General features: G+C 41.5%; 1 protein-coding gene across 8 annotated transcripts; it reads left to right on the top strand.

Moving 5' to 3' along the window:
- The first annotated feature begins 302 nt into the window (after positions 1-302).
- On the top strand, positions 303-67,126 carry LOC147418155 (uncharacterized). Of its 8 annotated transcripts, none has more exons than XR_015187321.1 (6): positions 303-492; positions 33,911-33,979; positions 65,667-65,807; positions 66,123-66,247; positions 66,423-66,513; positions 66,590-67,126. XR_015187321.1 is itself a non-coding variant. In XM_086507268.1 (5 exons), exons 1-3 carry the CDS (start codon positions 396-398, stop codon positions 66,206-66,208), a joined length of 324 nt encoding a protein of 107 aa, XP_086363394.1. In that variant the 5' UTR covers positions 303-395; the 3' UTR covers positions 66,209-66,247; positions 66,423-66,513; positions 66,590-67,126. The 8 variants fall into 8 exon arrangements, 1 of the variants encoding a protein (XP_086363394.1); XR_015187320.1 differs by having other exon boundaries at positions 33,907-33,979; XR_015187322.1 differs by having other exon boundaries at positions 33,874-33,979.
- Positions 67,127-121,896: the final 54,770 nt, after the last annotated feature.

The raw sequence follows: 121,896 nt of genomic DNA, 5'->3' as shown, positions 1-121,896 counted from the left end.
ATTAAGTGGCTACTGATCGAGTTTCTTCCTCACAAAGAAAAAAATCAGAAATACTAGGAGAAATTTTGAGATTTGCAAAATTTTTGGACGACTTTCTCACATATTTCATCAGTTTTTTTTCTATTTGCCATGGTTTGCAATTAGCTACTCTCGATTTTCTATGGGCTCAAGACTAAGCTGAGGCAATCCTTTCCCAAACACAGATACCTAACAATTTTATCATACCTAACAATTTTATCATTTTCTTATTGTTTTTGAAAGAAGTCCTGACCCTTTCACTTGTTTTGACAAAACGTGGCAGGAGATCTTGGGAATACCTTTCTGGAAGAGACCAACGAAGAGGGCAAATTGGACACGTGCGGACCTGCGAGAGTGGTCGCCAAGAGAATTCTTCCATGCTGCACGCGCGCGCGCGCGAGAGAGCGCTCGTTTGCTGTGCAAGAGGGAGAGATTTAGAGTGGACAGAGGACGACGAAGCATCTAACCGAGAAGGTATGCAAGCTTCATTACTGCAAGATCTTCCAACTAAAAGATAGAAGCATGTAATATCTCTCTCTTTCACTCACACACACACACACACACACACACACACACACACACACACACACAGAGGAGGGAGGAATCAAAGCAGCATTTGTTTCTCCAATACACGGGCTCTGACAGCAACCGCCTAGACAATGTAACCAACACTGACGATGGGTTTGTACTTGTCTAGATTCTCCATTGGCCAGTCCTGCCTATCCCTGTACAAGCTGTCATTTGTCCCTTCATCCCCCACAACCAAGTCCAGTTCCTCCACAAACAGGGATTGCTATGGTGCCTTTTGCACCATAATTTGCTACTAGACATTTTTGACTTTCTGGCTACAAATTTCAAAACCTCAAGATGCTTTTATGCCACTTGCTAGGATAGTTACTGATTACTTTCATCTTAGACTCATCTGGTCGCTGTCGCTCATAAAGGCTAAGAGCAAGTAGGGACTGTCCACATTTTATATAGCCTGTAATGGTGATCTGCAAGAGGTCTGATCTGTATCTCAAGATTCTCAAAGACCTGTTGTGCCTTATTAAAATGTGCAGCTTCAATGAGCGGAGCTGATAGTACTTCTGGATCGTTTCTAACATTCCTTGGAGTCTGGGAGCTTCATCTTGTTCTCGATGAGGGAGGACTAGTCCCGATGAGGGAGGACTAGTCCCGGGCAGTCTATTGTCAGTTGACAAACTTGCCAATGCGCGGTCCATTGTTGAATTGTCAGTAATGTCATACATTAGGCAAGTTCATTGCCTTGATCATCCAAAGCAACCCGAAGATTGGCTTGGATGGCAATGCAGCTGCTCTTCTATCCTCTTGATCGTTTGGCTGCTTTTAGAGATTTTGCAAGCAATAAAACTGCCTTCTAAATGAAGGTTTTGAGATAAGCTTAAGGCTGGGTTCAGACGAGCCGGAGGCAGAGAAAGCAGTAGGGCTGTGCATCCTCCGTGGACTGCAGCGATTGGCTGAAGGTATCGATCTTCTCTACCGGACCCACCATGAGTTGGGCGAGTCCCCCCCCCTTCGGAAATTGCAAACTTCCGCCCTCCTTTTCAGTGGGATTTGCGGGCTGTGCAGAAACAGTGAGCGCGCTAGCCCTCCATTCGCCCAAATGCCTGGTCTTCAAGCTGTTCACCCATTACCGCTGGGTGTCTTGTGAACTGGGGAGACGGAGGCATGATAGGAAGCTGGCTTTGCCGCCGCCTTCGTCTGAACCCACCCTTAGTCTCATCTTTCTTGAATGCCACCTTGAAAACGGGCCTTTGGTTGTGTGCTGAAATGCTTGCAGCACTGTTGAAACAAAACGTCATGCTTTGCACTGCCTTGGTTGACATGTATGCTAGATGTATACTTAAGAAAGCGCAAAAGGTTCTTGAGGAGCTGCCTTCTTGGAATGTTAAGTCTAAGAATGCAATGATTGCGGGATATGCCAAACAGGGGCTGGGCCAGGAAGCTCTGGGCTGTTTTCAGCTGATGCGAAGTGATCCTGATGCAACCACCCTATTACACCTTGAAGGCATGTGGCAACTTGGAAGACGCTAAGATGGGCAAAAGAAATCACGATGATATTGTTAGTCAGGGGTTGTTGAGGAGCTTCTTGTACGGAATGCCGACTCTTGGAACACATTGCTTGCAGGATATGTGAAACAGGGGCCAGGAAGCTCTGGGCTGTTTTCAGCAGATGCAAAGTGAGGGCGCCTCTCCAGATGAAATCACCCATGCTTTGGTCTTGAAGGCTATGCTTACATCTTGAATGTATGTGGCATTATGCAAGACGCTGACATGGGTAAATTTTTTTGATGAGATTCTTAGTTAGGAGCTGTGGAAAAAGATGTGCTTGGAAGTGCCGTGGTTGACAAGTACGTCAAGTACTTCAGAAAGCTTAGAAAGAGGAGGATTTATTGTGCCTTTGTGGATTTTCGCAAAGCATTTGATACAACCCCAGAGTTCGACTGATGCGAAGACTACAGGAGATGTGAGCGTCCATAGAGATGATTTGGGGAGTCGTGGATTTATATAGGACAATCGTGGGGCAAGTTCGTACTGCCGAGGGGTTATTTGAGCATATTCACTCCACTGTTGGAGTGAAACACGGATGCCTACTCTCCCCTACATTGTTTGGTTTGTATGGAGATGTGGTTTTAGATTACATTGAGAGGGAAGGTGAGGGAGGGGCTCAACTAGCAGGGGCATGGATTTCATTACTACTATGTAGATGATAATGTGTTGATCTCAGATTCGCCTGAGGGGATGTAGCGACACTTGGATGCATTGCACACATTTGCTAGTGATAGTGGCTTGTTGGTGAATCTTGGCAAGACCAATGTTATGGAGTTCAGCACCCCAACACAATCGACAAGGCGATCTGCATCGACCTTCATATACGGTCAGCACCCGGTCGAGTATACACACAGACATACACTTACGCGACCAATGTGAGACCATAGTAGTCATGGTTGTGTTAATTTTAATACATCCAAGGTAGTGAGTTGAGAATTTTTTGCCCGTGAGACCCCTATGAGGAATGTATGTTTGTAGCATACTATCTTTGGATAATCTGAGTACTAGGACTGTCATGCATTAAATTTAGGCCAAACTTACCCTACATGCAATATGATTTGTATTTAGTTTGTTTCCTCAAGGACAATGTTAAATGTGCCCGGCTACTCGAGTTCTTTGGTCATTGAATTCCGTATTTCCATCACAAACCGGCTCTAGCATCATTGCCACACTCCACGATAGCTAGTGTTGTAGGAAATATCTCTCTTGCCGGTAGAGTTGCAGTGAGGCTAAATATCACCCCCATTGTCAAAATGGTGGCTCTGGTTGTCACGAGGACGTGGCAATTGCTAACCTTAGTTGTTGGTTTCTTCCGATGGAAATGATTAGACATCGCATGGCAAGTGTGAACCGGTTGACGATCGAGAGTTTCACCCGCAATTGGGAAGGGCTGGTCGCCACGAGATGGTCGGGCCAGTCGGCACTAGAATCCGAGCAATAAAAAGGTTTCTAGGCTCAGTTCAAAGTCATTTAGGCCCCTCGCGACACTTATAAGTTGGTGGGTACTAGGAAATTAACTCAAAAGAGGCATAAGGGACACATGGCAAATCCAGATGCATTTGCCAGAAGCATCAACAAGAGGGGGCGCCCATTTCAAGAGAGGGGATTGATTTCAACTTATAAGTGTGCTACATAGAGTGGGTGCAGGTGATCACAGCTTTAATGGAAAGCTTGCCCTCTCCCTTGCTCTATGTAGCTCGACGATTTGCTCTCGCGCATCTCTCTCCCCCCTTTGCACATATGGTAATGCCCCACTAGTTGGGCTTCTCCGATGACCATTTCAATTCTGGGGTTTTTATGTGCGTTTGCCAAGGCCTTCTGTACAGGAACCGGATTAGCTAATTGCTAATCCCCTTCAGGTACGCACAGTTCCATTGCGAAGGAATGCGAAAACAGAGAGTTTTCTTGTGTAAGGTGCAGCGGAAGTGAATGTTGAACTTTGCTCAAGATGAGTGCTCCAAACTATGCTCAAGGTTCCTTTTACTTACGGAAGGGAGAGCCTTCTGTTCTTTAATGAGAGAGTGCAAGTGATCACAAACAAAGTGGACGAACACTGTGAATGAAGGTGCATGAGATTGAGAGATAAATAGAGAAGAATACGACACCAGAATGTTGTTAAACCCTCCTCCGAAGGCCCCACTCTCTATGGCGAGAGCGGTCTACTTATGATTGCACAAATCTCTACAATGCTTGGACTTGCCGACGATGTTGACGACGATGAGAACGACAACGAGACGAGCTGAGTTTTGAAAATGCTAAGGGCTGAAGTCAGCAAATCTTTATCTGCTGTATTCTGACTCTATGTCGGTGACGATGTCGATGACGACGATGCGACGACGACGCGCTGAAAACGCAGATGTTGAAATGTGCGTTTTCCGGGCTGAATCTGCAAACTACGCTGGATTTGACTGTGCAGCGAGGATATGTTGCGTGAAGGTGAGATCTGCGAGGTTCCGGGTTCTACTGCAGGTACTGATTGCTGAAAACTGAAAACTCTGATGCTAACTGAGGTCTTGTCGCGAAGATCTGCAAAAACACTGATGTTCTCAGGCTGATGCAAAAACGCTAGGGCTGAAAACTGCTATCTGCTGTGGAATCTGCTAACGCTAGTGGATCTGCTGTCTGCTGTAGTCGTCGGGGCTGATCTACTGTGCAAAAACGCATGGCTGGTCTATGGTGCAAAAACGCCAGTGTTGATGTTGTGTTGCAAAAACGCTAGGCCTTGCTGGGGTCTTGCTGAGAAGTTGCCTGTTGAGCAAGGTCTCCTGTTGCATCTTCTACCAGAAAGTGTTAGCGCTAGGTTTCTATATATACAAACTTAGCTAAATTGCCCTACCTAGTTTCCAACAAAAGTCACTTAAAAGTAATAAGTGAAAATTGTCAAAAATAGGGAAAATAGGTCTATGCACTGTAAAAATGCTCCTGATGGGTTCTGATGGAAATCTGATGATCATGTTGTGTGCAACCAGAGGATATGCATCTAATCTAAGTGTCTGGACATGCACGGTCTGCGAACAAACTCACAAAAGTGCCAGATCACTTCCTATTCTAGACTGACTGGACTGAACTGCACCCTGGTCATGCTGTAGCTTGTCCACGGACACATAGGGTTGAATGTGTCACGTGACATCCCCTCCTTTCAAAGTGAGGCACTGGTACCGAACTGTATGACGTCAAGGGATATCGCCAATAACATCCGGAATCTTGGAAAGGACTCTTCGCCCGGCCCACTGTGATGCTTGGGGCATGCGAATACTTGAACTTCATAAAGGTTTGCAACGCTTGCTTCTTTGGGCTGCGGCGAAAGCGACAGTCATCTTCAATGCTTCCACTTCATCTAGAGTGATGCGTCTACCTTCTTCAAGAATCTTCGAGGATGAAAATTCTTGAAACCACTTCCACCATGAACATACCCATTCCATGTAAAGTGACTGGAAAAAGACTATTCTTCCAAACAAATTGTGCATGTAATGCAGATGAACAAAGTGACGGAGTGCCAAATCGTCCATCAAACACACGCAAACAATGGGGTCGAATCTTGACTTTCTGATCTAAATCAATCAACTGTGGCAAAACACCATGGAAATGCCGATGCCTGATGCTCAATCCTTCTTGTGCTCTTTTGGATATTGTGTCATGCCAAGGAAGAGACATGGAATGTGAATTCCTTGAATGCAAACATTTCATCTTTTCATGAGTAATCCGCATACATCCGTGCTCATTAACGAGTGAATCCTGATCAATGTACAATATGTCATGCCTATGAAAAGGGATCACATAAAGACGCTGACTAAAATACAAGAAACGATCACGAATGAGACACTCGAACAATGCGTACTGACTAATCATTCGAACACATAGTATTTCCTGTGAGGGTTCTTTGGACCTAGGCTCGAGAGCCAAATCGGTTCTTCCTGAGGGGGTTCTTTGGACCTTGACTCGAGAGCCAAGATCGGTTCTTCGTGATTGATCGAATTTGCAATGAGGTTAGCTTCACTAGAAACAATATCAACTAAACCATCATCCTTATGAACAATCACATCTTGATCACACAAATCATCATGCTTGTAAAAAATCACATCTTGCTCATGCAAATCATCATGCTTGTCATTGTCAGTCAAATCATCATGCTCATCATTATCATGCAATTCATCATGCAAATCTTGTGTGTCAGGCTTTGGAGAAGAAGAGATGGAGAGAGTCTGTTTTTCCCGAATCTCTTGCATCTGTGCCTGCACATGAGAAAAGAATTGGAACAAGGCAGCTTTCCTTTCGTTGTGCTCATGCTCTATGGCTGCCATTTTTTCTTCGTGTTCACACTGTATTTCTGCTTTTCTTTCTGCATTTCTTACTTCGCTTTCTAACATGTTGTCCATCATCATCTTGTCGACGGTCTCCATAGGAGTTAGTGTAATCCTTGGCGTAGATGGGGAAGAGGGAGGGTCAGAAAAACCTCCTGGTGGGGAAAAATCTTCTTCGCCACTCCCATGCTCACCACCTCCATGCGAAGTATCCATTCCGCTTCGGGTGATGACCATCCACTGTGATCTTTGGTTCTTAAGTTCACGAGGAAGTTGGGTTCTTGTGGGTCTTGGGTTCTTGAGGTTCTTGAGGTTCTTGGATCCTTGAGGTTCTTGAGTTCTTGAGTTCTTTAGGTTCTTCTTTCGCTTGCAATCTGTGTTAGAGAAGGATCTTCTCTTCACTCGAGTTCTGCTCTTTTCCGCGGGCGCACCCCTTGGCGGCCTTGCGCTCACACCAAGGTTGCTTTTTCCCACCTCACGTCGATTAGCCGGCCGCTAAGTGCACGGTCCGCGCTCACACCAAGGTTGCTTTAGCCTTTTTCCCACCTCACGTCGATTAGCTGGCCGCTAAGTGCACGGTCCGCTCTCAATGAGTGAAAAGAGGCACAAGGGGAGGCTAGACAAGCCCTTCTTTCTTGGGTTTCCTGTCACTCTTCAAAAACACGATTAGGAATCGACACGCCCAAGAGGGACTTGGGTTACGTGCGACCGCAACAAGGAAAAAAAATTCTGTGGTTCTTTCCTTGAGTGATACAGAACACTGCCAAGCTCTGATACCAATGTAAGGTGCAGCAGAAGTGAATGTTGAACTTTGCTCAAGATGACTGCTCCGAACTGTGCTCAAGGTTCCTTTTACTTACGAAAGAGAGAGCCTTCCGTTCTTTAATGAGAGAGTGCAAGTGATCACAAACAAAGTGGACGAACACTGTGAATGAAGGTGCATGAGACTGAGAGATAGAGAGAGAAGAATATGACACCAGAATGTTGTCAAACCCTCCTTCGAAGGCCCCATTCTCTATGGCGAGAGCGGTCTACTTATGATTGCACAAATCTCTACAATGCTTGGACTTGCCGATGATGTCAACGACGATCAAGACGACGACGAGACGGGCTGAAATTTGAACATGTTAAGGGCTGAAATCTGCAAATCTTTATCTGCTGAATTCTGACTCTATGTCGGTGACGATGTCGACAATGACGATGCGACGACGACGCGCTGAAAATGCAAATAAATCTGTGTGTTCCGGGCTGAATCTTCAAACTACGCTGGATCTGACCGTGCGCGAAGATCTGCTGGGGGAAGGTGAGATCTGCGAGGTTCGGGGGTTCTACTGCGGGTACTGACTGCTGAAAACTGAAAACGCTGATGCTAACTGAGGTCTTGTCACGAAGATCTGCAAAAACGTTGATGGTCTCAGGCTGATGCAAAAACGGTAGGGTTGAAAACTGCTATCTGTTGTGGAATCTGCTAACGCTAGTGGATCTGTTGTCTGCTGTGGTCGTCGGGCTGATCTGCTTTGCAAAAACGCCAGGGCTGGTCTATGGTGCAAAAACGCAAGTGTTGATGCTGTGGTGCAAAAACGCTAGGCGTTGTTGGGCGGGTCTTGCTGAGAAGTTGCGTGTTGAGCAAGGTGCTCCTGCTGCCTCTTCTGCCAGAAAGTGCTAGGCTAGGTTTCTATATATACAAACTTAGCTAAAGTGCCCTACCTAGTTTCCAACAAAAGTCACTTAAAAATAATAAGTGAAAAATGTCAAAAATAGGGAAAATAGGTCTATGCACTGTAAGAATACTCCTGATGGGTTCTGATGGAAATTTGATGATCATGTTGTGTGCAACCAGAGGATATGCATCTAATCTAAGTGTCTGGACATGCACGGTCTGCGAACAGACTCACAAAAGTGCCAGATTACTTCCTATTCTAGACTTACTTGACTGAACTAAACCCTGGTCATGCTGTAGCTTGTCCACGGACACATTGGGTTGGATGTGTCTTGTGACATCTTGCGTGAAAACTCGTCCGATTTATAGGGGAAATGTCCCATTGTGTGCGAGAGCACCTAAGACATGCGTAGGCGTGCTCGCTCCGCTCGAAACGGTCCAAAACAGAGAATTATAGCCTATTGTGTTTTTCTGCAGGTTTAGGGTTTCACACCTAAACTACAGGGAATCGTCAGGGGAGCCTCGGAAAGGCCTTGGGATGCGTGTACAAGGCAGTAGACACCTAACAGTGGCAAAACAGAAAATGACAGCATGCTGAAATTGACCTGCAGCTCATTGGAAAGCTTCCATTCCGCAAGGGAAAGTGTCCTTGACGTGTACTTTCTACCTATAGGGATTTTTGCGCCATTATGTTGGCGAAAATTGGTTCAAAAACCTGCAATTACAGCCATGGACAGGTTTGGACAGCTTGGTGAGGGTTAGGTGGAAGGGTTTGGATTGTTTATTTGCCAGGGAGCCTCGGGATAGCATTGGGTGCTTGTATAAGACAATTTAGAGAGATTTCCCGCAAGGAATCTCGTTTAATTCAAGGGGCAAGTGACCCTACATGTGCGAGAGCTCGAGGGCTATCCACAAAAGTGATCGGAACATGAATCGGAGCGCGAACCAGAGAATTCAGCGTGCTGTAATTTCTTGCCCGGTTTAGTTACCGTGTACTTAGGATTTTGTCCGTGGAGACTTCTACTGTGGTTATGCTACCAAATCGGGTTAGAGTAGGGGAATTTCGGCCCGATAAAAGTGGGTCAGCTTGTAGATGTCTACAGGTTTTTCTAAGTGTAATTACAATAAAGAAATACCGAAAGGGGCGCCAGTCTTTGGGGCCAACAGCATTTGGGGCCAACAGGGTGTCGGTGTCTGCTTGGTAGCACTCTAGCTACCAAGTTGTGAAGTGTCTTGAAGTGGTGAATTCCAGTCACAGTTTTATTCGTGAAGTTCCCTTGTGTCTTAAAGTTGTTAAAGTAAAGAATCGGGTGAAAGCTAAAGTGTACCGCCCTACGGGCCGGTTTTACTGTTCAGAGCTAGGATTATAACATCGATTGGCAACAATATATAAGTGGGGGTTGCTTAGGGCATCAGAATTGATGGGGAAGGGGGTTGTAGGACAATGTGGCAAAGTGAGTGGAGGCAACATGTGTGGCTGGTCAAGAGGCGGAGTTGATGTTGTGGATCATCGTGCAGAGTTGCATGGCTAGAGATCTGGGCAGACATAAGTTGGATAACATCAGGGAGTGGGATGTTGTAGAGGGTTGCTGGATCCAGATCTTTGTAGCTTCTCCTCAGGGCGTGAAGTCTCCTTTGCTGAGTTAGGATCCAAGCTAGACCTGTTTTCACCTAGGTCATTTGTAACCTCCCCTCAGGTCTCGAAGTCTCATTTAGTAAGTCAAAATCTAAGCTACAACTGATTTCACCTAGGGTAGAAACAGGTCCGAGACTACCAATGATAAATTGCCTCTCTTTATCTGCAAAATCTCTCTACAGATCTGCGTCCAATTCGCCCTCAAACCTCAAATCTCCAACTGCAGGTTGTGCATGTTCAATATGCTGTCTTGTGTGTCGAGTTGCTCCAAATGTTTTCCATACTATAATCTCAAATCTCCAGTGTTTGAATGTATGTTTCTATCTTTTAGACATGAACGTCCAACATCAGATTGCATTGGTAACAAACTTGGATACCCCAAGTCAAGATTCTACCGCGACACAGCAGAGATCCACTTCAAAACAGTTCACAATTCACACTTGAGTCGACATGGCCCGGCGTAGTTCTGTGCCTAGAGATATTGGCCCCAAAGACTGACGCCCCTTTTGGTATTTCTTTTTATATTAATCTGTGTTCAAAGTACAAGAGAGTGGGTAGGTGCTCACTCTCAGACTCTGCGTCCAGATGCTCTAAGAAGTGAGGGCCTAACCACTTATTTATTGGTTACAAGGGATGCCCAAAAGCAGAGCCCCAAAAGCAGTAATCAAAAGCTTCTCAAAAATAAAGCAAGCCAAGTCCAAATGCTGTCAATTTGGCCAACGTATTCTGCGAAAATCCATACGCTTTGCCACGTCAGCAAGTCAGCGCAAAAAGCGGGATTTCCGTATGACAATCAATGTGAAAAGCGGAGCCTCCGTACGTTACTGCCACGTCAGCTTGCCGTTGCGTTTTGCGGGCCCATACCTTGCTGCCAACTGGTGTGAGTGTGTCCGGGCATGCCACATACCAGTTTGTGACATACCCCCCTCTTGAAAGCATTGTTATCGCCCTCGATTATGCCTGCAAAACAGACAGAGGCCATAAACTGTCTTAGCAGACACTGACTGTTAGTACTGACGCACTAGGAACAACACATCTAGCACATGTACCAATCGATAGTCACATCAGAGGACATCGCTTGACATCACATGACAAATCACATTAAAAAATCGTTCCAAATCTCAGACCATGATTAATCGACAACGTATTTAGCAATTGCATCTAGATCCAATCGGGACCTCACAAATGCTTGATTAACTAGTCCATATTGCGATCATGTCTACAGAAATTTATGAGACCGAAATGCTGCAGTCATTCCGTCTATCAGTTCCTGCACTTAAACAAGTCAAGTACAAATCAATCAGTATCATTTTCATTATTGGGAATTCTAGTTCATAAAGTCATACAACAGAATATTGTCAGCTCAGCAATATCTCTAAAACCCAAAGGGACATCAATGACTCTATATCAAAATATCGGGGCAATCTGTCGACAAAGGAGCGGAGTGACTCCCCTCTTGTGCATACCCACTGCACTAGATTCGCCCATGCTGAAATCAGGGTTCTATTGGAGTAGACTAAGCTAAACCGAATGCTTCAAGGTAAAGTTCCACAATCTGATAGGTCCTCCTCCTCCATCCACTTCGCATCCAATGCAGGATGGTTCTTGAATTTAACCAAGAACCGCCTCATCACTTTATCTCTTATCTTTCCATCTGTCACGTGACACATCCAACCCTATGTGTCCGTTGACAAGCTACAGCACGACAAGGGTTCAATCAGTCCAGTCAGTCTATATTTAAAAGTGATCTGGCACTTTTGTGAGTTTGTTCGCAGACCGTGCATGCCCAGTCACTTAGTGTAGATGCATATCCTCTGGTTGTGCACAGCACGATCATCAGCATTCCCATCAGAATCCATCAGAATCCTTCAGGGGGATTTTCCAGTGCATTTAGCTATTTTCCCTATTTTTGACATTTTTCACTTATTATTTTTAAGTGACTTTTGTTGGAAAGTAGGTAGGGCAAATTGAGTAAGTTTGTATATAAGCAAACCTAGCGCTAGCACTTTCTGGCAGAAGAGGCAGCAGGAGCACCATTGCTCAATAGGCAACTTCTCAGCAGAACCCCAAGCCCTAGCGTTTTTGCCATAGTTACCAGGAACTGGAAATCGGAACGGGGAACGGCAACATGCATGAAATGCCATTCTATGTTTCGAATACTCACGTTTGAAACATGGAACGGGGATTCGGAACAGGAAATTGGGATGGGAACGGGGACCTGAAAATGGCCATTCCCTGTTACTATGGTTTTTGCTCCATAGCAACCACCTAGCGTTTTTGGACCAGATCAGCCAGCGTTTTTGCTCTTGCAGATCCCTGGCGACAGAAGACTCAACAAGAGACCTAGCGTTTGCTTTTGTTTGCAGGCCATCCGGCGACAGCAGTCATTTTCAGCCCTAGCGTTTTTGATTTGCAGATCAGCCCCAGCGTTTTGCAGATTTACTGCGAGACGGAACATCAAGAACCATCAGCGTTTTCAGTTTTCAGCCCTTAGACACCGCAGATCAAGTCCCGAACCTTGCATATCTCACCTTCCCGCAACAGTTCCTCGCCGCACGGTCAGTTTCCGCAAGGGTTACAGTTTCAGCCCGGAAAACGCAGATTTCAACATCTGCGTTTTCAGCGCGTTGTCGTCGCATCGTTGCCATCAACATAGAGTCAGAATTCAGCAGATACAAGATTTGCAGATTTCAGCCCTTAGAGTTTTCTCCGTCTCGTCGTCGTCTTCATCGTCGGCAAGTCCAAGCATTGTAGCCGAGGCCCTTCCAAGCGGGTATGGCATTTCCTAGGGGAAAACCGTTGGGTTTCAAAGGTAGTTTAGTGAGGTGAGCGATAAGTTACCTAGAGGAGGCAACTCCAAAGGGAAGACCGAAGCAAGTCCCGCAGTACCTGGGCCTCTGAAGAGAGGTACTTGGTCGTTGTCACGCCGAATCCAAGTGGCGAAGTGGGTCTCTCAAGGGATTAGTCATGGTCCTAAGAGTGTAGATAATTCTGAACTCTCGTAGTCCAGAGGAAACTAGTGACAAAAGCGTCTGCCTTCGGTTTCTGGGTGCATAGTCCTGGTCGTTCTTCTTGTATACTTTTTTGGTGTATGAGGGGAGTGGTCGGGCGTGCCCTACCCGACTCCGAAAACAAAACAAAAAGAATTTGTGCAATCATAAGTTGACCGCTCTCGCCATAGAGAATGGGGCCTTCGGAGGAGGGTTTTACGTCGTCTCTGGTGTCACATTCTCTTCTCATCTCTCAGCCTCATGCACTTCCATTCATAGTGTCCATTCACTTTGTTTGTGTCCATTGCACTCTCTCACTAAAGGAACGGAAGGCTCTCCCGTAAGTAAAAGGAACCCTTGAGCACAGTTCGGAGCACTCATCTTGACCAAAGTTCAAACATTCATTCCGCTGCACCTTACACCATCTTTATGTGCCAGTATCTGTTCTGGAACGAGTATCTCCTTGCTTTCCTCCACTTCGGGTTGCTCATCTGGCTCCCCATCATCGGGCACAGTGCCTTTAAAAGGCTTCAAGAGACTCACATGAAAAGCATTGTGAATTCTCCAAGTATCGGCCAACTTTAGTCTGCAGGAGGCATCAAGGTCCATAGTATCTCATGCTAAGCTTTGGAAAAAGGCCGCTCCTTTCTCTTTTTCTTTCTTAGGCGTGCCTTCTCAAAACGTAAGAGCACCCAATCGTCTTCCTTTAATTTCAAATCGCGATGGTGTTGATCTGCTGCCTTCTTGTGTCTTTCCTGAGATTCTGTAAAGCCTCCCGGACCTTGGCAAAAGCAGTGTCCAAGTCCCTCGTGTACTGGTTGGCTTCAAAAATCAGATCTTTCGTGCTTAGGAAGGGTGGAACCTTTGTAGCACCTTCAATAATCTCTTCCTCGTCGAAGAGTGAATCGTGTTATTGTAGGCAAATTCCACCAAAGGTAAAAACATTTTCCATTGAGTCTTCTGATCCGAAATGTAAGACTTCAATAAATCCAGTACGACTGAATTTGCAATCTCAAATCGCCCATCTGTCTACGGGTGGAAAGATGACAAGAACTGCAACCGAGTGCCAATGTTTTCCCAATTAGCCTTCTAAAACAAACTTGTGAATTGGGGATCTCTGTCAGAGACTACTGTCTCAGTCATGCCATGTAATCCGAATATCTGGGCAATGAACAGTCTTGCTAAATGATCTGGCTTGGCTGTTCTCTTCACTGGAATGAAATGAGCTTGCTTGCTAAATCTGTCAATAAAAGTCCAGATACCATCGTGTCCACTCTGTGTCTTTGGGAGATCAAAAATGAAATCCATAGCAATACTTTCTCAGGGGCGGGTGGGAATGGGTAAAGGTTGTAACAATCCCTGTGCTTTATGCCTGTCAAACTTGACCTTTTGGCATACCAAGCATCTGCGTACAAAATCGTCCACGTCCTTCTTGAGTCTCGGCCAAAAGAAGTATCGCTCCACACCTTTCAAGGTGGTATCAAACCGTGGTGACCCATACATGGTGGACAGTGGCATTCGGTTAGAACCTTTTCCCTCACGGCTGTGTAATGCACAACATCGTTTTCTTCATCAAGTAGCCATCCCGAATGGAATATCCCGCTACCACCTCCCCATTCTGTATTCGGTCGTATTCGACCGAATACATCTGAAAAATCTTGATGGCGTACTGATCGACCATGTCCTCGAAGCTTCTATGACGTATTGCGGAAATAGCCAAGACCAACGGCTTTCGGGACAAAGCATTTGCCACCAGCGCACCGCATCTGCTTTTCCGATAGCTGCTTCTGTGACAAGAAGTAGCGTAAACTTTGATGATCTGTGAAGACTGTAAAATCGGCTCCGAGTAGGTAATGTCGCCACTGAGTAAGAGCATCGATAACTGCCAAAAGCTCTTTCTAATATATCTGTGCTGTCAATTCCGGCCTTGAAAACAATCGGTTGTCATAGGCAATGACATGGCCTTCTTGCATTAAGATCGCACCCAGACTACGACTACAAGCATCACAATATACTTCGAATGACTTCTGCAAATCCGGCAAAGTCAAAACTTGTCCTGTAGTCAATTTCTCTTTCAAAGTCTGAAAGGCAGTCAGCTTTGTGGGTCCCCACGAGAAAGGGACTCCGTTTTGTGTCAAGATATGCAAAGGGAAGCAACCTCTGCAAACTTTCTAATGAACCGTCGGTAGTAAGAACATAAGCCCAAGAAGCTTCTAACTTATGGACATTCTTCAAATTGGGCCAATCACGTATAGTCTCAATCTTGGCCGGGTCCATCTGCACTCCTGCTGTTGAGATGATGTGTCCCAAAAAGTGTATCTTTGATAAGAAAAATTCACTCTTCTTTGCATTGATCACCAACTTGTGATCTTGCAATGCCTGAAAGACTTGTAGCAGATGTTCTCTATGTTCCGCCTCATCCTTGGAGAAGACTATAATGTTATCAAAGAAAGTGCCAACAAAAGATTTGTACTCTGTGAAAATCCTGTCCATCATTCGGTTAAAGGTCGCTTGTCACGTGACACATCCAACCCTTTGTGTCCGTGGACAAGCTACATCACGACAAGGGTTCAGTCAGTCCAGTCAGTCCAGATTTAGGAGTGTTTTGGCGCTTTTGTGAGTCTATTCGCAGACCGTGCATGCCCAGGCACTTAGTGTAGATGCATATCCTCCGGTTGCACACAACATGATCATAAGCATTCCCATCAGAATCCTTCAGGGAATTTTCCAGTGCATTTTCCCTATTTTGCCTATTTTTGACATTTTTCACTTATTATTTTAAGTGACTTTTGTTGGGAACTGAGTAGGGCAATTTGGGTAAGATAATATATAAGCAAACCTAGGCTAGCACTATTTGGAAGAAGAGAAGGAGAACACAAGCCATAGGCAGTAGGTTCCCCCTCTCTCTCTCTCTCAAGCAAGACCCTTTCCCTCTTGGTGGCGTTTTTCCTACAAGCAAGACCCTCAGCACCCTAGCGTTTTTCAGCAAAGCTTCATCGCCACAGATTCAACACCCTAGCGTTTTCAGCATGAGCCACAGATCCAATACCCTTGTGTTTTCAGCACACAGAGCATTGCCACACCCACAACATGGACCAGCGTTTTTGACAAGCTAAAACAACGTTTTCAGCCAGCAGATCTCAGCCTAAACCAGCGTTTTTGGCTTCATCAGATTTCAGCCTTCTGGCGTTTTTGGAGAGCAGAGCAAGTACGCAGATTTTCAGCCATAGAGTCGGTCTTGTCATCCCGTCGTCGACATCGACATAGCCTAGACTTGCATCAGTTCTCGTTCATCCACTTTGTACTAGTTTGTGCAATCAATAGTAGACCACTCTCGCCAACGAGAGTGGGGCCTTCGGAGGAGGGTTTTACGTCGTCTCTGGTGTCGTATTCTCTTCTCTCTCTATATCTCAGTCTCATGCACTCACGCACAGTGTCCATTCACTTTGTTTGCGTTCATTGCACTCTCTAATTAAGAACGGAAGGCTCTCCCTTCCATAAGAACAAAAGGAACCTTGAGCACAGTTCGCATCACTCATCTTGAGCAAAGTTCAAACATTCATTCCATTGCACCTTACATCGCTAGAGCATTGGTAAGGACAAAAGGCATCACCAAAAATTCTTATAAACCGAAGCTTGTTCGAAAAGCTGTCTTGTAGACATTTCACAAATTGCTGACGTGTCAAAGCCCTGAAGAATGGAGCCAACTTACAGATGCCGGCCGAGGGGCCTAAACCCTAAGAAGAACAAGTAATACACGAAGAAGTCCTACCAACTTATGGGGACCCCGTCCGATGTGGCCCCAAGTGACATAAAGGGATTAAAATAAAGCAGGACTCACAGACACACACTCACTCAAAAACTGATGACGTGGAAGCTATACGGATGCTCCGCGTTTTGCGCTGACTAATGACGTGGCAACTGTACGGATTTTCGTAAATTACGCTCGTAAATTACGCTGACAGCTTTTTGACATTGCTTTTGGATCAGAAGCTTTTGAGTTCGACGGCTTTTCATGTAAAACTGGCCTTTAAATATGAGGCTAGGGCTCATTCTCTGGCATGCATCTTGGAGAAGGTGCAGAGTTTGGAGTACCGGCTTGTATTGTGTTGATGCAATATAAAGAAATACCCAAGGTTTGGGGCCAATACTATCTAGGGTGGAATTCCGCCACTTCGTGTCGTGTGTCGTCTCTCTCTCTTTCAGTTCAGTTGTTATTGAAGTGCTAAAAGCATAGTCACAAGGGACGCATTCCGGGACGGGGGACGGGGCTGAAATGGATTTTTAGTGTAAAAAAGAGAGCGGGACGGCAAGTGGGGACGGGAAGCCCGAAAAAGGGCGTCCCCTGTTACTATGGCTAAAAGTATGTTCAGTTTGTTCTTTTCTATTGGCACGTGGTGCCCGTCTTGTGACAGACATCTCCCGATTCGGATATGATGATATCCGTTCTTCAAATCGACCCTGGTGAAACAAGAGGATCCCTGTAGTTGGTCAAGAATATCATCGATCCTCAGAATCGAAAATCTGTTCTTGATGGTGATTTTATTGAGAGCTCTATAATCAATGCACATTCTCCAAGATCCGTCTTTCTTCAAAACCAACAACATCGGAGAGCAGTAAGGTGAAGTACTCGGCTGGATAAGACTCTTTTCCAAGAGGTCTTTCACTTGGTTTATAATCTCTTCATTCTGGGCTCGGCTCACACGATAAGGTGGCCGGTTTGGTGGTGTGTTCCAGGTATCAGATCAATGGTATGATCCTCAAGACGAGCTGGTTGCAACTCGCCTGGCAGGCCATCAGAAAAGCAATCGGTATGAGGGTGGAGAAAATCTTGGCATTCTTTATCAAGTTCATACATATTTGTCCTATGTTCATCATTCAACTCTTTCAAAAAGATCGAGTAAACAAACAGATTGAGTTTCATTAATTTCGAAACGGTTGAAGCCGATACAATAGGGACAGACTCGCCCTTCAATTTCACATCAAGTACGATGTTTCGGCCCTTTTCTGTAATCAATGTCGCTTTCTTCGCCTGATAATCGACCACGGCGTTGTTCTTATGGTACCAAGGGACTCCCAGGAGGACATCACAACCTTCGAAGGGCATTATGTAGAAGTCCTCGTCCCCAAATACCCTTAATGCAACCAAAGTTTGCCAATGACAGGTGTAATGGCCACGTCCCTGCCGGGTGCCGCTAGAACTGCCTCTGCTTGTGGTCCCATCCGATTGGGTGTAATCTCGAGCCGTGCCGCCAATTCAGGTGAAATGAAGTTGGCCTTGGCTCCTCCATCAAAGAAAATCAAGGCTTCTTAATCTTTCACTTTGCCCCAAGCTGGGCAAAGTTCCGTACTTTCATCAATCGTGCTTGGGTCGGTATCCATGCAATCTAGAACCAGTCCTGCTTTCATCTTGCCTTAACGTCCACGTTCCTCAGCTGCTCTCGAACTCTCTGGCCCGTCTTCATTCTGTTCTTGATGTGCCTTTTTAGGACACTTCGCGGAGACGTGCCCATGTTTCTCGCATCCAAAACACTTTCCCTCTTTGATGGAATTGGCCCTCTCTCGAAGAGTGTCTCAGGTCGTGAATCCTTATCTTTCTTTTCTTGGGGGCTCTTGTTCTTTCTACTTTCATTATTAGAAGTCTGTTGTGTTCTCTGAGTCAAGATGCCATCAGTGGGGTAAGTCAGATTGCCTGAATGTATGGCAAAGCCCCGTTTCATCAATTCTTGAACATAATTTGACTTTTCTTCTAAGCAGTGATCTCGGATCTTTGTAGGAAGTAAGCAGCAGCAAAACCACTCAATCTGTTCTTTAAACGAGATCTTCTTAAATGAAGAAGCTGGTAGAAAAGAGCTCCAAAATCTCTTGCAATACACTTCCAAAGAATCTCCATTGGTCATCCGAAGATGATTCCAAGCAGTTTGTATATCTCGTTCGTACTCCTGAGTCAGCCAAGAAGAAATAAAAAGCCTTTTGAATTTCAATCATTTAAGCGTAGCTTCCTTGTTCAGTAGAAGAGTGGCCCACCATGTTCGAGCATTTCCCTTGAAGAAAGAGGTAGCCCTCCGAATCTTGGAGTGCTCTGAGTAATGCCCTCCAGAGAAAGCTATGTCAAACTATTGTATGACGGCCAAAGCCCTCGAAGCATCTCGGAATCCAGAAAAAGTGTCAAACTTAATTGATTGTCCACCTTCTTTAAATTCTCTAACTTTCTTGCTTTTATCTTCGAGGAAGTCATACTGGTTGGCTTTATAGAAATGCTGCTTCTTTGCGTAAAATCTGTGATCGTTGGAGTCCGAACTATCTGAGGACGATTCCTCTATTGAACTGTCAGCAATTGGGCGAAACTTAGGCTTCTTTGCCTTTTTCTTGCCCTTTCCGAAGCTTTGCTTTTTGCTTCATATTTTCCCTTTTCTGTCTTCGGTCAGAAGAAGAAGAAGAAGAACTGGATAGTCCTTCAAATCGTACCGTCACAAGACGGGCACCACGTGCCAATAGAAAAGAACAGACTGAACATACTTTTAGCACTTGAATAACCGAGTTCTTCTTTTGTGACTTGTTCTTCTTAGGGTTTAGGCCCCTCGGCCTAAACCATAAGTTGGTAGGACTTCTTCTTTTGTTACTTGTTCTTCTTAGGGTTTAGGCCCCTCGGCCGGCATTTGCAAGTTGGCTCCATTCTTCAAGGCTTTGACACGTCAGCAGTTTGTGACACGTAGAGTCTTCTTCTGCTTTCTTATCGATGCAAAAGTAGATGGACGACCCAAATAACCTCGGAAGTCGGTTCCTTTCTTCTGCTGTTTGTCATGCTTTTTGGCTTTGGTGTTCGCGTCCAAAAGCTGACTGATCTGTGCATCAACCACCTCTTCTAATTCTTGTTTTGTAAACATCCTCGGAGCAGGAGTTTTCTTGAGTGCCGGTTTGATGGGTTTGTGGTCTTCTGCCACTGGGTGTGCACTTCTTCGAAGGATTGCCGAGTCAAAGATTTTGCAAATTTTGGATCCTTCGCAATGTTGATCATCATCTTTGTTGCGTCGTCAATTAATTGTCGACGTTCGATCTCTTCAATCTCTGCCCGAGTAGGCCGTACTCTTCTGAGAATCTTCTTCGTGGTCTCTTCTCGCATCCCCAGATGCAGAAGAAGTCAACTGTTCTCTGTTGGAATCCATAAGTGCCGGGAGAAAAGGATCGGATTTCTCGGTAGAAGAGAAATCGGCCACTTTGATACCACTGTAACAAACGTGGACACCCCAAGTCAAGATTCTGATGAGACACAGCAGAGATTCACTTCAAAATAGTTCACAATTCACACTTGAGTCGACACGGCCGACGTTTCGTGCCTAGAGATATTGGTCCCAAAGACTGGCGCCCCTTTCAGTATTTCTTTTTGTATTAATCTATGTTCAAAGTACAAGAGAGTGGGTAGGTGCTCACTCTCAGACTTTGCGTCCAGATGCTCTGAGAAGTGAGGGCCTAACCACTTATTTATTGGTAACAAGGGATGCCCAAAAGCAGAGCCCCAAAAGCAGTAATCAAAAGCTTCTAAAAATAAAGCAACCGAGTCCAAAAGCTGCCAATTCAGCCAGCGTATTCTCTGGAAATCCGTACGCTCTGCACGTCAGCAAGTCAATGCAAAAAGCGGGATTTCCGTACGGTACTGCCACGTCAGCCTGCCGTTGCGTTTTGCCGGCCAGTACCCTGCTGCCAGCTGGTGTGAGTGTGTCCGGGCATGCAATGTCACCAGTTTGTGACAGCATTTGGTGAATTTTTGGTTCTGTGCCAACCTCAGCCTCAAGAAGTTCAGAGAGGAGGTGCTCAAATTGGTTCACTATAGTTGAGTTGCTCTTCCAACTCTGGACTTCCTTCCAAGTGGCTGTCGTTTTAATGATGAGCTTCATAAGAATTGAATGAAAACTATGCTGCACATTCTCAATAACATCATCTCCTTCTACAGCTGCAGACAGTGTTGGTAGTATAGTTGTCTTGGGAAAGAAGTCATCCGCACCTAATCTATGGTTTTCATGTTTCAACTCATCGTCTTGCTCTCTTAGCTCCAAGGGTTTAGGCATCTGAGTCTGACCATCTTTATCTTCATTCAATCTTCTCTCCTCTTGCATGGGGAGTAGAAGCAGCTCTAGCAACAACTACAGCATCACTCTCTCTTATGACTACCTTCTAATTGGCAACTTTTCCCATCTTAATGTATTTGAAAATTTGCATTTTATTTTATTCTATATGTTGGAGCTCTTGAATAGAAGTTTGCTGCCTTGCTTACTGAATAAAGTGAATGTGCTTGTTGGCGAGCATAGCATGGAGAGAATCAAGGTTGACGGCCTCTTTCCACACATGTACAACCTCTGTTGACGCCTAGTCTAGAGAGCGCAACAGCCCTATTACTTCGATAAGGCATCTGTGCTGGTGATAATGCTATCACCCTCTCATACAGCTCGCTTTCCATATTTTTGACCTTTTCGAGAACAAGAGGTATGGACACCAAAAAAAATAAGCCACTTGATTAAGGGTGCAGGTCATGGAGTGTCTACAATTGCTCACAGCTTACTCGTTTGGGAGCGTGGTCGTACACCTTTTGGCATTGTTTTCAACCGTAACCATTACCTTCCACTGTTTCTTCTGATGCAATGTTTCAGCACTAGCTAGGCTCAGTCTTATAGCATTCCTGGGACATGTTCCAGTGCTTTTTTGAGGTTTCCCAGAAAGTTTGTCGCTTGTTGCTTACCTTGATTGTCTAAGAGCGTTTTCAATAAGCTTGCACGCTCAGGCTACTGAAGTGGTGACCAAGGATTGGCAGAGACCATGATATCTAAAATACGGGCGACTACAAGCATTTGGAGGAAAAAAAGCAACACTGCATAGGCAGGGCGACTACAAGCCTTCGGAGAAAAAAAACCTCTGCATGTGCAATATTATTCAAGGTGAGAAAGACCACTGCAAAGGCAGGGTAAAACGAGGCGAGGTAGGCTTATTCCAAAGCATACCCAATACTATACATATAGGCGAGGGGGCTTGGAGAGACAAAGTGTGCTATTGCATATGGGCTACCACAGACGGAGTCGGTAACTTCTGAAAGCACAGGACACAGAGCATCGCACTTGAACGGCCTTCCATGTTGCGAAACGCAACCTAGATCTTGCCGAACTCTGTACTATTAAACAACAAAATATCTTTCAGACATTTGCTGGTAGGAGTCAAAGAGATGGAAAAAAATAGGAAAAAAAGAAAAAGAAAAAAGAAAGCAAGCGTTGCTTAATTTCTCCTTGATAGGAAAAAAACTGGTGTGCAGTGCTACTACTACTCCTTGACGTCAAATGTGCCATGTGTGACCACAATGCCAACATCTCAAGTGTTGACATGGACGAGACTGCCTGTTAGGTGCAGCGGAATGAATGTTTGCGCTTTGCTCAAGATGAGTGCTCGGAACTGTGCTCAAGGTTCCTTTTGCTCTTATGGAAGGTTGAGCCTTCCGTCCTTAGTGAGAGAGTGCTATGATCACAAACAAAGTGAGTGGACACTGTGCGTGCAAGTGTATGAGATTGAGAGATAGAGAGAGAAGAGAGATACGACACCAGAGACGTTGTAAAACCCTCCTCCGAAGGTCCCACTCTCGTCGGCGAGAGTGGTCTACTTATGATTGCACAATCTGGTACAATGGGAATGCATGTGACTGATGCAAGTCTAGGCTATGTCGGCGATGACGACGGTGACGACGAGACCGACCTAAGGGCTGAAATTTGCAATCTTTCTACTGCTGTCCAAAAACGCAATGGGCTGAAATCTGCTGCGGGTCCAAAAACGCTGATTTTTGGGGCTGTTTCTGTGGGTCTTTGTCGCTGCCTTTAGGCTGAAAACTGATGGTCTTTCCGGGCTGAATTTGCTACTTTTTAAGGGCCTGAATAGGCAGATGCTTCATTGCTGAAAACGCTGCACTGCTGTGGTCGAGAACGCTGCAAAACTCCAAACGCTGTGGTCTGCAAAAACGCTAGTGGAAGGGATATCCAAAAACGCGAGCTGATGGGGGATTCTGTGGCGATGATGCTGAGGCAAAAACGCCAGGCTATGATGCTTTCCAAAAACGCTAGGTGACTTATGCACTCCAGAAACGCTAGGTGGCTGATGGTCTTTGCTTGGAGGAAATCCACCAAGTTCTTGTCGGAGAAGTTGCCTGCTGAGCTTGGCTCCTGTTGCCTCTTCTGCCAAATAGTGCTAGCTCTAGTTTGCTTATATACAAACTTAGCAAAATTGCCCTACCTACTTTCCAACAAAAGTCACTAAAAAATAATAAGTGAAAAATGTCAAAACTAGCAAAAATAGGCTAAATGCACTGGAAAATTCCCCTGACTGATTCTAATGGATTCTGATGGGAATGCTTACGATCATGCTGTGTGCAACCAGAGGATATGCATCTACACTAAGTGACTGGGCATGCACGGTCTACGAATAGACTCACAAAAGTGCCATATCACTTCTAATCTAGACTTGATTGGACTAAACTGAACCCTGATCATGTTGTAGCTTGTCCACGGACACATAGGGTTGGATGTGTCATGTGACACTGCCGTTGTCTCACATGAGTCATTGTTGTGGACTCAAATCTATCACACATATCACTGAACTGTCATAAGTGAATATCAAAATGGGATAAACGATATGGCTCTATTTCATGTACAAGGGCAATGTACATTAACCAATGTTGAAGAGAAGTGCACCAAAACCTGGAACAAAAGAAGCTCCTTGCGGGGAGAAAATGCTCTCAAACAAGCTCACCAGCACTCGTAGTACTCAAGCGCATAAACGCATAAAATCTCTCGCAATAATGTAACAACACTGTGCTTTGCAATCGTCACATTGATGCAAGTCTCAACTGCCAACAGTACATGGAACCCGTAGAGCAAGTGGGAGAACAACTCAACCACTGTCAAAGCTGTCACCAGCGTGTGACTACTATCTATCCTTTTTGTTGATTTCTTTCTTATTATTTATTTACTTTCACTTTTTGGAAACACCCCTCGGGAAATCTAACTGCCCTGCATTGCATAGCTAGTGTGGAACTGTTGAGAGGAGTCCAGGCCTGAGGGCAAGAGAGCACTAAGGTTGGACAAGGACTATGGTTAGCCAAAGTGGGGTCATTGACTAGCCAAAGTGGAATCCTTTGCTACAGAGGCTACATTTCAATTCTGGGTGTGGCTGCAATGTACAAAGGGGGTCAGATGACCTAGAGAGATACAATGGAAGCATCTCCTAAAATTTAGGGAATTGCTATTTTGGGACCTCAATATGTGTTTGCGTCATTACCTCCGGAATGACAAGGGGAACATTTTATTACTCTACCGTGAAGTCAACTGGGCAACCGGTTGGGAGATTTTTAGGCGGCAACCCCGAAACGGGAAATAGGCTGTAAATGTGCCAAGTGGCACATTTCTGTGCACTTTCCTCATGCATGAAGAAGTGGCGCTGAATTTGAAGGAGGGAGGGGCTCATTTGCAGTTTTTGTCACAGGTTAAGAGCTATGGAGTGCTTCCTTTTCCTCTTATGTACAGTGCGGTGCCAGGAGTGATGCCCTGTATGCTACGCACTGCCCTCTTTCTCCCCTATGGCAGTATGTTATGCCCCTCTAGTGGGCTTTTCAATTGACCAATGTACAGTTGTGTGGGTTCATGCACGATTGCCGAGGCAAGAGCCTCTTGCACAGGTACTCGATTAGCTAGCGGCTAATCCCCCGCAGGTACAGGTGATTAGGAGAGGTTTCACGTCTGAAATCTCGTCCGATTCAAAGGGCAAGTAGCCCTACAGGTGCGGGAGCTCGAGGACTTGCTACGGATGTGACCGGCATGCAAAACGGAGCCCGAAACAGTGAATTACAGCCTGCTGTGTATTTTTGCAGGTTTAGGGTTTTGGCCCTAAACGGACCCTAATACCCCCAGGAGGTTCGGGGACGCAAGGGGACCGCTGTACAGGCGATCTGGCGCATTTTCGGAGCTGAAAACAGAGAATTCAGCGTGCTGCTGTCACCAGCGTGTGACTACTATCTATCCTTTTTCTTGATTTCTTTCTTATTATTTATTTACTTTCACTTTTTGGAAACACCCCTCGGGAAATCTAACTGCCCTGCATTGCATAGTTAGTATGGAACTGTCCAGAGGGAGTCCAGGCCTGAGGCCAAGAGAGCACTAAGGTTGGACAAAGACTATGGTTAGCCAAAGTGGGGTCATTGACTAGCCAAAGTGGAATCCTTTGCTACAGAGGCTACATTTCAGTTTTGGGTGTGGCTGCAGTGTACAAAGGGGGTCAGATGACCTAGAAAGATACAATGGCAACATCTTCTAAAATTTAGGGAACTGCTATTTTGGGACCTGAAAATGTGTTTGCGTCATTACCTCTGGAATGACAAGGAGAACATTTTCTTACTCTGTCGTGAAGTCAACTAGGCAACCGGTTGGGAGATTTTTAGGCGGCAATCCCGAAACGGGAAAATGCTTGTAAATGCGCCAAGTGGCACATTCTGGTGCACTTTCCTCATGCAAGAGAAGGTGGCGCTGAATTTGAAGGGGAAAGAGGCTCATTTGCAGTTTTTGTCATAGGTTAAGAGCTATGGAGTGCTTCCTTTCCCTCTTATGTACAGTGCGGTGCCAGGAGTGATGCCCTGCACGCTACGCATTACCCTCTCTCTCCCTTATGGCAGTATGTTATGCCCCTCTAGTGGGCTTTTCAATTGACCAATGTACAGTTGTGTGGGTTCATGCGTGATTGCTGAGGCAAGAGCCTCTTGCACAAGTACTGGATTAGCTAGCGGCTAATCCCCCGTAGGTACAGGTGAATTCAGAGAGGTTTCATGCCAGAAATCTCGTCCGATTCAAAGGGCAAGTAGCCCTACAGGTGCGGGAGCTCGAGGACTTGCTACGGATGCGATTGGCACGCAAAACGGAACCCGAAACAGTAAATTACAGCTTGCTGTGTATTTTTGCAGGTTTAGGGTTTTGGCCCTAAATGGTCCCTAATACCCCCAGGAGGTTCGGGGACGCGAGGGGACCGCTGTACAGGTGATCTGGCGCATTTTCGGGGTTGAAAACAGAGAATTCAGCGTGCTGCAGATTCTCGCCAGTTTTTGCAAAGTGCCTGTATGCGTCGGGAAAGTCATACAATGCGTTGGAATACTGACTGTGAAGGATCCTATTACAATTATGCTACCGAAATGGCCGGAACAGTTGAAATTCAGCCAAGTTTGTACGGGGCAGCTTGTGGGGAACCACAACGTTTATTCCCTCTTTTAAACAATAAAGAAATACCGAAAGGGGCGCCTAAGTTAGGGGCCAATTTGGTGTCGGTCTACTCATACAGGTGCAATCTAGCAGCCTGTATCAGATTGCACCTGTATCCCTCTCCCCTTTGTTGTGTCTTGAAAGTACAGGTAAAGTGGGCGACAAATTAAATGGGTGAAAGCAAATAAGGTTTAAGTCTAAATTCTACCGCCCTTTTTGAAAGTACAGGCTGGTTTCATGGTTCCATCGCTGGGATTAAATCACTTTTTCCCATAGAAGTGAGCCTTGGTCAGGTTGGGCTTGAAGACACAGGGGATCATAGACTAGACACAGGGAATTGCAATTATGGCTGACAGACAAGATGATGTGACTGAAGAGGTTTCCTCTTCACAGGGTCAACAGACACATGAAGTGGGTGAGTCTTCAAGACCACCACAGACGGATGATGATATATTCAGGACCTAGTTGGCTACTGCTGTGGCTATGCTCACACAAGTAATGGAGAACCCGAGGTTTTTAGCCTTTCTGCAACCTCCTCTTCCGTCTCACCAAGTTGGGTCACTGGATCATATTCAAAAGCCTGTTAAGGCTCAAGCATAGGTGATTCATACTGCAGAGTCAATGGAAACACCTGTGCACTTAACGGAGAATATGTGGTCTCCACAACCTGTGGCTAAGGTGCAAGAACAGGTGACTGAGATGCCAGTCTTTCAAGCTGTACCGGTTCAGCTTTTTCAGCAGCCTATAGCTGGTTCTAATGGGCAGGGAAGCAACCTACAGGCTATGCAACAAGTCTTCCCACCACCTTCAGTACACCCTGGCTATTTTGGAGGTGGATCGGTATTCCAGAGCATGGCTGGTCATGCACGTGGAAATCAATTTTACACGCCAGGAACAGTGTTTGGGGGTGCTCAAACGATGATGCCTAACCCCATGTATGGTGTCACGGGCATGCTACCAGGGTTTCAAAGCACTCAGGGCCAATTTGGGATGCCACAGGCAAATTTTGGTATGGCTGGAATTACAAATCAGCAGCCAAATATGGCATTTCCAGGTCAACTTAATTGCGGTCAGGGAACACAAATGAACCCTAACAGTGTTCCCATGTTTCAGTCACTTCCATATGACAATTTAACGCCGCTGGAGAGGCCAACTCCGTACAAAGAAGGTGGCAAAGGTGTGACGTTCACGACCTTTACAGGGTTTGATGACAGGAAGAAGGCTCTCTCATTCCTCGAGCAGTTTGACAAGGCCTATGTAGGGGGAAACTTTACAGAGTCTTCAAAGGTCCGCGAGGCAGTCACTCTCTTGACGGGGAATGCGGGACAATGGTGGACAACTTTATTGCTGCAAGGGCAAGCTCCGTCCACATGGATTTAAGCAGATTTTTGCAGCAGCATGGTTATCTGATGACTTTGAAGCAGATGTCATGACAGAATGGCACCAACTTAATGCTGCCACTTGCAAGAATCTGGATGACTACAATCGGAAGTTTTGGAAAGCTCTATTCCAGTAACTTCCTATAGGTTTGTGCCATTGACAGAACATATTGAAAAATGCTGTTGTGGCCTAGCCAAAGGATTGAGAAAGTATTGCACGAAGACCAAAGTCACTACTTTGATGCAGCTCATCGAGGTAGCAAACACCGGCAATGGTTTGCTCAAGGGAGAAGATTGTGAATTTAATACTGGCATCAAGGAAGGATCAACCAAGAAAAATTCAGCGAAGAAGTATGTTCCCAAGGAGGTTCCTAAAGTGACTCAGGAGCTAGCCAACGCAAGGAAAGACAGAGCACGGCTGAATCAGAAAAGGGACATGCGAAGAAATGGAAAAGACGTTCTCCTCGCAAGTCGGAAGAGCAAAAGAAGGTCCTGAGGTCAGAGAACAAATGCTTCATCTGTGAGCAGCCTGGCCACATTGCTTACAATTGTCCTACAAAGGAAAGGCCAGCTGATTTTGAAGACAAGGAGGACAGGAAAGGAAAGAAGCCCATGGCTGGTCTAGTGCCAGATATGGTGGGCGATAAGCCAAATTCAGATGCAAGTGAGCTTTGCAGAGCATGGGGAAAGGTCAGGGATCAAACAGTTCTTATCTTCTTTGATCCAGGTGCCAAAGCCAACTTCATTTTCCCAGAATTGGCTTCAAAGTTGGGAATCAGACCTGAAGAGATGGGGTATACAGCAGAGGCAGGTTTGGCATGTCCTGGCCATACAGAGGCTGTGACACCCATTATCGGAAAGTTGCGCCTACATATCCAGTCCTATGTAGACGCTGAAGAATTTTACATCATGCCACTGGACGGATGTGATGTGTTGTTAGGTATTTCTTGGTTATTTTGTGTACAGGGAATCATGGATGCCTACAACAAAAAGATCACTGTACAGAGCAGGCGAAAGACTCACATTCTGGACGTAAAGCTTAAAGGGGAGTCTATTCCCACTGTATCAGCTTCTGCTATTACTTATGTAATGAAAAAGCATCTTTCTGCGTACTTGGTTTTTGCACGTGAAGTGTCAGATTGTGATGAATCAAATTTATCTGTGCTAGATAAAGAAAGGTCAATGCTTTTACAACAGTATAGTGACCGTTTTTCCGATTCATTACCGTCTCAATTACCGCCAGAGAGACCTAAGGACCATGCGATAGATTTGGTGCCAGGCAGTAGCCCACCAAATAAGCCTCCGTACAGGGTTAGTGCGGCTCAGCAGGAAGAGATAATGGGCCAAGTACAGGAGCTGTTAGAAAAGGGGCTGATTCAGCCCAGTTCATCTCCATTCTGTTCTCCAGTGTTGTTGGTGCAGAAAAAGGATGGCTCATGGCGTATGTGCATCGACTACCGTGCACTGAACAAGAATACCATCAAGAATAGGTTCCCTATACCTAGAAATGATGACATTCTGGACAAATTAGCAGGAGAAGCTATGTTTAGCAGGATAGATCTAAAGAGTGGGTACCATCAGATCCGCATTAGATCAGAGGATGTGCACAAGATTGCTTTTAGAACAACGTTTGGCCTTTACCAATTTTTAGTGATGCCCTTTGGTCTCACAAATGCTCCTGTTGCGTTCAATAGGATGATGGACAGAATTTTCCGTCCACACCAGCAGTTTGTTGGTACATTCTTTGATGACATGATAGTCTACTCAAAGAATGAAGAGGAGCATAGGCATCACTTGGCCATTGTGTTCAAAGAGCTACGCAGTCATAGGTTGCTCATCAATGCAAAGAAAAGTGAATTTTTTCTGGAAGAGATCCACTTTCTGAACACATTGTCTCAAAGGATGGTGTCAGAATGGATCCTGCAAAAGTTGAAGCGATCAACTCATGGCCAGATTTAAAGACGGTGCACGATGTTTGAAGTTTCTTGGGACTATGCTCCTAGTACAGAAGGTTTATCCGAAATTTCGCTGAGTTGCTTCACCTTTACATGCTCTTCAAAAGAAGGCAGTCACCTTTAGATGGACACAGAAAGAGATTTCAGCTTTTAATCTATTAAAGGAAAAGATGACTTCAGATCCAGTCATTGTGTTGCCATATCTTAGGAAGTCATTTGTGGTCCAGTGTGACGCCTGTGGTAGTAGCATTGGTGCAGTGCTAATGCAAGATGGCAGGGTAGTAGCCTATGAGAGCAGAATTTTGCAAGGGCCAGAGATGACCATGCAGGTCTATGAGAAAGAGTTACTGGCTGTGATTCATGCGCTCTTAAGTTTGAAACACTACCTGCTAGGTGCAGACTTTGTTGTCCAAACGGACCATCAGACCTTGCGATACTTCTTGACACAGACAAAGTTATCTGAAAAGCATATGCGATGGGCAACTATCTTGTCCATGTTCCATTTTCAGATTGTGCATGTGGAAGGCAAGAAGAACGTTGTGGCTGATGCCTTGTCAAGGAAGCCACAAATTTTAGCTATGTCAATTCCTTATCATCATGCACTTGATGATATGAGGGAACAGTATGAAAATGATGAAGATTTTGCAAGGGTCTTCGAGCAGCTAATGGATGGACAACGTCATGAACACTATCTTCTCAAAGATGGGTTCATGATGATGCATGGCAGATTGTGTCACAAAGCCATTGCGACGCAAAGTTATGGAAGAGAGCCATGTCCCACCGTATGCAGGGCATCGTGGTATCGATGCTACAGTTAAAGCGGTTGAGACATTCTTCTACTGGTCTACATTGAGAAGAGATGTGGATGCCTTTGTGCGAGAATGCCTAATTTGCCAGAAGGTCAAGTTTGACAGGCAAAAGGCACCAGGGTTATTGCAACCACTACCTATTCCAGATAAACCATGGGAAAGTATTGCTATGGATTTTATCTTTGATCTTCCGAGAACGCAGACAGGAAACGATGGTATTTGGACCATCATTTGCAGATTCAGCAAACAGGCTCATTTTATTCCTGTCAGGAAGAAGATAAAACCAGATCAGATGGCACGCTTGTTTATGAGCAATATTTTCAAGTATCATGGCATGCCACAATCGATTGTTAGCGATCGTAATCCACGCATGACAAGTTTATTCTGGAGAGGCTTGTTTGAGAATATGGGCACCACACTCAAATTCTCTTCGTCATTTCATCCTCAAACAGATGGGCAGTCAGAAGAGGCAAATTCTATTGTCCTAGATCTGCTTAAGTGCTACGTGTCAGAGCATAAAGGAAAGTGGGAGTACTATTTGCCATTGGTGGAGTATGCATACAATAATACAGTGCATTCATCAACTGGCAAGGCACCTTTTGAGATAGTTGAAGGTGGCAAGAAAGTTCCTCCCATACTGCATACAAAGGACAAGATATTTGAAGCAGATAAGTATGTTCAGGACATGGATGAAATGTACAAGAAGGTCAAAGTGGCCTTAGAAAAGACTCAGGCAAAGCAACAGAAAGTAGCTGATCGTCACCGTCGTGAAGTGGTATTTTCACTTGGTGGTTGGGTGCTTCTACGCTTTGAAAAGGCAAGGTTAAAGAAGATGAAGGGCAAGGAAAGATTGTTTCCTAAGCTCAGCATGCGTTACTATGGGCCTTTTCAAGTGTGCGACATAATCAGTGATGTTGCATATAGGCTGAAATTGCCTGACAGTTGGAAGATTCACAATGCGTTTCATGTGAGTCTTCTCAGACCCTATGTGGGTGATGTGCCAGAAGATATGCCAGCTGAAGATCAGCCGGAAGTCGAGGAACTTGACGAGATCTTGGTCCCGGAACAGATTTTGGCACATAAAGAAAGAAAAGTGAAAGGCAAGGTTGCTAGGCGTTACTTGGTAAAGTTCAGAAACTATCCACCAATGGATGCTAAGTGGATGGAAGAAGGTGAACTTGCAGAGTCACCAACTGTGTTATCACTTTACCTTGAAGCCTCCGATTTGCAGCCTACGTTGACCCCTTCAGTTTCAAAGCTACATGGATTGTCAGTGTGACAATAGCTTTTGAAACAAATGATGTACATGGTATTTAGAGTGAGTTCAAATCAAGTACATGTTACATGAATGTTAGAGCTGTACAGATTGTCAGTTTGGCAATTGCTCTTATGGAATGTCCAAAAGTTTGATTAGTGCTATAGAAGTGAGTATTTCTTGTCAGTTTGTCAAGGATACAGTAATTGCTTCTATTAAAGGGTGCATGTGTAACTGCATTCTTAAACTGTCGGTTTGGGAAGTGTTACTGGGCCCAACGTGTACTATAAGACAGTGGCAAAATGTGTAGCTACCATTTTGTCATTGGAAAGTTAGTGACTCAAAGCAATGGCAGAGTGCGAAGCTACCACTATGTCATTGGGACAAGGTTCACACGCAGGCAATACATGTGTCGACGAGGTGTTGAATACACCAGGGTTGACAATAAGCATGTATGTGTCGTACATGTGTCGACAGGTGTTGAATACATCAGTGTTGACTGTGAGCATGTACGACATAGATGCAAACGAGGATGTTTGAGATTTCAAGAGGGGGGTATGTGACCAGCGTGTGACTACTATCTATCCTTTTTGTTGATTTCTTTCTTATTATTTATTTACTTTCACTTTTTGGAAACACCCCTCGGGAAATCTAACTGCCCTGCATTGCATAGCTAGTGTGAAACTGCTCAGAGGAGTGCAGGCCTGAGGGTAAGAGAGCACTAAGGTTGGACAAGGACTATGGTTAGCCAAAGTGGGGTCATTGACTAGCCAAAGTGGAATCCTTTGCGATAGAGGCTACATTTCAATTCTGGGTGTGGCTGCAGTGTACAAAGGGGGTCAGATGACCTAGAAAGATACAATGGCAGCATCTCCTAAAATTTAGGGAATTGCTATTTTGGGACCTGAAAATGTGTTTGCGTCATTACCTCCAGAATGACAAGGAGAACATTTTCTTACTCTGCCGTGAAGTCAACTGGGCAACCGGTTGGGAGATTTTTAGGCGGCAACCTCGAAACGGGAAATAGGCTGACTTGGCACATTTCTGTGCACTTTCCTCATGCATGAAGAAGTGGCGCTGAATTTGAAGGAGGGAGGGGCTCATTTGCAGTTTTTGTCATAGGTTAAGAGCTATGGAGTGCTTCCTTTCCCTCTTATGTACAGTGCGGTGCCAGGAGTGATGCCCTGCACGCTACGCACTGCCCTCTCTCTCCCCTATGGCAGTATGTTATGCCCCTCTAGTGGGCTTTTCAATTGACCAATGTACAGTTGTGTGGGTTCATGCGCGATTGCCGAGGCAAGAGCCTCTTGCACAGGTACCCCCGTAGGTACAGGTGATTCGGAGAGGTTTCACGTCTGAAATCTCGTCCGATTGAAAGGGCAAGTAGCCCTACAGGTGCGGGAGCTCGAGGACTTGGTACGGATGCGACCGGCACGCAAAACGGAGCCCGAAACAATGAATTACAGCCTGCTGTGTATTTTTGGAGGTTTAGGGTTTTGGCCCTAAACGGACTGTAATACCCCCAGGAGGTTCGGGGACGCAAGGGGTCCACTGTACAGGTGATCTGGTGCATTGTCGGGGCTGAAAACAGAGAATTCAGCGTGCTGCAAATTCTCGCCAGGCTTTGCAAAGTGCCCGTATGGGTCGGGAAAGTCATACAATGCGTGGGAATACTGACTGTGTAGGATCCTAGTACAGTTATGTTGCCGAAATCGGGCCGGAACAGTTGAAATTCAGCCAAGCTTGTGCGGGGCAGCTTGTAGGGAACCACAACGTTTATTCCCTCTTTTAAACAATAAAGAAATACCGAAAGGGGCGGCTAAGTTAGGGGCCAATTTGGTGTCGGTCTTCTTATACAGGTGCATTCTAGCAGCCTGTATCCCTTTCCCCTTTGTTGTGTCTTGAAAGTACAGGTAAAGTGGGCGACAAATTAAATGGGTGAAAGCAAATAAGGTTTAAGTCTAAGGTCTACCGCCCTTTTTGAAAGTACAGGCCGGTTACAAAAGCTCCCTAAATTGTAGCCACTGGGGAATGTAGACGCAACTCGCTAGCGAAAGTAGCTACAATCACTTTCTGTTCGTGCTCTAGTCTGATAGACGCTGTTGCGCTTAGACTATGCGGACGACAAGCATTGCTTAGTTTCTCCTTGATAGGAAAAAAACTGGTTTGCAGTGGTACTACTACTACTTGAAATGGGGAATGCAGATGCAACTCGCTAGCGAAAGTAGCTACAATCACTTCCTGTTCGTGCTCTAGTCTAATAGACGCTGCTGTGCTTCGCTGTGCCACTATGTCAAACTGCAACGAGTTGTGTGGTGACAAAAGACTTAGGATTACTTGGGAAGCTTGGTTCCTTTGAACTGCTAGAAGAAACTGAAAAAACATATATTATAGTACAACAAAATGTCATATTAAACTGTGGTGTGGATTGTAAGATTGCCTTTTAAGTTGATTAATGTAATTTCTTTTTACTATTGATTTAGCTAGACAATGTTGTTTCCTGTTGCTGTAAAATTAACATAGTAGATTGTTGCCCTTTTTGTTATGTTTGTGGGCAAGGAAGGGAGAGGAAAGAAACTTGCACACTGGTAGAGCTATTTCAATTGTAATGGCTACATCAAGCTTCATAGAGGTAAGAGCAGAGAGAAAGAAAAGGTCATCGACTTTAGCGTACTAAGTTGCATTACACATACAGAATTTGGGAGCTAAGGTTTTTTCCAAAAATTTACTTCTTTGCAATAAATTAAAGAAATCCTCTTTTACTATGAGCATATTAGTTAATTAGTTTTACTTTTTAGCTTGAGGTTTACGCTCATGATTTTTTCTTAGAATATTGATAGCTTATTTGATGAAGTAGATTAATTGATTATGATTTTTTTTTGAGAGTATCAATAAATCGATTGATCATGATTTTTTCGAAAAGCATCAATGGATTAATTGATCAAATGGTTTTTTGGATGTTTGAATATGTTATGCTCCAGTCTTTCTTTCTTTCTTACTGTTGTGAATATTTGACTGAGGTACTCACAGGGTTGAAGGCTCCATGTGAGTACGTCAGCATAATATTTTGATACAAGAACTCAAGGTGTAAGTCTGACGCAAGGAGTGTTAGACGTACAACATGTTGACTTCTTTTAAAATTTTGAAAATGGTGTATTGATGACAGTGCAGAAGTTTGCTAAACTTTCATTCATTAAAATCATATTCAAAGTATAACTTGCAGTTGTTCTTCTTATTGTGTACATAAGAGAGAGAGAAAGATAACGAGAGAAAGAGCATGAACAGACTGTAATGTACTATTTCAATGCATAGTATAATCATCTGGTCGGCTTTGTGCGCCAAATCCATCTTAGATGGTAATTGCTTCGTGGAAACTTTTAATCGTAAACAACCTATTTTTCTTTGTCGGATGCTCTCAAACTCCGCCGCTACCTTATGACAACTCTGTTTCTTGTTGCTAAAGCAACGTGCTCATCTTCAAATAGAGCCATCCAAAAAATGAACATTCTTGTGCTTGATTTCAAGAAGTATGTATAATGTTACACTCTTACCAAGGTAGAGTTTACTACAATGAAAAGGAGAACGGCTGTGAAACGTAAGCTTGATCTACCCAATGATCTAAAAAACACCAGGTAACAATAGTGAAGCACATAGTTTGATGTAAATTAGGCAAAGCCCGTGACTCCAATTGTAAGCTACGAAATATGTCTAGCAAACGAGCAACAACAATAAACAGACTGACATCGATCCAAGCACTGTGTAAGAACGGGAAAAAGTTCATTCACCTTGTGAACTACTAAGAGACTAGTACTTATTCACATCTAGAAACTATTTGCTAAAGCTGTTGCAAATATATGGAGGAAGTTAGTCATAGATAAGAGTATATCATTGCAGATAGACTCATTTAACTTATGAATCCGATTGGGCCGCTCTTTAATGTGCGAAGCAACTTTGATTTGTCCTATTTACTGCGGCCATCCATATCAGTGTTTGAGGTATGATAAATGAACTTGGATTTCGCTGCCTAAATGTAACTAAGACTCCCTATGGTGTCAAACTTACACTCACCCAAGGACTCATCTTCTAGAACTCGCGAAGCTATTTGCATACACATTTCAGCCGACCTTGTAACTCTTGTTCTCTTCGAGATAGATTTGGTTGCCTCTCTACAGCTGCTTTCTTGCAAGCTAGAGGAGATGCCACATTGCATGCAGCTAAATGGGTGGCTGGACCTGCAGAATGTAAAAGCAACTAGACATTCTAGATTGCATGCATGGCTACTAATGAACGGTGTGAAGCTGTAGACAAGGGGCTTATTATAAGCTGCTCAGCAGTGAGCACAAGAAGAACTAAGTCCTAATAGCAAGCTGGGTCAAGCGACATAAAGACTTACTACTGTGATTTGCTCTTTCGGAGCAAAGCTGTATGAGCAGCTCAGGCAACATTAACGTGGAGGCAATTGTCTGTACATGGATCTCTGATCTTCATCGTACCATTGAACAAGATCCAGCCACCATGCAAGATTCTATTAGGTAGGACCACCTCCCTTGCGAATAATCTGTTCCTGTTGCCATTCTCTAGAACAGTCTGTTGCTAGATGCTTTGTCCCATGACATCCAAGCCACCACTTTGGTCTACTCATAACTACAATCCCTTGTGCATATAGTTGTCACGAGACTGTGACAAAACACTAACTTTATTTGTTGGATTCCTTTCCTTCTATTTAATTTTTGGGACCCTCTTTTTGAAATCACAAATGCTCGGACATTGCATGGCCAGTGTGAAGTGGCCAATGGTCGAGAGCTGCACCCAGAAGAGTCAAGACCACATAGCCATGAGATGGTTGGGCTGATCGGCATTGAAATTTGACTAGTGAACGAGTGGCTAGGCTCAATCAAAGTCTTTTAGGGTCCTCAACGAGAGTTCATAAGTTGGTGGGTACTAGGAAATTAAACCAAATAGACAAATTGGTCAGCTAGAAGAGCCTCTGCAAGGCACCTTAGCAAGGGGGGGGGGATCCAAATCAATTTGGGGTTGATTTGGGTTGATTTTTGACTCAGTGTGACTACAATGTGTGTAAGTAGTGGATGCACGTGGTCACAGCTTTAATAGAAAGCTTGCCTTCTCCTCTGTCTTATGTAGCAAGTTAATTCCGCTCTTGTGCATTTCTTTCACTTTTTGAACACATGTTCCTGATGCTCAGTTCAAGGGACTTTCATTTGTTATTCATAGTTGTAGGGATTCTATGCTTGATTGCCCGTGCAAGAGCCTCTTGCACAGGTACCGAAACAGCTAATCACTAATTCAAAGCAAGTACACACACTACAAGAATGATTAAGAAAGATTTCTTGTGCAAAATTTTGCCCAAATCAAAGGGCAACTAACCCTATAGGTGCGGGAGCTCCAGAGGTACCCACAGGAGCGACATGCACGCAAATTGAAGCACAAAACAGAGAATTACAGCTTGCTGTAATTTTTTACAGGTTTAGGGTTTCGGTCACTTTTGATGCCTAAATGTCCCAAGAGCTTCAGGAAAGGGAATCATCGAGTAGGAGTTTTGGTGCAATTTAGAGACCAAAAACAATGTATTTAGCGTGCTGTAATTTCTTGCCAGGTTTATAAAAGTGCTCTAAAGTGCATGGGAAATCACCGTCTACTTGATCTATTGACTTCTACTGTTATTATGCTACCAAAATCATGCTAGAGTAGGGAAATTTCAGCCTAATAAAAGTGGAACAACTCGCAAAAGTTTTCAAGTATTCTCTAGTGCAATAACAATAAAGAAGTACTGAAAGGGGTGATAATCTTTGGAGCCAACAGGGTGTCTGTCTACTTGGGAGCACTCTAGCTACCAAGTCGTGGATTGTTTTGAAGTGGTGAATTTTAGTTTTGGAGGTTTATTACTTTGTGTCGTATAGTACAGTGAAAGTGCGGTGGTTTATTTATACCGCTGAAAGCTAAAGTTTACCACCCTTTGGTAAGGCTACAGGCTGGTTTCAGTAGCATTCATTTTCCCTCAAAAGTGATAGTATCTGGAAAGCCTCTACAAGGAAAGGTTGGTCCCCCCTTCGCAGATAACATGGATGTCTTTCGAATCAATGGCTGCTCTTTTGATGTCGCAGGTATCTACTTGACGAGACTTTCTCCTCCTCACCCATATTCCCCATTGAAAATTGACAAAGAGTGAGCAATGAGAAAGAAAACAAAGAAGCACCTGTAAGGAGCATGTGAAAAAAAAACATTGTACGGGTCTCTCTCTTTCTCCCTTTCTCTATCTTGCTTTCTCTTTCTCTCTTTGTCTCAAAAAATTGGAGCTTCTGATCATTTGCATTCGATATAATTGACTAGAGGCTCATATGAAGAGATATAGAAAATACTTTGAAAAATATACAATGAGACTGGCTACTTGCAGATCCCTAATTTGCACGTGCTTCACATATAAATTTGTTCATCCTTTTCTTGTAGTTCTTTCTTGTATTATGATGCTCGCAATTCCATCGCGGCTTATACTTTGGCCATTTTCTCTTGCATCTCTCTAATCTTCGGCTCATTATATGTGGACCAAAATCCCAAACCAAGCTACAAGATGCATCCACGAACAAGGATACTCTAATCAAGAAGTGGAATGTAGCTAGTTGGGTTGTAGTAAGGCTGCATATATCTACCAAGGCTCTGCTCCCCTTAGCCATTGTAGGAAAAACCACCATGCCCAATGCTATGCGCCCGGTTTATGTTAATCATCTGTTGTATAAGCCTCCTACAATAGTTTCCAGAAGCTAAGCAACCGTGGAATCCCTAGGTTGCATCCCCAAAATCATATATATCTACTTTGACATTTCCTTGATGTGGTGCTCTAAAAAAAAGAAAAAGACATAGATCTACAATACAGCTACGCTGTGAGACGGCCAAGAAGAATCCAATCAAACCAGCTTTCCTAAGGCCTTACTAAGCACATACATACTTTTTACATGCTACGATGTATTGGCGTTAACACTAGAATGGTAACCTAACAGGACATAAAAGTGTCCTTTTAGGGTTTTGGGAAAAAATTCCAAAACAATAGTAGATCCACTCATTTTGAAAAATCCTTTCATGAGCTTATAGTTCAATAACTACTACATATGGAAAAAATGAGAAACTTGTAATTTTTCTCATCCCTTGGTCACTACAAGCCTCCAAAGTTGATGGACCAGTGCATTTTGCCCAAAACAGCAATTTCTTACGGTTGATTGCATATAAATAACTTCAATGGGTTGGTTACCAAAAAATATGGTTGCTTTTACCTCACTTTTTTTTTTTTGGGCAAAAAAAATAGGTACAAAAAAGTTGCATTTTTGCCATTCTGCGGACCTATCATCAAAGTTTCTATAGTCACGCCCAATACAGATACTATATACATGTTTTCTTAGTTCCCTTTGGGCCTTTGGATTCAAAGGAGCCATGGATCATGTCAAAAGGATAATGGATCTCTTACAATTGGAACCTTGGGGGCAATTGTAAAGTGCTAAATACAGCAAACATGAAAAAATTGGGTTTAGCATTATGACCTCTAGAAACCCATAGAAACTACTCAATATCTAGCCAAGTTTGTAGTCTATGATTAGATATGGTTACTACCTACAAAATACACACAATTGGCTTAAGAAACTAGCAATATTGAGAAAGTTATACTTGCTACTCTAAAATGTATCGTATTCTTCAGCAATCAAAAAACTCAACCATCATCATATACTATGCTATATAGCATATTAGGTCCCCCAAAACTCAAGGAAGATTAGCTTTATGTTATACATTACACTTACACAATCAAAATTGAATTTGGATATCAAGAAAGCCACCAGAAAAATCATAAAAGTGCTAATTTTGGCCAAAAAACAGGACTATGCAATTCTTGTAAATTGGTCATAACTTTCAATTTTAACACTTAGCTCTCCCTACAAGCATCAAAACATGTTGAGAACTATGAAGGCCTAACCTCTAGCCATCTAAACGTCACAAACATGAAGTTTAGAGTGGTATAGTTGCCAAAAATTGAAAAAAAGCCAAAAACAGGACCCGTTTTTTCACACAGTTTAAGTTCAAAAATGTTGTGCAAGAGTAAGGTTAATGGTGAGATCGATACTCCAAAAAAAATGCAAAGTTTTTTTCAGCTCATAAGGCAAATTTGTGGATATATAGCACCTAAAAATTCATTTTCATACTCTTCAAATAATTCAAGCAAAATGGTCACTTAACAGGACACAAAAGTGTCCAAGGACATAAAAGTGTCCTGTTACCATTCTAGTGTTAAAAGAAAGCTAAATGATTTTGAACATTTTTAAGATCTTTTCAAATGGAGACACCAAAGCTATCACTTTATACTTTGACTCTATAATGAACATAGATGTTATGGAGGTGTCAAAAGAGATATTTCTTAAGAATCCAATCAGACCAGCTTTCCTTTGGCCTCATTAAGCGTAGGCATACTTTTTACATGCTAATCAAACTAGCTTTCCTAAGGCCTCACTAAGCGCAAGTTTACTTTTTACATGCTACAATGCATTGGCGCAAAAAGAAAGCTAAATGATTTTCAACGTTTTTAAGATTTTTCCAAATGAAGACACCAAAGCTATCACTTTATACTTTGACTCTATAAGGAACATAGACATTATGGAGGTGTCAAAAGAGATATTTCTTGAGAATCCAATCTTCGATATTTTCACATTTACTGAAAACACACACATTATGTTTATGTCTAGTGTAGCCTCTGTCTTTGAGACTGTCACCATCAACTCAGTATGTGAACAAAGGTTTTGTGTATCTATTTAAGCATGAGCAAAATGTGCTCTGTCATCTACATACAATAAAACCACAATAACCCAACATGTCTAATAAAAAGTTCTCTACTACTATGTACATGCATTTGTCTAAAAACCACGTGCTTTAGTACATCGAATCATAGCTCGAAGAGATTCGCAAGCTATATCTCAGAGTGCTACTACTACGCCTTCTTCTTAGGGATCTATAACTACATCAAAGTTGTCAACAGTCTTTGTAAACGCACCTTGGCACACAGACATTGAGGGACTATAGCTAGAGGATGTATTTACCTCCCTTTCCAATTCAGGCTTTAGGGTTTAGAGTGCAGGCTTCCCTAAAAAAATTCCCTACCTGCGTCTACTTCTATTAATTCACCAAGCTCAAGGAATATAATCTTATCGTAGCTATCAAGATTACCAATATTGAGTAGTGGGTTAGCCGCTATTACCATTTATATTTTATATGCTTTCTAGCTCTTTGGATATGCACTCTGATGTCTGCATATAGCAAAAGTACGGTCACAACATTTCTAATGAAGACTTCTTTAGTACCTTCTTCATACATGTATTTAAGAGCTACGTCCTTCAATATATCAATGCATAGTCCAAAGACAGTTGGTAGAAACAAATACTATTGCTTGGGGCTAACACTTGGTGCTAACATTTGGACTAGATTTCAGTGAATGAATATAAGCAGGTGGCTTCAGAACAAAAAAATATAAACAACATTTGATTATTGTGACAATGCTTAGTTCCTCATCTGAAGCTATTGTAAATGTAACAATCTGTTGTGAATGTAACAATTTTACATTAACATCTTTAATTATTGTATCCTATTTGATAAAGGGTATACTTGTTTTGAAAGGTAGATAGTTCTTGAACTTCACCAAATAGCGTCTTGCAATTTGTCCCTTAACTTTTCTTTCCTTATATGCCAAAATCTGCTCAGGTACCAAGATCTCATCAAGTTCATCAACTTCTGATTGATCCTCCTGTGGCACATGTAAGGTGCAGCGGAAGTGAATGTTGAACTTTTCTCAAGATGAGTGCTCCGAACTGTGCTCAAGGTTCCTTTTACTTACGGAAGGGAGAGCCTTCTGTTCCTATAGTGAGAGAGTGCAATGGACACAAACAAAGTGAATGGACACTGTGCGTGAAGGTGCATGAGACTGAGAGGCAGAGAGAGAGAAGAGAATATGACATCGGGAAGTTGTGAAACCCTCCTCCAAGGGCCCCACTCTCGATGGTGAGAGTGGTCTACTATTGATTGCACAATCTGGTACAATGGCTGATGCAATGAGTCTAAATGCTTGCTATGTCGAGGTCGATGGTGTGGACGAGTCTAAAGCTGAAAACTGAGTGCTATGACTCGGTAACTGTTGCACCAAGTTGGGGCTGATCTGCTAGCTTGATGGCTGAGAAAAACGCTGCTCTTTAGGGCTGAAAAACGCTGTTTTCTTATGGCTGAAAATGATGGACAGCAGGCTGCAAAAACGCTAGGAGTGCTGAGGTTTCCTTCGCTGCGACACCGTTGCGGTAGAGATCTGCAACAAGGCAATCGCTAGCTAACGGGGCTGAATCTGCAGCGATCTGAACTGAGGCAAAAACGCTGGTTGAATCCTGTTGTATGCTGGCGTTTGTTGAAGGATACAAAAAATGCTGCAACAAGGTACTTGCTGAATTTATTGGTGGACTCGGGAGGCTCCAAAAACGCTGGTCTTAAGGGGCTGAAAACGCTGGCTTCTGCTGGAAAAACGCCAGGCTCTCTCGTTGGTCTTGCTTGAGAAGGTGCCTATTGAGCAATGCTCTTGCTGCCTCTTCTGCCAGAAAGTGCTAGCTCTGGTTTGCTTATATATTATCTTAGCAAAATTGCCCTACCTAGTTCCCAACAAAAGTCACTAATTAAATAAGTGAAAAATGTCAAAAATAGGGAAAATAGGTTTAATGCACTGGAAAATTCCCCTGATGGATTCTGATAGGAATGCTGATGATCATGCTGTGTGCAACCGGAGGATATGTATCTACTCTACGTGACTGGTCATGCACGGTCTGCGAACACTCACAAAAGTGCCAGATCACTTCTTATTATAGACTGACTTGATTGAACTGAACCTTGGTCATGCTGTAGCTTGTCCATGGACACATAGGGTTGGATGTGTCACATGACATCCCCTCCTTTTCAAAGTGAGGTACTAGTACCGAATTGTATGGCGTCGAGGGAGATCGCCAACAGCATCTAGAATCCTAGAAAGGCCTCTTCGCCGGCCCACTCTCATGCGTGGGTCATGTGATACTTGAACTTCATAAAGGTCTGCAACGCTTGCTTCTTTGGGCTGCGCCGAAAGCGACACAAAGGCTTCTGTAGCTCCTTCAATGCTTCAACTTTGTCTATGGACGTAGGTCCATTTTCTTCAAGAATCTCCAATGCTGAAAATTCCTGAAACCACTTCCAACACAAAAACATGAACATACCTATTCCATGTAAAGTGATTGGAAAAAATCTCGTCTTCCTAAAAGACTGTGCATGCAATGTAGATGAACAAATAGACGGAGTGCCAAAACGTTCACCACACACACGCAAATAATGAGATCGAATCTTGTCTTGCTGATCTAAATCAATCAACTGTGGCAATTCACAACGGAAATGCCCATGCTTGGTGCTCATACTTTCTTGTGCTCTTTCCACGAGTGTGTCAAGCCAAGGAAGAGACATGGAATGTGACTTCCTTGAATGCAAACATTTCAGATTTCCATGAATAATCCGCATACATCCGTGCTCATTCATGAGAAAAATGTGCTCAACGTACAATAGGTCATGCCTAGGAAATGGGATCACATAAAGACGCTGACTAAAATACAGGAAACGATCACGAATGAAACAATCGAACAATGCATGCTAACGAATCATTCGAACACATAGTACTTCCTGTGGGGGTTCTTTGGACCTAGGCTTGAGAGCCAAGATCGGTTCTTCCTGATTGATCGAATCTGCAATGAGGTTAGCTTAACTAGAGAAAGTATCACCTACATCATCATCCTTGTGAACAATCACATCATCTTCATGCAAATCATCATGCTTGTGAGAAATCACATCTTGATATCATGCAAATCATCATGCTTGTTAGAAATCACATCTTGATCATCATGCAAATCATCATGCTTGTCATTGTCATCCAAAGCATCATGCTTGTCAGTATCATGCAATTCCTGTGTCACATGCTTGGGAGAAGAAGAGACTAAGAGAGTCTCCTTTTGCCCGAATCTCTTCAATCTTCGCCTGCACATTAGAAATGAGAGAGGAAGAATGAACAATGTTCTTGCGATCCAATTCTTCTTTTCTTTCTGTGTACTTGCGATCAAATTCTTTGGCCTCCAAGCGTAATTGCTCGCGCTCACGCTCCATGGTTGCCATTCTTGCTTCGTGCCACGTTGTCATCATGTCCATCGTCGTCTTGCACCACAAGCCTCCATAGGATCTGGTGCAATCCTTGGCGTAGATGGGGAAAGGGGTGAGTCAGAAAAACCTCCTGGTGGGGAAAAGTCTTCGTCGCCTCTCTCATGCTCATCACCTCCAAGCGAAGTATCCATTCCGCTTCGAGTGATGACCATCCACTGAAGTCTTGGGTTCTTGTGGGTCTTGGGTTCTTGAGGGTCTTCAGGTTCTTGAGGGTCTTGGGATTCTTGAGTTCTTGAGGTTCTTCTTTCGCTTGCAATCTGTGTTGGAGAAGGATCTTCTCTTCACCCGAGTTCTTCTCTTTTCCGTGGTTGCACCCCTTAGCGGCCTTGCGCTCACACCAAGGTTGGTTTTTTACCACCTCACGTCGATTGGCCGGCCGCTAAGTGCACGGTCCGCTCTCAATGAGTGAAAAGAGGCACAAGGGGAGGTTGGACAAGCCCTTCTTTCTTGGGTTTCCTGTCACTCTTCAAAAACACGATTAGGAATCGACACGCCCAAGAGGACTTGTGTCACAAATTGCTGACGTGTCAAAAGCCTTGAAGAAGGGAGCCGACTTGCAGATGCCGGCCGAGGGGCCTAAACCCTAAGAAGAAGAAGTAACAGAAGAAGAAGTCCTACCAACTTCAGGGGACCTTGTCCGATGGGGCCCCAAGTGACATAAAGATTAAAATAAAGCAGGACCCGTGCACACGCAAAAATTGATGGTGGCAAATTTTAGAAAATTGCATTGACATGATGACGTGGTAGGGTGTACGGAATTCCGCGTTTTGCGCTGGACGATGACGTGGCAAGCTGTACGGATTTCCATAAAATACGATGGCAACTTTTTGGCTTTGCTTTTGAACGAGGAGCTTTTTGAGTTTGAAGGTTTTTTACTATAACTGTTTTTCAGGCCAAGGGCGTTTAAATATGAGGTTAGGGCTCATTCTCTAGGATGCTTCCTGGAGAAGATGCAGAGTCTGGTGTACCGGCTTGTACTGTGTTGATGCAATATAAAGAAATACCGAAAGGGGCACCAAGGTTTGGGGCCAATACTCTCTGGGGTGGAATTCTGCCAGTCTGTGTCGCGTGTCGTCTCTCTCTCTCTCTCTCTCAGTTCAATTGTTATTCAAGTGCTTAAAGTCTATTCAGTCTATTCTTTTCTATTGGCACGTAGTGTCCGTCTTGTGACAGTGGTATCAGAGCATTAGGCGTGTGCTATTCTGAAAGCATACCAGTCCTACAAAAGAGCAGACAGAGCTATTGGAATTTTATTTGAGGTATCTTCGTCCTCTAACCCGGACTTATTAGCCACTCCCACCCTTACTTCATCGCGCATCGGGCGCGCTCTCGTCTTCACTGCTCATGTATTACAGGGCATAAGCCACTAAGATCAATTGCAAGAGAAGGATCCAAGATTTGTTTCGAGCTGCTGTTTTTCTCAGAGACAGTACCATGCAGATGTCTATAGCTACCAAGCCGCACACTTCCAGGGACTTGGCAAGCTTTCAAGAAAATTTTTGTCCGAAGTTATATGGTTTCTGACATCTTCCTTCGGAGTGCGACTTCTGGCAGAGTGGGTATCCTGAAATGCTTGCCATGGAAACCCTAGCAGATTAGTTTCTCGACATCTCCCAGTAGATGTCTCTTCACGATCAGATGACCTTGGAGGTCTAGTGTGATTGCTATCTTGGGACTACCATCGCCGCCAAAGAAACACTGTTTGTCCAAGAGATGATTGACCATGTTGTGTGCTTGGCTACGACCCTATGGAATGAACTTGACCCTAATTTTCTTGGTGCAGGTTTTAGGATGGAAAGTCAGTCGACTTTTCGAGCTCGACTGATGTCGAGATTGCTTTTTAAGTTTGAAATCTGTTTGAGAACTTGTTTGATGATCGTGTTTGGAATTTGTTTGAAATGGATGGTATCTGTTTTGAACTTGTCTTGGTACCGATTTGAATTGTTTGACTCTGGTTTTAATATTGGTTTCAATGATTGGTGATTTTACTCCCGGGAGTGAGAAATTATGTTTGAGAATGCTTGTTCGTACTCATGGCTCGGACCCTTGTGGTTATTTGCGGGGGGAGTATTGAATGATTGAAAAGTGTTGTTTTTTTTATACTAATGGCCCGGACCCTTGTGGTTATTTACGGGGGGAGCATTGTTGTTGTGACTCCTGGCCCGCACTTGGATGGTTATGTGGGAGGAGTATTAAGAAGTCTGAGTAGTGGTTACTCTCAGCACCTCCAAACGACGCAGGTTGCGGCCTGGGGGGCGTTTGGTTGGAAAAGGCCTCTATATCTCATGGCCCAGACTTTTTTAGGTTATTTGTGGGAGGAGTGATGAGGGAGTCGTTGAATAGCTCATGGCCCGGACCTGGATGGTTATTTGCGGGGGGAGTGTTCATCGGCAACTTTATGTTTCTATGTCTTATAACATGCATATGTGAGCATTTGTGTTGCATTGTGTTGTGCCAACCACTGAATATTCCTAATTGGATGAGATTGCCTGAGTATGTAATTTTAATGCATCAAGACACCCGTGAAGATCAATACGGTCTGGGTGTGATGGCTAATTTTACTACACCGGAATATCAAGAGTTCCGATCTCAACGAAAGGAGAAGCTAACTCCTTGATCAAAAGAGCTGAAAGGATAAGCTAACTCCTTAACAAAAATTGATTGTCCATCGGAATGACCCTTGGAACGACCCTCGGAAATTTTTGAGCTAACCTGAGTTGTTTTGCTGATATGCTGTAATCGCGGACGATTACTCTCTTTCAAGAATAGGAGATGTCACAAATTGCTGACGTGTCAAAGCCCTAAAGAAGGAAGCCGACTTGCAGATGCCGGCCGATGGGCCTAAACCCTAAGAAGAACAAGTAATAGAAGAAGAAGTCCTACCAACTTAAGGGGACCCCGTCCGATGGGGCCCCAAGTGACATAAAGATTAAAATAAAGCAAGACCCGCACACACGCAAAAACTGATGATGTGGCATATTTCCAAAAATTGCACTGACATGACGTGGCAGATTGTACGGAATTCTGCATTTTGCACTGGCTGATGATGTGGCAAGCTGTACGGATTTTCGTAAAATACGTTGGTAGCTTTTTGGCTTTGCTTTTGAACCAGGAGCTTTTGAGTTTGAAGGCTTTTTACTATAACTGCTTTTTAGGCCAAGGGCCTTTAAATATGCGGTTATGGCTCATTCTTTGGGATGCTTCCTGGAGAAGGTGCAGAGTCTGGAGTACCGGCTTGTAGTGTGTTGATGCAGTATAAAGAAACACTGAAAGGGACACCAAGGTTTGGGGCTAATACTCTCTGGGGTGGAATTCTGCCAATTTGTGTCGCTTGTCGTCTCTCTCTCTTAGTTCAATTGTTATTGAAGTGCTTAAAGTCTGTTCAGTCTGTTCTTTTCTATTGGCATGTGGTGCCCGTCTTGTGACAACTTGGGTTACGTGCGATCACAACAAGAAAAACATAAAAATTTCAGTGGTTCTTTCCTTGAGTGATACAGAACACTGCCAAAGCTCTGATACCAATGTAAGGTGCAGCGGAAGTGAATGTTGAACTTTGCTCAAGATGAGTGCTCCGAATTGTGCTCAAGGTTCCTTTTACTTACGGAAGGGAGAGCCTTCCATTCCTTTAGTGAGAGAGTGCAATGGACACAAACAAAGTGAATGGACACTGTGCGTGAAGGTGCATGAGACTGAGAGATAGAGAGAGAAGAGAATACGACACCGGGAAGTTGTCAAACCCTCCTCCAAGGGCCCCACTCTCGATGGCGAGAGTGGTCTACTATTGATTGCACAATCTGGTACAATGGCTGATGCAATGAGTCTAAATGCTTGTATGTCGAGGTCGACGGTGTGGACGAGTCTAAAGCTGAAAACTGAGTGTTGGGCTGATCTGCTAGCTTGATGGTTGAGAAAAGCGCTGCTCCTTAGGGCTGAAAAAAAAGCTGTTTTCTTATGGCTGAAAAGGCTAGACAGCAGGCTGCAAAAACGCTAGGAGTGCTGAGGTTTCCTTCGCTGTGACACCGTTGCGGTAGAGATCTGCAACAAGGCAATCGCTAGCTAATGGGGCTGAATCTGCAGCGATCTGAACTGAGGCAAAAACGCTGGCTGAATCTTGCTGTTTGCTGGCGTTTGTTGAAGGATACCAAAAACGTTGCAACAAGGTACTTGCTGAATTTACTGGCTGACTCGGGAGGTTCCAAAAACGCTGGTCTTAGGGGATTGAAAACGCTGGCTTCTTGCTGGAGAAACGCCAGGCTCTTTGGTTGGTCTTTCTTGAGAAGGTGCCTGTTGAGCAATGCTCCGGCTGCCTCTTCTGCCAGAAAGTGCTAGCTCTGGTTTGCTTATATATTATCTTAGCAAAATTGCCCTACCTAGTTCCCAACTAAAGTCACTTAATAAATAAGTGAAAAATGTCAAAAATAGGGAAAATAGGTTTAATGCACTGAAAAATTCCCTTGATGGGTTCTGATGGATTCCGATGGGAATGCTGATGATCATGCTGTGTGCAACCGGAGGATATGCATCTACTCTACGTGACTGGTCATGCACGGTCTGCGAACAGACTCACAAAAGTGCCAGATCACTTCCTATTCTAGACTGACTTGATTGAACTGAACCCTGGTCATGCTGTAGCTTGTCCACGGACACATAGGGTTCGATGTGTCACATGACATCACATCTTCTGGCACATCACCCACGAAAGGTCTTAGAAGACTCACGTGAAACGCATTAGGAATCTTCCAAGTGTCGGGCAATTTCAGCCTATAAGCAACATCACTGATCTTATCAAGCACTTGAAAAGGCCCATAGTAACGAATGCTGAGCTTTGGAAATAACCCTTCCTTGCCCTTCATCTTCTTTAACCTTGCCTTTTCAAACCGTAAAAGTACCCTATCACTAGGTGAAAACAGTAATTCACGACGGTGACGATCAACAGCCCTTGCATGCTTTGCCTGAGTCTTCTCCAAGGCAATTTTGATTTTCTTATACATTTCATTCATGTTTTCAACATATCGATTTGCCTCAAAGATCTTGTTCTTTGTATGCAAAATGGGAGAAACCTTTTTGCCACCTTCAACAATCTCAAAAGGTGTCTTGCCTGTGGGCAAATGCACGGTATTGTTGTACGCATACTCAAACATAGGCAAATATTGTTCCCACTTGCCCTTATTATATGACACATAGCATTTCCGTGCATGTCGAGACACTTAGATTAGATGCATATTCTCTAGTTGCACACAGCATGATCATCAGATTTCCATTAGAACCGTGTATAGACCTATTTTTTCTATTTTTGATATTTCTCACTTATTATTTTTAAGTGACTTTTGTTGGGAATGGGTAGGGCAAATTAGAACCTCAAGTTTATAAGAAACCCTAGCACTAGCATTTCTGGCAGAAGAGGCAGCAGGAAGCGCGTGTTCAACAGGCACCTTCTCAACACGATCCCCATAGAACACTAGCGTACAGAACACCTAGGATCTCCGCAGAACACCTAGCGTTTTTGGAGCAGGATACCTAGCGTTTTTTGCATCAGCAACCTATTGTTTTCAGCATTGCAGACAAGCTCAACGTTTTTGCATTTGCAGCAACCTGGCAACAATAGAACCAAAATCAGTCCTAGCGTTTTTGCATCAGCCTGGCATCTCAGCGTTTTGCAGATCCACTGCGACGGAACCCCCACAAGCATCAGCATTTTCAAATTTTCAGCATTTACACACAGCAGAATAAGTCCCGAACCTCGCAGATCTCACCTTCCTGCAGCAGATCCTAGCCGCACGGTCATATCCAACGTAGTTTGCAGTTTCAGCCCGAAAGAACGCAGATTTCAGCATCTGCGTTTTCAGCACGTTGTCGTTGCATTGTCGTCATTGCCATCGTCACCGACATAGAGTCAGAATTCAACAGATAAAGATATGCAAATTTCAGCCCTTAGCGTTTTCAGATTTCAGCCCGTCTCGTTGTCGTCCTCATTGTTGGCAAGTCCAAGCATTGTAGAGATTTGTGCAATCAATAGTAGACCGCTCTCGCTATAGAGAGTGGGGCCTTTGGAGGAGGGTTTGACAACATTGTGGTGTCGTATTCTTCTCTCTCTATCTCTCAGTCTCAGTACCTTCATTCACACTGTTCACCACTATGTTTGTGTCCATTGCACTCTCTCACTAGAGGAACGGAAGGCTCTCCCTTTGGTAAGCAAAAGGAACCCCTGAGCACAATTCGGAGCACTCATCTTGAGCAAAGTTCAATATTCACTTCTGCTGCACCTTACATTGGTATCAGAGCTTTGACAGTGTTGTGTATCACTGAAGGAAAGAACCACAAGAACCACATAATTCTTTTTTGCTTGTTGCGGTCGCACGTAACCCAAGTCTACTTGGGCGTGTCGATTCCTAATCGTGTTTTTGAAGAGTGACAGGAAACCCAAGAAAGAAGGGCTTGTCCAGCCTCCCCTTGCTCTCTTCTCACTCATTGCGAGCAGACCGTGCACTTAGCGGCCGGCCAATCAACGTGAGGTGGGAAAAAGAAACCTTGGTGTGAGTGCAAGGCTGCCAAGGGGTGCTCCCGCAGGAAAGAGTATAGCTCAGTTGAAGAGAAGATCTTTCTCTAACACATATTGCAAGCGAAAGAAGAACCTCAAGAACCTCAAGTACCTCAAGAACTCAAGAATCCAAGACCCACAAGAACCCAAGTTCCTCGTGAATTTAAGAACCTAAGACTTCAGTGTATGGTCATTACCCAAAGCGGAATGAATACTTTGCATGGAGGTGATGAGCTGGCAGTGGCGAAGAAGAAATTTCCCACGACCCTCCCCCTTCCCCATCTACGCCACGGATATCACCAACTCCTATGGAGGCTTTGGTCAAGTCGATGATGGACATGATGGTACAACAACAAGAAGCAAATCGCGTTGCGATGGCACAACTAGAAAGAAACGCAGAACAACAGGAAGTCGTGGAGCGTGAACGCCAAAACAGACAAGAAACCTTGGATCGCGAAGCGCACTTGGCGGCCAAGGAACGAAAAGAAAGAAAAGCAGAAAGAAAGGCAGCTTTGGAGCGTGAGCGCGATCAAGCGCGCTTGGTGGCCGAAGCAAGACATACAACTATTGAGCGTGAGCGTGAGCTAGCGCGCTTGGTGGCCGAAGAAAGACGAGCGGCCTTGGAGGCAGAGCGTGAGGTGCAGAGAGACCTACGCATGCAAGAGTTGGTCCGACAGGTTCTCACCTCAAAACCCGAGCCGGCCAAAGATGTTGGTGGTGTCTCATGATCCTCCCTTTGATGAGTCTCTCATTAAATGTTATGGTCTTGTGAAGAGTCAGTGTTTTGTGTTTGACCCATGTAGTATGCATGTTTTGATTAGTGACTCTCTTGTCGAAAGAGCCCACTTGGAGGTTCTCAAGACATCTCCTGTCGGGCTTCTCTCCCGGTATGGACTCTCTCATCATGCAAGAGTGCCTTGATGTTTTGTTCACTGTTCAACAAGTGTCCTTCCGCAGAAAATTTGTAGTCTCTCCTCTTTCAAGATGTGATATGCTTTTGGGCATTCAATGGTTACGTGAACATAACCCTCTCATTGATTGGCGGAAAATACGTTCATTTTCAATGCCAAAAGTGACTCTCCCTTTATCATTTGTGGAGAGCAAGTTGTTCATTCTTCATCTCTCATTTCTAATGTGCAGGCGAAGATTGGAAGGAATCCGAAAAAGGAGACTCTCTCAGTCTCTTCTTTTCCAAAGCATGACATACATGATTTGCATGATAATGATAAGCATGATGATTTGCATGATCAAGATGTGATTACTCACAAGCATGATGATTTGCAGGAAAAAGATGTGATTGTAGTAGTTGATGCTTTTTCTAGCGAAGCTAACCTCGTTGTAGATTCTATCAATCATGAAGAACCGATCTTGGCTTTCGAGTCGAGGTCCACAGAATCCCCACAGGAAGGTTTGATTAATCATGAAGAACCGATCTTGGCTCTTGAGTCAAGGTCCAAAGAACCCCCAGAGGAAGTATTATGTGTTCGAATGATCAGTCAGCACATATTGTACGATGAACACGATTCACTCATGAATAAGCACGGATGTATTCGGATTACACATGAAAAGATGACATGTTTGCATTCAAGGAACTCACATTCCATGTCTCTTCCCCGACATTAAACTGTATCGGAAAGAGCACAAGAAAGATTGAGCATCAAGCATCGGCATTTCCATTGTGTTTTGCCACAATTGATTGATTTAGATCGGAAAGTCGAGATTCGACCTTATTGTTTGCGTGTGTTTGATGAACGGTTTGGCACTCTGTCACTTTGTTCATCTGCATTGCATACACAATTTTTCGAAGGAATAGTATTTTTGCAGTCACTTTACATTGAATGGCTATGTTCATGTTTTTGTGTTGGAAGTGGTTTCAGGAATTTTCAACCTCAAAGATTCTTGAAGAAGGTAGACGTATGACTATAGACGAAGTTGACGCATTGAAGGAACCACATATGACTTTGTGTCGCTTTCGGTGCGACCCAAAGAAGCAAGCGTTGCAGACCTTTATGAACTTCAAGTATCGCATGACCTACGTATCAGAGTGGACCGACGAAGAGTCCTGCCTAGGATTCCAGACGTTGTTGGCGATCTCCCATACAGTTTGGTACCAGTACCTCACTTTGAAAAGGAGGGGATGTCACGTGCACATCTAACCCTATGTGTACGTGGACAAGCTACTTCATGGCAAGGGTTTAGCTCAATTCAGTCAGCCTAGATTAGGAAGTAATCTTGCACTTTTGTGAGTCTATTCGCAGACCATGCATGTTCAGACACTTAGATTAGATGCATATCCTTTGGTTGCACACAACATGATCATCAGATTTCCATCAGAACCCATCAGGAGCATTTTACAATGCATAGACCTATTTTTCCTATTTTTGACATTTTTTACTTATTATTTTTAAGTTACTTTTGTTGGGAACTGGGTAGAGCAAATTAGAACCTCAAGTATATAAGAAACCCTAGCGCTAGCATTTCTGGCTAAAGAGGGAGCAAGAACTGCATGTTCAACATGCATCTTCTCAGCAGGACCCCCACATGACACCTATAGTTTTTGGAGCAGGATATTTGGCGTTTTCTACATCAGCGTTTTCAACATTGCAAACAAGCTCTTGTTTTTGCATTTGCAGCAACTAGGCAACAGAACCAAAATCAGTCCTAGCGTTTTTGCATCAGCCTCGCATCCCAGTGTTTTGCAGATCCACCGCGACGGAACCCCCACAAGCACCATCGTTTTCAAATTTTCAGCATTTAGACGCAGCAGAACAAGTCCCAAACCTCGCAGATCTCACCTTCCCATAGCAGATCCTCGTGGCTCGGTCAGATCCAGCGTAATTTGCAGTTTCAACCCGGAAAACGCAGATTTTAGCATATGCGATTTCAGCGCGTCGTCGTCACTCACATAGAGTCAAAATTCAACAAATAAACATTTGCAGATTTCAGCCCTTAGCGTTTTCAGATTTCAGCCCGTCTCATCGTCGTCGACATCGTCAACAAGTCCAAGCATTGTAGAGATTTGTGCAATCAATAGTAGACCGCTCTCGCCATAGAGAGTGGGGCCTTCGGAGGAGGGTTTGACAACATTGTGGTGTCGTATTCTTCTCTCTCTATCTCTCAGTCTCAGTACCTTCATTCATAGTGTTCACCACTTTGTTTGTGTCCATTGCACTCTCTCACTAAAGGAACGAAAGGCTCTCCCTTCCGTAAGCAAAAGGAACCCTTGAGCACAGTTCGGAGCACTCATCTTGAGCAAAGTTCAACATTCTCTTCCGTTGCACCTTACACAAGAAGTATCGCAAGGTCTTGAAAACAAAATCAGCACGTAAGAAGTAGTGCTTCCAACTAGAAAGCATATGAATCACGACCAAAAACTCTTTCCTATAGGTTTGCATAGTCTTTTCTGGCCTTGCAGGATTCTGCTCTTGTAAGCTACTAACCGACCATCTTGCATTAGCACTGCTCCGATGCTATTGCCACACACGTCACACTAGACCACAAATGACTTCCTAAGATCTGGGAAAACAATCACGGGATATGAAGTCAACTTTTCCTTTAAGAGACTGAAAGCTAAAATCTCTCTTTGGTTCCATTTGAAAGTGACCTTTTTCTTTTGCAAAGCGTGAAGAGATGAAGCTATCTCTGCAAAATACGTGATAAACCTTCTATAGTATGAGCACAATCCCAAGAAGCTTCGGACATCATGCACAATCTTTAAGTGTGGTCATGTCTTAATAGCTTCAACCTTTGCGGGATCCATTCGGACACCATCCTTGTATCCTTTGACACTATGTGGCCCAGAAAGTGGATCTCTTCTAAGAAGAATTCACTTAGGATTGACAAGTAACCTGACTGCGCAGCTCTTCTAACACAATGATCAAGTGCACCTATGCTCCTCTTCATGCTTCGAATAGACTATCATGTTATCAAAGAATGTGCCAACAAACTTTTGATGCGAGTGGAAAATCCGGTCCATCATCCTATTGAACGTAGCAAGAGCATTTGTAAGACCAAATGGCATCACTAGGAACTTACAAAGACCAAACATCGTTCTAAATGCAGTCTTGTGCACATCCTCTAGCCTTATACGAATCTGATGGTACCCACTCTTAAGGTCTATCTTGCTGAAAATTTCAGCACTCTCCTAACGGTCAACAATATCATCAATCCTCGGGATAGGAAACGTGTTCTTGAGGGTATTCTTATTCAACGCACGGTAATCAATACACATGCGCCAAGAGCCATCCTTCTTCTGTACTAGGAGCACTGGGGAGCAAAAAGGTGAAGAACTAGGCTAAATCAGCCCCTTCTCTAAAAGCTCCTCAACCTGGTCCATAATCTCTTTCTGTTGAGCCGCATTAACCCTGTAGGAAGGTCTGTTTGGTGGAATACACCGTGGCACCAAATCTATCATATGGTCCTCAGGCCTCTTTGGCAATTGTGATGGTAATGAATAAAAAAAACAGTCATTAAACTCTTGCTTGCAAAAATGTTGACCTTTCTTTATCTAACATAGATAAATTTGACTGAGAACTATTTGAAACATCACGTGGAAAAATCAAGTACGCAGAAAGATGATTCTTAATTACAGAAGTGATAGTCAAAGCAGATACAATAGGGACAGATTCCCCTTTGAGCTTTACATTCAAAACATGAGTTTTGCCCCTATGGTGAAGGGTGATCATTTTGCCAAAGACATCCAGCACACCGTGTACTCTGAACATCCACGGGATTCCCAACATCGCATCACACCCTTCGAATGGCATGATATAGAACTCTTCAGTGTCCACATATGACTGAATATGCAGACACAATTTTTCATGAATGGAAGTAACATTCTGAGTGGCCAGGACATGCCAACCCTGCCTTTGTCGTGTATCCCATCTCTTCAGCTCTGATGCCCAGCTTCATAGATAACTCTGGTGAGATAAAGTTTGCTTTGGCACCTGGATCAAAGAAGATGAGTGCCGTCTGATCTCTAACTTTACCCCATGCTCAGCATAACTCTCTGGCATCTGTACTTGGCTTGTCACCCACCATATCTTGCACCAAACCTGCCGTGGGCTTAGGCTTCTTGCCTTTCTGGTCCTCTTTATCATTTGAATTGGTTGGTGTTTTCCTTTGTGAAACATTTTGTAGCAAAGTGACCAGGCTGCCCGCATATAAAGCATTTATTCTCACCCATCAAGACCTTCTTTTCCTGAAGCGACTTACGCACAAAAGGCTTCCTTTTCTGCTTCTTTGCTTGCGCTCCAGAAGTCCCGGCCGAGTCCTTATCCTTGTTGACCTTTTCCGACCCCTATGACGCTTCAGGAGCCGTTTTCACAAAGGGCTTCTTTTGCTGAATTTTTCTTTTGTTGCCCCCCTTTCACGTTGCCCGGAAACCCACTGTCCTCTCCCTTCAACAAGGCAAGACCAGTGTTGGCAACTTCCATAAGCTGAGTGAGGGTAGCCACTCTGTTCTTTGCAGAGTAATCTCGAAGCCCTTTAGGCATCCCACAACAATACTTCTCAATCTGCTCTATCAGTGGCACAAACCTGTAGAATGTTACTAAGAGCAACGATTTACAAAACCTCCGATTGTACTCCTGTAGGCTCTTGCAAGTAGCCGCAGTGAGTTGATGCCAATTTGTCATGACCTCGGCTTCAAATTCATCATCCACGCAAATGTAAACATTTTCTTGAAGTATACCCATGTGGCGGGTGCCTGCCCTTGCATCAACAATGTCATCCACCATGTAAGCGCATCTTCTTTCAAGAAAGTGGCAGCTTTCCTGACCTTAGAGGCCTTTGTAAAATTCCCTCCTCCATAAGCTGTATCAAACTATTCGAGGAAAGTAAGAGCCTTTGCCTTATTCTCAAAGCTGCTGAAAGTGCTAAACTTTACAACTGCACCACCTTCTTTGTAAGCTTTCGGCTTTTCCAGTGCCCCCAAATTGTCATAAGGAATTGTCTGCAACATGGGCATTGTAGTAGGGATCATCGACATTCCTTGGCTATTGACATTTGCGTTGTAAGTGCTATATCTGGCTGCTGTCCAGAAAAATTAGCCATGCCAAAATTGCCCTGTGGCATCCCAAACTGGCCGTGATTGCTCTGAAAGCCTTGCTGCATGCCGATATTACCATACATGGGGTTTGGCATCATGCCTTGCATACCCCAACACTTTTCCTGGCATATTGTCACGAGGATGTGGCCACTGTTAACTATGTCACGAGGACATGTCCTGCACACCTTACACTGCTCTCTCTCCCCCCTCCGTGCAGTAATGCGATGCCCCTCAAGAGGGCTCTTCATTTGACTCATGTACAACTGTGTGGACATCTACGTTTTTGCTGAGGCAAGAGCCTCTCTGAGAAGGAACAAGAGTAGCTAACTGATGTCCCAAAAGCAGGCACCAGTGAGGTTGATAACCTCACCGTACATGTGCGTTTCAACACTGGTTATGCGTTGAATTTGGATTGCTTTTCAGCCATACGGATGCCAGAACCATCGGGAACAGTGCCCCACTGTTAGAGTTCGGGGAATGTTTAGGGTTGAAAACAGGGCAAGAAACAATAAATACAACGTGCTGAATTTACTGTTTTTGGGCAGAACAAAACAGAGGGTTTATGTCAATGGAAGTGAGTCCAGCACGGGAATTGGTTTCGGGAAAGTTTTGGGGCTGGTAATGCTGGTGGTATCTAGTTGGATACATGTAAAGAATTCCTAGGACTCTTCTTTGTAATTTACCCTCTTAAAGATTAAAGAAATACCGAAAGGGGCACCAATTTTGGGGCCTAAAGGTTGTTGGCGTCTGCCGTGCTTTAAGTGTTAATTCCCTTCGCAGGTTACCTTTGCAAAGTTCTCTCTATGTGTGAAAATCTAAAGTAAAGTAAAGAATTTCGGGTGAAAGCCAAAGTCCATTGCCCTATGGGCCAGTTTCATGGTTTTGTTGCTGGGACAGAATCACTTTTTCCTCAAGAAGTGAGCCTCGGTTGTTTTGGGAAAAGACACAGAGTACAAGAACGCGGGATTACACTATGGCCGACAAAGGGAAATGTATAATGGAAGAGGGTTCCTCTCCGCAGGACATACAGGAAATTCCTATGGTGTTTGAGATTGGCGAGAGTTCATGGCCACCCTTGTCAGGACCTTTTTCCAATGTGAATGTTCCTCCCCTACAAGTCTTTATGACTGGGCAACTTGAGGATGATGCGTTCAGGACTCAGTTAGTTGCTGCGGTGAATGTGTTTTCACAACTGGTGCAGAACCCAAGGTTTATGGAGTTCTTGCAAGCGCCACCAGTGCTGTAGCAAACAAGGCAACCTACATCGCGAACAGAGCCTGTTGAGGCTCAAGCCCAAGTATTCATGCATCCTAGCAGGATAGAGAGCACTTACATGTTGCTGAGTCAGAGGCTTCAAAATCGGTTCCTCCCGTCCTTGAACAGGTGGTTAGGACGCCTATTCTATAGGCTTTGCCAGTTCAGCCCGCCACCTTTCAGAGCCCGCATGTTGTCTTAAATGGATAGGGAACTGGTTACCAGGCAATGCATCCATTTTTTTCACCACCCACGGTATATCCTTGGTATTTTGGGGGTGAATCTGTGTTCCAGAGTATGGCTGGTTATGCGCCTCAAAGCGAGCCGTACATGCTAGCAAGGCATGATGCCAAACCCCGTGTATGGTAGCATCGGCATGCAACAAGGTTTTCAGAGCAACCAGGGCCAATTTGGGGTGCCACAAGGTAATTTTGGCATGGCTGGTTTTTTGGACAGCAGCCAGATATGGCACCTATGATGCAAAATGTCAATGGCCAAGATGTACTGACGATCCCTACTACAACGCCCATGTTGCAGACAATTCCTTATGACATTTTAGGGCACTGGAAAAGCCGAAAGCTTACAAAGAAGGTGGTGCAGCTGTAAAGTTCAGCACTTTCAGCGGCTTTGAGGAAAAGACAAAGGCTCTTACTTTCCTCCAACAGTTTGATACAACGTATATAGGAGGGAATTTTACAGAGGTCTCTAAGGTCATGAAAGTTGCCACTTTCTTGAAAGACAATGCGCTTACATGGTGGACGACATTGTTAATGCAAGGACATACATCCACCACATGTGTATACTTCAAACAAATGTTTGCATTTTCTTGGCTGTCAAATGGATATGAAGCCGATGTCATGACAGATTGGCACCAGCTCACTTCAACCACTTGCAAGAGCTTGCTGGAGTACAATCGGAGGTTTTGTAAAGCGTTACTCTCAGTAACTCCTTCAAATTTGTGCCATTGATAGAGCAGATAGAGAAGTATTGTTGTGGACTGCCTAAAGGGTTTCGGGACTACTGTACCAAGAAAAAAGTGGCTACCCTCACCTAGCTCATGGAAGTTGCTAACACTGGTCTTGCCTTGTTGAAAGGAGAGGACAGTGGGTTTTTGAGCAATGAAAAAGGAGGGCATCAGAAGAAAAATTCAGCGAAAAAGCCCTTTGTGAAAACGGCTGCTAAAGCGTCACAAGGGTCAGAGTAGGTCAACAAGGATAAGGACTCAGTCGGGACTTCTGGAGCGCAGGCAAAGAAACAGAAAAGGAAGCCTTTTGTGCGTAAGTCGCTCGAGGAAAAGGTCTTAATGGCTGAAAATAAATGCTTCATATGCGAGTAGCCTGGTCACTTCGCTACAAATTGTCCAGAAAGGAAAAGACCATCTGACTCAGATGATAAAGAGGACTAGAAAGTCAAGAAGTCTAAACCCACGGCAGGTTTGGTGCCAGATATGGTGGCTGACAGGCCCAGTACAGATGCTAGTGAGTTATGCAGAGCATGGGGTAAAGTAAGAGATCAGATGACACTCATCTTCTTTGATCCAGGTGCCAAAGCAAACTTTATCTCACAAGAGTTAGCTATGAAGCTGGGCATCATAGCTGAAGAGATGGGGTACACGGCAGAGGCAGGGTTGGCATTTCCTAGCCACTCAGAGTGTGTTACTCCCATTATTGGAAAGGTGCGTCTGCATACTCAGTCATATGTAGACACAGAAGAATTTTATATCATGCCATTGAAAGGGTGCGATGTGCTACTTGGAATTCCGTGGATGTTCAGAGTACATGGCATGCTAGATGCCTTCGGCAAGACGATCACCCTTCAGCATAGGGGCAAAAGTTATGTTTTGGATGTAAAGCTCAAAGGCGAGTCTGTCCCTATTGTATCTGCTTCGGCTATCACCTCTGTAATAAAGAATCATCTTTCTGTGTACTTGAGTTTTGCATGTGATGTCTCGGATAATTGTCAATTAAATTTATCTGTGCTAGATAAAGAAAGTTCAGCATTTTTGCGAGAGTTTAGTGACTGTTTTTCAGATTTATTACCCGTCGCAATTGCCGCCAGAGAGACTTGAGGACCATCGAATAGATTTGGTGCTAGGGTGTATCCCACCAAATAGACCTCCGTACAGGGTTAGTGTGGTGCAGCAGAAAGAGATTATGGGCCAGGTTGAGGACTTATTAGAGAAGCCTAGTTCGCCTTTTTGCTCCCCAGTGCTTCTAGTACAGAAAAAGGATGGCTCATGGCGCATGTGTATTGATTACCGTGCGTTGAATAAGAATACCATCAAGGATAGTGCTGCAATTTTCAACGGGATAGACCTTAAGAGTGGGTACCATCAGATTTGTATAAGGCCAGAGGATGTGCACAAGATTGAATTTAGAACAAAATTTGGTCTTTATGAGTTCCTAGTGATGCCGTTTGGTCTAACAAATGCTCCTACCACGTTCAACAGGATGATGGACCGGATTTTCCATTCACATCAACGGTTTGTTGGGACATTCTTCGATGACATGATAGTCTATTCGAAGAATGAATAGGAGCATAGGCGTCACTTGACATTGTGTTCGAAGAGTTGCGCAGTCACAGTTCACTTATCAATCCTAAGAAAAAGTGAATTGTTCTTGGAAGATATCCAATTTCTTGGCCACATAGTGTCAAAGGATGGTGTCAGAATGGATCCCGCAAAGGTTGAAGCTATTAAGACATGGCCAGACTTGAAGACTGTGCACGATGTCAGAAGCTTCTTGGGATTGTGTTCTTACTATAGAAGGTTTATCATGAATTTTGCAGAGATAGCATCAGCTCTTCACGCTTTGTAAAAGAAAGAGGTCACTTTCAAATGGACCCAAAAAGAGATTTCAACGTTTAGTCTCTTAAAGGAAAAGTTGACTTCAAATCGAGTAATTGTTTTGCCGGGTCTCAGGAAGTCATCTGTGGCCCGGTGTGACTAGTGTGGCAGTAGCATCGGAGGAGTGCTAATGCAAGATGGACGGGTAGTAGCTTATGAAAGCCGAATTGTGCAAGGGCCATAGATGACTATGCAAATCTATGAGAAAGAGCTCTTGGCCGTGATTTCATGCGTTTTCTAGCTGGAAGCACTCCCTCTTAGGTGCTGATTTTGTTGTCCAAACAAACCATCAGACCTTGCGATACTTCTTGACACAGTCAAAGCTATCTAAAAAGCATATGCGGTGGGCAAACATTCTTTCTAAGTTTCACTTCCAAATTATGCATGTGGAAGGGAAGAAGAATGTTGTGGCTGATGCGTTATCAAGGAAGCCGCAAATTTCAAGTGTGTCAATTCCTTATCATCATCAGCTTGTGAAGGAATAATATGCTACAGATGAGCTCTACCTCCTTAGAGATGATTTTATGATGATGCATGATAGACTTTGTGTCACTAGGCCATTGCGACATAAGGTCATGGTAGAAAGTCATGTCCGACCGTGTGCATGGCACCGCGGTATTGATGCGATAGTTAAAGGGGTAGAGACATTCTTTCATTGGCCTACCTTGAGGAGAGATGTGGATGCCTTTGTGCGAGTATGCTTGATTTGCCAAAAGGTCAAGTTTGACAGGCAAAAGGCACCAGGACTGTTACAACCACTGCCGATTCCGGATAAGCCATGAGAAAGCATTGCTATGGACTTTATCTTCGATCTTCCAAGAACGCCAACAGGGAATGATGGTATATGGACCATTATTTGCAGGTTCAACAAGCAGCCCCATTTTATCCATGTTAGGAAGAAGGTAAAATCTGGTCAGATGGCATGTTTATTCATGTACAATGTGTTCAAGTACCATGGTATGCCACAATCGATTTTCAGTGATCGTGATCCTTGCATGACAAGTTTGTTTTGGAGAAGATTGTTTGAGAAGATGGGCACTACGCTCAAGTTCTTGTCTTCGTTTCATCCACAAACTGATGGACAGTCAGAAGAGGCTAATTCGACCGTCTTGGATCTAGTGAAATGCTATGTGTTACATAATAAGGGCAAGCGGGAACAATGTTTCCCTTTGCTCGAGTATGCGTACAACAATACGGTGCATTCGTCGAATGGCAGGGCACCTTTTGAGATTGTTGAAGGCGGCAAAAGGTTCCTCCCATTTTGCATATAAAGGACAAGATCTTTGAGGCAGAAGGTTGCTGATCGTCACCGTCGTGAATTGTTGTTATCACCTGGTGATTGGGTTCTGTTAAGCTTTGAGAAGGCAAGGTTAAAGAAGATGAATGGCAAGGAACGATCGTTTCCTAAGCTCAGCATGCATTACTATGGGCCTTTTCAAGTGCTTGATAAGATTAGCGATGTGGCTTACAGGCTGAAATTGCCTGATGTGTGGAAGATTCATAATGCGTTTCACGTGAGACTTATAAGACCCTTTGTGGCTGATGTGCCATATGAGGATCAGCCAGAAGTTGAGGAATTTGATGAGATCCTAGTACCTGAGCAAGTTTTGGCACATAAGGACAGAAAGGTTAAAGGACAGGTTGCAAGACGCTATTTCGTGAAGTTAAAGAACTATCCACCTATGGATGCGAAGTGGATGGAAGAGCATGAGCTTTGAGAGTCACCAAATGTATTGCAGCTTTACCTTGAGGCCTTTGGGTTACAGCCTACGTATGCCCCAACACAACGGGTGCAAAAGAGGGGTAATGATAGAACTAGCAGATCAAATGTACATATGAATTTAGTGTAATAGATGAAAATGACAAAAGCATGAAGGTCTCATTAAGTCATTTCTATCTATGTGTTACGACCTTTCTTGCGGATACATGCGATGATAAAAGAGTGCTAACAATACAAAATTGTCAATGGCATGTATTTATGGTATGCAATCGAGGATGTTTGCGATTTCAAGAGGGGGATATGTCACGAGGACGTGGCAACTGCTAACCTTAGTTGTTGATTTTTTTAATGATTTTTGTTTAATTTTTGAGACCCTCTTTTTGAAGTTGCAAATGGTCGGACATTGTATGGCCAATGTGAACGGTAGTTTCACCTGCAGACGGGAAGTTGGTCGGCACTGGAACTCGTATAGTAAAAGGATGTCTAGGCTCAATTCAAGATCATGTAGGTCCCCTCGTCGCACTTAACAAGTTGGTGGATACTAGGAAGTGAACTCAATAAAGGCACAGTACCAAGGTGGGATCACCTAAGAAAAGTACCCGACAGCTCGACTACATTGCATTTTTGGATGCAGTTTCAGTGGGGATAGATGGTCAGATGACTAATGGGAGTCCAATGGAAGCATTCCCTAAAATTTAGGGAACTCCTATTTTGGACCATGAAATGTGTTTGCGTCATTACCTCCGGAATGACATGGGGAACATTTTAGAACTCTACTTCAAAGTCAATTGGGCAACCAATCGGGAGATTTTTAAGCGACAACCCCGAAATGGGAAATTGCTTGTAAACGTGCCAAGTGGCATATTTTCATGAACTTTCCTCATGCAGCAAGAGGTAGCGCTGAATTTCTAGCTGGAGAGCTTATTTGCAAGTCTTTGTCACAGGTTAAGAGCTATTGAGTGCAAGTTTTCCCTGTCATGTACAATGTAGTGCAAGAAGTCATGTCCTTCACACGTTACACCTCTCTCTCTCTCTCTCTCTCTCTCTCTCTCTCTCTCTCTCTCTCTCTACGTGCAGTAATGTGATGCCTCTCAAGAGGGCTCTTCATTTGACTCATGTACAACTGTGTGGTCATATGCGTTTTTGTTGAGGCAAGAGCCTCTCTGAGCGGGAACAAGAGTAGCTAACTGCTGCTCCAAAAGCAGGCACCGGTGAGGGTGATAACCTCACTGTACAAGTGCGTTTTTAGCGGTAGTTATGCACTCAATTTGGATTGTTTTTCAGCCATACGGATGCCAGGACCATTGGGAACAGTGCCCCACTGTTAGAGTTTGGGGAATGTTTAGGGCTGAAAACAGGGCAAAAATAAGTAAATACAACGTGCTGAATTTACTGTTTCTGGGCAGAAAATAGAAAATTTATGTCGGTAGAAGTGAGTTCCAGCAGGGGAATTGGTTCCGGGCAAGTTTTTGGGTTGTTATGTTGCCGAAATTTACCCAGAACAAGTGGTATCTAGCTGGATACAGGTAAAGAATTCCCATGTTTTAATTTACCCTCTTAAAGATTAAAGAAATACAAAAGGGGTACAAATTTTGGGACCTATAGGTTGTCGGCGTCTGCTCTGAGCATTCTAGCTTCCGAGTTGTGTGTGTGCTTTATGTGTTAATTCCCGTCGTAGGTTACCTTTGCAAAGTTCTCTCTATGTGTGAAAATCTAAAGTAAAGCAAAGAATTTTGGGTGAAAACCAAAGTCCACCGCCCTACGGGCTGGTTTCACATATATTGATGGTTTTCAGGCGCATAACCAACCATGCTTTGAAACACTGATCCACCCCTGAAATACCGAGAATGTACCGTGGGTGCTGGAAAAACCTGATGCATTGCTTGGAAATTGGTTCCCTGTCCATTTAATGCAACACGTGGACTCTGAAAGGTGGCGGATTGAACTGGAAAAACGTGTGGAATTGACATCCTAATCACTTGTTCATGGACGAAAGAAAACTGCATTAGGAAATTTCGGAGCTCATTTGGAGTGCCTTCTTAGAAAAATAGAATTTTGACTTTCTAAATAGGTGTGGTAAGAGCAATTGTAAACTTGGAATAACCATTCAAAAAGTGCACTTACAACTAGATTCTTGCCATAGTGTCATGACGGCCGTGATGATTGAAGAATAAATTGTTTTCAGTTGCATTTAATGAACGTCCTAGAATTGGAGGGAGTTTCCTGTACGTGGAATGTATGACTAAAGGAAATAGAACGTATCCTTCCAAACCTGCTCTCTCCTTACTCACTGTTTGTGCGCTGACCTCAAAGAAATCATCCCTTTCTTGCACTATTGCATACATGGCTTCTTCTTCCACCCCCACAAATGTCCTCCTTAAAAGACTCTTCTATCATCTACACATTGACCTGGATCCCCAATATACGCCACTGTGTAAGCGAGGAAAAACTAACATCAAAGTGACACTGATCATGACAAAGAGACTTAGAGCAGAGGGAGCAAAACACTTAGATATTTGGACAAAAGGCTCACTCTATCCATTGAATCCCATGATCAATGCTTTCCCTGCATTTTAAAATCCCACTAACTTAATGACCTTTGCAGGTAATGCAGAGAATGGATTGCTTGGCTACTGTAAAGCTCTAAACAACAAATCAGAAACTTATAAAGACATGGTGAAGCATGAAGCAAATGAGATTTAGAGACTTTCAAACTTGCATTATGAGGACCAAAAGACTGTAAGCAGCGCATACAAGAATCACATGTTTTGCGAACAAAGGTACGATCATTACAAAACAAAGAGACAATGTTAGGCACTCGTGTGCGAAAGAAGAAACTGCGGAATCTTGAAACGTTGAAGGTAGGCTCTGGCGGCCTTAAAAAAAGAATCCAAGCATTGAAGTGAGCATTGTAAACTGTCTAATTAATTTAAACGCTTTCCTTGTAGAGATTCTATCTATCCAGACAAAGAAAACATAGACCCGAAGGCCAATGTAGGAAAGCAGTTAAAGCCATTGATAACTAGTGGTTTTGCAAAGGATATAATGTATGAAAAAAAGTTTAAGGTTTTGCAACGGGATGTCGTTGACAGATTCATTTCAAAGAATGCAGTGCCTGCCAAACAAATACAGGGTACATTGGACTCCCTTGACGTTAGTAAAAGAGGTTACTCAGCTATTCAACAATCTATCTCTTCCATGTTTGTGAAGAAGGGAATAAAGTCTAAGCTTTTACCAATAGCTGCAAGTGTTTGGGAGGAAATACTCCAACTCAATAACATACCGACTTCATTGGATGTCCATTTCATATTCAAGATATTTATAGCTCACAAGGAACTACTGTCACTTATGATGAGTTTGTACAACAATATCTTCATGGACCTGACTTTGTTGCAAACTAGAATGGTAGAGTTCTACAATATCACATTGGAAGAGACATGTACATTTTGTTTTGAAGCTAAGATGAGTGTGAGATTCTTAAAGAGAAGAAGCTAGAGCGAGTTACAATCACATTTCAGTGTTCAATTTGAACAAAAATATGGTGACTTGGTGCATTTCATGTAATCCAGTTATTTCCAATTTTGCAACTCTAGCAAGCCCTCCATTGTACCTAAATTTTAGATTATTTTTTCGTATCTCAAAATGATTAATCTTGCAGGTAAAGAAAGAAGCCATGACTTTTTATTTTGGGTGTTCCATCAAACCCCTATTCCAGATATGATTGATAGGCAAATGAATCGAGGAGAGGTACTGGCTGTAGATGGGAGAGGAGACTTTCAAGTTCAATGGCATCTTGCAGGTGACCTCAAAACACTGAAGTGTATGTATAATTGTGGAATGGGTGCCATGGCAAAGTCTCCATGCTTGTATTGCATGGAGCCTGCAAAGGTGATGGACCCAAAGTGGTGGCGAAAAGCTCCTACTCGTCACAATCAAGACTCTAATTTTCGACCAGTTTTGGATATACCATTTGTTAATGTCCATATTTGTACAATACATGGTCTTTGTCGAATTGTAGAGAAGTGGGTATATCTGTACATTGGGTTTTCTTGGAAAATAAAAAAGTCGGCTGAACGACAAGTCGCTCTTGAAGCTTTGGAACTAATTTTGTCAGATATTGGTCTACATGGGGGCAATGTATCCAGCGAAACGAAAAAAGGTCAACCAATGAGAAAGATGTACCCTGCAAACTATCCATAAGTATGGTCAAGGCACGCCATTTTCTATCTAAACCTCAAGGTACAAAGCGAGGGAGATTATATCTACCTACATTAGCAAAGTTGAGTATATGTACTGGAAAAAACTTCATTTAGCAGTGAAAGATCAAGATTCAACAACTCGTAATGCAAAGGGTGATGTGTGGCGTTCCATTGACACGTTATTTCAAATGTGTGAGAATGATAATTGGTTGCAGGATAATCTCAGCAAGTTTAAACAAAACCTTTGGTCTACTGAAAAAATCCTTCAAGACAACATGGACTGACAATCAAATCACTCATTACATGGTAAATTCAAAGCACCTCAGATAGTCTTAGTACTAAGTTTGTGTTTAAATTTTTAAATAAATTTCTTGTTTTGCAGCACATTATTTTTAATCATTTGCCATACTTCATCCAAAAGTATGGGAATCCAAGTATATCGAACACCCAGGGCTTGGAGAGTCTCATTACATGGCTAGAAATGCCTACTTTAGACACACACATCATGGAAGCTCTCAAAATAAGGCAAATAGTTTGAAGGAGTTATTTCAGTGGTTTTATCGCAGAATCATTCATCGCATGCAACAAAAGCAAGTATTGGCCTCTTCAACAACTGTACAGGCAATCATACATTTTCAACTTTAGAAAAGAAAGCGAGCAGACGCATTCAACAACTCAAGTGCTCTTGAAAGTCAAATGAGGTGGAGGGAGACAATGCAATATGTCAATCATCGGTGAAACAAGAGAATTAGAGTTTAGATGATCGGATGTACCATAAATGCCTGTAAAATTAAATTCAATATGTATCACAACTATTTCAACCTTTTGATGATTTGCAAATATCATTTGGAAACTCGTCCTTGTATCTGATCATTAAACGTTTGCCATACTCCAAGAGTTCAGTTAGAGTTTTCTTTCCTTTAAAGATAATGCCATTGCTGTGTATGTGTAGTAATATGGTGCATGGCCCCCAATATATCATGGCGAGTAACCAAAACATTCTCTCCCAAAAACCTTGTCAATGAGGATAACTTTGTCAGCATTTTGTGGCAGCATTGGACGACCTAAGAAGCGAGAGAATGTCTTGAAAGCATAGGTTGCAGTATTCCCCTCTTGTGACATTCCGTTGTAGAAGATTAGGATAGGTGCCTTACATAAACTAAGAAGATATTGTCCCAGAGCTGCATCCCTACAACGGAAGTGTCTTTTTCAATGACGAAAAAAGTCGTTCTTTTCAACAATCCATGACTGTAAACAAAAGAAGTGTTTGTGTATGTATGTGTGTGTGTGTGTGTGTGTGAGAGAGAGAGAGAGAGAGAGAGAGAGAGAGAGAGAGGGGCAGGATTTTTACCATGAAACTCTCATCTTGCAAAAAAAGCTCATCCTTCCATAGGTTGACTGAACCGGTTGACTCCTGGGCCGGTCGCTTAAACCAATCTTCCATATCCTGTTTACTACTTGATGGCTTGAGATTATTTCGAATAGTTTAAAATGTGGCTTTATCAGGAAGGCTTTCTTTATACTTTTCTGTCTTTTCAAAGTAGAGTTTAAGACAGTCTAGTGGGTTATTGGAGATCTCCGTTGCCTCGTCATCACTACTATCATCTGAAACAAATCCATTCCTCTCCACCTGATACTTGGAGATAGTGGCAAGTGCAAAGTCCTTCCACAAACAAAAAATACTTTGTATATCATGAAGGAAAATGTATGACCTATCTCCAAATTTAAACTCTGGTACTCCTGGTAGTATTAAGGTGGCTTGTCGGTCATTGAAACCTGACACATCTAGAGGTAGCTTGATATCTGAGGTTTTCACTGAAAAAAGATTGCTTTGTTCCACTTCTTTTGCTTCTTCTTCGAGATCAATGGACTCCTCTATCTCCGTCACTTCAATATATTCCTCATCCTTTTCCTCTTTTTTATCTGTTGGTAAATCGTGTTCCTCCATGACCTCCTTAGGATCTTTCATAAGACTTGTAAATAATCCATTTAAAAATATTAGAAATCCAAAGGATTCTTGAACTTGCTTGCACTCCTGTTTATGTAAGCTGCACCAATGGGGTCTGTACATAAGAGGCAGCTGATCAAACTTCTCTCGTTCCAGCTTCAAGTGTTCATTCTGTTTAGCTATAAACAGAGGAATGATTAAATGGAGCATTAAAAATGCAGGAGACCAAGTCAAACTTATCACCAACCCCATACGAAACTGCAAAATCTAAAATCCTTTCATCAATCACTGTAGGGTCTTCATAAATAACTGCCTCTTTTTTCTTTGGGATTGTTGCAACACATTGGGCACTTTGCACAGTAGGTGCTGAAAAATCCATATCTCTCTTAAGCGAGTTCAGTAAAGTAAATTTTGGAGTAGAAGGGAACTCCATTTCGACACAGATAGATCAGTATCAGGCTCCTCAAAACTCACGGCAGGCTCTGCACCAGATATATCGATGGGTTCTGTGAAGTCTACATTCCTCTTCATTGAAGTTTTTAACAGTTCCGGTAGTCTTCTCGGAAGGTTTTCTTGGCCAATGATGCGCTCGGGATCTTTTTTTGCCTCTTCCTCCTATGAGATCGTAATCCTGCCATTTGTTTCATACTGAGAAATATAAGTTTCTTCAAACATAAATAACAAGAAGAGCACCACATGATCATATAAGTTTTGAACAAACAGTAGGTAGGTATCTCAAAATTATTTTCAACTAATCATATAGACAATAACACAAGATGATTAGCATGTATGCATCCTTTGATAGAATGCAAAATAGCTTTACAGTCGTGAAGAGCAAAAGCCAATCAAGTGGATCACGGCGCACGGAGTATATAAACAAAACTCCACAAAACTACTGGCACGCCGTGATCCACTTGATTGGACAAAGTAATGGCTACCAAAACATCCAAAAATTTTATACTAAAAAACAACACCTTTGTACAATTTCAAGAGTGGATCACGGCGCGCGGAGTACATAAACGAACCTCCACAACACTACTGGCGCGTCGTGATCCAATTTTGGTTGGTGAAATGTTAAATGGTCTTATTCCTAAACATAACTAAACTATGGACCAAATGAAAGTGAAGAGATTGCCTTTACCTTTACCAGGACTAGACATTGCTCTTGGAGTAGAGATTCAGGACTGTGAATGTTGTTGTTGGTCTTCACGGTTCTGATTAATGCACTTTGTAGGAGGCAGAGGCCTTTTTAACTCTCTTTCTCTCTCTCTCTCTCTCTCTCTCTAGCTTCTATCTCCCTCTCGATGTCTGTATTTGCTTCTCTAATATGATTTCTCTTCTCCCTTTTACTAAGTTACTCTCTCTCTCTCTCTCTCTCTCTCTCTCTCTCTCTCTCTCCTCTTCTCTTCTTCCCTTTTCATACAATAATAGACATTACCGTTAGCGTTTTTAATGAGCATGCCGACATGCAATAAACGTTGGTTTGACCACAATAAATAGTTTTTTACAACCGAAAAATACATGTACTATTTATGGTAACAAACACGTACTTGGATTCATGAAGAGAGAGAGAGAGAGAGAGAGAGAGCTAACCTCCAAGACAACCTCTGCAACCAAGGAACAAAGCTCCTTCAAGCGTTTTCAACCAATTCAAAACAGCACATAGGGGAATCCACCTCGTATTCTCATCTCAAACCATTTCTATCCACCAAGAGAGGTATTTCTAGAGTGTTTGTTGATGTAGAAGAGAGAGAGAGAGAGAGAGAGAGAGAGAGAGAGAGTGAGATAGAGTTTCTGAGTGTTTGTTGGGTTTGAAAGAGGAAGACACAAAGAGAGAGAGAGAGAGAGAGAGAGAGAGAGAGAGAGAGAGAGGGGTCATGAATTGGAGCACGGTGGGCGAAGGACTATTTTCTTTACGCAATTTTGAGCCCGCGCGTCGTGATCCACACACACACACACACACACACACACACACACACACCGAGAGAGAGAGAGAGAGAGAGAGAGAGAGAGAGAGAGAGAGAGAGAGAGAGAGATCCTTTGCATTTATCTCTTACAGTGGAATGGCAAGAACAAAGGCAACATCAAGGAAGGCAGGGAAAGGACCCGAGCTTGCAAAGAAAGCATGTGGAAGGTCTGCTAGTAAGAAGAAAAGTTCAGGTAAACCAATGAAGATATTAAAGGGACCAAGAATGAAGAATATTAAAAGAAACATGGGTTTATTTAGAGAGATCAGAAAAGCTTATAAATGTATTGAGCTTTGTGTCCCTAAACTTCTTTTCCAAAGAGAAGTAAAACAAATTTGCGAGGAAGCATGTGCTGGTACAATGAGATGGAAGGCTGTTGCCCTGCGCTGTCTTCAAGAAGTAGCATAAGATTTTTTTACTGGAGTACTTTAATGATATCACCATTGTTGCTACTCATGCTCACCGGGTCACAATAATGGACAAGGACAGTGAAACGCTCAAGAGAGTACGTTGGAGATACGATAAACTTCTCATCCCTAATGAGTTTATTGATCTTAAAATGAAGGATATATTGCTAATACCACCAGGTCGATGAGATCATGGGGTTAAGATTCATGAGGTTACTTATAATGTGAACACCAGAGCCATAGCTGAGCAAGAAGAAAGACGTTACCTGGAATCAGAGAAATTAAAGAGGATACAGACTGCTGCTGTTGATGAAGAGGAACAGAAGAGAAATTATGGGCAAATTACCACAAACTTAAATAAAAGAAACAACGATATTTTACATTCCATGAAAGAAGAACTGTTAGCAACCATTCCCCTTGTTGATGATACTCGGCAATTAGCTTTGGATTCTGTTGATATTGTGATTTTGAAAGATCCCAATGCACAAATTATAGACTCTATTGTTTATTTATGCCTAAAGTAGGTGCTCTTCTCTACCTTTAAGATCCTTTACTATTGTATTTGGTCTCTAATTACATCCTTGTTATCGATTGTAGTTTAATAAAGAGCCAGCTCCCTCAACAAACCCATACTGAAATACATAGCCTTGTATGCATTGAACTGGACAAATAAGTGGTATGGACTATCAACTCCATTCGAAGAACACATTCAGAGATAAGAGTGTGAGTGTGGATATAACCTTGAGTTTTGATTTGGACTATGGATTATGAACATATTGTTAATAACAAATAACTTTCACTGTTCATAGATGTGTAAAGAGATTACTCATGTCTATGGAAGGCAATGGAGATGTCTTCTCTATGCAGAGTACATACTACAAAGTTTTTTTGCTTTGAGTCCATTTATGTTTAAGGTATTTTCGTGCTATGGTTTGGACCAACTTGATGCTATTATTAATTGAAGTATTGACCACAAGTTAACCATATTTTACAGAATGTTGTGAAAAATTGTACATTGGAATATTTACAAAGGTACCGCGCATCAATGATTCATCATCTACTATCTCTTTCAACTCCAAGAGTTTTAGATGCAGAAAACAGGTTTGTCGACGACAATATAATAACTTTAACAATGATCAGTGATGAGGAAGTCATGCCAATTTCCACCACTGGAAACCAAATCCCTAAAACTGACCCCATATTAGAGGAACATACATCGGTTGATCAATGTGAAGTAGACCAAGCTCTTGAAAATACATATGTAAAATGCTCTTCAGAGCTGAGGAATGCAATAGAGGGTCTAGGCCAAGTACATGAGGATAAGGGAGTACATATTATTGTGGCACAGGATGAGGTACATGATCAATATGAGGGAGTCCAAGCTCTTGTAATTGCTGATGTGAAGAGCTCTTCAGAGCCGAGAGAAGATATAGAGTGTCTAGACCATGTAGAGGAGGAGGCCAACGTTGCAAATCAAAGCTAGGAATAGACAACATAACAATTTAACCATTTGGCCATGGAAACACAAGAGTCCGGTATTGGACAACCACAAGAGGTGGATACCCTTGGCAATACAAAAGGGAACATCGACACTCAACAACAGATTGTCAACATTAGAAATGATCAGTATGGACTCTTGCTTGAAGTAGATATGGTTCTTCCGATAATATCTATAAATAATATACTCGTTTCTGTTTCTAACTACTTATATGTATGCACGCAATGGTTGCCGAGACTAATTATTTTGGATCTCAATGGATTGTTGCTACATGGCAGCCGTACAGTGTACATACAGAGATTTTCGATTTACGTAGTTTCCGCTTGGGAAATTTCAGAGCAGTAATTCGACCAGGCGCAAAGGATTTTTTGAATTTTTTGATTCTACGGTTTAGGGTTGCTATCTGGTCTTCAATGCAGGCCCAAAACTTGAATCCCTTTGTTTCCATAGTTTGCAGTTTGGCTGAAATTCAGAGATCGGATTTTTATTTTACAGTCAAAGAAATTGTAATACCATTGCAGGACATTCCCACCCAACTAAAGCTAATGTACCACTTTTCTACAAGTCCTTTGAACAGATCAATGTGCTTTATGATGCTCTCAATATTTTGTTGATTGATGACACACCACATAAGGGTTTACTTAATCCACCCGGCACTACTATTTCCCCACCTTCATTTGAAGGGCATCTTCACGATTTTTACCCAGAGAACATTTTGGTCCCATACCTGTAAGGAATGTACTTAAACCCATTGAACACATCGGAATTTGTACTTACAAATGTACTTAGTAATTCATTGTTTATACATTAAATTGATACTGTCTACCTATCTATGTGTTTCAAATACTCTGAGAGAGAGAGAGAGAGAGAGAGAGAGAGAGAGAGAGAGAGAGAGAGAGCCTTAAGCAAACACTTGATATTAAGATTAAATTAGTCAAAAAAGTTACATTTCGTTGAAGCCATTCATGCTAGATTACATGGGCACAATGTGAATACGGCCAGAAAGATCTCCATACAGAAAAGTTTCTCCCTTCGTTGCATTACTCTTTGTCCGTCCAACAAGAAATAAAAGTTTACGGAGTCAATGTCAGCAATCTCTTCCACTATGTCATGTTGAAGTTGCAAAAGATTGCATTGCTGCCTTCTTGTAATTACTGTCATAAGATTTAGGTCTTTGTCCACCACTTCCAAGTCTATGACAACTTTGTTTGCCAAGCTTGCTGCTTCTTGATCCATAGGCACATAGCAACCTTCAACAATGTGAGAACGCTTGTACCAAAAGGAGATTATTAATGTCTGTGTTGCAAGCATATACTTGACAATGAAGTGCCAAGAGCAATTTCGTAACATATGCTAATGTTTCTTTCACATATCACTCTCGATCAAGAAGCTTATCACACAAGAGGGAATCAAATGATTTGCAGAACAACATAGTTCTAGTATATTGTAGGTATGAAATAACTCAACAAAGAGACCAACATGATAGAAATTTGCAAGTTTCACCAATTTAGTGGGTATAGAGTTTTGAAAAGACCTCTGAAAATCCCTATAGAGCCTACTCCTCAATGCCTCACTCATTGTTGTGTCGGGAACGGGCCAATCCACGGAGTTCCAGTTGGTTGGTAGTGAAACCCTCCCCAACACTCCTCTCTGATTCCTTTGATTGAGTTGGTAGAAATAGTCATAGAAAAAAATACCCTTATCTGCAAGGCTTTTGCTTGTTCTACCCGCATATTGCAAGACCACAATATGAGCATGGGTCACAGAGATGCGACCTATAATGCACTTGAGTGGCTCCCATTCCTCATATGAGGAAGGATAAACATTTGTGAATGTAAAGAACAAAAATAAATACAAACATATGTATAACCTATTTAAATATCTGTAATAAGAGAAAATAAAAACAGATTCACATTTGAAATGTAAGATAACATTTATAGAGGAGTGCTAAATAATTAACTCACAGTTGCACCGTGAATTATGCACCATGGAGACATCGTCGCCATTAGCAACTCACATCAGAGTGACCAACCTCGACTTTGAAATCGAGAACTCTTGCTTTCCATGCAGAACGAAACATATTTGTTGCAGTTTTACCTTGAAGCTTTTGGTTTACAACCCACGTATTCTCCAACTCATATTACTTCACTAGAGCAAAGGTTAAAGGGCTTGGTGAAGTATAAGCTATGCACCTATGGTAGAGTCACCAAATGTATTGCAGTTCTACCTTGAAGCTTTTGGTTTATAACCCACGTATTCTCCAACTCAGATTACTTCACTAGAGAAAAGGTTAAAGGACTTGGTGAAGTATAAGCTATCCACCTATGGTAGAGCCACCAAATGTATTGTAGTTTTACCTTAAAGCTTTTGGTTTACAACCCACGTATTCTCCAACTCAGATTACTTCACTAGAGCAAAGGTTGAAGGGATTGACACATGCTCAAAAGAGGGATGATGATACAACTGGAACTTCACATGTACATAAGGATTCAGTGCAGTAGAAGTATACATTGTTTGACAAAAGTGTGAAGGTCCCATTAAGTCATTTGTACGGATGTTTGACATTCTTTCTTGCGGATACATGCAATGATAAAAGAGTGCTAAGCACACGAAATCATATGTTCCGTGTATAAGATCCATGCAATTGAGGACGTTTGTAATTTCAAGAGGTCAGGAGACTGAGACAACCACTATATATATTTGTTGGTTTCTTTTCCTTGATTTTTATTTAATTTTTGAGACCCTCTTGTTAAAATCACAAATGTACAGACATTGCATGGCCAATGTGAAATGGTCATTGGCCGAGAGTCTCACTTGCACGAGTCAAGGCTAGGCATCCACGAGATGATCGGCAGTGGAATCCGACTAGTAAAGAAGTGGCTAGGCTCAGTTACAATGATTTAGGCCGCGCGGCGTGACTTTATAAGTTGGTGGGTACTAGGAATTAAACCAAAAGGAGCAAACTGGAGTCATGGCATGGCAGTAGGAGAGCAACCTGCATGTCAACTCAACTTCCAAAATGTCTCATCCCTAGAGGGGGCACCCATTTTTGAGTGAAGGCTAATTTTTGGACTTCATTGTGAACACAATGTGTGTGTGAGTAGTGGGTGCATGTGATCACAACTTTAATGGAAAGCTTGCCTTCTCCCTTGTCTCATGCAGCGCGATGATTTTCTCTCGCACATCTTTCTATCCCCTTTGCACGTACCCATTATTTGGGCTTCTCAGATGACCATGTACAATTTTGGGGATTTTATGCACGTTTGCCAAGGCAAGAGCCTTCTGTACAGGAACCGGGTTAGTTAATTGCTAATCCCTCACATATACGCACAATTCCATTGCGAAAGATTGCAAAAACAGAGAATTTTCTTGCGTGAAATTCCTCCAATTCGAAAATAATCCATCTTATTCTGTGCGAAAACTTTTGAGAGATGGGTAGTCGTGTTTGTTGCGATCAAAATGATGCAAAACAGAAAATTACAGCTTGATTTGTTTTTCTGCAGGTTTAGGGTTTCACACCTAAACTGCAAGGTAATGCTAGGAGAGACTGGGAAAGCCTTGGGTGCTTGTACAATACAATTTAAAGAGATTTCTCAGGAGGGCACCCCCACCCTACAAGTGCGGGAGCTCGAGGGCTATCCAAACTCGTGATTGAGACACGAATCGGAGCGCAAAATAAAGAATTACAGCTTATTGTAATTTTTTGCAGGTTTAGGGTTTTGGCGAGTTTTGATGCCTACAGGTCCCAGGAGCTTCGAGGAAGCCAAGGAATCACCGAACAATTGTTTTGGTGCAAATTGAAGGCCAAAAATAGAGAATTTAACGTGCTGTAATTTCTGGCCAGGTTTTGTAAAGTGCTCTAAAGTGCGTGGAAAGTCATTGTTTACTTGGGATTTTGTCCGTGGAGACTTCTAATGTGGTTATGTTGTCAAAATTGGGTTAGAGTAGGGGAATTTCAGCCCGATTAAAGTGGGATAGCCTGTAGAACTTCACAGTTCTTTCTCAAGTGTAATAAGAATAAAGAAATAGCAAAAGGGGCGCCATTTTTTTGGGGCGAATAGGGCGTCGCTGTTTGTTTGGAAGAGCTCTAGTTGCCAAGTTGTGTTTTGTTTTGAAGTGGTGAATTTCAATCACATGCTTGTTTGTGAAGTTCCTTTGTGTCGTAAAGCTCAAGGAAAGTTAAACAATGTAAAGATCGGGTGAAAGCTAAAGTCTATTGAAACCGGTCCGTAGGGCGGTAGACTTTAGCTTTCACCCGATTCTTTACTTGAACTTTACGATACATAGTAACTTCACGAATCACCAATAAACCTGTTGACTGGAATTAACACTTCAAACACACACGGCTTGGAAGCTAGAGCGCTCCAAGTAAATGCTGACAATCTGTTGGCTCCAAAAATTGGCGTCCCTTTCAGTATTTCTTTATTCTTACAAAAAAGGGAGTAAAACCTGCGATTTCCTACGAGTTGTCCCGCATAATCCGGGTTGAAAAAGACCTGTTTGGGCCTGATTTTGGCAGCATAACTGTACTAGGAAACTTCACAGACAAAATCCCCACGCATGGATGACTTTCCTAGCGCATACGGACACTTTAAAAAAAACAAGAGGAATAAAAATTGAGAAACTAATAGCTTCAATACCTCCCAAGATTGATTTTAGACCTTGTCAAACAATAGAGCTTATCTCTAGTGATCTTTAGCATTCCAGGTTCATCCCATTTAATGCTAAAAAGCAACTTGAAGAACTCATAATCATTAAGAGGATTGGAGATTGATAGGTACTTGTAGCCCCTATTTTTCAACCATTCCTCTTCTACCTTTGTGGCCTTGTCCAATCTCTTCTTCTTCTCAACATCATTTAGTCCAAGTGCATCTAGCTTTGCTCTTTCTTTGGACATAAATGCAGTGAACTCATCCTCATACAAAACACTGTATTGAAACCATAATAAAATTTTACATTAATTACTCAACATGTAGAGTAAGTATCACCTTCCACACAAGTTGAGATATCAATCCACATGGAGTGTTGTACCATGGTGTGTCCATTTTTACCTTTTTTATGTAGTATACTATATATAGTCCATTTATTATTATATATTCTATACTATGTATTATACATATTAAATTATATGCTATATAGTCTATATTATATATATACTATATACATACTATATACTCTTTATATATTATATATTTTATACTGTGTATTATATATTATATACTTTATATTATATATATACTATATACTCTATAGTAGAACTATATTAGATATAGATACTCTATATATATTATTTATTATATATTAAATTAAAATTACATACGAGTGGGTTCTTTATTATATATGGGTGGAATCTCTGTAGATCCCATCCCAACGTTTGTGCTCTGTGCTGTCAGAGGCCAAAATGGACACGCCTGTAAGAATCGAACTGGGTGCATAACCTGTGGCAAATAGTCGCTGCGCTAAACCACCATGCTGTCACTGCCACCTTGCACCCTAGGCTGCCACCTTGCAGCCTAGGGTGCCCCTTTGCCATAGAAAGAGTTAATCTCTGCCCTGTAGCCCCCTGCCAGCAGCATATACGTCCGTTGCTATCCAACGCTGCTTGCGCAAAATTCCCCTGCTTGGTTCGTCTGCTGCGGGCCACGCTGTCTCCCTTGCTGCAGGTCGCGACCATTCTCCAACTCGTCTCCGAAGGCATCTCCTAAGATTCTTAAGTTTTAACAATTTTTTTAGAATCGTGCGACATACTCTTTATATCAAATAGAAACTATATACTCTATATACTATATATATTATATACTTTATATTATATATATACTATAAGTATAAGTATAACTTTATATACTATATAGTATATTAATACAATACTATATTATATACTCTATTTTATATATATATACGATATATGCAAAAAAACTACATTATTTGGCACGGATGATGGGGGAGATCTGTCTCCCCCTTTCTTCTTGCGTTTTTGATGTGGTTATTGAACAAATATATATCAAATAATGTGGCTTTTATTTCAAAAACCTAATCAATGGAATTTTTTTGCAATACTAGTGTATAAGCTCATCAGATCATACGGATTATCAGTGAGATTTGACTTGATCGCCTACCAACGGTATTAAGCAAAACTTGAAGAAAGCCATTAATCACAAGAAGACAATCCACAAAGAACCGTCCAATGTAAAAAAAAGGGGGGGGGGGGGGGGGGAATAAGGCCCCTCATCATCTGCACGCGCGGATGAGTGCGGACTGTCTTCTTGCAGCAAAACGACATTAGAGAGAGAGAGAGAGAGAGAGAGAGAGAGAGAGAGAGAGAGAGAGAGAGAGAGAGAGAGAGAGAGATGGTACCTGTGTTAGCTCGAGCAGGTAGACGATACGCTTCCAAAGTAGTAATGCTTAAACCCTAACCTTTGAGATTCACATTATGGATGGACAAAGACCAAACTAACTAAAACCAAACTCGAACTAACTATGAACGATAAATATTATATAACATAACATATACTCTATATTATGTACGATGAGGGATAATATGCATAATTAATATCAATAACTATAAGTACAATATATGTATAATTACAATATATGTATAGTTTATACGTTAAGTATATAGTTACATAATATTAGTATATTATATCTTATAGTATATATACGTATAATATATATATAATATGCATATGATATACATTTATAACGTATAATTATATAATACGTATAGTTTATATGTTAAGTATATAGTATATAATATATTTTAAAAAATATATATGTATAATATATTTATAATATGCATACGATATACATTTATAATATATAATTACATAATATGTATAGTTTATATGTTAAGTATATAGCTTATAATATATAATTATATAATACGTATAGTTTATGTGTTAAGTATATAGTATATAATCTATAGTTATATAATATTAATTATATAATACATCTTATAGTATATATATATGTATACGTTCTTTATAACTATAACTAATCAATAATATGAGTCTAATATGCATTGTATATATTATAACTATATAGTATACAGTAAAAGTATAGGTATTAATAAAACTATACATATTTTATAATATATACTCTATATTATATACATGCTATTATATTAAATAGTATATATTATAACTAAAAGTATATACTATAACTATGAGTATATATTATAAGTATATGTATAAGTATAACTATAACTATATATTATATACATACTATTACATTAAACAAGTATATATTAAAACTATAAGTATATATTATAGGTATAAGTATACTCTGTAGGTATTAGTATAACTATAAGTATATATTATAAGTAAGTATATGTATATGTATAAGTTTATAAGTATATCATAACTATAAGTATAACTCTTTATATATTATCGACTATGTACTCTATATTATGTATGTCTATTATATTATATAGTATATAATATACCTATATAAGTATATTATATAACTATAATAGTAAGTATATATCATATTAGTATAGTATAACTATATTATATTGGTATAGTTCCATACCATATATTTAAGTATATATATGTAATGTAATATAACTCTATATACTATATACTTAAATACCATATATTCTATATATACTCTCTCCATTTTAATTTTAAAGCGCTTAATTGGGGATATATAAAACTATACTCTCTCTCTCTCTCTCTCTCTCTCTCTCTCTCTCTCTCTCTATATATATATATATATATATATATATATATATATATATATATATATATATATATATATATATATATATATATATATATATATATATATGTGTGTCTGTGTGTGTGCGTGCGTGTGTGTGTATACATACATGTATAATACATATTTTTTAAAACATCGTATATTTTATATACTATGTTCAAATTTTTTTCAATGCGCGTATTTGGGGAGATTTTGAGGCTCGATAAGTTAACAGATGGATTTGACGAAATGCTAATTCAAATGTACCTTAATGGCAATGATTGTGCATATCTTAAAGAGTGAATATTCCAAATCTATTTAGAACAGTTTTCAATGAATGCATTAACTTTTTGCAATGGTATCCTTTTACACTTTCTTTGTACCTTATACACATTCTCTTCCTTCTCTTTTTGTCATTTTATTTACCTCAAGTATTATTCCCCCCTGTGTGTCTCAAACATCAAATCTATTTAGAGCAGTTTTCAATAAACGCATTAACTTTTTGTAGCTGCATCCTTTTATACTTTCCTTATACACATTCTCTTCCTTCTCTTTTCATCATTTTATTTACCTCAAGTATTATTCCTCCCTGTCTGTCTCAAACATGACAGCTACATCTACAACTATGCTTTCATGGATGATCAATGGTGCTCAAATGGATTATAGAGTCTCATTACGAAATGGAGAGCTTCTACTTAGTGAATATTTTCTTCAAAGCCTATTGCCTCCTTCTATTAAGTTTGAAGGCTTGCAAGCATTCGTTCATACAGGGAGCTCTAAGTCTAAGGTCAATGTGTTGCCAAGATGGGACCATGAAGATCAAAAGCATCACCTTCTTGATCATACTCTGTCGTCAGCTTACCACATTCTTCATTCGAATGACTATGTTTATGTGGCTGACAGTTTAGAAACAAGTGAAGAAGTCAGTGATGCTTCTGTGTTTGCTTCACCATCTAACAAAAGTTCGACTCCATCACATTTAAATGTTGATATTGATGAAGGTACAAACACAGTTGTTTTGGAAACAATGGAACTAACCAGGTCACCAGAACTCTTTCAAGACACACAAGATGGGGTGGAGCATACAAGGCAGTAGTATTCAAAGGATACATCCATCATTTCATGGATGAAAGAAAAAAGTTGATGAGCTCCCAAATTTTTATAATGGAAATGTTTGTTTCAAGCTTCCTCCAATTCACAACAATAAAAGGATGCTCGGTATGGAGCAGAAGTACGACGGTCACCTTTGGTCTCGCCCAACATCGACCAACATGGCCATAGATTGCACTGTGCGTTTGAGTTATTGTCTTGGAAGCCTTCAATGTTGCAAAGTGACATGCCCTTTTTACCTTGGTGAAAGAAGATACAATGAGGCCTTCTTTCATGGACATCAGGACAGAAAAATTAGCATGGGCTATCCTGCTAGCGAAGGCAAATCAAAATAACTTGCCACTATTGTGATGGAACGGTCACTTGTTCAAATGTTTGTAGGTGTATGATCTATTATGTGACGCCGAAGGAAACAACAATAACATGTTTGGTGATCCTTCTGGGAGTGCATGATCACAATGTACAACCAGGTACTAGAAGGGCAGCTCTTGAAAAGGTGCACAATCTTGTTAAGATAGTTTTAAAGATTGAGAAGGGGGTCCCTAGAAAAGTACATATGTTAGTTGCTCGTCAAATGCTATTCCAATCTTTGACTAAAGAATATTTAGAAGCCAATGATGTAGAGCTTAACCATTTTCTTAAGGAAATGATGCCCCTTTTTCAGAATAGAGGATTCAAAAGTATTGTGTCAAATGAGAAAGCTAAACAGGGTCAGGTTGTCGGTGATGGATATGACAATATACTATTGCTACAAAAATGGTGTGTTTTTCCATTCTTTCATGGAAGTCATTTTCCAGGCCATGGTGGACCTAACGACAAATGTTACGTATTCAAAATGTCCACAAAAGGACCTGCTTGTGGAGTTGAGCTAGTCAATAGAATGAGGAAAGGAGGGATAGGATATTTGAGTAGTGCTTTGGGCGCACTTTGATCATACTCATCGGATTGAAGGATGGGCAACTATGTCCTGCTTGGTTTATGATCTTGGATAAGTGAATTTATAAAAGTATGTTAGATAGCATGTTTTGATATAAGACACCTTTTATTACTTATTTGTTCTATGTGTACAGCATGCGAGCATTGGAAGTGATTGCAATATGTGCATGTAAAGAAAAAGACGAAGAAACACAAATCTTGTTTTGGAGAAATTTAAACACAGTTATGGAGAGGTGTGGGCATGAACCAAAAGACTTTGCTAGATTTATGTCTGATGAAGTCGGGGCTAATTGGTTGGCAATACGAGTTGTATACAATGGAGGATGCCATAATGTAATGGAGGGGAGGGAGCGCTCGTGTCTTTTCCATTGTGAGCAGAGTCTACACAAACACGTTAAAAAAAATGTCGCTACATATAGACAAATGCATCACATTGAAATGTGTGAAGCATGGTGCTTAGCAGAGACTACAAATGAGGCCTCCCTTATACCTTCCACAATACGAGAATGGTGGGTGAAATATGTGACAGAGGATAATAAAAAGGCTTTAGAGAGATGGTTTAATTGGTGGGAGCAACTGATTGCCCCATTGGGGAAGCTCTGAGACAATGGTATATCAATCATTTTTTTAGTTCTTATTGAATACATGAAAACAAAGATTTACATATATATGGTTTCAATCATTTTTTATTTATAGGTTAGTAAGAGTCCATGGGAGAAAGCTCAAATTCCAAGTATAGACTTGTCAGAGATTTCTAGTTGGCTGGAAAGTGAAGGTGGTAAACGTAAAATATCACTTTAAGATGCATGTGTCAGTGATGTTTTGAATGCATATATTCAATGTGCAAAAATATTGGGATACACCACAAGCAGATACATTGGAATGGGCCCTTCTATAGAAGCAATGATGGCCAGTTCCAAACGTAGAGAATCTCCAAATCCAACTCATTTGGCGAGTACATTAAAAGGCTTGGTTTGCAGGTAGTCCTATGTATGAGGAGCTTGTGATGGAAGGTGACAAAGAGATAGTACAATGGAAGAAGAAAATAAGTGCAATCGATACAAGCTCACATAAACCTGGATATGTAATGGAAGCCAGACAACTCAAAACCAGAGGGAGACCACGGAGTATACATTTTGATGGAGAGGATAATGAAGAAGTATATGTTGTCATTGACAGTGAAGCAGGAGACAGCATTCCAGTGTAGCCTAGGGAGAATTCAGCAAGGTGTATTCAAGGGGTCAAAGTTGCCGCGAAGAGTGGGATTTATGAAGGATTCCAGCCAATTGCATGAGGAAATGTATGGAATAGTAGGGAAGAAAAGTTGTGGTGGGGTAATAAATTACAGAGCTGTCAAGTGGGAATGGTTGCTCCCTGTTTTTGGTCTAAGAGAACTTTTAAAGACAAGACAATTTCACAGTGGATATGGTTTTGCAATTATGAAGTAGTCCACACACAAAAATTACAGAGTCAAGGTAAATTCTCACATGTCGTTCCTACTTTCTGGCAAATGGAACCAATTTATCAAAGGAAGATTGTGATAGCTTGGTACAAAGTGGATTTTAATTTGCAAATTTGCAACATCACTACGACACATGAGCAATACAAATAGTGCTCTTACACAAGGAGGCTCCAGTAGTAGTAGGAAGCGTAAGTGGAGACATGGTATTTCCAAAGAAACACAAAAGAGATTGGAGTCAACTGCAAGTATGGTTGCAACGTTCTTGGATGAGAAACTAGAAAGTGAACGACACATAGTTTTTTGGGTATTGACGGAGAGTTTTTATGATGTACACATTAAGGTAGAACCTACTTGCACCTGTCCCAATTTTCAAAATAAAGAATCTACACATAAAGTGTTTTTGGCATGTAAGCACATGTACTATGTGTATGTGCATATTCTAGGGCTTCAACCAAAAGAGCACATGGTCATTCATCAACCTGCACTAACTCCCAGAGACCTTGCATTTGTATTAGGGAAAACCCAAAAGATAAAGCGTGTGGTGTAGTGAACCTAAATCTTAGAGAATGTCATGTAGATGTATGCATTGAAGGAGATTCTCTTATGTATTAGATGTGAAGTAGCTTTTCTAGACACAGGAGACTTTATTTAAATTTCTTTTAGTAAGAGAAGCATGCTTTATAGGATCTACCTAGACGATTGTACAAGCTCAAAACTAAAGCTTTTGGAAACTTGTACATGTTTTTGGTGTGTATTGTTAAAAGAGATTCAAAATCTTAAGCCAAATCGTTTCAAGATGATATATGTTTTTTGGTGTGTATCATATTTTGATGTCTTTGTTTTGGATTAATTTTTTTGTGTCGTTAGAAAAGGCTCTGAATCTAAAATCAAAAAGATCGCAAAACTGGTTTTGATTGCAAAATCTCAAAAGCAAAAGCTTGCAAATAAAACACACTCTCCCTACCTTACTCAAAACACACTCAGCTGCATGTAGGCAGCAAATGCTAACTGTGACATGACAAGAAAATCTCATCGTCGATTCACCAGCAAACAAAGTCCAAACGAGACAAAACTTATAGAATGGGCAGGCAACATCTAAAGACACGTGTCTAAGCCCTCAAATCTCTCTTTTGACCACGTGCCAAAATCATGCTTATTATCTACAGGGCATACTTGACCTAACCATTTTCAGCCACGAATGCACCCCATAGCTTAGCAATGATGCACCAACACCCCTCCTATGCATAAATATATATTTTAAAGGTAAATATTGAGTTATGTGCAGATTTAGAAGTAGGTTAGTTGCAAGAAAACCATAATTTTACCATGAGAGAAGCATAATGTCACAAAGAGCTTTACCATATGAACACGATGAAGCAAATGGCACTTTGAATGAACACTTCACGAGAGAGTTATGAGCTTGAGAAAGAAGAAGGAGAGAACAAAATGCTCTGCAAAACCATTGTAATGCTTATTATCCAAAACTTACAAAACCAGTACAAAAGTTGGCTTTTATACCTTAGCCATAGGGTTTTGAAATGTGTGAGGTTCGGGTGCCCAAGGCCTTTAGGGATCCATAACTTACTGTATCTACAATCTCGGCACACTAATTGACCTATTTTTTATAGCTTGGAACTCTCATTGAGCCCATAACACATTACAATTATTACAATGCTTGAAATAAATTGAGAATACACAATACATGGCCATTTTGGAAAAAATGTGAAAAATATGTAACTCCAACTCCAATCTTCACTGCTTCTTTGTATTCATCCTTGATGTGTATTTGCAAGGCTTGGGCCTTTAGCAGCTCCTATTAAAACTGACGTCGGCTTAGTTAACATTTTCCCCTTCGGATTTTAGTGTTTGTCCTTGGGCACTAGTGAGAAGTGTTCATGGAGGCTGAAAGGTTGTTGATTGGTTATTGATGGGCTGTGTTTTTGTCATTGGTTGAGGAATTTGTTGATGAGATTCATTCTGATGTAGCATCTTGAATGTCCAAATTTGTCACTGATGTGAGAGATAGCATTGCATTGTCTGTTGTAGCAGCATAATGGAAATGTTTTCTCTTTATTTATTAAGAGTATGTACAAGAGAAGTATAATGGTGAGGTTCTTCATTAGGGTCTAACCTGGATGACCAAAGGGAAAAAACCCAATGGGAAAAAAGTACCTTTGGGATACGTGCATTGTTGGAGTATTTATTAGCATGAAAACTATTAATTAAGTTATGAAGGGATTATTTGATGATGGATATGGAAATAAGACGTTAACAAATATAAAGGTATCAATATGGAAAGTGGTTTTCCTATTGTAGTCCACTCAAGGTGCATAGGTGAAAGCAAAAAAGACTTGTCTAATGCATATGTCCAATGATGAAATGCATTGAAAACAATATGCTGTGCAGAGAAAGATTTTTGAGAGGCTGTTCAGAAAGAAGGTATAGCTATAAAAGCATATGACATGGATTTACAAGATGGAACCCCTTTATGATTGATTTTTGTTGTTGAGGATATGTGCTCTCATCTTATTGTGCATTGCGCATGAGTGTTGGACTCTATGTCACTCCACCATGATTAATTGATAGACTTCAATTCTTATGCTCATCTCATCCAACATGAGCGACACAAGTTACATATGATCAACTCTTCCAGCTTGAGTATAAGCCTAATAACTATGACTCTTAGCACATAGTTTATGAAGACTTGAAGATTTGGGGCTAACGTTTTGCTTGTTTTGTGGATCACCAACCAGACTCTGACTATGCCAAAGTGTATTTTTTGCACCTTGGCGACTTGACTTTTCACATTCTTTGTGCTTACTACAAACATTTCATCTGGTAAGAGTAAGCTTGAATCCTCAAAGAGTGGATTATTTAGGGACCAAGTTGGCATTAAAGGTTTATTTTGCCCCTGAGGGATTTACTATGTTTTTCCGTACGGTACCACGTGAGTGTACACGAGGGGGGTTTTTGGATTTTTTTGTACATAAGCGTATACAATAGGGGTAGCCCCTCATATTTCATACTCATACCGTATACATAGGGGGGGGGGGGGGGGGGGGGGGGGGGGGGGGGGGGGGGGGCTACACATGGGCTACATACAACTACGTCATTCGAAGGGTTGGCTTTCACATTGCCCTTCAAAAACAAAATTCAAAGTATACGAGGTCTTAGTGATAGACCATGGTTTAAAGTTTTGTGATACTTTTTATTTGCTTAATGACATGTGAACTTAATTTGAAGTTTGTCCGTGGTCGTGGGGCCCAACAATAGTTTTTGACGCCCTTCTGCCTTCAAATGGCTCTCAACCTTGCGTAGGAAGGGTTGACTCGTGACGGGCCCTGCATTTGATGGGATCAATTTGAAGTTGCCTTTCAATCGTGAAGGAAGAAAATTTGTGTGATCCATCATTAGAAGGGTTGGGGCTTCAAATTTCCCTTCAAAAATTGAACTCAAAGTTTGCGAGATCTTTAGTGATGGACCATGGTTTATAGTCTTATGATGATTTATAGGGAAAACTGCCAAAATACCCCTCTAATTTGTGGAAATTCCCAAAATACCCCCAATATTTTGTCATCAATTCCCAAAATGCCCTTCAAATTTTCCAAAATTCCCAAAAATACCCTTGGTTGTGAAATTAAATTTCTCCAAAGATTAAAAAATTTGTAGCTTTTCATACTTGAAGACTCATTGCTAAATCCAAATTTTAAGTTGATTATGTAGGCTTTGGAGATTATGATTGAATGAATACACAGATTATGATTATGATTGAGCGAATCACAGAGAGCGTGATGATTGCAGGGATAGATACAATGGATACCTTGGCAGTGATAATGATGATGAACACAGAGACGGGGGAAAGAGAGATTGAGATCGGAATGTCCATGGAAAAATCCCATGCCAAAAATAGAGGAGTGGTACTAATCACTCAAGAACTTTGTGGTGTAGGACTCTCTCTATACGACATGGTAGAGTGGAAGAATGATGCACTTGGTAAGGAACCCACAATTGGCTAGCAGTCAAGGTATCAATATACAAGTAAAGACAAAGTCTCCCTATTTACAAGATAAAAAATGAGCTGGTTAGAGCCAACCATTAGATTGGATAATCTGGATTAGGGAAAACAACACATGTTACAGACTATCTAATAGAATCGGAAGGACACACAAAAGGAAAGATTGGCTACACATAACCTCAAAGAGTGGTCGTGACTTGGTGATTATGTGGCCGTGACTTAATGATTATGTTGGCTATGTGATAAGGTTATGATTGCACGTCGCCTAAGAGTTGTGCTTTGTCCTCTTTGGGATGTTGAAGGACCTAGTAAGGCAGAAAAAAATATTTGCTTCTTATTGTCACCTCAGCTACACTTGATGCTCATACATTTTTTGGATACTTTTTTTATTGAAGAACGTTTCCTTTTTGGATTATGTATAACCATGCCTTATATTTGGAGGCCATTTTGGGCGTCATTGGCATCTTAGGCATCAAATGAAGCTTAGGATGGTCCATAAAGGCTTCACCATGAAGCTTTTGCATGGGGGTAAGGTGTCACATATATACATACATACATATATATATGTATGTATGCATGTATGTGTGTGTATATGTATAATGTGCACTTGTGGTATAATATATTTAGTATTATGTGTATATTCTCACTTATTAGTGGTGATGGGGCCTGGAGATGGAGCGTTAAGTTTTGCATGCATGATGCATATTTCTATATGGCCAATCGGCAAACCATTGAGATTCGTGAATCATAGCACACTCACTCTCAAGTCCTGGGTCATCTTCTTGTACGATGCTCGAGCCCCTTGCTCAGGCTTGCAGCTTGCTAGCGATCATCTCATGCACAGGCACTGTCGCACTGGTGACTACAACCCATCTTTGGTAGGCTCGAGTACCAAATCCTACTTCTCTCACAGAGTTGCAACTTGTGAGTCGCAGGTCTCTCTCTCTCTCTCTCTCTCTCTCTCTCTCTCTCTCTCTCTCTCTCTGTGTGTGTGTGTATGCACACGTGTGTGTGTGTCTTCGTTGCAGCAAAGTTGATTCTCTCCAATCAACAACACGTTTTTACTCTGTATATTTATTGAAGATGCAAAATGAGACACTTTTTCTGATGTGTGTTCATATAGTGTACTTCCATGTACAAAGAATTTATGCAAGGAAGGTTACTGACTTACAAAACTTAATCAAGGACACGATTGGGGACTAGCTTCTTTGTTTGGGCCGATAACTTGGTTATCATTTTAGTGTAAAAGTTCTAGTTACGGATCTTTTGAAGTGGAACTTGTTTTGGTCTCCTCAGGTCGCCTTGCCTTCTCAAAAGTAGCACAAATTCTCTTGATCAGAATGCTATATTTTCACTTGTCCTCACACCTGTAAATAAAGAGATAGCATTTGGATAGAGTCACAAGACCTACCTACCAATGCTTTGGAGTGGAAAAATCTTAAATGTGGTGGAAAAACACCAAGTTTACCTCGATAGCTGAGCTTTTACGTCACCCTGTTTTGTTGGTTTTTCAAAAAGCACCTTCTTACTCTGTATATTTATTGAAGATGCAAAATAAGACAGTTTTGTCCATCTGATAGCTGAGCTTTTACATCACCCTATTTTGTTGGTTTTGCATTTTGCCAAGAATTTGGTGAGACTGCCACGTAAGCCACTCCTTGAAAATTTTTCATTAGTGTATAAAATCTTCTATAGGCAAGAAAAGCTATTGGTTGCTAAAAAAGGTTTTAGCTACCTCATGATGTCCTAAGGAAAGCTCAGGAGTTACATGCTCATGACAATTCCGTCACCATGTGCTCTCTGTTGGTGTATTCTAGTTTCTACAAAGGACTTGTATGTATGTAGACTCTACAACTCAAAACGTTTGTCCAAACAATCGTCTAGAAGGTGTTGTAAGCATTTCAATACACATCCAATGGCATGTTTTGAAGGTGGCAGCCAAGAAACATAAACTTATCTCAAAATGTAACGCTTCATTTGGAAGGTAGTTTTATTGCTTGCCCTATTTTTCTCTCCGTCTTGGGGCTAAGACATCAATACTCTTTGTTATGTTCTAGAGGGAATCCCCTTATATCAATGTCCTAATCTGTTTGGCTTTGCTGCTTTTTCTATGATTCCTTGTCCATTGATGTCAAGTAGGTGCCTTTCGGTTAATGATTGTGTAGATATAAGGGCGGTGCAGTGCCAACGTTTGTCCAAAGTTGAGGGTGAGGATCTATTGCTTCTGTAAGTTTTCATGTGCTTGGGGATTGTGGAGGGGATCCTCTCAAATGAGGGCCTATACTTTCTCTTTTTTAATTTTTTGGTTCTTTTTTAGATTGCCTGTGATTGATGTTGGGGATACCATTTTGATTTTTGATTTTGCAGTGTAAGGAACACATGGTGTGTAGCAGTGGTTAGTGCTTACTGGTTTCTTAGGACTGCCAGAGGTGGGGACTACCATACAATAGCCGCAACATGTGTGGTGGTCGGTATGCTTTTGGGGGAGAGACCAAGCGGCAATCTCTAGTGCAAAGCGGAGCACACACTTAGAATTATCTCCAGGTTAGATATTTCAAAATACTATGAAATTTTGAATCTGAGCTTCTTCTTGTTTCAAATGTTTACGGAAAAATTGTAGACCATTTTCACCTTGTTTTCAACACCTTCTACATTGACTTAGATGCGAGTCATTTGGACCAAGCACTAGGACCACACATCACTCGTCTACATTTTAAGTTTTTCAAAGCCTTAAATCCCTTGTGGGAATCCTATTGAATAGGAGGTATACTTATGTGATGAGATTTTGAAATTAGTGTCAATGTACAATGGAAGCTCTATCAAAATCTCTTAAAATGACAATATTTACAACTCATATATATATTACAGATGACGATCAAGTTGACCATACAAGCACCATAGAAAGGGTGGTATATGGGTTCTTTAGAGTTTGTAGATAGAGGATTGAATTAGTGCTATGGGGTCTGTAGATAACGGTTTTTTCCCATATTGTTGCACGCAAGTGACATTCCTCCATAAGTATAAGTAAATCCCCCGAGGTTTAAGCTTTTATCAAGAATTATCTATTGTACATGTACGTGTAGATCTTTGGACAATCCAAAATTGAAATGGATTTACGTATTTACGATTAGAATAGTCTCAAAGTTTCACATGGTCATATGGTTTGACTGGGTGTGTTATCTTGAGCTATCCATTTCTTACCAAATGGTGATTTGTGCCTCTTTTTACAATAAAAAGAGTGACAAATTTTAAGTTGTTAATTTTTTTCTATGTAGTTACAAATTCTATAGTCTTAATTTCCCACATGGTCATATGGCTTGACCGGCTGTGTTATCTTGAGCTATAGTTTCTTAACAAAACATTATTTATGTCTCTTTTTACAATAAAAAAGGTAGCAGACACGTCTCACATACCTTGGGTCTGTGTGTCACACATAACAGGGTCTTTATTTTGCATATAATTACAAATATAGTCTCAAGTTGCCACATGGTCATATGGCTTGACCGGGTGTGTCATCTTGAGCTATGGATTTTTACCTTCAGTTATTTTATCTTATCACATTATGTCAATGTAGAAATTTTAATATGATGGTTTTAAATTGTATAATAATGAAAATTTTTTGTGGCATTTTGATGTAGAAGGGTGCAAAATTTTCTAAAGTACACCATGTTTGGTATACCTATCAACCAAGGCATTGCCAACCATGACATTTTTTTTAACAGTCATTTTTAGTATCTTATGTAGGTCTATATGCCTTCAAGATGCAATCTTAGGTGATTGAATCGGGAGAGGCGCCCTCACCTAGCATCTGCTAAAATCATCCTAGTGCTTGCTATTCATGCCGCTATTGCGCATACCCTGCAAGTAGTGTGTTTCAAGAGACAACATCCCTAAAGTACATCTCATTTTACGTTACTTGTGTAGTACCACATGCCTTCAAGTTGAAACAGTAGGTGATTGAAAATGGAGAGATGCCCTCCTCTCACATTCACTAAAAATAGCCGAGATCGTGTTGGCATCACAATTGACAGACATACATCACACTTGACATTGCAGCCAAAGGAACTCGACCAACATCCTATTTTTCCCGTGACCTTTCAGCTCTATCTGTTGCTACGTGCAGGGTGTCAACATCAACAAGGTGGCTCCATCTCTAGACTGCGGTCTATAATAGGATATAATACACATTATTTTCAAAAGTTTTCAGTGAATAGAAACATTTGACTTTGGTAGATGGTGTGTGTGTGTGTGTGTGTGTGTGTGAGAGAGAGAGAGAGAGAGAGAGAGAGAGAGAGAGAGAGAATATCTATCATTTAAGGTTGATGCAACGAGTGTTCTCAAGTGTAGTGTTTTTGTTCAAAAAGTTTAATCTTTTAGTGGGTTGTTTTGTAATGTGTTTTGATTTGATAAGTGAAGTTTTCCATGGTTGTTTAAGTGCATGCCATTTTTTGTTATTTAGAGAACAATCCATTTCATATGTATGCCTTAAATCCCATGTGGGAAGCCTACTAAGTAGGTGGCTAGTATTATTTGTCGTGAGATTGAGATTTGTATCAGTTTACAAGGGAAATGTTGCCCATTTTTTGTCAAATTACATTGAATTGATTAGTTTATTTTAATCTAGTATTTGTTATATTTGTTAATTTATATGGTGGTTTGTTCTCTCAAATGAAAACCAAGTACAATCTACACTTCTGTTTGTTTGCAATTCAACATGTATTTTTGCAAAAGCACGTGCTTCTAAAATTGTCATGTTACTAGTATACATAAAATAGTGGGTTGTTACATTCCGTACGAAATTCATATGAGGAGAGGTGGCTCATTGTTAGAACGTCCATATCTTATCCGTATGTAGGGGGGTAGGTTAGCATGTAAGATATCGTACGTAGGGGGTTTCTTAATTTGGATGCACGTAGGTGACATCCCCCCATTACTAATAGTGAATCCCCGGGCTTTTTCGGTACCTGTTTAATCACCTTTGAATCTGCATCCATGTGAAATGGGTTGTCCTTCTTTGATTTTGAAGACTCCATTGTATGTGTGATCCTCCCTTTAGGCATGTTGTAAGGAGCCTTTGATGTTGGTGTAGACCTTTGTTGGCTTTTAGCATCCGATTTTTGACTAGGAGCATTAGAAGGCTTAGGAATCTAAATCCTTCCATTACCTACATAGTTTCTTTGATGACTCTATCTGGCATAAGTTCTTGTTGAGCTCTTAAGATCTTCATGCAGTTCTGTTACAATTGCAGTTGGTCTTTGGTTAACTGGTAGCCAACTCTTTGTATAGCCTGTGTTGAATTTTTGTCCAAGAAGAAGATCCTTTGGAGTCCATTTTTTATTTGTATCTTCTTGTTGATAGTGGTAGGCTTGAGCAGCTCTCAGTGTTATTCTTTTGTATAACTGTTTCTTAGATATCCTAGAATATTGTCAAAGTTGATACTTGGCCTTGTTCCTTGGGATGGTCTCGATTGCATTTCATATGATCTTTGGTTCTGGTACCCATAAAGTTCTGTATATTACATCTATAGTACTCTTTGTAATTTCAAACTATATTCTGATGCTATCTATCCCATGTGTTTTTCTTTCTATGTTGATCTTTTATCTTCAATCCACACTAGATCACTAACTTTTACTAGATTTCTCGGAACAAACACTTTCTTGACTTACTTTTTCTTTGATGAGTACTTGGACTGATATACCTTTGCTTTTCTGGGTGGCTCCCTAAGATTTTGTTTGGGTCAACAAATGACTGGGAGTTTCTAAAGCATGATGAGCATAAAGGAGCTGATCCTTGAGGGTTCTTTGATGTAGAGGCATATGATGTCACATCGTTCGTGCTAGTGAAATGTGGGTCCACTTTAGCTTTAACTTTGTCCGTAAGATGTGTCCTTGATTCTTGTGACTTGTGAAACTCTAAATCCAACAATAGTGGTACTACATGTAACAATCTCTTGCTACCACTTGGGAAAGAGAGAAATAGCATTATGCCTTCTCTATAGGCCTTGTGACTTGTGAAACTCTAAATCCAACAATAGTGGTACTACATGTAACAATCTCTTGCTACCACTTGGGAAAGAGAGAAATAGCATTATGCCTTCTCTATAGGCCTTGTGTTGGTCTAACCATCCACTGATGTTCAAGGATGAAATCTACAGGCATGTCTTTTGAAGGCTTTACTTGAAACTTTGCATGTTCTTCATGCTTTTGGATGCTAAGGATAACAACCATTCCTCCTTGACTTATAGCCATTTCTTCATGCTCTCCTATAGTAATCTTGAGTATTTATTGGATGTTGTCTACAACCATATTGCACTTTGGTTCTTTATCCAAGAGAGCATTGCATCGGACACTTGCTCCATTTGTACTATTGAGAACTATAGCTATCCTCATTGGTGGCTCTCTTGAAGATTCCTACCCTTCTTTTGTTGTGCTATCATCTTGATCTAGTTGGGTCTCTATGGAAGGTGATTTGAGATTTTGTTTTCCATTATTAGTACTTCCATCTCTTGACTCAACTAGCAATGAGTGACTAACCTTCAAAATTCCAATTGCTTCCTAGCTTTCTGCAATCTTGATCTCTTTTACTTATTGTCTTGATGTTGCTTCCATCTCATTGGCTCTTATGGTAGCTGGTTGTTGTGTCTGAATAGCACTTGCTTTTGCTTGATCTGCTTCAAGGTCATCTAAGTTTCTTTTAGTTGGAGATGAAACATCTTCTATAAACTCTACTTTTGCATCTGTTTCCATTTGATCTATACCTGAGGACTTTGTGATGTCTTCCATCACCATTTCTAGTTTTCATTCTTGATTGTCTTTGAAGACTGCATCTTGTTTGAACTTTGTATCTCTAAAACCTTTGGGCTAGTGGCATTCCCAATATAGTGTTTAATATACCTTTTAATGTTCACATGAAATGAGCTATGAGAGTCTATGAACCTACTTGAATGGCGGGGGAAATGATTCCTCAGCATTCTGCTGGCTTGTTTCTAGATATGCTAATGAATTCTAGAGCAGGCCACATTTTTTCTAAGTGCAATCCTTGGGTTGAATTTTTCTACATCTTTCTTGCTTTGACCACCAGATTAAGTGAATAGTGGATCATTTGGCTGTGTTACTGGAACTTTTGTTTACAATTATTGTGCATTATCTGCCTACATTTGGGTAACCTTTTCTCTTAGAATATCCACTATATTTTCTAGCAAAATTTATGTCTTTGGAGGAAATTTTGGTGTTGACCTTTGTGTAGATTTTTGAGCTCTATTTTTCGTTGATTTTGAGCTATCTATCACCTGTTCTGGTAGCTGGAGGTTTTGCATCATCTTGGAATTTTTTTTGACTTCAAGCTTATCATCCATAGGGGTTTGTACAAGGTCATGAACTTGCTGATATTCATAGCCATCTACATCTCGATATGCATATGTGGGCTTGGTCACATGCAATTGCTTGAGCATTACTGGGTGGCCAGTTTTTGACTTTGACTTTTAGAAGTCAACTGAAACTTTTATCCTTGATGATCTTCATAAAGGCACTTGTTAGTAGATGTTGATGGAATTTGGGTAAAATGGGAACTTCCAACAACCATATGGACTTTTAATGGCTTCTACTTTGAAGAGGACTGGCTAGAAGTTCTAGGGCTTCTAACTGATGTTGTGTTTCCTGGTACAAGTGTTGAGCTTGCTAGGTTTTTAGATCCCCCCTTCCTAGGGTGATCACTAAAGCTTTCTCCATGAGCTGAGATCAAGACTATTTAGCTCTGGTTTGATCTTACCTTTTGGGGCTCTAAAGGCACAATGTGTATTGCACTGCCGATGTTTGGCATCTGTAAACCTTCTGTGTAGTGTCCTATGTACCTAGTCAAGTTGTAAATTGCATTATCTTCACATTGATATTGTCAATCCCATGGGTCTTTGTGAAACATGAAAAATATCTCCCCAAGTCAATTTGTAAATTGCATTATTTTCACCTTGATATTGTCTCCGATGACAAGAGATTCTATGGTTTAAGGACCCAAGGCATCATAGAACTTAGACTCTCATCTATATCTATGTCTAGTTTGGTCATAACATATTCTTGTTTGGTCACAACATTGAAGCTTGACTTCAGATGGGTGGTGCTTTTGCTCTTGACAAATTCTAGATTCACTCGAGTAATGCCATTCAGCTCTAGAGTGGATGGGCTATCTTTGAGATAAACCATCCTTCCTAACCTAACACTGAGCATAATTCTATGATCTGGTAGTAGGCCTTTCAAACACTGGTTGATTCTTTTTGTACAGTTGCCCTTCTCGGTCCACATAGTGTGCATATGAATTATGTGTGCCATAAAATGCCAACAATGTCTGCTTTGATGTATCCCTTAGACTCATAAATGATTGCACAATAGTGGTTGTGGATGCAAAATCACTTGAAAACCTAACACTCTTTTTTACCTTTGGTGATAACTAGAGACTTTGACTAAATTTACGCAGGAATTTGTTGTTGAACGGTTCCAAATTAAGCTTTTCATGTGCCCATGCAAATTTTGAACTTGTCGTACTTTTACCGGTGTTTCTAGTGGTGGTGATGCAAGAGCATTTGATTGCATTAAAAATAAAGAGTTAGATGAACTTACATCATATTTCAAATTTCCAGTTTTCTTTGTGTTTTGCTTTGCAGTTTCTCTGTCACTATTGTCTGGGTTTCTGGGACGATCCTCTAGGAAATGTCCACCTTTTCTTCCACAATATGAACAATATGCCAATACTGGTGGTATTTCAATTGGTTTGTCCATTTCAAGCTCTTTTTGAGAAGTCTTTGCTTATGTGCTTGCCAAGTTGTCAGTATCCTCTTTCAGAACACTAAGCATTAGGTTGTAGATTGTTTCATCTTGACTTTCATACTGCATTTGACTTGGTTCTCCAATTAGAATTGCCTTTCTTGGTTGATCTGTTGGATTTTCGATATGTGGCTCTTGACTATAGACTCAACCATGTAATCCATGTACAATGATCGTGATTGCATATGTACCAATTGCATGGTTTGCTGACTTGTTTAGATGGATGGATAACCACTCGGTTTAGTTTTTTGCACTTCTATCTATAGATCATCTCTGAGCTTGCAGTACCTGACTCCACTAAAATCTATAAACATCTCGGAGTTCTCTGGATCTGGTTTCACTCCGATCAATAGAATCTTGGCTCCTATGCTGATTTTGCTTCTCATCACATACCTATGTCCTTCTAAATCAATATATAAGACTTTGTCTCCACTTTAGCCATATAGCTATAAGATCTGCTCTGTTGTGCTATGCTCCATGCTACTACTGCTAATGGTTGGATTTGTTTCACTTGAATTCTGAGCTCGACTTGAGTCTGTGTTGTTCTTGATTTGTAAATTTGTCTTGTAGCAAATTGTGGTGTTGCCCAATGGGTCTTCTTGCCTGTGTCAAAGCAATTTTGAAAAATTGGGTCTTCAAAAGCTTAATTTGCATCCCTGGTCTTCCGGCTCTACATCCAAATTACAATGCACTAAGCCCCAACATGCAATGGTTGTACTTGCAAAGTTGTAGCTTGCACGATCAATCTTCATCTTATCTGGTATTCTTTGTTTGAACTTTGACACAACTTTTCCATTGGGGCTAGAACAAGGATATTCTTGCTGGCTGAATAGATTATGACCCAATTTTGAAGGTTTGTCAATTTTTTGTATCACTTTTGCGAAAGTAGCCAGAGGACTAATCTGCAACTTTCAATTTTTGAAAACCCAAACAGTGCCCAAATGACTCCAAACTTTTCAAGTTATCTTTATAATATGTCTACTAAGCTTGGGAACCAAAAAAATTAGAAAAAGAGCTCTCTAGCTAGCATGAGATAAGAAGCCCGCTTATTATCCTCTGGATCAAAATAATACTTTTTTGCATTTTTTATAATGCACATTGATTAAGCATATGATCAAAGAGCTCTGAATCAAGTATTGTAGAGATTTCCCCAGTTTTAGTGATTTGTAGACTCTGATACAAAACAAATGTCAATCTTGATCAAAACTACTCCAAATCATTTGAAACTTGGCATAAGCAGCCTATTGCTATCATAGATCAAGGTCCCTTCAAGAAAAGTTCAAAAATCTTGTGTTTTGCAGCAAGAGATAATAAGCCCACTTATTATCTCTTGACCGAAAATGAAGTTTTTTTTTTCCAAATATCTTATCGTACATCAGTTTTACACACTATGAATAGGCCACTGACAAGTTTTATGACATTTGGATCACTTGAAAAAATCACGCTTATTATTCTGCCAAACAAGTGCTTTTTATCTTTTGACTCAAAATATCAATCAAAACTACTCCAAATCACTTGAAATTTGGCACATGCAATCCATTACTATCATAGATCAAAGTCCCTTCAAGAAAAGTTTAAAAATCTTGTGTTTTGGAGCTATTATCTCTTGACCTAAAATGGAAGGTTTTTTTCAAATTTCTTGTCATGCACTAGTTGTGGACATTATGAATAGATCATTCAATAAGTTTCATGAGATTTGGAGCACTTGAAAAAATCACGCTTATTATCTTGCGAGAAAAACGCTTATTATTTTTTGGCCCAAAATGAAGATTTTTCCAAAGCTTCTTGACCCACACTAGTTGTTCACACTATGAATAGGTCACTTGCAAGTTTCTAGAAATTTGGATCACTTTTCAAGCTTTTAGCTCCCTTTTTGTAACTTTTGTTGGATGTCCAAAGTTTTTGGCATAATCAGCTCTCAATAGCTCCAAATGACACCAAACATAAGCTCAATACACGATAGTCTAACATGTGGTATACTCAATTGATTTAAAAAATTCAATTTTGAAGACCAAAATAATAAGCGCGCTTATTATCTTCATGTCCAAATTTGCAAGATTTCCACCATTTGATGGTTTCCACTAGTCAAGTGTATATTCAATAAGCTCTAAATGAGGTTTTACAAATTTTAGACAAGTTTAAATCAATCTCCCAACAGTTTCTAAGTCTGGCAGTTTCAAATGCAATTATAGTGGTCATGCAAGACAAATGATGTCCAAATTACTCGAAACTCCACATAAGCACTCTATTACTATCATAGATCCAATCCCCTTTGAAACAAATGCAAAAAGTTGAATTTTTAGGGTAGGTAATAATAAGTTCGCTTATTATCTCGCATGTCAAAATGTTTTTTTTTTCAATGTTTTGACTTGTATTGGGGATGTTCATACTATAAACAAGTCATCAATCCCTCAAAAAGCACACTCAATTCCTATCTTACTCAAAACACACTTAACTGCATGTCAAGGGCAACAAATGATAACTACGACACCACAAAAAACAGATTCAATTCCTATCTTACTCAAAACACACTTAAGTGCATGTCAGGGGCAACAAATGATAACTACGACACCACAAGCAAATCTCCTCGATTCACAAAGAAAATGAAGTCGTAAAGAGACAATACTTAATAGGACGGGTTGACAACATCTAAAGACACGTGTCTAAGCCCTCAAATCCTCCTTTTGATCACTTTCCACAATCACACTTTTACCTACAGGGCAAGTTTGAATTAATTATTTTTTAATCCGAATGCACCCTAGAGGTTAGCAATGACACCCCTCCTATGCATAAAATGCATTTCTTTATGTAAATCTTGATCTATGAACAGATTTAGAATGAGCAACAAAAACATAGTTTTACTGCAAGAGAAGCACAATATTGCAAATAGCTTTCACATGTGAACGTGATAAGGAGGCGGCAATTCAAATGGACACTTCACAAGGGAGTTATGAGCTTGAGAAAGAAGAAGGAGAGTGCACAGTGCTCTACAAAACCATCATAACACCTATTATCCAAAAAAAACAAAAACCTTACAAAAGTTGGCTTTTATAAGGGTTTTGAAATGTGCAATGTTCGGGCGCCCAAGGCCTTTAGGGCTCCACAACTTATAGTATCTACAATCTAGGCACATTAACTGACCTATTTTACATCTTGGAACTCTCATTGAGCCCGTAACACATTACAATTAAGAATTTTCAATACAAGCCATTTTGGGAAAATGTGAAAAATATGTAACTCCAACTCCAATCTTCACTGCTTCTTCGTATTCATCCTTGATGTGTATTTGCAAGGCTTGGGACTTTAGCAGATCCTATTAATTGATGTCAGATCAATTCTCTCACACACACACACACACACACACACACACACACACACACACACACACACACACACACACACACACACACACACACACAGATTTAACTATTGCAATAGCAATCTAGATAATTCATGTTCCTACATGAGCCTCAAACTCAAGTTATGTTGAGCTTTTGAAAGTGCGTGCGTGTGTGTGTGTGTGTGTGTGTGTGTGTGTGTGTGAGTGTGTGAGTGCACGTGCATGTGTATCTATGTGTATGAAGACGTTTATACTAAAGGCATTTAAGATGTCAAACTGTTAAGAAGTAGAGTAAGCTTGATTTTTTTCTATAATACGATGTATTGGATTTTCTTTCTTCTCTCTCTATTATTGTCATAAAATCTAATATCTAATTAACCCAAATAATTTTCTCATATTAAACTTATCATTTAATATGGGAGAATGAACGGGAACAAGAGTTAGAATATAAACATGTGCTTATGGATCTATCTCGACATAGGGCCAAAGTTAATGGGTCCAAAAGAGAGATGGTGTGTCGAAGAGAAATGCTAGCTAATGGAGCTTGAAAGACCTTAGGGTTAGCTTCATTAAAGACCTCCAATGGTTAGTGTAAAAGTCCTTAGACCTTAGGCAAGCTAGGGCTATGCTTGAGGTGGGAACCCGGGTGCTTTTCATGCTTGCTGACTACGATGCTTGAGGTTCTTGTCGTGCTTTATGACTAAGGTGCTTAAGGTGATCCATGAATAAGGTGCTTGAGAGGCCTAAGGTGTTCCAAAAGTCAACCAACATCCCTACTCATGGGGGGGTGAGCCCTAATTGTAGGGGCATGAGAGAGAACACACACACCCTCACACAAGGCAAGCCTTGTCGAAAGAAGCAACAAGGACACATGTCAAATTTCTCTCCATGTTTCCCTCATAAGGTGCCTAAAGCTAATTGATTGGACTCTCAAGGGGTTCAATGATAATTTAGCTAATTAAATTAATTGTTTATGCATTTATCAAGTCCTCTATCTCAAAGGGGAAAGGGGGAAACTTGTCCTAAGGCTAGCATGGTTACTTGATATGCATTATGCATGTGATTGGCTAAGCTTGTAGGGGTCCAATCAGATTGAAGCTCCAGTTACATTGAGGGGTCAACCAAGGAAGCTAGGGGTGTGCTTGGGGGGGTATACTCTCTCTCACACACACACACACTCACAAGCTCATTCTCACTTGGCAAAGTGCAAGAGCTCCATCTCCTTCTCCAAGTTTGTTGAGAAGTTGAGAGCCTACACCAACACTCTTGGCTATGGAATGCAAAGTCAATCAAGAGCCATGCTTCAATGCTTAAGCTTTCCATCTTCTTCATCATCTATGTCATGCAAGAAGAGTGATGGTAAGTGAGAAACTATCTTCTTTCTCGTATGTTACTTCTTCTTCCTCTTCTTTACCCTCATTCTTCGCTAGCTCTCTCCACCTTCAAAGGTGTTTGAGGCCTTGGGACTGAGGCCGTGGATGGTTAATGCTTTTACAAAGTTTATGTTATGCTCGTGATGCATGAAGATTTCCGTCTTCAGTGCATCACCTAGGTCACAAAGAACACAAAGATTGTATTGTACCAAGTCTCTCGTTATGGAAAAATCTATAATACAAAAGCCTATTGGAGGAGGGACCGCGGCTCCACATAAATCCAGTCCTCAACTGTTGTCAAATTCTCTCTCTTGCAAAAGTATTGATCCTGCCAAGTTAATTAAGTATAATGGTTATGTTGCAACTGCTAACTAAGTTCACCCTCTATGTTCTCAAAGTAGTCTCATAAAAAATCTCACAATCTCACTCTAGTTCTCTTAATTCTGCTATTCTCAAAGTTCATAGGCCATTTCCATTACAATTACTCTCTTGCTCTAGCTTTGATAGGGGGGGAACCATTAATAAAGAACATTTTTTTTGAATATGTATACCTTAGAATTGGTGCATACAGTAAAAAATTCCCTTGTGCAACTTTAAGGACTAATTAGCTTGAAGCTACAAATATTGACTATGCATTTTATAAAAATGTTTGCCTTGGTGCATGTCTTTCTAGTGGACAATGCAGAAGTTTGAGACAATACCAAGACAATATTATTTACAATAACATAGTGGAGAGTACAAAGGTATGAGATGATATCGCACAAAATTACTGAAGTGAGTACCTACAAAAAAGCACTACTTTAGGTTTTAAAGTTTTCCATAAAAATCAATTGCCATTGGATTGAACTTAAACATGAACAATAAGATGAGAGAGAGACAGAGAGAAGGAATATTTTTATAATGTAAGACTTAAGTTTTTAGAAATGTGTGTGTATGTATATACATGTATGTATATACATGTATGTATGTATGCTTGTATGTGTGTGTGTGTGTGTGTGTGTGTGTGTGTGTGGGGCGGGGAGAGAGAGAGAGAGAGAGAGAGAGAGAGAGAGAGAGAGAGAGAGAGAGAGAGAGATGCATGCTCACTAGGGTTTGTCGTGCCGCACCCTTTGCACCCTCTGAGTCTACAACGCGAACTTCATACCTCATCGAAGACAACAACATTGGAGCAAGACTCACTCACCTAAGCCTCAGGTAAGCTTTTTAATTGATTAAGCATGGATTTTGTCTTTGCATTTTAGCTACATCCTTGTGCAATAGCAAGGCATGAGGTATTAGGACAATGCATTTCTTTATGTAAATCTTGATCTAGGAACAATATTAGAAATTGAGGTCAAAGGGGACCATAAAGTCTCTCTAAGTTTGTTTTTGGTATGGTCTCAACTAGTTGTCTTGAAACACAGGTCGGTAGTGATGTTCTTTGCTGGTAAACTCTCGCACATGCTCAAAATTGTGGTTGAAACAAATGGGGCACCCTATGGTGGATAAAATCTTATACTCAAGCTTTGCCTATTCAAAATCTTGTTCTTCAAATCAGAGGACAAAATGGCATTCCTCACCACCTCTACAGTTGTGCTTTGTGGGAAAATCGTGCACGTCATCCCTTAGCAACCCATCAATTTGATAAAGGATGAGCTTTTGACCAAATTCCCTGTCTAGATAGAGTTTGTAGACCTTCCCACATTTCGGCCCTGTATTGGGGAGCTTACTGCATCCCTTAGGAAGGTGCTTTTCACCCCCACAATCCATTGCACCCCAAATAGAAACAAGGGTTGTATCCTGTGGCAAAAAGCTCAAAAATTTTCTAACACTTTGGAAATAGAACTAGAAACAATAGGTAGATTGGTGATCGACCTCAAATGGGGGAGCTTGGTAGGATCCTCCTTCCATTGTGGACATTTAGGGTATTTCTCTAAAAACTGTCCCACTATTACTTCAACTTCCCAGTTGATTCTTTCATACCCTAGGAGCAAGACTATTGTGCCACAAGAAAAAACCTTTGGTAAATTTCCTTCTAAGGGAGACAAGGGAATGAAGTCGCGGAGCGGAGCGTGGGTCTACTCTCTCACACACACACAGTGATACACAGTGAGCTTACACAGTACACAGTACGCAGAGAACTGTTAGAAGGGTTATCTCCCAATTCCTTAGTATTCACAAAGTATATGTTAGTATATACAAAGAGTTAGAGGTAAGTGAGTTAGGCGGGCGGCCGGCCATATCCGCATAAGAGGCCACTTGGGCTTTAATCCCAACAACCTCCCACTTAAAGTCCAATGTGGCACTTTAAGTAACTGTAAATCTATGAACATAAATGTACAAAGATTTACATGGCTGCCATCTATCCAATGCCCAATAACTCACGACAATGCACAAAGCCCTCTCCTGGAAGTCCCTTTGTGAGTAGATCAGCAGGATTGTCCTTGGTGTGGATCTTCAGCAGTTGTATCTGCTTGTCTTCAAGTACTTCCCTAATGAAGTGATATTTGACATCAATATGCTTAGTTTTCGACACTGGATTCTTTGCCAATTGTATAGCACTTTGACTATCACAATATAACTCTGGCATATCTGCATTGATTCCCAAGTCTGCTACCAATCTACCAAGCCAAATAGCTTCTTTGCATGCCTCATTTGCTGCAACATACTCAGCTTCTGTAGTAGACTGCGTAACACAATCTTGTAATCGAGATCGCCATGATATGGCACCTCCAACCAATGTAAAGACATAGCCTGATGTAGATCTCCTCTTATCCAAGTCTCCTGCATAATCTGAGTCAGTGTATCCTCTGACACTCAAATCCTGACTACCATAGCATATGCGCATACTCTTTGTATGTTTTAAGTATCTCATGATACCTTTCACTGCCTCCCAATGTTTCTTGCCGGGATTTGACATATATCTGCTAACCACTCCCACTGCAAATGCAATATCCGGACGTGTAGCAATCATTGCATACATCAAACTACCCAATGCAGACGCATATGGAATCTTATCCATTTCAGCCTTTTCTTCTTCAGACACAGGACAATCTTGTTTGCTAAGTTTCACATATGGTGGCAATGGAACACTCAATGCCTTTCCCTTCTCCATATTGAAACGTTGCAAAACCTTGTCAATATACTCTGTTTGAGATAACCAAATCAACTTCTTTGATCTGTCTCTCTCAATGCGCATACCAAGTATATGACTTGCCTCACCCATGTCTTTCATGTCAAATGATTTTGCCATCTTTGACTTCAAAGCTGAAATTTCTTCCAAGTGTTTGCCAGCAATCAACATGTCATCCACATACAAAATAAGGATCAGCCAACTGCCATCCTTAGCCTTCTTTGTATATAGACAGTGATCGAACTCACTACGTTTGTAGCCTTGAGAAAGCATAAACTGGTGGAACTTATGGTACCATGCCCTCGGTGATTGTTTTAAGCCATAAAGACTCTTTAACAACTGGCATACCAAATGTTCCATGCCTTTCTCAACAAACCCTTCTGGCTGCTGCATGTAAATTTCCACATCTAAATCACCATGCAAGAACGCTGTCTTGACATCCATTTGGTGCAACACCAAATCCAATACAGCAACCAATGCAAGAAAGCATCTCAATGTAGTCATCTTGACCACTGGAGAGAAGACTTCATCAAAGTCAATGCCTTGTTCTTGCTTAAAGCCCTTGGCAACAAGCCTTGCTTTGTACTTTGGCTGACTATAATGAGCGGTGATCTTATACCTGTAAACCCATTTACAAGGTAGAGCCTTTTTGCCCTGTGGTAATTTAACCAACTTCCATGTCTGGTTTTTATGCAGAGCTGTCATCTATGACTGCATGGCCAACTGCCATTTTTTCGAGTCAACCACTTGTAATGCTTCCTTGTAACAAGATGGTTCTCTGCAATCTGTGAGCATGACATAATTTAGAGATGGCACATAACGATCAGGTGGTTTGGAGACACGCTCAGAACGTCTCACCACAACTGATTCTGCCTCTCTAGCCACTATCGGCTGTTCCTGAGCCTGACTATGCTGTCTTGATGTGCTAGCACTAGGTCCATCTTCCCTGAAGACAACTCTTCTGATCTCCTCTGTCTTCTCTGGCTTAGCGTGAAACTTGGCTTCATTGAAATGCACATCATTGCTACGAATAAGCTTTCTGGACTCAGGATCCCAAAGCCGGTAACCCATCTCGCCCGATTCTCCGTAGCCAAGAAATATACACTTCTTGCTCTTTGGTTCTAACTTATTTCTGAACTCCTTAGGAATATGGCTATAAGCTTCACAACCAAAGACTCTGAGATGCTTATACGAAAGTGCCTTGCCTGTCCATAGCATCTCGGCCACTGCACTCTTATCCAGAACCCTACTAGGAGACCTATTGATCAAATGGACTGCTATAGCCACTGCTTCCGCCCAAAATCCATCAGGCAACTCAGCATTTGACAACATGCTTCTGACCTTCTCTTGTATGGTCCTATTCATACGTTCTGCAACCCCATTCTGTGAAGGATTATATGGTGCAGTAAGTTCCCGCTTAATCCCTTTTGCTTCACAAAAGTCTTGAAAAGCTTTGGAAACGTACTCTCCACCATTGTCAGTTCTCAAGCACTTCAGCTTCTGACCACTCTGATTCTCCACCAGCTGCAAGAATGTCTTAAAGACCTTGAGCACCTCATCCTTGTGCTTCAAGAAGTAAACCCATACTTTGCGAGAATAGTCATCTATGAATGTACAAAAGTACGCTGCTCCCCCTAGTGACAAACTAGGCATTGGTCCACATAGATCACTGTGTACAAGAGCTAACCGTTCGTCCCTACGATTCCTCTTTGATCTGTGCGGTTCCTGTGTTTGCTTACCATAAACACAATGCTCACAAAACTCAAAATCTTGAAATGAAAAGCCAGGCAAATAACCATAATGAGAAAGTATTTCCATTCCTCTTTTTGACATATGTCCCAACCTACGATGCCAGAGTGACACACTTGGCTGCTCAATCACATTAATTACATGGTTTTTAACCTCTGAAACATGTAAAGTGTACAGAGTTCCTGACTTGCTGCCATATGCTACAGTCATCGAACCTTTGGAGATCTTCCAAGCACTGTTCCCAAAAACTGTCACATAACCCGCATCATCCAACTTCCCTGTACTAATAAAGCTCTTTCGGATTGCTGGAACATGTCTGACATTCTTGAGCCATAAAGAAGAGCCATTCTGAAACTTCAACTGCACATCTCCCACTCCAAGTATGTCACAAACCTGCTCATTGCCAAGTCTGACATAATCTTTAGTAGCCACATATGATGTAAACCACTCTTTGTGCGGAGAAACATGTAAAGATGCCCCTGAGTCGATAATCCAATCACTCATAGCATGTCCATCCTCTGCAGTCAAGAAAACAGAATCAAGATTGCTTGTAAGGAAGATGTCACCAGCTGCTATACCAGAATCACTGTCTGAACCAGATCCTATGACATTCACCTCTTCAATCTTCACTGAACTCTTCTTTTCATCTTGCTCAGAACTCTTTGTTTTTCCTTTTTCTTGTTTCCACTTCGTACAGTCTCGCTTCATGTGACCCTTCTTGCCACAATGGTAGCATTCTATGTCATCCTTTGACTTCGAATCACGAGACTTACTTCGGTTTTGTGCCTTCTTACCCTTCTTCTCTTTAAACTGTTGTCTCCCTCGAACGACCAAAGCACTATTGCCTTTGCCTTTGTCAATGTTCTTCCTGTTCACTTCCTCTGTGAGCAAGCTGCCTTCTACATTGGCACTTGTAAGACCTTCTGGCGCGACAGAATTACTTAACGCTGTACGAAAAGTATCCCAACTGTCTGGCAAAGTGATTAAGAGAAACATAGCCTTCACTGAATCTGGAAAGACTATCTCCTGTGCTGTTAACTGGCTGAAAATTGAGTGAAATTCATTCAGATGATTTGACATGGCTGTCCCTTCCTTCATCTTCAAATCCACCAATTTCTTGAGCCAGTAAATCTGAGAAGCAGCACTTTGTTTCTCGTACATATCACATAGCTTTTGCCATACCCCATACGCTGTAGTCTCTTCTGCTACGTTGAAGTAAACATTTTCTGCCAGTGTCAGCATGATTGTGGAACAAGCTAACTCGTCAAGCTCTTCCCACTCATCTTCAGCCATACCTTCTGGTCTCTCCCCTTTGAGCTTCAGTGGCTTCACTTGTTTTTTCTGCACCAAAACCTGCCAAATCTGCTTCTTCCAGAATGGAAAGTTTGTGCCATCCAGCTTCTTTATGTTGTAAAGAGTCTCACTTTGAGAAGATGCCATATCTGCCAAACTGCTTACTCCTGAGAAAAATCCGGCAGAGTTTCCCCTGTAAACTGGCCTCTGTACACAATAAACAAGCTGTAATCAACAAGCCGAACACCTCTCCTCAGGAACTGTCAGTATTTTTGAAAATTTTTGACAGAGTCTCCCCTGTAAATTGAGCTCTGGGAACCAAAAGATAGCTCAAAAAACAATCATAAATAGCTGACCAGTGACAAATCCTGTAAGCATACACTGTCTCCTGTCTGGGCGATGATAGAACCTGTATCTGTCTCAAGACTGAACCCTGAGCAATGCCTCAACGGCCTGACGCATAAGATGCAATCCAGTGTCTACACAAAGTCATACATCCTAAGGGATAAAAGTCGCCGAAGAGGATGCGTGTAGAGGGGAACTCCAGCAACCTAATCCACCTCACACTGGGTAACCCAGCCCCAGTGCTTGGCTTCAAAAAACCTCACACACGACCCTCTCAGATGGCTCAGCAAACTGCCCAGAACTAGCATACATCCTATAATAGACCAATCACTGTCCTATGACCGCTGCGGCGGTCTGTCTGCTAGCGTGACTCACAACTAGCAGACCCACAATCACAGTACATCAATCTGCAATACATGCTAGTAGTGTCAAGCCGTCGTATGGCCACACCTCCCCTGGAACCTGGCAAGCACAAGAAGTAACAATGCAGACTGCAATATATATATCTGATGATATATATGTGTACCTGGTCTATAGATGATGCTCTGAAGACTAATGAGTGATGTATGTCGATGCCGATATTGATGTCGACCACCTCCTGCTTGCCAATCTACACAAGACGGATTTCTTTGCGGCTGAAATCTATCTTCTGCTGTAGTGCTCAGAACGAAATTCTGAGGGCATAAACGGCTTCGAAAGGGGGGTAAAACCTCAGGTCGCCTGCAGGTCGCCTGGTGGAAACGCTCCCGGAACGTCGAGTGTGAATTTTCGAACTCCGAATCCAGAATATGCCGGAAAAGTGCACGCGCGCGTGATTGCGCAAATCCGCACTGAACCAAGGCTCTGATACCAATTGAAGTCGCGGAGCGGAGCGTGGGTCGACTCTCTCACACACACACAGTGATACACAGTGAGCTTACACAGTACACAGTACGCAGAGAACTGTTAGAAGGGTTATCTCCCAATTCCTTAGTATTCACAAAGTATATGTTAGTATATACAAAGAGTTAGAGGTAAGTGAGTTAGGCGGGCGGCCGGCCATATCCGCATAAGAGGCCACTTGGGCTTTAATCCCAACAGGGAAGAGGTACAGTAGATAGCACCAAGCAAACCATAGCCTTTCCAGCATATGTAAGAGAATTGAGGGCCAGAACATCCTCAAACCCTAGGCCGTTGTTCAAGCCCAACAATGGGAACAATAATGCATCGTCTTTTGGTAGCCGTAAACTGGATGATAAAGGTAAAAGGGTGGTAGACTCAGATGGTTTCACTGCATTAAAAAACACGTTTAAAGCTATGGGGTTTTTCTCAGAGTATAGCTCTCATAACTACTATGAGGCATTAATGGAGGACATGTCATCCCCAAAGACCCTAGCCGCCATTGATAACCTTATGGAAACTCATGAATCCTCGAAAAAAGCCAAAATCACTTCAAATAAAGCCAACTCATCAAGAATTCAAGTGGAAGTGCACATTCATTAGTGATGGGGAGACTCAAGTGGTTCATAACACTCCTTTATGAGGTGGGCTACAACTAATGTCAAGGGGCTTAATGACCCCACCAAGTTGTATAGATTTAATAAATGGATGGTATCTAGTAAGCTTGATATTTGTCTTGTGTGAGAACATAAGAGGCATGATAGATCTGGTCAAACTCTACATTATAGAGGAATGCAATGCTTTTATAGTGGAGCCAAAGGGGGGTATTTGGGAGTGCTCACATGCAATAGAGTATCTCTTAATCTGCCATGTATCTTGGATCATCCAAGTGGAAGATGCTCTGTTTTCTCCATTTAATCTTAGTGGGATCCACTTTAGGTTGTTAATGTATATGTAGACAATAACATGAGGCTTAGAGGGAATTTGTGGAAATGGCTGGCGAACACACAGTTAACTGCACGTATTTGTTGGAGTTAGGGTTGCAGAGAAACACACACAGCTTGGAGAAGACAAAGGAAGCTCAAGGCACACAATAGAGAGTGTGTTACTTAGTGTGCAATAGAAAGATTGATAGCCCTAGAGTGATGGGCGTATATACAATGCACGGGGGAAAAAACCTCCTAAAGAGGGAAAAAATGCCCCGGTGGTCCTAGTGTGTTCACACACATCACTACCACATGTATATGGTAACAAATCCCCCCTGGAGTGATGCGGTGAACGAGAGCTGGCACATGAGTAAAGGGAAGTTCCATGCCCTGAGGACAGGATCAGTCCACAAAGGGGAGTAAGCCCAAAGCTTTGCGGAAAGCTTCAAGCTTCTCACGAGACAATGCCTTTGTGAAAAGATCTGCAAGGTTGTCCTGTGTTGGCACATAAGCCAAGCTGATCTCTCCTGCTGAGAGCCTCTCCCTCACATAGTGGTAAAGCACCTCAATGTGCTTTGTGCGAGCATGAAAAACTGGGTTCCTCACAACTTCCAATGCACTCTGACTATTAGTGTAGATAGTGTTGGCAGTGTCCTGTCCAACACCCAAATCAACCATAAGGCGTCTGAGCCATACACACTCAACCGTAGCTGTGAAGACTGCCCTGTACTCAGCCTCACAACTCGAAGTGGCCATAGTAGGTTGCTTCTTGCTCAACCATGATATACATGAACTGCCAAGCATGAAACAAAAACCACTTGTGGACACTCGCGTGTCAAAACAACCAGCCCAATCTGAGTCCGAAAAAGCATGTAAGTCTGGCACCAAGATGTAAAGTGCCACTAAGGTAGCGGAAAATCCTCTTGACAGCCTGCCAATGCTTAGACCCTGGGCTATGCATAAATCTGCTGACCTGTGAGACTGCAAACTGAATATCCGGCCTCGTGTTGCATACATAAATGAGGCAGCCAACAGCAGTTTGGTAAAGAGTGACATCAGCAAGATCACCAGCATCATGTAGACTCAACTTCAAACCTGTTTCCATGGGAGTGGCAATAGGTTTGCAATCCTCAAGTCCAAACTTACATAGCGATGTCTCTATGTAACTTTTCTGACACAAGGCAATACCACCATCACACTGCTTAAACTGTATACCCAAATAATGATGCAACAGCCCCAAATCTTTCATCTCGAAAGTAGCATTCAAATCAGCCTTAAATTCAGCAATGTGTCTCTCATTTGGTCCAGTGATCAGCAAATCATCAACATAAAGAACCACAATGAGAAGTACATCACCCTCACGCTTTACATACAATGTGCTTTCTGTTGGACTGTTACGAAAGCCTTGTTTGACCAAATGAGTGTCAGCTTTCTCATACCAAGCATGAGGAGATTGCTTCAACCCATACACACCATTCAAGAAAGCAGTAACAATGTTTGATTGATGTACATCCCAACCAAAATGAGCTGCCAATGCATATAGAAAACGCACAGTAGTCATACGACAAGTGGTAGCAAAAGTCTCTTCATAATCTATGCCTTTTTGCTGTGCATAACCCTTTGCAACAAGTCGAGCCTTATGGCGATCGATCTCACCATCCGGTTTGCGTTTCAACTTGTAAACCCACTTCGTACCAATGGCCTTTTTGCCAGGAGGCAAATCACATAAAGTCCATGTGTCATTTTCTATAAGGGCATCATATTCTGATTGCATGGCAGCCATCCAATTTTCTGAATTTTGTGCTTCATCAAAAGACAGAGGCTCCTCAACATCATGTAAACTAGACACAGCCAAAGCATAACAATCTGATGCATACGATGCATGGCGAGAGCCTGAACGAGTACCACTAGACAAAGGTGCATCCAATTTACTGTCACGCAAAGTGTGCACCGGCCATTTTGGCATACCTCTAGCCTGCTCATTTTCAGCCCTTTCCTCATCAAGTACATCATGTACATCTGCATTAGTAATAGGCTCATCTAAAACATTTTCAGAAACCCCCATAGGCTGTACATTTCCCTCATTGGAACTTACATTCGTATTTCCACCACTGAAAAGAGGCAACAAAGTGTCATAAATGCCCCGTGAGCTTACATTACTGTCTCTAGTACATGACAACAAGGGTTGAACAGAATCTTCCACAAACACTACATCCCGAGAAACCAGAATACGTTTTGTTTGCGGATGATACAACCTATAACCTTTGCTTTCAGCACTATAACCAACAAAAATACATTTGACAGCCTTATCATCCAATTTTCTGCGCTGCACTTGTGGCACCAAAGCATATGCCAAACAGCCAAAAACACGCATGTGCTCAATAGAAGGTTTTCTATCATTCCATGCTTCATATGGAGTAATAGACTGCAAAGATTTCGTAGGACACCTGTTAAGTACATAAGTGGCACACATAATGGCCTCAAGCCAAAAAGAATGCGGCAAAGCTTGACTTTTGACCATACATCGTGCCATTTCAGTCAGTGACCTGTTTTTCCTCTCAGCAACACCATTTTGCTAAGGTGTATAAGGCACTCTACATTGGTGTTTTATCCCACGACTAGCCAAAAGTGCATTAAATTCAGGAGACATATACTCCCCCCCTCGATTAGAACGGAGGGTGCCCATAGTACATTTCGAGACATTTTCAGCCATAGCCAGAAATTGTTTGAAGCACATAAAAACTTCGGACTTCGCTTTAAGCGGAAATACCCATGCATGCCTGGAGTAATCATCAATGAAAGTCACAAAGTACAGGTAATTGCCCAAGGACGGAGTTTGCATGGGCCCACAAACATCACTATGCACAAGCTGCAACCTGCATGTGTCCCGAATTAAACCATCCTTTGGAAACTTAGAACGTTGCATCTTACCCAAAATACAGCCTTCACAAACATGTTTGACAGGTGCTTCAAGAGGCGGCAAAGAAGCAACCATATCAGATTTCTGCAAACGCAGCAAACTGGCAAAATTCAGATGACCAAAACGTGCATGCCAAAGTTTTGCATTTGAAATAGCCCTTGAATCTGCAATAGCATTTGCAAAGTTTTGTCCACACTTGTTATACAAAGTGAGCGTATACAGCCCACGGCACAAAAGGCCAGATACAACAATTTCGTCACCAAAACTGAGATCATGAACTGTACATCTGTCATCCACAAATTTGACTACAAGTCCAAGTCTAGCAAGTGCGGATACAGACAGGAGATTCTTCTTGATCCAGGTACATAAAGTGCATCAACAAGTGTGAAGGAACTGCCATTAGCAGCAGTGAGCGCAATCTTTCCAACTGCTTGAACTGGATAAGAGGCGTTGTTGGCACAAGTGACTGAATTCCCATGAGGGACTGACTCAAGAGAGGTAAACAATTCACGATGTGAGGTAATGTGCTTTGTAGCACCACTGTCGAAATACCACACATGTGAATCTGCAGCAACTGACAAGCATGCATCATGGACAACAGGATTGTAAGTGCACTCTGCGCTAAAATCCCATTCTGCATCAACATCAACATTACAGTCTCCTTTCACAGAAGACTCAACAATGGCTGCATTTGTAGTGGAACCAGCATTTGCAGTGGAACCACCCTCTTTCTTCTTAGCCTCTTTGGCCTTCAACTTAGGACACGACTTGATCAAGTGATCATTGGCTTTACAATAATGGCAACGCATCTTCTTTTTGCCCTTATCACCAAAATTGCCAGACGAAATGCTGCCAGTAGAAGCATTAGGAACATAATTTTTGCCACTCGCAGCAGAACCATAAGAAGTGGCTGCATTACTGTTACCACCCTTTCTTTGAGAAGCAATAAAAGCCTGTTCAATTGCATGCTGCCTAGTCCTGTTTTTTCTGGAAAGTGACTCTTGCAACAACAATGTGCATAATGCATCAAACTTGACAACTTCAGGATTTCCTTGGGTCATCAGTCTCCAGCAAAAGTCTGGTAGGAATCTGGTAAGGCATCAACAACAGTCTGCACAAGGGAACTATCTGAAATGACTTCACCTGCAGAAATAAGCTGCTCATTGATATCCTTGACACTAGCAAGGAAAGTGTCCATATCATCTTCCTCATGCATAATCTTCGACTCTAGCTCTTTACGCAGCAAAGCAATTTTAGCCTGATCGCGGTTTGCATAAAGACCTGCTAAAATATCCCAAGCCTGTTTTGCAGCTTTTCTTGAACGGATGTGAGGAACGATGGTGCGCTTCACAGAAAACGCAATCAATGCATGAGCCTGTGCATCCTTAACATCCCAATGAGCTTGTTCTGCCGTAGGCAAAACAATTCTAACAGCTGCAATCCTTGCAGCAAGACCTGCAACATTCTCAATATCGCCTACATCCTCAGAACCAGGACGTACATCAATGCCTTGCACAATGTTCCAGACACCCTTTGACACAAGAACATGTTGCATCATATAAGCCCACATAGGGTAGTTGTCCCCATCCAACCTGTCCTCAACAGCAAACATCTTGAACACATCTGTGTTGTTGTTGTCAGCCATGGTAAATGCTGCACCTGATGTGAAAACTGCCCGAAAATAGGAGAAACGGACCGGGAACAACCTGTGCTATATAGCACAAACCGTAGAAGACTATAAGGCACCTGTTATGCAGAAAATGGCAATGACAGAAATTTTGCAGAAAATGACGAAACAGCTTGTGCAGTACTGCCTGTAGTGGAAACGGAGGCCAAAATGAACCCAAATCAAAATTCTGAGCAGACCAAGCTCTTTGAGCTTACCCAAAATTTTTGTCGACCTGCGAACGCTCGCCAAAGCTCATTGAAATCGGAGAAAGTGAGCAGCCGTGTGCTGGAGCAGCTGGCGACTAAGCCCGGGAGGACGTGACCTGCTCTGATACCAATTGTTGGAATTAGGGTTGCAGAGAAATACACACAGTTTGGAGAAGACAAAGGAAGCTCAAGGCACACAATAGAGAGTGTGTTACTTAGTGTGCAATGGAAGGATTGATAGCCCTAGAGTGATGGGCGTATATACAATGCACGGGGGAAAAAACCTCCTAAAGAGGGAAAAAATGCCCCGGCGGTCCTAGTGTGTTCACACACATCACTACCACATGTATATGGTAACAGTATTGTGGGAAGAGATTTTGTAGGTCTCGTGAAACTACATCCAATGGCACTGTTATTACCAAATTAGAAAGTACCTTTTGGGAGGGTTTTGTTAATGCTAGAGCATTAAAGGATGCATGGCTCTCCACCTCTCATTAGAATTAGGGGTTCACTTTTCACTCTCAATCCCACCTGTCCTCTTGGTCTAGGCTTGATAGGATGTACTTTATGGGGAATAACTGGTTGCCTGTAAATGTTGAAATGTCTGTTAATTTTCAGCGCTCAATGTCATATCACTTTCCTTTGGTGTTTTCACTTTCAGATGCTTTGTCTGTTTAAAACATAAAGAATGTGGGCCTTGCTAAAACCCTTATGATTATTAATACTTTGTTGAAACATCCTTATTTTAAATTGTATGTACATAACTTGATGGATCAAGTCAATGATGTATTTAAAGGACAAGATCCTATTAAAGCTTGGCATTTTGTTTGTGCAAACATGCAACAATGCATCAGGAATGTTGGTAAACAGGTTGCTAGCTAGAGATATGAACACATAACTAATGCATCTAACTATATAAAATAGGTTTTTGCCAATGATGTATCTCAGTTAATTGATAAAGCTAGAAAATCTAGCTACAACAAGACAGGCCCTAAAAGAATTTGATTCTGAATGGCCAAGAGGGCTAGGATTTTGTGTAGACAATGAGAACTCAAGGATGTGCAGTGTTTTTGCACGAAAAAAGAAAAGCAGGCTTAGGGAAAATTATACAAGAGAATGTATATCCAAAATTGTGAAAGAGGATGGCACAGTGGTGACACAACCAGAGTTATTATGAAAGAATGTAAATGGTACTTTGAGGGTATTCTAAATAGGGAGGTGGATATGTCTCCTCAAAGGCAGCAAGCTGTTGATCTCCTACTTTTTTTAGTTGGTCCATGTGTTGAGGAGAGAAATGCCAGAAGACTTGAGCAACAATTTGATCAAGCAGGGTACAATGGGCTCTTAAAAAATTGGCAAATAATAAGACTCTTGGTGTATGTGGATTTACCAAGGAATTCTTGGTGGAATATTGGGATCAGCTGAAATCATTGATTACTTCAATTATCAATAAGATCTCGCTTGCTCAACGTATGGACCCTCTATTAAAGTAGCATATCATCAAACTGCTACCTAAAAAGACTTTTCCCACCTCCTTGTCTGAATGAGACAGTATAAATTTTTAGCAAAATCGATAGCTATTAGAATATCCCCCTGTCTCAGAGAACACATAGATGAAACACAATCAGGGTTCATGGGGGGAAGGTCTATTCTCGACAATATATTAACTGTTATGCTTGGGATGGAGGCATCTCAAAAATATAATAAAAAAATTGTTTTGTTGCACCTAGATTTTACCAAAACATTCACTTAATTATATGGAATTTTGTGGTGAAAGTTATACAAAAATTAGTGTCTGGACTCATAATTGCTAATTGCATTCAATTATTGGGTTTGTATGTTATTTCAAGGGTGCTAGTCAATGGGAGATTATCTCCAGGTTTTAATGTGGGAAGGTCAGTTAGACAAGGTTGCCCACTCAGCCCCTTGTTGTTTGCTGTAGGAACTCATCCCCTTTTCTGTTTTCTTCATGCTCATGCAATTAATGGTAATTTGAAAGGGTTTTAGATAGGCATTGTGTACTTGCTCTGGGGTTTGCAGATGACACTATTACTTTTCTACATGCTCATTATGATAATATTGGTAAATGTATGTCATAATTAAACTTGTATTCCCTTGCAATTGGTTTAGACTTGAATCTAGGGAAGTCTTAGTTGATAGATGTATCTGCAAATAATTTTCATAAATTGATTTAGCAAGAAAAGAGGATTCCTAAGGGACCTATTTTCAGACACCTTGGCTATCCACTATGAGTAGATGTCTCTGCAAAATAGTTAAATGAATGGGTTGAAGAAAAAATTCAAAGCACAATGGCTTCTTGGCATTGTAGCGAATGGCCTATTCATGTTAGGATGAGGATTTTCTAGGCTATCCTGACTCCCTATTTGTTATATTTTTTGCCCTATTAAGATTTTTTGGAGGTTCCTTTGCTACTGCATGGCTGACCTAGGATCATTTGGCAATGCATGTTCACTTGGGAGGATTAGGTATATTAAACTTGAAAATGCACATGCTGGCTAGGAGGGCCACCTTGCTAAAACACATGTTGGATTCTGATACTTGCTGAACCAAAATGATGTGGGCGTTGATAGATAAGGCTATTGTGTAATTTCATGTGAGCACACTAGGACCATCGAGGCATTTTTTCCCTCTTTAGGAGGTTTTTTTTCCCCGTGCATTGTATATACGCCCATCACTCTAGGGCTATCTATCTTTCCATTGCACACTTAGTAATATACTCTTTGTTGTGTGCCTTGACCTTCCTTCATTTCTCCAAGTTGTGTGTGTTTCCTTGCAACCCTAATTCCAACAATTTATGGGGTGTGGGACATGCTTGCACAGGACAAATTTTTTTCTGCTACTCTTGTTAAATTGTGTGGAAATGCAGCTAATATTCTGGTCCATTCTTAGAAAATTGTGTGTGCTTTGTTGATTTGGTATGGTAGATCCAAATACACTGGCAATTCTATAGGGGCTGATTCTTGGTTTTGGAGCTTTGTATTTGAAAAACCACGTGCTTTTCTCTTCGGCAAAAAAACATTACCCCTCTTTAGAAGGGGATGAAGCTCAATCAATCAAAATGTTGACTCTAGAAGCCACCTTATGGCTTTTATGGTGGTCAAGAGAAGATTCAAATTGGGAAATGGGCTCAGAATTTCATGGGAGTAGTTGTGTACACATATCAACAATCTTAAGGTGTCTTGGAATCAAGATGGTGATCAAAGGTTCAGAGATTAGGCTTTGCGAGATACTTCAACAAACTGGTGGAACTCCCCAACCAAAAGCTTCTGCCCACACTTGATCCTTCAATCTCAGATAGAGGCCATATGCATTAGGGTTTGGCAATTCAATCACGATCAGAGTTGGTGGTTTCACAAGCTATCTAATGTATGGTGTTACCCTGTGAGCCTCAAATACAAAGTCTTCTTGTGGAGGGTTCTGACTGGGGCTCTCTCCATAGGTGAACACCTAGCAAGAAAGAGAATGTCAGATGGAAAATTCCCCAGATGTGGTCAGCTTGAGACAGCTAAACACCTTTTTTGGAACTGCCCTACTGTACATGCTTGGTGTATTTGTTTGTATGATATTTGTATGATGCTTCAGAATATTAAAGTTTCCAAATTCAAATTGTTATTTGGAAGATTTCAAACTGGTTATGCGGGTCTAGATTTATGTATAACAACTCTCAAAGTTTGGATGTTATCCTTCTCGTGGAATGCTAGAAATTTAGTTATGTTTGATACACACACTTTTCACAGTTTCACACTGGTTTGGTCTCTCATTAGAGACAAATTATTAGAAAACTGTGTAGCACTGCTAGTACCTCAGTAGGATCAGATGATGTAATTCTTGAACACGATGTAAACATGTAAGCTAATGTAATATAGAACAAGGGATTTACCAGAGAGAGAGAGAGAGAGAGAGAGAGAGAGAGAGAGAGAGAGAGAGAGAGAGAGAGAGAGAGAGAGAGAGAGAGAGAGAGAGAGAGAGAGAGAGAGAGGAGAAGAAGAAGAAGAAAGAAGACTTTCAACACAATCTCAGGAACAATTTGAGAAAGTCTTGCAGATCTATTGAATGCTTAAGGGAGAAAATAGAAAGAAGAAGAAGAAAATTTTGAGAAAGTCTTGTGGATCTATTGAATTCCTAAGGAAGAAAATAGAAAGAAGAAGAAGAAAATTTTGAGCACCACAAAAATAGACATCATAGAATTGTGTAATAGATCTTGAAGTCAAAAAACATTATCAAATAGAAAGTCAAAATGAGAGAGAGAGGAGTTGCATGTATGTTGCTACATTTGCTCTCTTATTCTCTCCCTCTATGTCTTCTATTAGTAATATGTTTGAGGAAATGTCTTCTCTTTCTACGAAAGGTTTTTTTAGCAGCTTGATCGAGCACCTAATTTCACCTAAGGCCTTTACACATTCATTTCATATTATATTGATGCTCATCAAATGAGACTTAAGCTATAAGCTTGGATATAAATTTTTTGAAGAATATCCTAAACTAAAGGAGCAATACGGTCAATAAAACTAGTTTGAGGTCTTTTTGCTTGGATCAAAAATCTGACGTAGTTCCTCATTTGATAGCTAAAGCAAAAAACCAACAATTTTTGTGATAAGAAAATGCCGTTCATGTTTTTCAATATGAAATCATCTATTTGTATCCATTTTTTGAAATGAAGTCCACACTTTATTAAATAAAATACAATAATTAAATATTTTGATGTAAATATTGTTGCATCCACAATAGATCCGGATGAGGAACTAAGCATTGTTGCAATAGTCAAATATTGTAATGTTAGCCACCTGCTTATATTCATTGGCTAAAATTTAGTCCAAGTGTTAGCACCAAGCAAGAATTTAGCTAAAATTTAGTCCAAATGCTAGCATCAAGCAAGAATATCCACCTTACTAACTCTTTTTGGGCTATGCATTAGAATATTGGAGTACGTAGCTCTTATATAAATGTGTAAAAAAGGTACTTGAGAAGTTGTTATAAGAAATGTTGTGAATGTACTTTTGCTATATGTAGACAATGGACTATATATCTAACGAGCTAGAAATCCATGTAATTTAAATCTCTCTAATGAGTTGTCCCTTTCTTTACCACCACTATGAAATCAAACTAGAGCAATATAATGAACCATCTAACAATACATCCTATATTGCAAGGTTTGTTCACCAAGTATAATAGTTCTTGATGATTTAAAAAAAAACAGAAATTTGTTTGCGAGAAGGTAGTGTCTGAACTTCTTCGCAGCATAGACCATTCCTATCCCTTCTCTTTTCGTGGTCGTGTACTTCTTTTTTCCACTCACTAGAGTAAAATATAGGAAAATCCATGTTCTTCTCTCTTGGCTGTGCTAGAATGCATCCTATAGCATAAGCCAATGCATCAATGTGGACATGAAAGATCTTTGTCCAATAAAAAGCTTTCAAAATTGAAGCAAAAGTCAATCTCTACTTCAATGTCTGGAATGCTTCTTCACATTTGTTGGCCCACTCAAATTTTGTGATAAGAGAGTAGAGAGGTTTGGAAATGGTAATAGTGACTAATGTACTACTCGATAGTCGTAATCTTGGTAGCTACACCAAGAGTATATTCCTTGCACTTGGTGAATTAATAGAAATATATTCATATAGTTTTTTTAATTTAGAAAAGCTTGCACCTTAAATCCTAAAGCCTGAAACTAGAAAGAGGGACAAGTGCATTTTCTAGTTATTGTTTCCCACTGTCTGTGTACCAAGGTGCTTTTGTGAAGTCTAGTGACAACTTTGATGTAGTTGTAGCTCCCAAAAAAAGAAGCACAGTCTAATATATAGCATGAGACTCTCTTTGGGATACACTCCAATGTGCTAAAGCAGGTAGTTTATTAGACAAATATATGTAAACAGTAGTAAAGAGATTTTTATCAAAAATGTTGTGATCATTGTTTTATTGTATGTAGATGATATAGCACATTTGTGTAACATTTAATGAACTAGTAACTTGTGTGTAGCGAAAAATGATAACATAGTGAGCATTCCATTAAGAACAAGTTCCAAATGAGCATAGAGAGAGTACGTGATTGGAGAAAGCAACATAGCAATTACACCTAGCTAGTTTGGCATAGACAATACTTGAAAAGAGAGAGAAATAGAACAATTGACAACATTTGAGGACCGGATTTACATGGAGCCGGTCCCCCTCCAAAAAGGCTTTGTATTATAGCTTCTCCATCAAAGGAGACTTTTGTACAATACAATCTTTGTATTCCTTGAAAAAACTCGTCGGTGCAATGAAGATGGAAGCTTCATGCACCAAATTATGCTTGAAAAACACACCTAGTGGGCCTAGCCTCCTCACACACCTTCAAAGATGGTGAGAGCTAGGAGGGAATGAGGAAAGATTGAGAGGAAGAAGACGTATCTTACAAGAAAGAAGTATTCTCCTCACATAATCACTCTAAGAGCATAGCTTAGCTTAGTAATTAGCATGGTAGAGGAGATGAGCATGCCATTGAAGCTTGGCTGTTGGTTGGATTTGCATTCCATATCCAAGAGTTGTTGGTGTAGGCCTCTACTTCTCAATGCTTGGAAGGAGATGGAGTTCTTGCTCCACACATGAGTTGTGTGTGTGTGTGTGTGTGTAGCAAAATTGGTTAGTGTAAAATGCCAACCTCTCTCTCTTCTTGGTCGACCCCTCTTCCCAAAGGCTCTTGCTGGCTTCCCACATCCCTAGGAAGGAGACTAAAAAGTCCTCCCAATATTCTATCTTTTATTCCCCTGTTACCTCCCCATATTAAATGATCAGTTTAACGTGAGAAAATCATTTGTGAGAATTAAGGAAACATAGTGCAATATGCGGTCTTTACAATGTGTTGATCAACTATCCTTATTTGATGGTAGCCACTATTTAAGTCAATCCTACTGAAGTAGGTTGACCCCTATAGCTTATCAAATAGGTCTTCTACCCGTGGAATGGAAAACCTATTGTTGATAGTGATCCTATTTAGTGCTCTATAGTCGACACACATATGATATGTGCCATCTTTATTTTGCACTAATAACACGGGTGAACAAAATGGAGATAAGCTAGGCCTAACCATGCTCTTCTCAACCAACTCATGCACTTGCCGCATAAACTCCTCTTGTTGAGCTTGAGAAACTCTATAAGGAGGTTTATTAGGCGGTGAACTTCCTGGAAGAAGTTCAATTGCATGGTCATCATTGCCTCGTTTAGGAGGTAGTTCACAAGGGATGTCGTCAATAAAAACATCTTGAAATCCCTTGAGAAAATTGGATAACTCTAATTCCTTGTGATTGTTTATATTTTCTTTTGCTAAAGCATTAGGTTCATTTTGAGAATCTTTAACAAATATCATGTACACGGAAATAGAGCTCTTTATTGACTTATTGAAAGCTTGCATATGTACAATGGGTATGGTGTTACCCAACTAACTCCTTAGCATCTATGTACATATCTTTTTCCCTGAACCTAAAGTAGATTTTCCTTTCAGGGATTATAACATTGGTAGCCATGCGATCAAACCATGGTGCCCCTAGGATTACATCCTCATGCTTGAGAGGAGAGATGAAGAAATCCTCCTTGTCCACATAGCTTTGGACATGGAGCCTCAATCTCCCAATTAAGGGAGTGACCGAGGCTTCTTGTCCCTTGAAAGCACCATCGGCAAGTAGGACATCTCCCATCGCATAGGCTTGGATGCCTAGCTTGGTGGCCAACTCTATGGATATGAAATTGTAAGTAGAACCAAGGGCAAAGAGAATGAAAGCATCATGTTCTCTTCCCTTTCCCCAAGCATGACATAGAGGAGATCCTTTATGATGAGCTTCCTCTTCTTGAATTTTGACTATGCAAGCTCTAGGAGGCTCATTACGTGTATTCTTGTGTGGGCAAGCATGATAGGCATGCCCTTGCTCCCCACACTTGAAACAACAGTTATCTTTTTTATAACACTTTAGCTCTTCAGGAGAGAGTTTATTATTTGCCTTTATAAACTCCCTTCTCCTTGGATTTGTTATTG

The sequence above is a fragment of the Adiantum capillus-veneris genome, chromosome 30 (genome assembly GCF_014529385.1).
Source record: "Adiantum capillus-veneris isolate H3 chromosome 30, ASM1452938v2, whole genome shotgun sequence".
Lineage (NCBI taxonomy): Eukaryota > Viridiplantae > Streptophyta > Polypodiopsida > Polypodiales > Pteridaceae > Adiantum > Adiantum capillus-veneris.
The sequence above is the reverse complement of the archived record's forward strand: the minus strand, read 5'-3'. Positions and strand labels throughout refer to the sequence as shown.

What these genes read in the sequence shown, in the direction of transcription:
- LOC147418155 (XM_086507268.1), top strand. Translation starts at nt 396, where the DNA reads ATGCTGCACGCGCGCGCGCGCGAGAGAGCGCTCGTTTGCTGTGCAAGA. An exon ending in CGAAGCATCTAACCGAGAAG is followed by an intron (nt 493 to 65,666) that starts GTATGCAAGCTT and finishes TTAATCTTGCAG; the next exon opens with GTAAAGAAAGAAGCCATGAC. An exon ending in AGTTCAATGGCATCTTGCAG is followed by an intron (nt 65,808 to 66,122) that starts GTGACCTCAAAA and finishes TAATTTTGTCAG; the next exon opens with ATATTGGTCTACATGGGGGC.